Source organism: Balaenoptera borealis (assembly GCF_965194805.1).
Source record: "Balaenoptera borealis genome assembly, chromosome: X".
In the NCBI taxonomy this organism is placed as follows: Eukaryota; Metazoa; Chordata; class Mammalia; order Artiodactyla; family Balaenopteridae; genus Balaenoptera; species Balaenoptera borealis.
Window position 1 is genome coordinate 19687325 of NC_138881.1, and position 114791 is coordinate 19802115.

At 37.8% G+C, this 114791-nt stretch overlaps 1 long non-coding RNA gene across 1 annotated transcript; it reads left to right on the forward strand.

Moving 5' to 3' along the window:
• Nucleotides 1–20053: 20053 nt before the first annotated feature.
• Nucleotides 20054–97181, forward strand: LOC309620028. Its single transcript, XR_014239386.1, has 2 exons — nt 20054–27457; nt 96258–97181. It is a non-coding gene; the product is annotated as an uncharacterized lncRNA (long non-coding RNA).
• Nucleotides 97182–114791: the final 17610 nt, after the last annotated feature.

Genomic DNA, 114791 nt, shown 5'->3' on the forward strand with positions numbered 1-114791 from the left:
ATGATTAGCTCAACATCAGTCTTCATCAGGGAAATGCAAATCAAAACCACAATGAGATATCACCTCATACCTGCCAGAATGACTATCATCAAAAAGTCTATAAATAACAAACGTTGGAGAGGATGTGGAGAAAAGGGAACCCTCCTACACTGTTGGTGGGAATGCAAACTGGTACAGCCACTATGGAAAACAGTACGCAGGTTTCTCAAAAAACTAAAAATAGAACTACAATATGACCCAGCAATTCCACTCCTGGGTATATATCCAAAAAATCCAGAAACACTAATTTGAAAAGATACATGCACCCCAATGTTCATAGCAGCATTATTTACAATTGCTAAGATATGGAAGCAACTTAAGTGTCCATAGACAAATGAACGGATAAAGAAGATGTGGCGCATGCACGCACGCACACACACACACACACACACACACACACACACACACACACACACAATGAAATACTACTCAGCCATAAAAAAGAACAAAATTTTGCCATTGGCAGCAATATGGATGGACTTGGAGGGCATTATGCTAAGTGAAACAAGTCAGACAGACAAAGACAAATATGGTATAATATCATTTATATGTGGAATCTAAAAAAAAGTACAACAACCTAGTGAAGATAACAAAAAAGAAGCAAACTCACATAAATAGAGGACAAACTAGTGGTTACCAGTGGGGAGAAGGAAGGGGGGAAGGGGCAATACAGGGGTTAGGGACTAAGAGGTGCAAACTATTATAAAAAATAAGCTACAGGGATATATTGTACAACACAGGGAATATAGCCAATATTTTATAAAATATACATTGAAACTGTCAATAAATAAATTAAATTTAAAAAATTTAAATGCCTCTTTATAAAAATGTCCCTGGAAAAGAGCGAATTAATACTGCATAATTTTCCAAAGTTATGTAAACCCCCAAAGCTTATATCATCTCCAGTTGGGCCCATGAAACTAAGAATATCCCGACCAAAAGAAACAAAACGAAGACAGCGCTTCTTTCTCTCTTCTGCACTCTCTCTTTTATCTTCCAACCTCAAGGAGGTATGGAAAAGATAATTAGGAAAGGAGAGAAACCACATAAAGAGTGACAACGGGGCTGGATATGAGGAGAAATGACCTAGGATATCCTGGATTGGGCACGCCACAGACACCTCTGTGTGATGGGTGTAAGTAAAAAATGTGAAACAGTGGACAAGGAAGCGGAAGGACTATATTGAAAGAAAAGGAAGAGACTTTTAAAATTTAATTTTTGTTTTACTTATATAAAACATTTATATAGTTTTAAAGTTAACTCTATAAACAAGCAATATTCTGAGAAGTTTGGCTTCTATCTGCCCCTTTACTTTATTCCCTACCTCCAACATAGTAGGGCTTCTAGTTTAAAATAGATAGAATCTGGTTAGTAGCCTCTGTTGAAACTTCTCTTAACCTGCAATGAAAGTAACTTTGTTGATATGAAAAAAGACAACTCAAAACAATGAAAAACTAGCATGTCAATCTGTTTGTAGAACACGAGAGGAATTTCAACTAAGACAAGGCTGATGGAAAGAAATTGAAAACATTGTTGCTGGTACACCATGCTAAGCTCTTCTAAAAGTCAGTTGGAAACTCTTTGTTCCTCTGAATTCTTCATTCAGAAACTTAAAACCTATACCAGCTAAGAGAGCTGGGAATCCGTCCTTCTACTGATTGGTTATCTTTTTGCCCCCACCCCTTCCACCAACTAGTACGTATCTTGCTACAACCAACTGAAGATTAAAATTTCCAGAAGGCCACAGGACCAAAAGTGGATAGTAAGCTTTCAACAGCATAATGAATTCTAAAACATAGGGTATTTACATATAAAACACCAAAGACAGCATTAAATAAAATGAGGGTCCAAAGGGAGTGCACAAAGGGAATTACAGTATTCTTTACATTATGTGTTAATTCCCCCAGATAATGAGGATAGGAGACTACTCCAAATCAGTCCAATAATTCCGTGTTAGAAAATAGTATGATAAATGCTGAGAATTAGTCTGTAGACATCAACCAGTCTTCTAGCTATTGGTATGAAAAAGGGATTCAACAAATAATGAGGCCAAATGCATTCATATACCTTGTCAATTCACAAACATCACCTCAGGATATTTCTTTAGTTACGTGAAGGGAAGCAAAACAGAAATACAAACCAACATTGCCTATGAAACATAAGGGAAAGGCATACCATCTGTAACACTCAGGAAAGGCAAAGCTCAAATTCTCAAAAGATCACAAGAAGATACCAACTCAATCAAAGTAGAGTACAGGCAGAGAAGAAAAGATTGTAGAACTATATACAAAGGAAAATGGATGACAAGAAAGAATTGCAGTGAAATTAAAAGCAACACAAAATTAAATCCCATTGGAGATAGTAAAGAGTGTAATTCATTCTGAAGAACATCAAATTACTGGAGTGGACACTAATTAAATTAGTCTATACATTGGGAAGTTCTCGCAGAAAGCAGAGAAAAAGGAACAGGAGTTTAAACTAGTTGATAATATATAGAATATAGACTAAAGAGTCAATTTAATAATTAAAGTCTCTTTCAGGAAAACGGGAACTGGAATAGAAGCAATGATCAAAACCATAATTTAAAAAAATGAGTAAGAAAAAAACATGCACAAAGCAAATTAAAAGGGCTCACCGTACACCAGGCAAAAGTGATTTAAAGAACTCTGATTTCAGACAAACTAATTGGCAAAAATATTTAACTTTAAACATGCTAAAAAAAAAAAGCTTATAAGTATCCATGTGGTATAGCACAGATCAACTACAAAAGAGTAAGACTGGGCTAAGATTTTTCTGCTGTACCTAAACCAACACCTGGTATTTAGCCAAAACTCAATAAATATTTATTGAATGAATGAATAAAATGATGAATGAATGTATGATGAACCCATATGTAAATAACATCTTAAAATCTCTACAAATGTAACTTAATTTCACACAATTTGCAGGAGGGTCTTAAATTTGGTCAATACATTCTTATAGTGCTGCCCACAGCAATATCTAGTAGCTTCCCCTAGACAGAGTTCATCACCAGTAAGCTAAAAGCAATAAAACCTGATTATAGCCATGCTAACAAATATCCACCATGTCTAGAAATAAGACTAACAGGAAGTACAACAATATGTTATTGTGATTTGGCGGGGCTAACTTTAATTCTTCCAGTATTTTTTTGGTGCTTCCCAAGCTTCCTTTCCAGATGAAATATAAATTGCAAAAAATATATTCATTTTCTTAAGTTTCTCCGTCTTGATGTGGCAAGTATCATTACTCTACCTCCTTTTTTATCACACGGATTTTTTCCACAAAACTCCTAATTTTATTACTGTCAAATACTCCAAATACACATACATACCATACACACACCTGCTGCCCCACACCCACCTACCTACATATATACACACACTCCCCTTCCACAACTGTGTCCCTAAAACAGCTATATTTTCTTAAGGGTTAGTGCATATTATGGATTACTTGGAGAAGTGGTCCTCATCCTTCTCTGCTTAATTGGAATCACTTGGGAACTTGAAAAAGTACTGATGTTTGGGTCACACTCACAGAATTTCTGATATAACTGGTCTGAGATGTGGCCTGCACATTAGGATTTTATAAGTCCCCCAAAAGATTCTAATGTGCAGATAGGCTGGAGAACCACTGACTTACAGTTTTTGCTAGTACTCAAAATCATTTTGCCATTGCTATAATCATCTATTCTTAACTAGCGATTTGATCATTTAATAAAACTGGAGCGAGAGGGCCTTTTCCCTGGTGGCGCAGTGGTTGGGAGTCTGCCTGCTAATGCAGGGGACACGGGTTCGAGCCCTGGTCTGGGAGGATCCCACATGCCGCGGAGCAACTAAGCCCGTGAGCCACAACTACTGAGCCTGCGCGTCTGGAGCCTGTGCTCCCAACGAGAGAGGCCGCGACTGTGAGAGGCCCGTGCACGGCGATGAAGAGTGGCCCCTGCTTGCCACACTAGAGAAAGCCCTCGCACAGAAACGAAGACCCAACGCAGTCAAAAATAAATAAATTAATTAATTAAAAAAAAAAAAACTGGAGCGAGAGACAGAGAGAGACAGAAAGCAGATGAAAAAGGTTTTTTTTCCAAGAGTAGTATAATATGTTTTGATAAGATATTTTAAAACGAGTCATTCAAACAATCTATCACAGCAATGACCCATACTAGAAAATGAGGACGACAGAATCAATGAAGTAAAGACAAATCTCCTCTTGTAATTTCCTTTCCAAGCACAACATAACAAGCAGCAAGATTAAGCAAACTTTCTAGAAGGGACACATGAAACACTACCAATTAAACCTTCTATAAATTTAAGGAGAACATACTAAGTCATGAAGACCCAAAATGGAGAATAGAGCACCAGTATCTTGAAGTCAGACAATGTATTCATGATATAATAGGACAGTGAGTTGGTTTTAGCTAAGTAAGATCCAGTGGAATACGAAACCGGACCTATGGTAAATGCCTCATTGTATAGCTCTTTTTTTTTTTTAACATCTTTATTAGAGTATAATTGCTTTACAATCGTGTGTTAGTTTCTGCTTTATAACAAAGTGAATCAGCTATACATATACATATGTCCCCATATCTCTTCCCTCTTGCGTCTCTCTCCCTCCCACCCTCCCTATCCCACCCCTCTAGGTGGTCACAAAGCACAGAGCTGATCTCCCTGTGCTATGCAGCTGCTTCCCACTAGCTAGCTATTTTACTTTTGGTAGTGTGTATATGTCCATGCCACCCTCTCACTTTGTCCCAGCTTAGCCCTCCCCCTCCCCGTGTCCTCAAGTCCATTCTCTAGTAGGTCTGCGTCTTTATTCCCATCTTGCCCTTAGGTTCTTCATGACCATTTTTTTTTTTTTAAGATTCCATATGTATGTGTTAGCATACGGTATTTGTTTTTCTCTTTCTGACTTACTTCACTCTGTATGACAGACTCTAGGTCCATCCACCTCACTACTAATAACTCAATTTCGTTTCTTCTTATAGCTCTTAAGTACTCAGAATTCCATGAGCATCTGGAAAACGTTCTCAAATAACTGAAGGGTAACTGTTTTGTCTCAAAGTTTCAAGCCTTTTAAAACTGAAGACCAGAGTTGACTATTTACAAGAAATTACTCAGGGTCATATGATGCTGTTGTTGTACGACTCAGACCAGTTGATCTGCCATCATTAAAATTACTATCATTAGGGTGACCATATGTCTGATTTTCCTAAGACTGTCCCTGTTTATATCTGCTGTACATCAATCAATGCCTGCTACTTATATATAATTCCTATATATAGTTCTCCCTTTCACTTTCAAAAATGTCCCAGCTTGGACAATAAAGTAGAACCCATATGTAAATAACATCTTAAAATTTCTACAAATGTAATTTAATTTCACACAATTTGCAGAAGGATCTTAAATTTGGTCAATACCTTCTTACAGTGTTGCCCACAGCTAGACTTAAGGTCTTATTTTAAGCCAATATATTATATTATAGATCCCAGTTTATATTTGAAATGTCTCTTTAGCTTTTCAAAGGGCTTTCATATTCAGCATTTAATTTTACCTCTGTTAATGTCACAAGAATTGTATCAGATTGTAGAGTAGAAATATGTATAGGTTTTCTTAAGATTTGTTTTCACATAACAGGGAAAGATCTGTAAAGCAAGACCTCTAAAATTTGGATATTTCCTTCCAGAAGCTAGAAGGCAGAATTGTCTATGTCAAACGTCAACCCCTTCAACCCTAGAGCTGATTACTCTGATGTAGTTCATGCCTCCTCCCTCCTTCCAGAGCCATTTGGAAAGCTGCTACCAGATGGAGAATAGTTCCTGTTAAGGGCAATTAAGACATTTTATGTGTGACTATTTAAAAGGCAGAAGCTTTAAAACACATATGCCTGCCAATTATTTTCTATAAAATGTCTTAAGGACTATTACAGAGAGAAAAGGAAGCCCAGCAGCTCTGTTTCTGAGCCTCCTGTTAGGCTCCATCCTGAGACTCTGCAACTGTATCTGTGGACAAGTTTAATTTCTTGTAGGCTTTTATCAAGAGAAATGTGTGAAAATTAGAGATTCTGTTCAAACTACTGATTTCACAGGTAAGAAAACTTAGGTGCAGAAAGTTCACATGCCTTTCAAAGAGCATTTAAATATTGCTTTTCAGTTTTCAGTCCACAGCCAATTCAAAGAAAAAAAAATCCTTCCTCATGCTAAATGTTAAACACTGCCAATAAAGAACTTAATTTTTATCTTAAACTTAATCTGAATTTTTTTTCAGGGCAGTACTGTCTCAGACTTTGGTTATAAAATAATCATCTGTCCACCTGTATTAGGTCAAGCATATTATAAATGAGAGATGCCACTTTCACCTACCTGGCTCAGCTAATTATGCAAAACAGCATTTCCTTAGAAGTCTATTTTTGTGGGCAGAACAGAGTTTGACCAAATGCCAGATGTTCCTTTTATACCCCTTTTTCTTATTTCCTTTACTTGGGAAAAGTCTCTAAGGAAACATGGCCTCGTGTAGCCTCTTTGACTATCCTGAGTTCCAGTAGGGAAAAAGTGTTATCAGTTACCATGACAACCTTATTTTCCCAGAGCTCCCTGCTGCACCTCATTTGTACTAAAAATGAGCAATCATTATTCAATGAAGGCTCTGATAAAGCTCTTTTCTTTTTAATAGTTTGAAGTACTCCTTGAAGCCCTCCTTTCCACAAAGTAAAATGACTCTCTAAGGGAGAATACATTTAGTTTTCCTAAGACAATGTTACCTTTGCTAACTGTCCATCAAGCACATACAGCACATAAACTCAGCCCACATTATCTCTACCATCTAGGCATTTTCAGAGATTTCTCCTATGAGAATTTGATTTAACCAAAAGTTCAGGTGAGATTTCTGATATTTGTTAACTAACCAATTATTCAAATTCTCTCACTTCTCTGTACGTATTGAAAGATGACTAGTTTATCACTACCTTTCCATTCAAAAGTAACATAAGTGGCTTACATAATGACAACTTTTAAGCTTCATGATGTCAGTAAGACCAGAGATGGTGTAAGTTTCAGTTGAGGCTTGATCTAGGAAACACTCCTTTATTTACCATTTTCTTCTTTGTCTTTCCCCTATATCTGCTTCCTTCAAAGGTTACTTCTCCTAAATGACACACAATGTCAGCCTTTGGCTTCTGCAGACTCCATGCTTTCTTGTTTGTGTCTGGCATGAAACAAATATATCTTACATAGCTTCTAGAAAAAAATCTCTACTCACAATTATTGTCCTGAACTGGTCTTGTGCCTAAAACCTCAATCAAGCACTGTGGCCAGAGGGATAGAATATGCTGACTGATTTGAGTTAATCAGGGTCTACCCCTTGGAATATGGGTGAAGGGGTAAGTGGGAATATGGGGGGGAGGGTTCCCATGAAGCACTTGGAGGGCATGAGAGAGACATAGATATCTGAATAATATTAGGAGTCTTTTATCAACATGAAGGTGTTGGCACTCAATGTCTCAGAAGAGCAAATATCCACTACAACTGGAGAGCAAAAGTTTACTTCTGGGCTCTCAGTTCTGTTCCATCAGTACATATGTCTATTTTTAGGCCAGTACCATACTGTTTTGATTACTAGAGTTTTGTAGTATAGTTTGAAATCAGGAAGTATGATGCCTCCAGTTTTGTTCTTTCTGAGATGGTTTTGGCAATACGGGGTCTTTTGTGATTCCATGCAAATTTTAGGATTATTTTTTACTATTTCTGTGAAAAATGCCATTGGGATTTTAATAGGTATTGCATTGAATCTACAGATGGTTTTGGGTAGTATGGACACTTTAACAATATTGACTCCTCTGATCCATGAACATGGAATATCTTTCCATTTGTTTGTGTCTTCAATTTTTCATCAAAGTCTTGTAGTTTTCAGTATACAACTCTTCCACCTACTTGGTTATATCTATTCCTAAGTATTTTATTATTTTTGATACTACTGTGAATTCAATTATTTTATTTCTTTTTTAGATATTTCATTATTAGTGTATAGAAATGCAACTGTTTTCTGTATGTTGATTTTGTACCATGCAACTTTGCTGAATTCATTGATTAGTTCTAAAAGGTTTTTTTGGTGAAACTTGAGGGCATTATGCTAAGTGAAATAAGTCAGACAGAGGAAACAAACACTGTACAATATCACTTACATGTGGAATCTAAAAAGCTGAAATCATAAAAACAAAGAGAATGGTGGTTACCAGGGGCTGGGGGAAATGGGGAGATGTTGGTTAAAAGGTATAAGCTTCCAGTTATAAGATGAATAAGTTCTGGGGATCTAATACTCATGGTAATTATAATTAATAATACTGTATTGTATACTTGAAAGACGCAAAAAAAGTGTAGATCACAAATGTTCTCACCACAAAAAAGAAATGGTAATTATGTGACATGAATGAAGTATCAGCTAAGGCTATGGTGGTAATCATTTTGCAGTATATTAAGTGTATCAAATCAACACATACACTTTTTTTTCTTTCAGATAGTCTTTTTTAATTGAAGTATAGTTGATTTACAATGTTGTGTTAGTTTCTGGTATATAGCAAAGTGATTCAGTTATTTATATATATGTATACATATATATTCTTTTTCAGATTCTTTTTCATTATAGTTTATTACAAGATACTGAATAATATCATTCCCTGTATATAGAAGGACCTTGTTATTTATCTATTTTATATATAGTACTATGTATCTGCTGATCCCAAACTCCTCATTTACCCCTCCCTCCCTCCCTTTCCCCTTTAGTAACCATAAGTTTGTTTTCTATGTCTGTGAGTCTGTTTCTGTTTTGTACACAAGTTCATTTGTATCATTTTTCAGATTTCACATATAAGTGATATCATATGATATTTGTCTTTCTCTGATTTACTTCACTTAGTATGATAATCTCTAGGCCCATCCATGTTGCTGCAAATGGCATGATTTCACTCTTTTTTTTTTTGACTGAGTAGTATTCCATTGTGTGTATGTGTATATATATATATGTGTATGTGTGTGTATATATATATATATATATATATATATATATACACACACACACACACACACACACACACACACCACATCTTCTTTATCCATTCATCTGTCAATGGACATTTAGGTTGCTTCCATGTCTTGGCTATTGTAAACAGTGCTGCAGAGAACATTGGGGTGCATGTATCTTTTCAAATCAGAGTTTTCTCTGGATATATGCCCAGGAGTGGGATTGCTGGATCATATGGTAGCTCTATTTTTAGTTTTTAAGGAACATCCATAGTTGCACCAATTACATTCCCACCAACAGTGTAGGAGGGTTCCCTTTTCTCCACACCTTCTCCAGCATTTATTATTTATAGACTTTTTGATGATGGCTATTCTGACTGGTGTGAGATGATACTCCATTGTAGTTTTGATTTGCATCTCTCTAATAATTAGCGATGCTGAGCATCTTTTTATATGCCTACTGGCCACCTGGATATCTTCTTTGGAAAAATGTCTATTTTGGTCTTCTGCGCATTTTTTGATTGGGTGGTTTTTCTTTTTGTTAGTGAGTTGTATGACCTGTTTTCAACACATGCACTTTAAACTTATACAATGTTATATGTCAATTTTGTCTCAATAAATGTGGAAATTAAAAAATAACATTTTTTTTCAAAACTAAACAGGGCTCCACCACACATTCATTAAGAGAGCAAAGATCCTAGAGTATATTGGTTTTATGTGCCAGAACAACACACACATGAACACACACACACTCATACCTTCACGAAATTATGAGCTAAACTGTATTCTTGGATATTTAAATGGTATTAATAAAAGAAATCTCATTATAGAACTTTTAGTAACTTCTTCAGCCATCGTTTGGGATAATGTGCATTATTATATCCAGTGTTCCTTTTAGAAAGTTCTATATCAGGAGGTGGCAAACTATTTCTGTCAAGGGTCAGATACCAAATATTTTAGGCTGTGAGGACCATGGGGTCTCTGTAACAACTACTCAACTCTGCTATTGTAATAAGAAAGTGTCCATAGATAATAGGTAGTCAAATAGGCATGACTGTGTTCTAATAAAACCTTATTTACAAGAAGAGGTGAAGGACTAGATTTGACTCATGGGCTCTAGTTTGCTGACCTGTGCTCTATATGATAAATTCTTTGTAAAAGGAAATTTTTAAAAATTGGTCTCCTTACTTGAACTTACATATGTCTTTCTATCTAAGTGAAAACTATAACTCATCCTGTTCTGCCCTTTTCTTTGCTACCAGGAAGCTCAGAGCTAAATTTAGTGCTCACTTTAGTAAGAACTGCTTTGCATTTTCTGTGGTATATGAAACTCTTTCTTTCTATGTGGTCTCATATTTCTGCTTTTATACCATATAACTTTCTGAATCTGGGTGATTTTAATATTATGAAATCTTCAAATCATTTCTGGAAATAGATGAAGCATAAATTATATTTAAATCTTTCAGCTTTTTCGATCACACAGATACACATATATGCAAACACATGCCAAAGTCTCAGTCTCATCAAAACCCATTCGACAAATGAGCAAACCGAGACCCAGATATGCCCATAATTACAAAGCAAAGAAGTACTAGCTCCTTGACTAGCAGTTTGGTCTCCTGTGTTTGGACCCAGTTTATTCTAGAAATAATAGAAATAGAATAATAGAATAGAAATACAAATGAATAAAAGTAGTCCAGAATTGTCCAATTGCCACAAAGCCAATTGTTCTTAGTTTTACCTTAGGTAACACATCACTAGTCATTACTCTCTTTTTCCTGCTCTTTCCCTCCCTCTGGATTTTGGCTTTAATCTATGGCTGTCAACTTCACCCTCTTTCCTGCCCTTTGCTCCAGTAGCTCTAGTTCAAAGCCACATTTTTTTAATAACCTTAGGCTAAAGATCTACCACAGGCAGTGCTCAAAATTGACCCTTAGTTGCCCTGGAAGCCAAAATTAAAGGCAGAGAGAAAACAACTAAACAGAAGAGTAAATCAAACAAATGCAGCGTGTTGGTAAGCACTGTTAGTTCATTAGCTTCTGCCCACCACCAAGTCAGCTGGAAACTGTATAAACTTCCCCAAAAAGACAACCACAAGCCTATAAAACACTAGGCATTAATGTGCAGCAAGAACAAATTTAATGGAGAAACTCATAATATTCTCCCCATACTAGGCTCTACAAGATTATCCAAAAACAATAATTATCTAGGAAACAAGCACTTTAATTTTTCTTTCGGGATTATTATTGGAAAGTTCTTCAACTCTATGGTTTGGACTTTTTCACTAGAGGTATTTTATTTCGTTTTAAAAATAACTGGAGTCAAATATTTCTTTTTTTTTTTTGGCTGCGTTGGGTCTTCGTTGCTGTGTGCAGGCTTTCTCTAGTTGTGGTGAGTGGGGGCTACTCTTCGCTGTGGCGCGTGGGCTTCTCATTGCGGTGGCCTCTCTTGTTGCAGAGCACAGGCTCTAGGCACGTGGGCTTCAGTAGTTGCAGCACGTGGGCTCAGTAGTTGTGGCTCACGGGCTTAGGTGCTCCGCGGCATGTGGGATCTTCCTGGACCAGAGCTCGAACCCGTGTCCCCTGCATTGGCAGGTGGATTCTTAGCCGCTGAGCCACCAGGGAAGCCCCAAATATTTCTTTTTAATGCTAAAAATTTTCCAAAACACTAAGCTTTTTCGAGTACAAATTTCATTAGGGACCCAGCAAGAAACTGAGCACATATTTCACTGAAATTTTCTCCTTGCCACTGAGACTAAGAGGATAAATTAGGTTAAAAACAAACACTTATAAAATCAAGTAGCTTGGAAGCTCCGAAGCTTTGCTTAGAGTTGAGGCAGAGGTTTGTCAATATGTGGTTAATTTTATTAAAACTGAGCAATCTTGATGCAGGTACCTGCATTCACACAATGCCATGTGCTTAGGGCATCAGTAAAGCAATGCCCTGTGAAGATATTTGTTGAAAAAAAGTACAAATTATATTTCAAAGAAAGCTTTAGTTATTATCATCATAACAAAAATCAGAATTTTCTATTATTTAATATTGTTTTTATTTTGAATTATATATAGGGGTGGCAGCCATAAAGCTTTTCAGGGACAGGACCTCTAATAGACTTATTTTGACCCAGCTCACACACACGCACATGCACACACACACACACCTGAGCTAAGTAAAACTTACATCTTCAACTTTTTATTCATAAGAATTTAAATTAAAAGTCATCCAATTAAAAGAACCACATTGCAAGTTTTTCTAGTCCAATTTCAATACAACTCAATTAAAAAATAAACACAGCTCTTTGGGAACACTTCTGTTACATGAAGAAAGAAATATTGATATTATAGTTTGCTTTATTAATAACTTTAATCCTATTGAGTATTTGAGATCACATTTTCAAATTGCTTCATGAGTTTTTCTTCAAAAAATAAAGCCATGATATGAGCCAGGTTTATTACTGGCTAGTTTAAGAAGAGAGATGAGAATTTCAAAGAGCTGAACTGACTAAAATTCCCACATACAGGCCCATGACCTAACCAGGATTACAAAGCACTTTCTCAGCACCTGAAACATTCAAAAATATTATCAGTGCATAAAAATAATGAACCTCTGATATCAGAGATGGAATCAAAAAAGAAAACCTCCCAAGAGACTACATTGGAAGAGTGTGACATGAAAATCCAATTAGCTTTATGTTGTGTTATCATGACATTAACAACTTTCAGCCCTTAAAGTTTTATCACACAAGAATAGAGAATCCAGTGGTCCAGGATAAGCTAAGAGAATTCACCTTTATACCTGGCTTAACCATATTAAGAAATCTGGCAAATTACTAAAAACAATTCTGTTTATACATCAAGATCATGAGATGCCTCTGATAGTTTTGTTTCATTACAGGGAAAGAGCTTCTAAAACAGCCATCTGATTAAGTTTGAAAACATAGAGTGATGTTTCCTTTTTTAGCTTGATACATGACAACAGAGGCAGAAGCAACATTCACTTTCAATAACTATTTTAATAACATAATGGAGACATACCTGGAAGGGTCTTCTTACAAATTCCTAGGTCATAGTGTTCAGTATCTCATGACCATATGAAAGTCCTCATAATGTGAGATGCGCGTGTATTTCTCATTCATATACTAAAGCCATAAATAGTGGTTGAGATACTGGGAGAATTATGTGAAAAACCTATGGTACATTCAATCCATTTTTTTCTCTCTGACAGCAGCACTAAGCATGTTTATTCTTTTAAACATATACCTCAGATAACCTACTCGCATACACTTAAATGTGCCCATTAATTTATATGTCTGTAATGGCATATAAAATCTCCAGATAACCGTTATATATTCCAAGGCCTGCTCTCCCCATTATTTTTTAAACCTCTTGAGACACTGGTTCCTTTCACGACATTTAAAATGAAAATAACAGGGGCAGGGAAAAGTTACCTTGCATTTCACTCCCTATTTCTTGACAGATGTGCCTTTTTCTCCGTGTGAAAAATATTCCCCTTCTCTTCTGCTTCTCTCTCCCTAAAACTGCTCTCCCCACACCATCCCCTCGTTAATAGGATGTTCCTGTAATTGAAAAGAGGAATGACTAAGCCTAGTGACCCGGGAGCTGCCAGCTGGTTCTCAAAGGGTAGGACTATCAAGGGAAAGAAAAGGGCACCATCCTTTCTTGTCACACTCCCCTCTACAATTTAAGTGCTTCCTCTTTTTAATTTTCCTGCCCAGAGGAAATACTAGATAGTACTTCTTTTTACTCCATTTTCTGCTTCTGTTGCCTGGTGCTTCTACTTCAGCTGAGGTCAAAGAGATGAATGCCCACGCCATTAATCTAGTACAGGGAGCAGCAAGTCCCCTCTCTAATGATGATGTATAATCATCATGAGTTAAGAGGAAATCTTCTGCTTTATGCTTTCTTAACTACACTTCATTTTTTATACTTACAAACTTAGTCCAACTTAGAAATTTATCAATATTTCTTTCCCTCCTATTATCTCCTCTTCCTTTTAACTAATAAGGTAACCACTTAAAATAATTAATTGTTGGAAATTGGCTTTGAGTATGACTAGTTGCTCTAAGCTTAGTTTCAGTTCAATTCCATCTTCAAATGCATGATCCTTCTAAAGGCATAGGACTGTGGACCTGATTGAAATTAACAGTAAGGAGCATTATTCTAGAAGTCCACCCGTCTAACTCCATAAAGAGAGAGACGATCTGTGTCTCATTCACTGTTATATTCCCAGGGCCTAGTACTGTTCAGGCACTTGATATGTATCTTTTGAGTGAATAAACAGATGCCTTTTTTCCAGCAAGCCATCAAAAATTATTCAAAATAGTGTTTGTCTTTATAATCTTACTACATAGAACTAAATATCAATAAATATCTGACTTAACTTTGAGTGATGTTCTAGAGTAAACTGTGAGGAGTTGGACATTCAGAGGGAATTCTGTGTGATTATTATTATTATTACAAATGCTGTTGTCGTGACAAGAAGGTATTACTCTCTCACCTAAATCATAATCTACATCAGGAAATTAGAGCAGAATAGTCTCTCAACTGAGCTGTTGCTTGCTTACTATTACTGGTGTTCCACATTTGAACAATATCCAACCTCCACTTTACCGTGGGGGGGGGGGTAGTACTGTGATTTCAATGAATATTCAGTTCCTGGAAACATATTCCTAAGAGACCTACTAGTCAGCCATTGTAAAGAGTAAATTATATCTAATTGTTTCCATAAGCATTTGTTGACCACCATTTTGTGTATGATAATGTACTAGGTCCTATGAAATTTATCCAATGATTAGGAAAGAAACAAGCGAGTCATCAAAGTAAGGAAAGAAAGAGAAAATGAATCTGTCCACAACAAAAACTGCTCCGCCTTCTTCAATACATTTTGGAATATTTTTATTCAAACTCATTCTTGCAATAGTTGAAAAACTTGTATGAAGGAAAAAAATGGAAAGTTTGGAAAAGTTTACTATTACTCAGCTAGGGTATGTAAGCATGTTTGTGTTAATGCAGCAGCTACCTGTAATTATAGGTAAGTTTAAACTATTCATCATTCTCTTATTTTAGCTCTTCTGTTCCCTCCTAAGGCTTTGGTGTGACCACGTCCTGGAATTCCTCCCTGTTGTAGCAGGAAACATAGGCAGCTTCCTGACAGAGACAGGAGCCCTCACTGTTGGTCCATTTTCTTTTTTTTTTTTAAACATCTTTATTGGAGTATAATTGCTTTACAAGGGTGTGTTAGTTTCTGCTTTATAACAAAGTGAATCAGTTATACGTATACATATGTCCATTTTCATTGGCCATGTTACCCTCCTCAAATTTACCCTAGTCTGAGCTCCAGTTATCTGTTGGCCCAAATTTGACTGGACTTCTTTCATACTTTATTGTATTACAAAGTCTAGCATGTGATTAGCTCTGTCTCAACTATGTAAAAATTATTAGAGAAATGCAAATCAAAACCACAATGAGATATCACCTCACCCCTGTCAGAATGGCTATCATCAAAAAGTCTACTAACAACAAACGTGGGAGAGGATGTGGAGAAAAGGGAACCCTCCTACACTGTTGGTAGGAATGCAAATTGGTGCAGTCACTGTGGAAAACAGTATGGAGGTTCTTCAACAAACTAAAAATAGAACTACCACATGATCCAGAAATTCCACTCCTGGGTATATATCCAAAAAAAACCCAAAACACTCATTTGAAGAGATACATGCACTCCAATGTTCACAGCAGCACTATTTACAATAGCCAAGACATGGAAACAACCCAAGTGCCCATCAACAGATGACTGTATTAGAAGATGTGGTACATATATACAGTGGAATATTACTCAGCCATAAAAAATGAAATACTGCCATCTGCAGCAATGTGGATGGACCTAGAGAATATTATGCTTAGTGAAATAGGTCAGAGAAAGATAAGTACCACATGAAGTCACTTATATGTGGAATCTAAAAAATAACACAAATGAATGTATATGCAAAACAGAAACAGACTTAAAGACATAGAAAGCAAATTTGTGGTTACCAAAGGAGAGAGGGAAGCAGGGAGGGACAGATTAGGGGTATGGAATTAATAGATATGAACTACTATATATAAAATAGATAAGTAACAAGGATATACTGTATAGCACAGGGAATTATATTCATTATCTTGTAATAACCTATAATGGAGTATAATCTGCAAAAATACTGAATCACTATGCTGTACACCTGAAACTAACACAATATTGTAAATCAACTATACTTCAATATAAAATAAAATAAAATAAAATAAAATGCTGAAGAAAAAAATGGTTAATTTTCTAACACTTCCACTCTCTAAGGCAGGGCTGACTTCGCGGGAGTACAATTAATCCTAGCAGTCATGCAGTCCCCACACTCAGGCCTCTTGCTGTCACCATCTTGAAATTCTTAATTTTATCTTTGAACTTGTGTTTTGTAAGTAAACTTCAATGGGACAATGGAGCGTGCCAACGAGCAAAGAGAATATGTGGAGGGAGGAAAAAACCTTTACATGTTAGCATCTTTATAGCACTTGCTTTGTTCTTCGTGAAAGAAAGGTCCAGCACTTTCATTTTGAACTGAGTTCTCCACATTACGTAGCCTTGCTCTGAGGAGAAATATCTCAAAGTGGGATCCAAACTATAATTTCTCAAAAAAACAAAAACAAACAAAAAATACCTCCATAGAACTTAATTTTCAAAACTGCTCTTTGAGTACCTTCAAATAAGTTTTACTATAGTGAATCTTTATGATAAATACAGTACCTATCTAGTAGAGCAATTTAATTATCACAGGCTGTATTAATTACCATAATAAACTCCACTCCAATAGGACTCTAGGTAGACAAGTCTTCTAGCCTCAGGCCTCTCCTCATTAAACTGCAATTAGGATGATAAATGGGGAGTGTGATTTTGCGGCAGCCGGTACCAGCCCTACTTACTCATGAGGTGACAGGGGAAGCCATCAGAGACAAGAATTAAAGATACTTAAATAAAAATGAAAATGGTAGGGTTTCCTGTCATAGAGCCATTAGGCCTACATTTGCATGCAGGGATATTTTACACATTTCAGCTGTAAATGATGAAGACCTCAAATAACTACCAACATTAGTATCAGTTAATGCAATCTGATGACTAAATGCAGTCTGTCCTAGAAGATTCCTAAGTTGTGTGAGAACTCAGGATGACTATAATCTTATAAAGCATTAATGGGAAATATTACTAAATAAGCTGGCTGGTAAGGATGGCCTCTGAAACGGAGTGCACTCTTAATCAAGTAATGATATATTTCACACTTACCAATGGTACAGCTTCAACAGCACTGCACCACTGCATGTATTAACATGTGTTTAATTTGAAAATCATACCTTAAGAAGACGACTTCCATGTATATGGGTTTATTGAAACCTAAAGCAAAGACAAATTACAATATCTGATTTTAATCTGGGACGATATGCTATAACTCCAGCAATCAGATTCCAGGAGAAACCCTGTACCCTTTAGGCATACTCACTATTAACCTGAGTTTCTTTAAATGAGTTTCAGTTCCCTAATATTAAATATTCCCCAAGACAAGATGTTTTGAAAATTGCCATTTTAATAAATGAATTCTCAGGGGAAGGATACCTTACACAAAATACTATATCATGCTCTGCTAGCATGTTAAATTATTTTAAAATAAGTACCATCTACTATATTTGATTTTACCTAGTCAACTCTAGAAAGGATGGTTATTCTTATTTCTCTATTCTCATCCACATACTCCATCACCTTCAACCAAGGAAGAGAAATATCTATATACTGGAAATCATAAAACATTGAGGAAAGAAACTGAAGACAGAAATAAATGGAATAATATTCCATGTTCATGGGTTGGAATAGTTAATATTTTTTAAATATCCATACTACCGAAGGCCATCTATAGATTCAGTGCAATCCATATCAAAATTCCAATGGCATTTTTAACAGAACTAGAAAAAATAATCCTAAAGTTCGTATTAAACCACACACAAAAAATGAATAGTCAAAACAATATTGAAAAAGAAGAAAGCTGGTGGCACACTTCCTGATTTCAAACCATATTACAAAGAGCATGATACTGGCATAAAAACAGACACGTACACCAATGGAAGAGAATCGAGAACCCAGAAATAAATTATGCATACGTAGTCAATTAATATTTGACAAAGGAGCCGAGAATACTCAATGGGGAGAGGATGGTCTGTTCAATAAATGGTGTTGGGGAAGCTGGATATCCACAGGGAGAAGAATGAAATTAGATCACTATCTTATACCACTCACAAAAATTAACTCAAAATAGATTAAGAACTTAAATGTAAGACCTGAAACTATGAAACTCCAAGAAGATAACGCAGAGGAAAAGTTCCTTGACATTGGTCTTGGTGATGACCTTTTGGATATGACACCAAAAGTGCAAGCACAAAAGCAATAATAAACAAGTGGGACTACATCAAACTAAAAAGCTTGTGCACAGAAACAGAAACAATCAACAGCATAAAAAGGCAACCTACAGAAGGGGAGAAGATATTTGCAAACCATCTATCTGATAAGGGGTTAGTATCCAAGGTATATAAGGAACTCATACAACTCAAAAGCAAAAAAATCAATATGATTTTAAAATGGTCAGAAGACAAACAGACATTTTTCCAAGTAAGACATACAAACGGCCAACAAGTACATGAAAAGGTGCTCAACATCACTAACCATCAGGGAAATGTAAATCAGAACCACAATGAGATATCACCTCACACTTGTTAGGACATCTATTGCCAAAAACACAAGAGATAAATGCTGGCAAGGATGTGGAGAAAAGGGAAGCCTGGTGCACTGTTGGTGGGAATGTAAAACCACTATGGAAAGCCATATGAAAGTTCTTTAAAAAAAAATAAAAACAGAACTTCCATATGATCCAGAAATCCCACTTCTGGGTATATATCTGAGAAGATGAAATCACTGTCTCAAAGAGATATTTGAACTCCCATGTCCATGGTAGTATTATTCACAATAGCCAAGATAGGGAAGCAACCAAGAGTCCAACATAGGATGAATGGTTAAAGAAAATGTGACACACACACACACACACATACAGAGAGTAAAAAAAGGATGAAATCTTGTTAGTTGGGACAACATGGATGGACCTGAAGGTATGCTATGTGAAATAAGTTAGACAGAGAAAAACAAATACTACGTGATCTCACTTTTATGTGAAATCTAAAAACACTGAACTCATAGAAACAGGGAGCAGAAGGGTGGTTGCCAGGGGCTGAGGGGTGGGGGAAATGAGATGTTGGTCGAAGAGTATAAACTTTCAATTATAAGACGAATAAGTTCCCAGGATCTAAGGTACATTATGGTGACTATGGTTGACAGTATTGTATTGTATACTTGAAAGATGCTAAAAGAGTAGAGTTTTAATGATTTCACCATAACAACAGAAGCAAAATGCTCATTCAGTGAGATGACAGAGGTGTTAACTAACCTCAGTGTGATAAACATTTCTCAATATATACGTGTATCAAATCCTCACATTTTACCCCTTAAACTTACACAATGTTATATCAATTATATCTCAGTAAAGCTGGAAACAATTAAAATAAAAAATATTCCATTACTAAATGGAGAGGCATGTCTTGGGTTTGGTTGTACTGATTAACCATTAAAGCTTACTCTAGGTGTGATAAAAAAGCATAAATATATTATTCAGATTTTTATGCCCTTTAAAATAAAACATGAAAACCTAATATGTCAGGGACTGTCATGTGTTGCACATGGCCCTCAGTCGCCATGGGCAGCCCTGACATTTGTGTGAGATCTACACCCAGTCCCAAGCCCTCTACCAGTGTCTCCATTTGTGTAAACTAGAAGAAGCACCCAAACAATCCTTTGCTCTCTCAGTTCAGTAAAAAGTCACATGCTAAGATTCATCTTGATTGCCCCCTACAACATCTATCAAATCCTCCTCTTTTCCAGTCCCACAGCCAAAGTGAGCACCTACCGCTCTAGTTTTTGTTTTTGTTTATTAACATTTGCCTCCCTCACAGAATTGTAATCCCTAGCATTGCTTATTAATCTTGATATCGCCCTCTACTGCCATATCGTTACTTCGTGCTTATGGGAGGTTCAAATATTTTAATTAAATACAACTTCAAGGTTAATATATAGATTGTTTAATTGCATTATTACTTAGGTTTTATAAATTAACATCATTAGAGTATACGAAATATTTATCAAATTAGAAAAATTTCTGTACATATTGATACGATTTCTTACTTTGAGCCTCGACTCTTAAAATAAAAACAGCAAAAAATAATAGTAGGATGAAGAATAAGATGATATCTATTAAGCATAAGGAGCACTTGCTTTGTGCCAGGCACTGTGCTATTTCATGTAATGTTCATAAAAATTCAGTTAAGTAGGTTATCAATCAAGTGCACATTTTAACTATTCTGTTTCTTCTACAAATGAGGAGACACTAGCTGATTTGAAACATCAGACCATGTTCTGAAAATTTGCCACTTCTTGTGCCAAACATCTCTAATCACATGCTTCCTATAATTATTCTAGCTAGGGTCCTATCTCTTTACATCCTGCTGACCTTAGTGAAACAAAGTTCCCACCAGAGGCAAACCGGCTTTCTTTTTATTTTTTTCATTCATTCATCTATCCATTCATTCATTCATTCATTCATTCATTTGGCTCCGCTGGGTCTTAGTTTCGGCACGTGGGATCTTCGTTGCCCTGTGCAGGATGTTTTAGTTGCGGCATGCGGGATCTAGTTCCCCAACCAGGGATGGAACCCGGGCCCCCTGCACTGGGAACACAGAGTCTTAACCACTGGACCGCCAAGGAAGTCCCAAATTGGCTGTCTTTGTACGTCTTCATTCCATGAGCTCTCACATCCTACCCTTCCTCTGGTACCTGACAGTGGGGTTAATAAAAGAGGGGGACATGGTGCCAGGTACATGGTATAACTCATCCTCTGAGAGTTGCGTTTTGCTAAGTAGACAGCTTGGCACTACGGAAAATTTGCTGCTGCCACTCGTTCCTCTATCTCCATAAGGGTGATGAATCGGCATAGATGGATCTCTTGCTGTAGCAGGCCTAGAGCATATTTTTTTCTTTTTTTCCAATTTGCTTCTTAAATGATTTTTTACTTTTTATCTTCTTGAATATGTTAAAAAACAATCTGAACAGAATAGGTTCAAATATACTTTACTGATGTTTCCTTATGGTCTCAAATGTATCATGCCTACCCATGTTCTATGAACATCTTCAAACTACTTGTTACTACATTTTATTAGGCGACAACGCTTAGTATTGACTCATAAGCACAGATGCATTGGAAAACAAATGGGGTGGAAAGGGAAGAAAATACTGACTACGGTGGATTGTTAGCCTTCCTTCTTAATGCTCCTCAAACCAACCTTGAGTAGATTTTTCAGGCCCCTAGCGAGAGGTTATACACTGTACTTAATTTTCCATTTATTGTCCTTCACACTTTTACCCTCTAAGAACATTGAACTGCTCTATTATAGTGTTTCTAACATGTCAAGCTACTTTGCATTCTGATGCCTCTGCACATACTTTTTCCTTTTTCTGGGATTTTTTAAAATTAATTTTTATTGGAGCATAGTTGTTTTACAATGTTGTGTTCTGGGATTTTGCTTTTTCATTCCCTTGTCCACCTGACAAAATTAAAGATACTTCCAAACCTAGTGCGGGTGACTTCCCTGTTAATCTACTTCATCCTGGAACGTTAATCACTTTTTCAGTAATTTGTATATATAGAACTACTGCTATATTTATCACACTGGTTGTAACTGTCCTTTTTGTATTTACATTTCTTTTTCTCCTAGAGAGTGGAACCCATGCCTAGCATAATTTCCTAGCACTTAGTAATTTCACAGTTTATGAAAACCTGTTGTTGAATATTAACTAAAAAAGTCTCGACTTGCAGCAATTTTAGGTTACAGATTTTTCTTTTCCTGTGCTGGATAATATAACCTCTTTCAATGCAGGGACACTGTTTCCCCTCTACTAGCTACACCCACTAGAACTAAAGTACATGCAATGTCCAAGAGGACTGGTGATGGGTAATTACTCTTGTCAGATGCTTTCGACTAGCATCAAAATTGGGCCCTTTATAGCACATATTCATATAAATGACAGCTCAAGTCAAACCTATCTATCTCCCTAAATAGATGGAACCATTTCCCACCCTTCAAACATTCTTTTCTCTCTTCTAAGGTTATGTCAAAAATCATCATGATTAATAGTCAACATGTCCACTCCACTCAATGCAACTTCTGAGGAATTTGCCATCTTTCTTTTAGAATTCTCTAGGTAATAAAATCCTTCCAAAGCAACTGCATAGCTCCAAAGAAATCTTGGAGGAAAATATAGCTGTCATTAGCAGATATCTAATAAAATTATCATCAGCATTATCATTGTTATCGTCATATAATAAAGTCCTTTGTGATCAACCTACTTCATTTGAATATAAAATCACTTATTGCATTTAAGAAAATCTGTCCTAGGGAGCTCAGCTCAGTGCTCTGTGATGACCTAGATGGGTGGGATGGGGGGGGTGGGAGGGAGGTCCAAGAGGGAGGGGATATATGTATACATATAGCTGATTCACTTCATTGCACAGCAGAAACTAACACAACATTGTAAAGAAATTTTACTCCAATAAAAAATAAAAAATAAAAAAAAATCTGTCCTACAAGATCTTTCAACGTGAGCAAATAGACCTAACTATGCCTCATTCAAGAGCATATATGTGTGTATACAGATATATTTCATGGTATTTTTCCCTTAATTTTTGACTGTTTATATAACAAGAAAAAAGTTAAAGTAATAATTTATATCACTTATTTATGCTACATGCATGTCGCATATATTACATATATGCTACATACAAACTATATATCACATATACATATTATATATAATATATACATATTGTACATGTGTGTCTGTGTGTGTCAAGTCGGGAGACAGAAAGCACAATAGCTATTCTCAACAGAGAGAATACAAATACTATTTAAGATAAAGAACTGTTAACTAGGTATAAAATTGTTAACTAGGTAACTGAAAGGACAGAAAGAAAATTCTAAGGTATCACAGACGTAGAAAGTTCAAGAATTACCACCTATAGGGCTGGCGGAACAAAGAGAAGAGACTCAAACTGTGAAAACACAGTTGCTTAGTGGAGGACCCTCACAGAGAGCTCAGCTGGTGTTGACGCCTCTAATGGTGGTAGGATGAAGCCGGCTCTACACGAATGTTGAAAAAACTGCACACTGTTCCTATAGGTAGGAACTACCGCTCCTTGGGTAAAGAAGAGTTGTTGCACTGATGCTGACGGGAAAAAAGCAAATGGACAGAAGTCCCTTCCCCCTGAGCCAGCCTTGCAAGCAGGCAGAGTCTGTCAGAGTCTCCCTCTCTCCCTCCCACCCTCCTCTATAGGGAGAGCCTATCAGAGAGTAGCTGGCAACGCAGAAGTGTGTTTTTGCAGAGTCCCAGCCCTGGCTAAGAGAGCAGAGCATGGAATGTCAGGCTGGAGCTGAGAGACGGTAACTTGATAGCTGGTATGCTTCCTCTTTTTCTCAGGAAGACAATGACATTCCACAGATTATTTCAGTAAAACAACCGAAGTCTTTATATGTCTGGGAGTTTCAATAGATTTAATATTAATATAGGATCTTCTTTTCCATATTTGACCTAGAATATTCTTCCTCAAAAGGAAAGATTATCCTTGGAAGATCACATATATATAAAAGAAGGTTTTCAATAGGCCATATTTGAAGTAAAGGATGTGATTTTCCTACATATTTCAGTTTCCATTTTCCTTCCTTCCTTCCCTTCCCTTCCTTTTCTTTTCTTTTGTTTCTGATTCGTTGCAGGAAGGGAAACTGCCTGCTACATGTCCCAGGTATAAACGTTCTCTGTATATCAGGTCAGAATGAGCAGGAGGATCTCGCAAAAAGAAATAAGTGAAAATCAATTTGATGAGAAAGATAGGTGAGAGGTGGATACCATGTTAAAATTCAGTTCTGGTAAAAAGCAAATGTTTTGACTATGAAATGCATTTTTGGAATTCTGAAAAGTCTCTGTAAGATGTAACATAATCAAGGAAGACTCTTAAAAACCAAATAGGACATTTAGTTAAGTAAAGGGAAAAGAGAAGATTTATCTTTATAAAATGGGAAGACTGACATTATCTACTGATTAAATAGTACTTCCTCTTGTAAGAGCAGATGTTATTCTAAGAGAAATAAATGAAAATAGCATTCATCCTTTATCATGAACAAACTACTATTTATGGGGGGGAGAAAGATGTTCCCTCATGTTCTCCTAATCAATTTCACACAGGAATGTTTCCACTACACAGAAAAATTGCACTTTAAGAAGGCAATTTGAATAAGGCTGAAAATCTGCCATGTTATGGCCGCTGTGGTTTCTCAAATCAGCAACCATGCGCAGAAGAGAGGGCTAAATGTGAACCGCTCTCTCTTCCCCACCCTCATCCATTTCTCTCTCGACTATTTGGAAGCTGACAGACAGTAAATATCTACACAACAGAGCAACAGCAAATAATAGATTGACTAGAGATGAGTTTCTCTCATTTGCCAGGGAAGATTTAGAAAATGTACCATAATTCTATGGTAATACTAGAGCAGCAGGTGAGTCTAGAAAATAATTTTGTATTTTTATTCCAGACATAATTCCACTTTATTCTGGCAGATTACCACTCTTCCAAAGATGACCCACCAAATTCCTTTAATAAAATCATTTTCCTCTTCCCCTCTTTTTCTGTCTTCCTAAATTTTATAATGATTGCTCCCCAACATTCCACTAAAAGTATTGCCAATTTTGTAGGTCTACAAATCAAAAAGAAAAAGACACGCCACCCAACAGCAAAATGGGTAAGTATTTAAATAGGCATGAAAAAGGACATCTAAATACTCAATAAATATACGGAAAGGTGTTCCACCTCATTAGTCAGAGAAATGCAAATTAAAACCACCATAAAATATCACTACATAACCAAGAGAATGATCAATTTTTGAAAACACTGATAATATAAAATATTATGAGGATATGCAACAAGTAGGATTTCCATAAACTCTTGGTAAGAGTGTATGTAAATGAAGTAAACTACTTTGTAAAACTGAGAGTGTCTATACAAGTGGATCACAGGCATATCTAACTAGATTTCCAACTGAAATATATGCCCCCCAAATCCATGTACTAGAATGTTAATGGCAGCTTCATTCATTACAAGCAAAAATTGGAAACAGAAGTCCTGGCACAGTAGAATGTATAAATAATTTTGATAGGATCAAACAATGGAATATTACATGAAAATTAATGATATCTTGTTGTAAAGAGCAAAATACATGAATCTTACAACATGTTGTGGGGAAATCCAGACTCGAAAGAACATATACTCTATTATTCCATTTATATAAAATCCAAAAGGGCAAAACTATCCCATGATGTTAGAAGTCAGGATAGTGGTTATCTTTGGACAGGAAGTGGTGGTGGGGACCAGAAGGGGCAACAATGGAGGCTTCTAGAATCCTGTTCATGGTCTGTTTCTTCTTCTGGGTGGTATGGTTACAAGGGTGTATTCACTTTATAGACCTCACTGAGTGGAACACTTGGTTTTCACTACTCTCTATGTATGTTACATTTCAATTTAAAAGTTTATAAAATTCCCACCAACGACATACAAGAGTTCCAATTTCTCCATATCCTCGCCAACACTCATCTTTTTTTCTTTTTGATAATAACCATTATAACAGGTATGAAGTGATATCTCATTGTGATTTTGACTTGCATTTCACTGATAATTAATGATGCTTAGCACCTTTCTATAACCCTGTAGACCATTTATATGTATTCTTTGGAGAAATGTCTGTTCAAATCCTTTGCCCATTTTGTAATCAGATTGTTTATTTTTTTGTTACTGAGTTTTAGGAGTCCATTACATTTTTTGGATATTAACCCCTTATTAGATTTATGTTTTTCAAATAGTTTCTCCCATTCAGTAGGTTGCTTTTCATTCTGTTAATTGTTTTCTCTGCTGTGCAAAAGCTTTTTAGTTGCATGTAGATGGTGCTGTCACTATGGGAAACAGTATGGAGGTTCCCCACCAAAAGTAAAAATAGAACTACCATATGATCCAGCAATTCCAGTTACGGGCATATATCCAAAATAATTAAAATCAGTACATGCAAGAGGCATCTACACTCCCATGTTCACTGCCACATTATTCACAATAGCCAAGATATGGAAATAACCTAAATGTCTATCGATGGATGAATGGACAAAGAAAATGTGGTATGTACATACAATGGAATATTATTCAGCCTTAACAAAAGAAGGAAATCCTGCCATATTTGACAACATGAATGAACCTGGATGATATTATGCTAAGTGAAATAAGCCAGTCACAGAAGTAGAAATACTGCATGAGTCCACTTATGAAGTATCTAGAATAGTCAAGTTCGTAGAAATAGAAAGTAGAATGGTGGGTTTCAGGGGCTGGGGTGAGGGGCAAATGGAGAGCTGTTTAATGAGTGTAAAGTTTCAATATGTAAAATGAATGAGTTAAAGAGATCTGCTGTACAACATGGTGCTTATAGTTTATAGTTCAGTATTGCACACTTAAAAATTTGTTAAGAGGGTAGATCTCATGTTAATATTCTTACCACAAAAAAGGGGGGCAGAAATCAGGAGGAATCTTTCTGAGGTGATGGATGTGTTTATTACCTTGACTGTGGTGATGGTTTCACGGGTGTACGGATATAGCCAAACTCATCAAAGTGTATACATTAAATACGTTCAGTATTTTATATATCAATTATACCTCATACAGCTTTTAAAACATATTTTCAAAAGAGAAAGAGAATGAGAGACCATGACAAGTAGTACTTATAAATTAAGTTTCTTGGAAGTAACTTTTTTATTTTTACATCTTTATTGGAGTATAATTGCTTTACAATGGTGTGTTAGTTTCTGCTTTACAACAAAGTGAATCAGCTATACCTATACATATATCCCCATATCCCCTCCCTCTTGTGTCTCCCTCCCACCCTCCCTATCCCACCCCTCTAGGTGGTCACAAAGCACCGAGCTGATCTCCCTGTGCTATGCAGCTGCTTCCCACTAGCTATCGGTTTTACATTTGGTAGTGTATATATGCCCATGCCACTCTCTCACTTTGTCCCAGCTTACCCTTCCTCCTCCCCGTGTCCTCAAGTCCATTCTCTAGTAGGTCTGCGTCTTTATTCCCGTCCTGCCCCTAGGTTCTTCATGACCATTTTTTTTTAGGTTCCATATATATGTGTTAGCATACGGTATCTGTTTTTCTCTTTCTAACTTACTTCACTCTGTATGACAGACTCTAGGTCCATGAAAGTGAAATTAAGGAAACACTCCCATTTACCATTGCAACAAAAAGAATAAAATACCTAGGAATAAACCTACCTAAGGAGACAAAAGACCTGTATGCAGAAAACTATAAGACACTGATGAAAGAAATTAAAGATGATACAAACAGATGGAGAGATATACCATGTTCTTGGATTGGAAGAATCAACATTGTGAAAATGACTGTACTACCCAAAGCAATCTACAGATTCAGTGCAATCCCTATCAAACTACCACTGGCATTTTTCACAGAACTAGAACAAAAAATTTCACAACTTGTAACTTTTTTTTAATGTGACTCAGGTTGTCATCATTTCTCCCCTTGCAGCAGCCCAACCAGTCTTTCTGCCTCCAGTCTGGTCTCACTTCCATTTGTTCTCATTCTTTACTTTTATAATAGCATATTTGTATTTTGAAATAGATCATTTACACAAAATAGTATGATAATAAATGAACAGCTTAGGAGATAAGAATAAACAGGAAAAAAATTAACAAAATGAACACCCATATATATACCCATACCACCGTGATTAAAAAATGAACATTACTTCGGATTCTTTCCTAGTTCCTCGCCAATTCCAACCCCCACCCCCATCAGAGATAATCATTATACTTAATTTTATGTTAAACATGTCCTTGCTTGTAGTTTTTACAACATAGCATAGTTATAAAATAAACACTAAACTAAAAATAATTTAAGCAATATTTTTTTGGTTTTTCCGGTTTTAAAAATTTAAATTAATGGTGTGAACTTTTTCATTCTGATCTGTTACTAAGATTCATCTACACAGATGCCTGTATCTTTATTTTGGTTTTCACTGTTGAATAATATCCATTGTATATCAGCAATTATTTATTCTATTTTGATGGATAGTTTCATTGTTCACAGTTCTTTTGTTACTGCAAAGACTAATCTTAAGAGCATTCTTTTGTATATGTATGAGAGTTTGTAGGGAATATATCTAGGAGCGGAGCCACTGGGTCATCAAGTACGCATATTTTTCAGATTTACTAGGTAATGCCAAAATATTTTCCAAGGTGATCAAACTAAAACAATTTCCTTTTGCCTCACATCTTTGTTTAGTACTGTCATTACTTTAATTTTAATCATTCAAGTTACTGTGTAATTTTATCTTAATGTTTTCATATGTCTCGTGGCCATTTTTATTTCCTCTTCCATGAAAATATAGATCACGCCATTTGCTCATCTTTTTTTTTTGAGGGAGGGGTGTCTTTTTCTTATTGATTTCTGATAGGGTTTATTCCTTTTAGTAATCAGTGTTGCAAATATCATTCATTTCCCACTATAGCTTGCCTTTTACTCTCTTTTTGTATCTTTTGATGAAGAGAAGTTCTTAAATTTTATATAGACTTAATTATCAATATTTCCTATATGGTTTCTGCTTTTTACATCTTAAGTCCTTCCCTACCCAAAGGTCACAAAGATTTCTCTTTTATTGCTTAAAAAAATTTAAAGCATTTTCTTTCACATTTAAGATCTTGATGAATCTGGAATTGATTTTTGTATATGGATGAAGTTAGGTGTCTAATTTTATATATTTTTTCTCATATAGATAACTGACTCTCTTTACCATTTAATGAAGAGTCCATCCTTGTTCCATTGTCTTAAAATGTTTCACTGTTACATATCAATTTCTAATCACATGTGGACTTATTTTTGGATCATTTATCACTGAACCAATGCCATAGTGTTTTAAGACATTACCTTTTTAAAAGAGAAACTACAACTATTTTTATTCATTCAGTTAAGCCAAATTAGAATTATTAAGCAATAATTTAGTGATTAAATATTTGTGTTTTGCAGTGAAGACCTATGGAACAAACAATAAAAATGAATAAAAAGCACAAAAATAGTGTTGTTAGCAGTAAAGTTTATCAGAAAACTTTCACTGCATATAGGAAGAACTTCTATCTACTCATTTAGAAATTCAGTTAATTATAGTTATGGAGAGCTTTCAGTGCTCTCATATAAACTGCATAACCTAGGACACTTTTTACTACAATATGGTTTTGTTAAAATTCTTTCTGGGTCAAGTTATACTTTGATTAATCCAAGACATATCTAATTAGGAAAAATATGAAAATATACACATGTTTAGTTCTTATCAAATTTATTCAATAAAATGCTTTTACTTTTGGCTGTGACTCCACAGTGAAATGTTGCAAATATTAATCATTATTTTCATAAAGGAAGTAAGTTATTTTTCTCTTCCTTGAAAGACACTCAAAGAGTCTTCCACTCATATTTCCTAAATCCTCATACATCTCAGGCTTATGATTTGCTATTTCAGATTGGGACCAGATCAGTGGTTCTCAACCTTGGTTGTACCTTAGAATTGCCCTACACTATTCAAATCAGAATCTGTCAGCATGGGATTCAGATATCAGTAGTTAATAAAGTTCTCCAGGTAATTCCAATGTGTAGCCAGGGCTGAGAACCACTGGCCTACAGTAATACATTCATTAGCCAAACCTCATTGAAAATGCTAAGTGAACAAATTTTTTTTTTCACTTAACATTTCATTCACTGATATCCACCCATGTATCAGGGACTGTGTGAAGTGTTAGGTGTTAATGAATACAGTCCCTGCTTTGGAGAAGTTTACAGTCTAATGTAGGAAGCTGATATTAATCAAGTAACTACTGGTTAACGTATAATTACAAACTGAGATTGGGATGCTAAAGGAGAGGAAAGATTCTACCAGATGCTACAACAAAGGAACCTCACCTGATTAGGATATCAAGGAGGCTTCTCTAAAGAAGTGATCCTAGAGCTGAGAGCTGATGAATGAGCAGGAGTTACTAGGGGAAGTGGGGAGAGATGGAGACAGCACTCCAGTCTGAAGGGGCAGCAAGTGTGAAGCCTCTCCTGCAAAACGAACCGAAATCTTCTGGAGGGATGAAAGAGGCCTAGGAGCTACTAGGCAGAAAGCCAGGGGTGAGCAGTATGAGAGGGGACCAAAGAGGTAGCAGGCCAAACCATGTCAGACATTTCTGGAACAAAATTCAATTTTCATATATTTTTCTACCTTTTTATTTTATATTGGACTATAGTTGATTAACAATGCTGTGTTCGTTTCAGGTGTACAGCAAAGTGATTCAGTTATACATATACATGTATCTATTCTTGTTCAAATTCTTTTCCCATTTAGGTTGTCACATAATACTGAGCAGAGTTCCCTGTGCTATACAGTGGGTCCTTGTTGGTTATCCATTTTAAATATAGCAGTGTGGACATGTCAATCCCAACCTCCTTAGAGAAGTTTTAGGTCACGGCAGAACTGAGAGGAGGGTAAAGAGAGTTCCTATATACCCCTTGCTTCCACACATGCGTAGCCTCCCCCATTATTCACATCCCCCACCAGAGCGGCATAGTCGTTACTATCAGCGAACCTACACTGACACATCATCGTCAACCAAAGTCCATAGTTTACATTAGGGTTCATGCTTGGTGTTGTACATTCTATGGTTTGGGACATATGTATGATGACATGTATTCATCATTATAGTACCATACAGGATAGTTTCATAGCCCTAAAAATCCTCTGTGCTCCACCTATTCATCCTCCCACCCCTCACCCCTGGCAGGCCACTGATCTCTTTACTGTCTCCACAGTTTTGCCTTTTCCAGAATGTCATGTAGTTGGAATCATACAGTATGTAGCCTTTTCAGATTGGTTTCTTTCACTTAGTAAGATGCACTTAAGGGTCCCCCATGTCTTCTCATGACTTGATAGTTCATTTCTTTTTAGTGCTGAATAATATTCCATTGTCTAGATGTACCACAGTTTATTTATCCATTCACCTACTAAAGGACACCTTGATTGCTTGCAAGTTTTAGTAATCATGACTAAAGCTGCTATAAACATCTATGTGTAGGTTTTTGTGTGGATGTAAGTTTTCAACTCTTTGGGTACATACCAAGGAGTGCAACTGCTGGATCATATGGTACAGATGATACAATTTTAAAGATTATATCAATTCCTTTCCATACATATTCTCATGGTTTGTAACCTAAATAGTTGCCTCAAATCTTTTATTTTGCAGTAGAGATCTAATAATATCGGGAATGCCTAATCATTAGATCTCAAACAGTATGAAATTAGTAAGCCCTACATACCCAAAGTATAATGCATCACACTGTACTGTCTTTTCTAGTAGACCATAAGTTTGTGAGCAGGGACTGCATATAGTTCAACTTTGTATCTCTGGAGTCTAGTACAGCGACTTGGATATAGCTGACATCTTAAAAAGATGTGTGAATTATTAAGTTATTCAAGATCCATTTCCAGTCATGGAAGAACAGGTTATTCAGAGCACCCTCCCACTTAAAACAAAATACTGGATAAAATTTTTAAAGAAAATTATTCAAAGCATCATAATGCTAGAAAGATACCAATAAATTCCAAGGCTAAACTTTAAGGGCAAGGCTGACCTCCTTTCCTTATATCTTTAATGAACATGAAACTTCTGTTTCAATTAATTAATCTCTTCAGTCATTGAAACACTATTTGTGCTTTCTCCAAGTCTTCAATGCCCCCCCTCACTTTCCCTCTAACCTTCAAACTTCCATTCAAAACCTTCATAACAGTCCTAATCATCACGTTCTCCTAGCAGTCTTCCTTAATCCTACCAGGAGTAAGTGATCTTTCCTTCTTCTGCAAGTGCATTAGGAATATTCAATTCCATGAAATTGGCAGTTAAACTAAACCCTGACTCCTCTATACCATCTTCCTTATTGTTGCTTTGGATTTTAAAAATATCTGTAAATTATGTTTTGTTTCTTAACCAAATTGTATGACCCTAAAGAGCATGGCTTTTGTTGTATGCCTCTTTTATCTCTGTGGATTCTTAAACCTAGACAACTAGCCAATGTTTGTTCATATAAGTAAAGTCATTTATAAATTGTCTCTGAACCAGTGGTTCTCAATTTTAAGCATGTATCAGAATGACAAGGAGGGTGATTAACAGAGATTAAACATGGATTTCTGCCCGCTCCCCACCCCCAAAGTTTCTGATTCATTAGGTCTGGGGAACAATATCAGAATTTGCATATCTAACAAATTCCCAGGTAATGCTGCTGGGTCCAGGATCATACTTTGAGAACCACTGCTCTAAATCTTTGTGTCTTGAGAATAGCTGCTATAATACGGTTCTTATGATTTGTCCCTACATTTCTACATCAGTATCCTTATCTCTGGGGAAGTTTACAGAGGATATCACTCAGACAGAACTAATATATATTTTACTGGCCATTCAGCTGCGATCAGTAGCTATTTCAAATCCACATTGGTCTATTTCTTTTAACCTTATGGCTAAAGAGTATAGTATTACAAGTCAGAAACATCCTGCAATCTTAACAACATGCTACATCCCTTTTTATCTTGTTATCTTCTTTTGTGATTAATGTTTTAAAACTTAGCTAGAATTCTTTACCTTACTCATATTTCCTCAAAATGTGGATGCTCATCTTATCTACTGATACTATGCTTTTAAGAGGATGTCTGTACTTCCTCTGTTTTGTGGAGGAAGGTCCTATTTACGGTTTCATTCTTCCTTTTCTCTTGATAGGCAGTGGGGATACAAGCACGACTATAACATGGATTGCTAGGGTGATGGGAGTGAGGGTATGAATTTGGAGGGAGTTGAACTTGGAAGGAATTAAAGAAAATGTTTTAATATAGACATTTAACCTCTATGAGCTTTTATGAAAATTGTCTCCTTTGAAGAAAAAAAAAAAACTAACATACTCCCATGATGTTGAGGTGGACCATGGATTCAATAAGTCTTCTAAGAACCTGTAAGCCTTGTTGGTCTCTGGACTTACTATATTTCAGTTGTTTTGTGATTGTCTTGGCTATGTTATATCTATCAAGTTTGAAATGAAGGTCAGATACTGACATATTGGAGCTCCAAACCGATAGAGTTGGCTTTGGGTAAATAAGGCAAAGCATGAAGTCATTTTAAACATGAATTGAGCATGAGAGGAGGGTATGATAGTAAAGAGAAACTCCCTACTTGTTCAAGTGTCTCAATAGCAGTGGGTAAGGCTACTAAGAATTAATTAGTTTATTTGTATGCCACATTTTGGCTAAAGATATGGGATTTGCTGTGGGGCAGGGTACTCATCCTTTGGGGGTTGTAGGAATTGCGATGGTAAAGGCCAGATGGTATTTTGTCTAAAATATTAATTTCCAAGCCAAAATGCATAGTGACATGCCAGCTCTTATGTGAGTGGGATAGAGACACATGAAGTGATTTAACTTGTTTTTATGAGGGATTCTGAGTGACAATGGTACCAAAAGAAACACTGCTTTGATGCCTTGTGACAAAATGTGAAACAGAAGAGGTAATAATCATTCTCTTCATCTCAGTTCCCAGACGACTCTCAGGAACATGAAACCTTGGCACCTTGAGGACCCCTCATTGTGAATCCTAGGTGACACCCGTCTTGGTCCAGATATCAGTGTTCTTGTGAAAGACACTGAAAACAATGGCAGAGATGAGGTGCCATCTTCAAGTGACTTCACAGAAAACCTCTAATTATAGGATAGCTGAGGAAAGATGAGGGGAACCCAAGACACGCTCCCAAATCTATTGTTCCTGAGCTTCCATAGAAGTCCTGGGCACTTCTAGAAAATACCCGGACAAGAAAATTAGAGAGGCAAAGGGGATGACTTGTGGCTAAAGGTGCTGCATTATCACTGATAGAAGAAGCCATCAACAATCGATAGATACTGTTCACCTACAGTCACAGACTGGTGTGACTTAGGGAAGCTCAGATCTGATTATATAGGGCATTGTTAGGAGAATCTGGAGGCCAGCTGAAGACAAGGAAATATTTGTGTTTGCTTACTTCCTTTACTTTGCAATGAAGCCTTATAACCTAAAGTAACAAAAATGAATACCAATTTTCCAAAAGATTTTGGTCACAATGACCAATGAAGAAAAAACTATCAAAAAGATTACCAAGTGAGAATAACAGAACATTATATATTATTTAACATGAGGCAAATATAACCATATATAACAGGTTGTGAAGTTCCGAGGTGTCAAATGCTCCTTAGAAAAGGATTTGAGACAGTAAAAAAAAAGGGGGGGGGTGATGAATGCCTGATTAAATATTTCCTCATAGGGACTTCCCTGGTGGCACAGTGGTTAAGAATCCGCCTGCCAATGCAGGGGACACAGGTTCGAGCCCTGGTCCGGGAAGATCCCACATGCCACAGAGCAACTAAGCCCGCGCCACAACTACTGAGCCTGCTCTCTAGAGCCCGCCAGCCACAACTACTGAAGCCCGCGTGCCACAACTACTGAAGCCCGCGTGCCTAGAGCCTGTGCTCCGCAACAAGAGGAGCCACCGCAATGAGAAGCCCAAGCACCACAACAAAGAATAGCCCCCGCTCACCGCAGCTAGAGAAAGCCCGTGCGCAGCAACGAAGACCCAACAAAGCCAAAAAATAAATAAATAAAAATTTTTAAAAAATCTTCTCATAAACTTGTTTGTGATCACTGGATAATATTTTACTGCTTAAAATTTACATATTGTTTTAATAGCAAGAATCATGACATTTTAGCAAGTAAAGCAAAAATAGATGCCCAATGAACTTGAATTTTGATCAACAAACTTATGTTTTCAGTGAGTAAACCCAGAATAAATCATCTGGAGAAAACGTAATTCTGAATTTACAATTTGGGAATTTGTGCCTGTCTTCATCAATTATTAATCCTTTAACTGTCTTCATTTCTAAGAAATCTGTAATTGTTTGAGATAAATATCCTATGGAGTGGATTTCTTGAGAATTTGGAAAATACAGCGATTAAAAAGTACTTCTTTTAGGATTTTGTTTTTTCCTTAGGTTGAAAGCAGAATAACATAAAAATTCTTCATTTGTGGAGAAGCATTTTTCAGCCATGCATTACATTTAACTAGAAAATAAACATGAAGCCAAGCTAGGAGTTCATTATTGAAAAATTAACTTTAACACTGACTCATTTAGAAATTAAGTCAGTTAACTGGCAAAACTATTGATTCTTGCCAAATTGCAACCTCCCTGTCACCTAAGGACAACTGATCCAAATAAATATCTTGTGGCTATGGCAACACAACTTTCACAATAATATAAACAGAAATACATTTTTAAAAAGAGAATTTTCTTCATATCATCAGATATACAGTAATAGATATGCGATGCTATTAGTACTAACATACCTCTTTGACACACACACACACAAATAAAGAACAATGAGTGTAATAGTAAAGATTCGCTATGTGGCATTTTTCTTTGTAATTTATTTAAAAAATCTGAATCTAAGGTTATAATATCCAGTGCTTTTTAAACACCATTTCCTCAAAGAAATCAAGTAGAGTCATCCCTCAGTATCTGTGGGGAATTGGCTCCAGGACTCCTGTGGGTACCAAAAACCGCAGATACTCAAGTCCCTCATAGTACAGTCTGCCCTCAATATCTGCGGGTTCTGCATCTCTGGATGCGGAAGGTCAACTGTGCTTACGCTTTGCTTTACGGCATTAATCAGGCTTATAATGATTTGGGTGACAATTTTTTAATGGCTTCCCTTGCCAAATCTAAGATTCCATGAGAGAAGAGACTGTCCCTCATGTTTTGTTCATGACACTGTCCGTAGTGACTGGGACTTTATATAAGTCCTCAATGGGAAATTTGTTGGATGATTAAGTTCCTGTACATTCTATTCAAAACATTTGTGACAATGGTCATAATTCCTTGTTTTTTTATTTACTCAACTATTTACACTCAAATATACTAATTTATACATAAATATTTATAAGAATTGGGGGTTTTGGTCTATATTAAAACTCTACTAAGTATAGAAAAGGTTAATCTGTAGCAAAGCAGAGTAAGTGTTCAATATCTACCCTTGTGGTGCCTCATAGTCCATCATCTAAGGATTTCTTTGTTTTCCTGCACTGCTTTTCCCAGTGGTCTTATTTTAGAATGCAGATTCTCTAGGGAGGGAATGTTCAGAGTGTAGAATATACTAGGGCAAATGACTTTTTCCATTTCACTTTTCAATTGGGTTTCCCTGACAAAAACTCTAGACTGAAATAATCTCGGTGCAGTTTTTAGTCTCTTAATTGGTACTATATATATATACATATATATATACACACACACACATACATATACATATACAGGATACAGAGGATAAAAGACTCAAATAAGCTGGAGGGGTGGGTCATCAAAGTTTTAGGCACTTTATATTTGATTAACAACTCTCTACCTTAATGATTTTATTCAGTACCATTTTAAAATATTTAATCTTCTCTTATATATCCTGAAGGTGATTGAAGTTGTTGTAGCTTAAACTTTCTGATATATTTTTTGGTAAAAATTTTATCCACATACAACGTAAATATAGAAAACTGCTCAACTCACAATTGTACAGCTCAGTGAATTTCTGCAGTTAACACAGTCATATAACCAGCACCCAAAATACTAGCACCCCAGGAAAGCTCCCCTCATGCTCCCTTCCAGTCACTTACTTTTCACACCAAATATTAGTTTTCTGAAACATTTTTAGCTAACAGCTCTTTATAGAATGTGTGAGCACTTAAAACCTTTTTTTTTTTTCTGTTTCTGAGCTTCACCCAAAATTCTGAGAAACTAAAAACAATCCCATTCAACATCCTCTGACGTATCTTTAAGATTACAAGGCCAAACCTCTTAGAATAATTTTGAGATTCAATCAAAGGAGAAATAACTCTAATTTATACATTTAATGTTTGCTATCTTTCATGAAAATCATATCAAGGAATTGATTTCGTTTGTTCTCATTACCTTTTGCCTTTAAAACTGGCAAGATTAGCAATGAAATTTTCTCCTCGAAGTAAATCTTTTCAGAGACAGGTTCTAGTTGATTCTTCACTTCCAATGAGTTAAAGAGAAAAGACATCCAAATTTTCAAAGAACTGCAGATTTAGAGGATTAAATCTGAAAAAGCCCTTATTGACCATTCCATCCAGACAACCCAATTTACAGATGAGAAAGTGGAGGCCCAGGAAAGCAAAGTGTTTCATCACAATATTAAGTAAGGCAGACCTGTACTAGGACCTAATCCCTCCATATCCAGTGGATAGCTCTTTCCAACCTATAAGTAGAGCTGCTTCTATGGAGTGAGATGGCCTGAATGGAAGCTCTGATTCCACCACTGACCGGCTAGGTGAGCTTAGGCATATTGCTAGTGTCTCTTAAGCCTTAGTTTACTCATCTTCACAATGAGTTACTGTGTGTACTTGGCAAATAGTCAACAACACATAGTCACAATAACTATTGTTACTGCTGCTGTTGTTCCTGTTGCTGAGAGAGGGAAAGAAACCCAGATGTGACCCCACTGCATACACTCTCATAAATATGGAGCATCTGACATTTTACAAAACTCTTAGGGATGCCATAATGGGGGGTGGAACTCATTGTCTGGCAGGCTTCTGAAACATTCTGTAGTTACTCCCTAAAAGTAGTTTGATTGAAGGAAAGTAAAACGAGACCAACAAACGTGTTGCTAAGTCACTAGTCCTGACCAACAGTTAGATACTTTGGTATGGCTGTCAAGATATCTCAGAATGGTACCTTTGGGGGGTACAGTAAAAATTGGTTATAAATGGATTGCTCAGAGTATGGATGATCACCAGAAAGAGAGAAAACCTCTCACTTGCTACTTCACATATGAAGAGCTGTGAGACTCTTTTCTCCCTTGATTTGGACACCAGCACAATGTAGCCAAAGTAGAAGTGACTTTATTAGTAGACACATTCCATCATCAAACCATTTTGTTCTGGGAGTCAGTTGTTTTGCAAAAGTTCCATTATTCAATCGTATCTCCCAGGTTTCACATTTTTCTTTTGTATTTATCCCACTAAAATTCATCTTGATTAACTCTCATCATTCCAAACTAACAAGATTATTTTAGACACTGGTTTGACATGCAGTGTTAGCCGTTCATCCCAGGTGTTTAACATCTGAGAAGTGATCATCATATCTTTTAGGAATACTCTGGGATGTCTAAATCTACTCCCATCACACAAATACTGATATGGTTCATTGTCCAATGTGCTTTGAATATAGCCATTCAAAACACCTACAGATAAACTCAAGTGTACGATTATCCAGTTCTTATATTATCCTCTTTTTCATCAAGACAACGTGATAAAGAATTTTGGTTTTCCCCTACATAAATAACAGGAAGGCTAACTCTCCACTCAATTTCCTCAAATATACGCATAGTTGCTAAAATATCAACCAACTGATGATGGCTAATCACTTTAAGTTACCTCAGGTCAGGTTTCTTTTCCTAAAACTCTTTTAGTCTCAATATTTGTTTTGCCAACTTAGAAAGACAGAAGTTTACTAAACTCTTTCAGGTTTTTTAACTGAAATCCAAATATACAATCCCTGGAATAAGGAAATCATTGAAAGTATTACTGATCAGGTTTGCATACTGGAAATAATTTTATACTCCATTCAGTCTAGCTGCCCAACAGAACACTAGATTATTCAATGGAGTAGACATCAGGAAAATGGCCTAAGATTCTATTACACAGTTCTCAAAGGAAATATTTACATGCCTCAACATCACTGTTTTTCAGTAAATAAATGAGAGTCCTAGTAATCTGAGGACTGCCCTGCTCACAGGGAAGCTTGCTTGTTCAACAATCTCCTTGGGAGTTTCAAGACACCCATCTGCAGCTGTTCTTTTTATTGGGCTTTATGAAACACATGCCTCATACAGAAAAACCAATCTGTGCATTTAGAGGCAGAGTAATACTGGAACATACTTCTTTTAGGAAGGGGAAGAGAAAGTGACCACTAGAAATGGATGTGGTTTTATAGGGGTTAGTGTAAGAATTATATAACAACCCATTTCCTATCATTATTAAAAGCCTCGATTCATATAAGAAATGCAACTTAATCATCATATACTGATGGATTTGGATAGACTTCAGAAAGGTTATCTGAAACCTGAAGGAATTTTTGTGGTTACTGTTATTATTATTTTTTTTAGTTATGTATGCCAGTTATTTATATTTTGTCTCTCAGCTACAAATGTATCCTTTTGTATTCTACAATGCAAGCACTGAACTCTAAAAACTGTATTTTCCAGACTCCTTTGCCAGTTGGCTTCCTGTTAGATTCAACTAATAGAAGACACTAGAGAGACACAGGAAAGCAGGGGTAAAGACTGTGGTTTTGTTTCATGTCCCAGAATCAGCAGTTCCTTTCAGTTTAATTTATTTTTGGTATTCCCAGAACACCTGCCTCATTATACCTACTCAAAGGTACCAGAAGTAGCCAGGGGTCCCTACCCCCTCAGAAGTCTGAGCTCCAGCTATGTAGAGTCCCTCCTCTAAGATCCTAGGTTACCAGAAACAGCTGGATGGTAACCTAAGTCTGAGTTCCAATTCAGCCAGTCTCCTCCTCCCAGCTCCTAGGTTCTGGTCACCCCAATTTCTTCTCTTTAATATTCTCAGACTTAGAGGTGGTAGATGTCTCTTGCAGTTAATATCTTTGGGTTACTTGTCTTCCTTTTGCTCTTTTAGCCCTCCAACACCTGTATACCCAATTCCCTATACTAAATTCCTTCTGTTGAATACATAGTGTGGTTTCTATTTAACTAACTGGATCATAACTGATACATTATAAAATGACTGTTTTTCCCAGAATGCCCTCTAATAACATTTGTGAAGCACCTCTTCTTAATAACAAGTAGCTTCTGTGCACATTTGTCTCTTGAAAAAGAGGGGACATTCAACATTTGCAAGTGACCAAGTCACTGAAATGATTATCTGATCCCTAAAAATGTAAACAGATATACCTGTTCAATAAATATAAATATCTGCTTCAGGGAAATGAATTTTGTGAAAGAAAATTCTGTAATAAAGTTTGTTCTTCCTGATTATGCAAATACGTTGCCAATATACAAAATTTGCTGGCCACCCATCATGAGTAATAAGTCCCATACTGACAGCCTGGGTTTATATGAGCAATTGGAAGATGAGACTGATGGAGACTGATGTTTGTTAACAGCCTATATGTGAGCTGAATACTTTCAACATATGTTTCTTTGGTTTATCATCATAGAAGTGTATGAGGTAAATATTATCTCCATTTTGTAGAAGAGGAATACAGGCTCAAGAGGATAAATTACTGCTCAAGGTCATATAACTGGTATGAGACAGAGGCAGAACTTTAATCCAAAGGTCTACCATCACTTGTATCATACTTCCTTCCTGCTTAGAAGCCATGATTTCTGGCTTCAATAACTTTATAGACAAATCACACTATCATAAAAATGACTTAATATTTACAAAATTAAATATATATAAGTATTGTGGAGAGTAAAGACTTGATTATTTAGCTTGTGATCATCACATATTACATATTTTAAAATCTAGTTTTACTAGGTAAAATGAAAGAGTGAAAGAGTTAGAAAGGTATAAAGCAATAATTTAATGCATCCTTCTGCTATTAGACAAGTCTTCACCTAATGCCCATGATAAAGTTATGTAAACAAAAAAGCAATAATTAGTATGAGAGAAGGGAGATAAAACACCGAACAATTTAATTGGATTTTGTTGAAGTAAGAAATGACAGACTAAACAATAAATAGGGAAACGGTACAGTTATCTGGGTAGAACAGAAATAATAGCTGATCAGGGACAAAGACACAGGGATTTCAAATCCCATTTTGCCACTGACTCACTTGGTAACATTTGACAAGTTATAAACTGCCTGCTTTTTACTTCTCCCAAAGGAAAACAGAGGGAAGATGATATGAGAGTCATGCACTATATCACAGGATCATTGTGAGGAATAACTATTCAAAGAAATTTTTATAAAGTATTTAGACAATATCAAATACTACATACTAATACAGTTTAATAGACAAAATGATTCAAATTCCCAGATCACTGTAGTGACTAAGTTTTAATGTGATCCTCTGAAAACAGGACAAGAGGTTATATATGAAATTAAGTGAGGAATTTATTTCTATTTGCATTCCAGTCATTCCAATGGCAAAGTCTGGCTTATATAGGTGTAAACAAACAGGAATTGTGCAAACATTCAGTTGATCTAGTTCTTCAGAGGCCAATGAGCTAAGTTGCAGTGAATGAGATCCCCTGAATGTTAAGTTTTGTCCAACTCAGATACATTTCTACAAACAAAGCCAAAGGCTATATAGAGACATCAAGAGTATAGGGTCTATGAAAGTTTCACAGGGGAGCTCCAACATACTACAGCCGGCACATAGCATGCTCACAGAGAAGACGTATCAAACTAGGGGGAATACGTTAGTTGGCATGCAGGGAAGTCCTTGACAAAAAGAGTAACCCCAAAGTAATGGATAATTATAATCTGAACCAGAATATAAACAAGTCTTAACTGAAATGTAAGCCTAAAGCAAAATGTAACATCCAACACTCAATACAACTCAACTGGATTCAGAATCTAGTATAATTTTAGACAGATGTTGAAATCAAACAGGTGTTATAATCTGGAAGAATGGGCTAATGGCATGAGTTTAGATATAACTGTAGTGTATCTTGAGAAGTAGGGTTGCATCTAGGAAAATTTATCTGAGATAAGAGAGGAAGATGTGGAGCCAAGGACTCAATTCTGGGAAATAAAGCTAGTTTTGTAAAGGCAGAAAATCAGGCTCTGGTCAGTAAGCCAGGGTAGAGTCTTTTGTCCCCTTCCATGCTCTACAAACCTCAGAGACTCAAGTAGACAGGCAGATAAACCTCTAACCTCTCAATGGGAAATCAAAGGGATTAGATTCCAAAAGTGCCACTAGGGTATTGAGAATGCCTAGGGTTAGTTGCTTTCCAGTCACCTCAAACTCCCACCCCCTGGATTTCTGAGGACCATTATAAGACTTTTATTTACCCTCTCACCAGGTATTTGGAGGAATTGCCTAATGTTTTCTCAGTCTGGGCTACACTTATACCAAGGTCAAGGAGAGGAAGGCGGCAGATTACTGGAAGATTAATTTGTTCAGCTGAGCTGCAAAATGCAATGAAAAGGAGATTGACACATAGGATTCTTTTGTAAGTAAAGTACACATTTACAAAATTATTTAAATGTTCCATTGAGTACTGAATTTAAAAATATGAAAAAGAAGCACTACCTTAAACTTAGCAGAACTTTTACAAAGAATTAACACAACTGATCTAGCAATTGGCCAAGAGGAAAGAAATATGTACATGTGGGAAACAAATGCATAGAATTCATTAAAACCAGAGAAGGATTACCAGCTGAAAACATTTTAGCAAGCTCATGAAAAGTTTGAATAAAGTATGTTATAGAGGGCTCACTCTTAGCCACAGGAGAGGCCATGGCACAGAAAGATACAAGGCAAGTATCTCTTAACAAAGCAATGTTACGACAGTGAAGTCTTAACAAAACACTTCGCATTTACTGTGTGCCAAGAATTTTCTAAATTTTTTACAAGTACTTATTTAATAAATCCTCAAAATCACCCTATGAGATGGGTATCATTTTTATTCCCATTTTACAGGTGAACAAACTGAATCACAGAAAGGTTAACTAACTGGCCCAAGATCACACCATTTATAAATTGTGGTTCTAAAGTTCCAACTCAGGCAGCCTGATCCCAGAGTCCATGTTCTTAACTAATACATTATTCAGCCTATTCAAGAGCTGATTCCAGACTGACAATTCTAGTTGTAAGGCAAGTTTCTCCAATACCTGACTCCATGCTGATTATTCTTGTTCTAGGGCAAGTTAAAACATATCTATCCTTATTCCCTCTCACTCATAGTATATTTTGAATTATTCTAGGATAAAAAGAAATTTCAGGTGAATTTAAAAATCCAAGGTATTAGAGACTACAGCTTTCCAGCTTTTTCGGGGGTTAAACAAATACCTCTGGAAAAAAGGATAATTGAAAACAATAATCCACTGAGCAATCTCCTCCTTGGGGTTTAAAATTCTGTATTTAATCTATATAGGTATGATATAGAGTCTTGTTTAGAAAAATAGATAATATGATATTACTGAGTTTGGTTACTTTCAAAAATATTCTAGATACATAAAGATAGGCAGTCCTAAATATAGTATCACATTTTTGAATCTCAGCATGTTCCATCTTCCTTACCAGTCATGTTAGAAGAACATGTACTTGTGTTTAATAATGTATTTAAAAGCTTTAATAATTATATGAAAATAAACCAAATAGAAAGCAAAAAAAAACCCCATATCTATCAGGACAATCTGGGCAAAACCCATGATTTTGTCAATAATTAAATTTAATTACCAGATGCTTCTGCTGTGGCACATGAGAATAATGCTAGTATTTGGGACCACAACTGGCATTCTAATAACAGGCAAACCCTATTCAAATATGGCTTTTATGGGTTTCATTAGTAGATGCTATGAAGCAAACTTTGATCTGTCTTATATTTAAATCATGGAGGAGTGGAACTCAAATTCAATGTCTTAGAAGGTCAGATGGAAACAATATTTTACCCAAGTATCTGTACCCACATGAAACTGACTGAAAAGCAATCAGTGCAAATGCTCACAGATGTTCAGGATTCACTTGCCAACTTAACCAGTGACCACAGTGTTAAGGTCACGTGGGATTCTGTGCCTCATGCACAGAGATTATCAGTGTCCTCGTTTTTCAGATACAAAAACAGCCTGAGAATGAGGAACTGACTCGTCTGAGGTCACACAAGTGGTAAGAAGCTGAGCTCTATGTACACCAAGCCCATCACCTGATCTCTGTTCTTTGACTCTTAAGCCTGCTTCCCCACTCACTTCGGTTTAATGTTGGCAAAGAGTGATGTCAAAAGAGGGAATGAAGATAAAAATATCAGAAGAATCTCTTCTTAGAACAAACTTTAGCACTGAAAGCTAGATGGCAACAGCACTTTTTTAGCTCATGATTTAAAGAATGACTCTATTTAATACCATCTTTGGCAATACTAACAATTTATAACTATGTATTTGCAGTTATCCATTGTAAATAATTCACTGGTGTTAAGATTTACCCTCTAAACTTCAGGGACAACAGGGAAAAAAACTGCTGCCACGAAGTATTTATAATTTGTGTTTGTATAAGTCAGGATTCCTAGCAGGAAACACAAATCATTCTAGCTATTTTAAGAAAGAAAAGACTTAAATCAGGGACTTAGGTGTTATGAAATCATTCGAAGCCCTAAAGGAGCAGAAATCAGGGGCCATCACTCAAATTCTTGGGTTTAAAAACATGCTACCATAGATGTGATCCAAGGATTAGGAGGCTGCCTCTGGACAACTGTCTCTGCATACCCACAAAGTTGGTTATTTCATTCTGAAACCGTGATTTTCACTGTCACAGTTTTTTCTAGACACTCTCTTGGCTTCACCACCTCTGCAGGCCACGAGAAAGAGCATCTGGAATTTGGCCTCTGCCTGAAGTCTGCATTCCAAGTCTCTCAATGAATGAATCTAATTGAAAGGGGAGTTAACTCATATGTAGAATCCTAGCTGCAAGGGAGTCTAGGAAATAGTCTTTAGTTTCTAGCCTTTGCAGAATTGGATGGTACATAGAAAAAGGTGGGAATTAATAGGGAGTTCCAATCATGTTCATCATGGTGTTAGTATTTTATAATTTAATAACAGGAAAATCACATCTTAAGGTTTTGAAAAACCAAAGTGTTATAGTAAGACCCTTTTTGTTCAACCTTTTCATGCGAGGAGAGAGGGTAGAGGGAGAGTGAAGAAGGAAAACATAGTCTGAATATTATCTTGTGCATTTAATTCCTGTTGTCCAGCTGTGTAGCAAGGTGAAGAGCCAAAAACTAAAGGACGGTCTTTTTAAATTACTAATTTTTAAAATGTTAACATCCCTGGATGAAGCCACGTTTTAAGCACCTATCAGTTAATACCTTTAAAGTTATTAGCAGGATTGATGGCAGGGTTCAGGGGTGGGTTTCAGAGACAAATTTCACCCATTTTTTTGCCCTAAAGGAAATTTAAAGCTAAGTGTAGCTCAGACCCAGGTTTGAATACCAGCTCCTCTATTTTTGTGATCTTAAGCAAGCTGCTTGGATTTCCAATGTCTTAAGGATTTTTATGATAAGGATGAAAACAGCATACTTACCAGGTTTTCTGAAGATTAAATTAACTAATTTTGTGATGTTTCCAGTATAAATGCTAAATGACAGGATGAAGACAACAAATACAATAGTAATTCAAAGTTGAAAGAAATTACCAGGAGCTAGAATAAATTGGGGCCATCATAGAGCAACTGGGACCGAGGTTGGGGTTTTATAGGTAGTAGAACTGAAAGAGAAACTGTGTAGACAGAGGGAGTAAGTTTCAGAACTGGTAGATGGGAAGGAGATTGTGAGGATCTGACCTAGGGACACCTTCAGGAGAGAAGGGGGAAAAAAAAGAAGGGACCATTAGAATCTCTTTGTAACATGTTAATCTAATCAGACCTCATGATGGTATTTACTAGAGGAGAAATATGGGGAGTTCTTTTCTGTAGGATGCTTTTATCAGGATATACCTGGTCTAAGTTGCTTACAGAAAACAAATCTGGAATTTTTTTTATTTATTAGGCATAGCAAACTGGAAAAAGTCAGTGTTAACTATGTAAATATCATTGTAATGGGAAACCTGAACGAACTTTTTGGCCAACCCAATATAATGGAGATGCTTATGACTGAAAAAACTCACTCTGTGTAACTGACGTCTCATATGGATTACTTAGACAACTTATACGTAAAATCTGATCCAGGGCAAATACTAAGATAGAGAAGAAGAACTTGGCAGTTGTATTGGCAGTCTCAGATTTCATGCTTCACCTGTGTCTACCAATTGCCCATGTCCTTAGAGTTATTATTCTGATACAAGGTACGATCTCTAGTTCTACAGAGTGTGATTCAACAATCTGACCCCTTACTTTACCCCAGTAGCATAAATGATTCATTTAGTGGATAGTGGGTGGAACACATCCATTGAGGCAAGGACTTGTATTTGATGTAATGAAAGGCAGTCGTTGGAAAAGGGAGTTGTACTTAAATTTGAGAGTTTTAAATTAGAGGTTTTGGAATTTGGATTTCATGTCATAAGGGAATGATAGTGGTGGATTAAATAGGATGATATAAGTGTGTTAATCCAGTAAAACAGTACGTAGGAGAACAGGAAAGAAATGAGATTTTAGGTAAAAGATTTGTAGATGACTGTGGTAATTCAGGCAAAAGTGGTGAGAAGACTGTAAAGGCTTGAACAGATGCTTGAGATATAATTAAAATAAAGTGTTCTTAGAGATTTATTAGTCATAAAAAATAAGGAGTTAAAAGTAGTAGCTTTTAGGCTGACTGACAGGTGCTGTCTGGGACAGAAACAGGTAAGTTTAGAGTTAGTCTGACATAGAATTTTTTAAGGACCAGTGAATCAAAAGAGCTAGGAGAATACACAGGCACACACCCATACTATCTCACATATGTATACACACACATAATCCATGTTTGGAGATGAAGAGACATACAGACATGCAGTCGATCGCATACTGTAAATCAGTTACCAAGGTAATTACCAAGTCCTCTGAGAGTGAATAGGACATAAAGAGAATTTATGCTTGATTGAAAGGATAACCAAAAAAAAAATCACAGAAGTGGTCCCAGTGATCCCTCTCCTGTTCTCCCTCCTCTGGTCACAAAGTGTGACAAATGTGTATAGTGACAGATTTTATATTCTTGACCCATTTTGAACCATGATTTTCCTGTGCCAAGACCCCAGTATATTGGTTCCTTGGCTTGTTTCAAGGGGGGAATATCTGGGGTTTAAGTTGAGATTCAAACCATCATTTGAAGCAAGACATACCTTTCAGTAACTCCAAAACTCTGACTGAGGGACTCCCTCCTTTTGATGACCATTCTTGTCCATCAAAAGCACACACAGTTCATCTTCCCAAAGTTGTTTCATCAGAAGTGGGTCTCTCTCCACTTGGTATATGAGGACCAGTTAGAAGAGTAGGGCATTGTAGTAAGCTGAATAACGGTCCCCCAAAGATGGCCATGCCCTAATCCCTGGTACCTAGGAATATGTTACCTTATGTGGACAAAGGAACTTTACAGATGTGACTAAGTTAAGGATCTTGACATGGGGAGAGTATCCTAGATTTTCCAGGTGAATCAAATGTAACCACAAGGGTCCTTAAGAAAGGGAGGCAGTAGAATTAAAGTGATAGAGAAGATGCGATGATGGAAGCACAGACTGGAGTAATGCCATGTAGAGGAAGGAGTCATGAGCCAAGGAAAGCAGGCAGCCTCTAGAAGCTGCAAAGGGCAAGGAAAAAGATTCTCCCCTAGAGCCTCCAGAAGGAACCAGTCCTGCTGACACTTCTATTTAGCTTAGTGAGACTGATTTTAGATGTCTGATGTCCAAACTGTAAGATTATAAATTTCTGTTGTTTTAAGTCAATAAATGTGTGGTAATTTTTTTAGCAGTGATAGGAAACTAATAGAGGTTTCTAATCATTTTTGGAGCACCTATGTCATCACGGTTAGGAAGACAGTGTTTGGCTTACTTACAAAGAAAGAGATAAAACATTTTTATAGCCAGATTGTTTTGATGTGTATAAAGTTATCTCTGATCTAGGGTACATTTTACATGCCAAACAGTCACATCTTAAGCCCTGGATATAACGTAATCCTTGCTACTTCCCTCAAGGGGAGGAAAACATGGCATTATTCTATAAGAAAGTTCCCAATTCACAGACTAACCCAAATTTATCTTTTAGAATCACAGCTCCCTAGGTGATTATCAGAAATGGAAACTATTTAGAAATATCCTCTGGGATAAATCAGAGGCATTAAGATAAAAAGACCCAAGAAAGTATCATTAATACGGCAACTGAAATTTTACTGATGGCTTTAGAGAGAATAGTTCAAGTTGAGGGTGAAAGATCACCTCGATTAAGGAGAAGTGGTTCTCAACTGGGGACAATCTGTCCCCCAGGAGATGCTCAGCAATGTCTGGAAACACTTTTGGTTGTCACAAGTCTGGGAATGCTACTGGCATCTAGTGGATAGAGGCCAGGGATGCTACTGAACACCCTACAATACACAGGACAGTCCCCTCCCCCACCAGAAGAGAATTATCCAGTCCAAAATATCAAGAGTAGGAAATGCTGAGGTAGGAAACCCAGGCATAGAGTAAATGAGTAAGTCTGCGTGACCATGCTTATTTTTCAGAAAAGGAAACAGGAACTAAGAGAAAAGAAATGATCAAATTGATGCCATCTGAGTCCTAATTAGATACCTTTTGATAACATACCCTCTCTAAAATATGTCTCTATCAATAGAGAAGAATGCATATGTTCTCATATATACCGAGTGTATGTAAATGTTGAGGCCCTTTCAAGTATAGAGTAAATCTCAGTGTAACCCTTCAAAAAGTTCTACTGGAAATTTGTAACTTAAGGAAAGAGTAAGCCTTTCTAAGTACTTCAAATCATCTGTATCATTACTTTATACAAACAAATAGCTTTTGTTTAAATATAAGCCTACCTTCAGAAAGAAATACTAAGCCTAACTTCAGAAAGAAATCACTTAATCACTTGCAGATTTTATTCTGGAGGAAAAAATTAAGTTCTTTGGAAATTCCCAAAGAGAGCTGAGGGCTGAAGGCTGTCAGTGGCAGCATTCTCCGCAGATAGGGGAAATAAGTCATTCAGTCCTAAAGGAGAATCTAAACAAAAAGCACAGCCTCCACAAGTGGTTTGGACAGAGTGCTATGGGGTTTAGTTGAAGGGAATGAACTGTGTGATGTGCGTAGAAAGTACAGGTTGGGTATAATGTTATTGAATTGGAATTTAAGCTGAAGCTTGGACTAGGATGAGGATTATTCCAAGTAAAAAAAGCTAGGGAATCACCTTCCAGGCAGAGGGAACAACATGTATAAAGTAATGGAGTCGAAACAGCAAAGCATAATCGGAGGAAGGTCAAAGTTTAATCAAACTGGAGCTGAGAATAAATGTTAGAGGAGGAGAAGCAGGGGCTAAAGAAGGGACTTGGGAGATAATTTTAAAATAAATTTTAAAAAATAAATTTTTTAAATAAATAAATTTTAAAATAAACAAGAGATATGGAATTTCTCCTATTGAGAAATCTAGCTCTAACAAGGGCTTTAAGAGGAGGAAGTAATAGGATTTTACTTAAAGAAGATAATTCTGCAAGTACTGATGATGCGTTATTGAAATAGAGGGAACCCTAGAGCAGGACAATGTACTTACAGTAACTTGGACACTAAATTGTGATAATAAGTTGAACTTGTTTTCTCTTCAGGGAAGGAAAGTGTCTGATATGAGGTAAATGATAAAGCGTAGATTCCATGAAATTATCAAGAAAGCAATTTACTCCCTTCTACCTACATACACCTCATATGTCACTACCTACGGAGCAGGCGCACTTACTAGCTTTAGTACCAACAGGAAATAATAACTTTAGCATTGAAGAATTCAAGTAGAAGCTTTGAACATACAAATGCCTTCTAGTTCAGGCCAGAAAGGTAGTTTTGAATGGCAACCAGGTGAACATGGAGGGCAACCAGTGATGATCAGTCAACCCTATTAAATGGCAACCAATGGCATGGATTGAATGTCTTTCATTCAATGATAGGTAAAAAAGCTAACAAAACCCCACAGCATAGGACACGAGAATATTCTATAGTAGAGGTTAACACTTGCGAAGCAGAAATATATTTGCTATTAAGTATATTATATAATGAATTATTTTGTGACTTTATAATAAAATTTTAAAAATAGTCTTTAAAACAAGAGATAAAATATGAGCTGGCACAACAGTCTGACAAGAAGAGTTTGAAGACAGAGAGAAATTTATTGATTGATTCAACAAATATTTATTGAGCAGTCTTAGGTTGGCAGACCTAAGAGGCAGGCCCTGAACGAAGGATTCCCATGCAAGTCAGTTTTTAAGGAACAGCTTCCAGAAAGACCAGTGAGCAAGTGGCAGAAGCCAGAGATGGAAAGGGGAGAACTCTGAGCTTCAGAGAGAAGTGTAAGTTGCACTTCCCTTATTCTCACACAGACTTTGGCTAAAGTCCACCCAGAGTGGCTATGTAAACTCCCAGGCTGTTCCAGCCCTCTGTGTGCATCAAAGCAGCTCCAGTAGCCAAAGGGTTCAGACACTGTACAGGTGTTAGAAGCAAAGCATAGAGTAGCTGGGGGAATAGACACACAGAAATAGTAGAAGGGATTCTAGGGGAGCTGAGCACCCACTGTGAAGTCACCACTGGGATGGGTACTATGAACACAGGGATGAACAAGACAGAAAGTGTCCCTGCACTAATAGAACTTATATTCTAGGTTGGAAAATGCAGACTATAATCAAAGAAACCAAAAATATAAACAGGATAATGATGGTTTACGTTAAGTATGATAAAGTGAATTAACATGTAAAAGAAAGAGAATGGGGAGAGGGCATCTTATATTATGGAGTCAAGAAAGGCCTCTCAGACAAAGGAATATTTGTTCAGATACATTAAGCTTGAGTCTTAATGAAAAAAAGAGATAGATACCAAGGAAATATTGCAAAAGAAAAAAAAAAGAGAAAGAAAATCTCTATTAAAAGCATAAAAGAAAAAATCAACTATATAAAACATAGACCCCAAGTCCAACATAGCAAGCTATCTTGGACAGTGACTTAAAGCCTGAGTTTTAGTGGTTACATGTGTGGGAATATGAAATAAAGCCTGGGGTCCAAGAAGGATGGGGATTCAGATCAAAGATTCCTCATATAGCTACCGTTCCTTAAGGGGCATATCTTCAGTGGGAAAATTAGGAAAAAAGGGTAGAGACAGGTAGATGCCTGTCTGTATTAGTCACAACTTTGCATAGAATAGGGGGGACAAGCAAAACCCCCAAATGTTTAACCACCTGTCTGTATTCAAGTGGGCTTGGGGTCTAAATTCACACTATCTGTATGGCCCAAAAAATTTAAGATGAAAAATTAGACTATATAATCCTGAGATGATAGTGTCTCTGGGTTCCTGGCAGAAGAAAATACAAATTCTCATTGGAACAATGCACCATAGAGATAGGAACCAAATTTCCAAGAAACATGAGCTCACAATCAAAAGGAAATATATAAGTACGACAAGTAAACCATGTGGAAGAACTAAGAAACAGCAAAGTGCAACATCAGACCCACTAAGTTTGGAGATTCTGGTTTTATCAGATATAGAATATAATGTACATTTGCTTATTGTATTTATAGGCCTGAAAGATTAACCAAAAAAAGATTATAAAAATTACCAGTATTTCTGATGCCAGTTTGATAAACACAGGCTTATCTAGTTACTTCCCAAATATATTTTGAATGATAGGGCAAAAACATTATTGATATACTTGTAAACCAGCTACTGTTTGATTTTAGGAACCATTCCCATCTCTAACTCTCCCCTGTATGATGGGGGCATAAAGCCTGGAAACTACATTTCCCAGACCCCATTGCTAACAGAGTTTCATCTACATCCTGTCAATGAAAGGCATCTGCAGGAGCTTTGGATGGCAAAAGACAAGGAGGGCATTATTTTTCTCTGGCAACTGCATCTAGGAACATGGACATCAGAAGACAGTAGATTTCCTGAAATCTACCCTCCTGACTTTGTTCCCCCAGGATTCAGTAGTTGTGTGAGCCTCTAATTCCCAATATTAAACCTCTTCCTGCTGGAAATACCTAGAGTAGCTACTATTTTCCTGAGCAAGGCTTAGCCAGTGACCTATGAGGCATAGTCAAGGACAGGAAGTAAGGATGAATAACAGCATCCACAAGAGCTATTAAATGGAGTCCTGACAACAGTGATTTATAGCTAGAGCTGAATTTTGACAATTGGATTAAATATTGAGATTTCAGAAACATGTGAATGGAACAGCTGAGTAAACTCTTGCTGAATATCTTCCTTGATGCCAAGACCAAACAGGGATGAATAAACGAATTCTGCAATATAATTAGTGGAATTTTTCAACTTATAAAAATGGAACATCATAAATATTGTAAAACCTAGACAAGATGTCAGACCCCCTTCAAAGTAATGTGATCACAAACAAGATGATCAATTAGGCAGATGTCAAGCTTAAGAGCCTAACTCACTGCCAAAATAGGCTTATTCCTATAATGAAGGACTCTGGTGGCCATCTTAACTGAGGACTCCCTTGAGATTATTTCATTTCAAGGATTTAATAATTTGTAGCCTTCCAGACTTCAGGAAATGTGGATTATTTTTAGATGCTGCAAACGTTGCTGAACATGGAACCTGAAATCTTAGGAAATATACTCAAGTTTTCCTTAATACATTCACTCACAGAAACAAGTCAACTCCGTAATATTCAGTCTTCTGGATTGTACTTTTTTTTTTTTAACAAAGAAACAGTAAAACACTTTAAGCTTTTAGAGTCTTCAGTTACAAAGGACATAGAAATCACTTGGCAATAGAGTAATTTGAAAATCTAGGTAGGCTCTAAACCATCTTAATTTAGAGTTTCCATCCCACATAATACCAAATGTATTAGAATGCACTCATATTCCACAGTCGTTATAAATGTTTTGCTATATAATATTTAAAGAATATTTGCAATTTAGGTTTTGAAATTATTTGTCTTTGCATAACTTAATTAATTTATAATTGGACATGACCTCTCAACAATCATGCTGCATACTCGAGAACTCTAACAAAATGAGAGTTTTTCTTTTCATATTTTAGAGCTAATAATTCTTTTCTTCATATCTTGGACAATTTCATAAGCCCTTGAGAAGCTATGGTTGGTATGAAACGTGAGACTAACAATAAGCAATTTGCAACTTGGGCTGAGAGTATGAACACATATGGTCATCTAACTGTTGATAAGTTTTCTCCTTCCCAGTACAAGATACTAGAAAGGGATGAGGAGAAAGACTTGATTTATCTGTCCATCCCTCTTTGAATTTAGAAGCCCACCTAGACTCTGGTATTGTCAAGCCATCGATCTCTCCACTCCCACATCCCGTGAGTCAGAGGTGCTCTCCCTCCTACCTGACTCCTACCTGACACCCAGGAATCTTGTGGCTACTTCCTGTCAGGCTTTAGAGAGTCACTGAGCCCAGTTTGGCTATTAAGGAGTTAGAGTGAGCATCAACAAGGGTCCGGAGTCCAGAACATTGTCACTACTCAGATGAAAGTGCCTAGTTAAGGTGACAGCCCTCCTGGCTAACACCACTGGCCTTTTCTGCTATTTAACTACCCTTAGAGAGAAGGTGTTTTGATAACTGTCTTCCAGGCTAGGACAAATTGGTTTCTCCACTAGTAATCTCGGCTTTTACAGGAAGAATGCCTAGATGAAGATCAGTTTCAACAGGAAATGCTATTCTTCTCCATCAATTTACTCATCTTTCTAGCACAATAGCAGCTAATAGGATGTCTGTCCCTTCATGAGAGAGAATTAACTTTTATCAAAAAGCTACTTTGTGCCAGACACTGTGCTAGGTGCTTCATATACATTCTAATCTAATTATCATAAAATTACATCAAGTAGGTACTTTCATTGTCCCTATTTTTTAAAAAAGGACAACATGGGACTTCCCTGGTGGTCCAGTGGTTAAGACTCAGCACTTCCTATGCAGGGGGTGTGGGTTCCATCCCTGGTCAGGGAACTAAGATCCCATACGCCGCGCAGTGTGGCAAAAAAAAAAAAAAAGTTATCAGCTTACAAGAAGCTATTTTCCAGGCCTTGGTTACGAATCCAAACCCTCTGATATCACAGCCTGTCTGTGTCCCACCACCTCACCCAGTGCTTCTGTTTACAAAGCACTTTCACATGCACTCTTTTTACAACAAAGCCAAGGCCATCATTTAAAGGGGTTGGGAGTAGTAATTAAAGTAGTAGTTTTTAATTAACCTTTTTACATGTTCTGACATAAAAGGTACTGTACAGACTCGCCAGAACTGTCCATTAAAAACCTTTAGGCTGATAAAGTACATTACAGAGTGATTTCCTTCCTGAACGTTCTTTAGTCAGATACAGAGGAAATTTAAATAGAGTCTGAGCCAAAGAAAAATGTTTTGCTCTTCGGCAAGTCAAGGTGTTATAATAACCTCAAAAACCACTACAAAGATAGCACTGCCATACTGCAGATGCTATACGAGAAACAAAGAAACTGACTTGATGAAGTCTATTTTTAAATTATTATCAGTGGATGAAACCAATATGTGCTACTGGAAGGCAATTATCAAGAGGCCTGCTCCCTTCGAAAAGTGGTGAAAGAGCAGGAAAGGCAAGTTTTGAAAACCTGGAGGGCCATCAGCTTAACTCTTAAATACTTATTATCAATAGTATTGTTTTAGTATATTTATTTATATTTCTATTATTATACATGAGATTTTTTTAATATCTTACAAATATATTTTTAAGTATTTACATATAATGAAAAATATCAGGCTAGCGTCAGACATATGTCACACCAAACAGTAAGACAAAGAAGTAATTTCTACTAAGTTTTATGAAAAAACATTATGATTTCAAATTTTATAGTCAACTAAATATTGATTTATGGGTAAGGGCATCAGAAAGATGTTTGCAGGTATTCAAGGGAAGATGACATGGAGTATTACATGCCATTTCTGAAGAAAATATTTTATTTTTCCAACTTATGAAAAATTAAATAAAAAATAAAAGTTTAAAAATGAGGAGAACATGGAATAAAGCATTTGAAAATGAAAAAGCTAGTTAATACAGAAATATATAAATAATTGTTTACAATAGTTATAAGTTGGAACATAAAAGTCAAATATAACTCTTGAAAGAAAATACCTTTAAAGTAAAAATATACCAATAACCTCATACTGAAAATGCTTTTAACAAAGACCAAGAAGATGTAAACAAGTAGGAAAAGTGGAGCATATTAAAAGTCTAGTCTCAAAGACAGAAGAGGAAAACGCAAAAAAAAAAAAAAAAAATTCAGCTCACCATGACTAATAAACAGAAGGAAATAAGAAATGATTTTTAAATAACTGAAATTAACTACTAGAAAAATTATAATGAAAAATAATTTTCCATGTAATTTTTTACACAAACAATATTCAAAGCCAAACATATAAAATAAGTAAAAGACATTTTAAAATAAAAAAGTTCACAATTTATAATGTTATTTTAAATGTTATGAACCTTTAGTGGAAATTCTAACTTGAAGCTCTATATGTGTCTTGATAGGGCATATAAATTGTCCACCTTCACTTTAAGGTATTAGAAAAAGAAGCCAATGTCAGTCTTAGGAACCTCCATGTGCTAGAGTTGAGACCAACTTGACTTAGGGTCAGCAACATGCATACTGGAAGCCCCAAACATTTCAGTCTATTTCATTAGACAAGCCTTCCAACATTTGAATTCTAACTCTCTTTTCCAGCAACTACCTTTCATTACATCAAACACTAGCCCTTGCCCCCAAAGAATGTAGTCAACCACTATCCCCTAAATAAATCATATAAGCTACTTAGGTATCTTAAATGGTTCCCTATTTGTCCTTCATTCATATTCATATTCATATTCTCTCTCCCTCCCCCTCTCCCTTCCCTTCCCCCTCTAGGTGTGTGTGTTGCGGGGGGAGGTGTGAGTCGGGGAGGACAGGTTAGGTAAAGAAGCTTCAGTTGTTCTTCAATTAACTCTCCAATTTTCATACCCACTTTTCACTTTTGCCCTCTACTCTGGCTGCTGATGCAAAGTCCAGGGTTTGTCTGCTAATCCTCTGAAGCCCCTTACAGCATGTTATCATCTGTGCTTATTTCATCTTTTGACTTACTCCCATAGGCTTTCTGATTCCCAGATGTTCACAGATATCCAGCCAGGCAGCCATCCTTTCTCTAGGTCCCATTTGGTTATTTTTGGTTTTATTTCCCTTTCTCTAGGAGGTGGGTCAAAAAGGATTTTGCTGTGATTTATGTTATAGAGTGTTCTGCCTATGTTTTCCTCTAAGAGTTTGATAGTGTCTGGCCTTACGTTTAGGTCTTTAATCCATTTTGAGTTTATTTTTGTGTATGGTGTTAGGGAGTGTTCTAATTTCATTCTTTTACATGTAGCTGTCTAGTTTTCCCAGCACCACTTATTGAAGAGGCTGTCTTTTCTCCATTGTATATTCTTCCCTCCTTTATCAAAAATAAGGTGACCGTATGTGTGTGGGTTTATCTCTGGGCTTTCTATAATGTTCCATTGATCTATGTTTCTGTTTTTGTGCCAGAACCATATTGTCTTGATTACTGTAGCTTTGTAGTATAGTCTGAAGTCAGGGAGCATGATTCCTCCAGCTCCGTTTTTCTTTCTCAAGATTGCTTTGGCTATTCGGGGTCTTTTGTGTTTCCAGACAAATTTGAAATTTCTCATTCATTTCTGTGAAAAATGCCATTGGTAGTTTGATAGGGATTGCATCGAATCTGTAGATTGCTTTGGGTAGTAGAGTCATTCCAACAATGTTGATTCTTCCAATCCAAGAACATGGTATATCTCTCCATCTGTTTGTATCATCTTTAATTTCTTTCATCAGTGTCTTATAGTTTTCTGCATACAGGTCTTTTGTCTCCTTAGGTAGGTTTATTCCTAGGTATTTTATTCTTTTTGTTGCAATGGTAAATGGGAGTGTTTCCTTAACTTCTCTTTCAGATTTTTCATCATTAGTGTATAGGAATGCAAGAGATTTCAGTGCATGAATTTTGTATCCTGGTACTTTACCAAATTCATTCATTAGCGCTAGTAATTTTGTGGTAGCCTCTTTAGGATTCTCTATGTACACTATCATGTCATCTGCAAACAGTGACAGTTTTATTTCTTCTTTTCTGGTTTGGATTCCTTTTATTTCTTTTTCTTCTCTGATTGCTGTGGCTAAAACTTCCAAAACTATGTTGAATAATATTGGTGAGAGTGGACAACCTTATCTTATTCCTGATCTTAGAGGAAATGGTTTCAGTTTTTCATCATTGAGAACGATGTCGGCTGTGGGTTTGTCATCTATGGCCTTTATTATGTTGAGGTAAGTTCCCTCTACTCCTACTTTCTGGATGGTTTTTATCGCAAATAGGTGTTGAATTTTGTCAAAAGCTTTTTCTGCATCTATTGAGATGATCGTATGGTTTTTCTCCTTCAATTTGTTAATATGGTTTATCACAATGACCGACTTGCATATATTGAAGAATCCTTGCATTCCTGGGATACACCCCACTTGATCATGTGGGATTTATGATGTAGGATCATCATATGAAAGGGTGTATGATCCTTTTAATGTGCTGCTGGATTCTGTTCGCTAATATTTTGTTGAGGATTTTTGCTTCTATGTTCATCAGTGATATTGGCCTGTAGTTTTCTTTTTTTGTGACATCTTTGTCTTGTTTTGGTATCAGGGTGATGGTGGCCTTGTAGAATGAGTTTGGGAGTGTTCCTCCCTCTGGTATACTTTGGAAGAGTTTGAGAAGGATAGGTGTTAGCTCTTCTCTAAATGTTTGATAGAATTCACCTGTGAAGCCATCTGGTCCTGGGCTTTTGTTTGTTGGAAGATTTTAAATCACAGTCTCAATTTCAGTGCTTGTGATCAGTCTGTTTATATTTTCTATTTCTTCCTGGGTCAGTTTCGGAAGGTTCTGCTTTTCTAAGAATTTGTCCATTTCCTCCAGGTTGTCCATTTTATTGGCATATAGTTGCTTGTAGTAATCTCTCATGATCCTTTGTATTTCTGCAGTGTCACTTGTTACTTCTCCTTTTTCATTTCTAATTCTGTTGATTTGACTCTTCTCCCTTTATTTCTTGATGAGTCTGGCTTATGGTTTATCAATTTTGTTTATCTTCTCAAAGAACCAGCTTTTAGTTTTCTTGATCTTTGCTATGGTTTCCTTCATTTCTTTTTCATTTATTTCTGATCTGATCTTTATGATTTCTTTCCTTCTGCTAACTTTGGGGGTTTTTTGTTCTTCTTTCTCTAATTGCTTTAGGTGTAAGGTTAGGTTATTTGAGATGTTTCTTGTTTCTTGAGGTAGGACTGTATTGCTATAAACTTCCCTCTTAGAACTGCTTTTGCTGCATCCCACAGGTTTTGGGCTGCCCTGCTTTCATTGGCATTTGTTTCTAGGTATATTTTGATTTCCTCTTTGATTTCTTCAGTGATCTCTTGGTTATTTAGCAGTATATTGTTTAGCCTCCATGTGTTTTTATTTTTTACAATTTTTTTCCTGTAATTCATATCTAATCTCATAGCATTATGGTCGGAAAAGAAACTTGATACGATTTCAATTTTCTTAAATTCACCAAGGCTTGCTTTGTGACCCAGGATATGATCTATCCTGCAGAATGCTCCATGAGCACTTGAGAAGAAAGTGTATTCTGTTGTTTTTGTGTGGAATGTCCTATAAATATCAATTAAGTCCATTTTGCTTAAGGTGTCATTTAAAGCTTGTGTTTCCTTATTTTCATTTTGTTTAATCTGTCCATTGGTGAAAGTGTGGTGTTAAAGTCCCTACTATTATTGTGTTACTGTCGATTTCCCCTTTTACAGCTGTTAGTATTTGCCTTATGTATTGAGGTGTTCCTATGTTGGGTGCATAAATTTTTAAAATTGTTATATCTTCTTCTTGGATTGATCCGTTGATCATTATGTAGTATCCTTCTTTGTCTCTTGTAATAGTCTTTATTTTAAAGTCCGTTTTGTCTGATATGAGAATTGCTACTCCAGCTTTCTTTTGATTTCCATTTGCATGGAATATCTTTTTCCATCCCCTCACTTTCAGTCTCTATGTGTCCCTAGGTCTGAAGTGGGTCTCTTGTAGACAGCATATATACGGGTCTTGTTTTTGTATCCATTCAGCCAGTCTATGTCTTTTGGTTGGAGTGTTTTATCTATTTACATTTAAGGTAATTATCAATATGTATGTTCCTATTCCCATTTTCTTAATTGTTTTGGGTGTGTTATTGTAGGTCTTTTCCGTCTCTTGTTTTCCTGACTAGAGAAGTTCCTTTAGCATTTGTTGTAAAGCTGGTTTGGTGGTGCTGAATTCTCTTGGCTTTTGCTTGTCTGTAAAGGTTTCAATTTCTCCATCGAATCTGAATGAGATCCTTGCTGGGTAGAGCAATCTTGGTTGTAGGTTTTTCCCTTTCACCACTTTAAATATGTCCTGCCACTCCCTTGTGGCTTGCAGAGTTTCTGCTGAAAGATCAGCTGTTAACCTTATGGGGATTCCCTTGTATGTTATTTGTTGCTTTTCCCTTGCTGCCTTTAATACTTTTTGTTTGTATTTAATTTTGGATAGTTTGATTATGTGTGTCTTGGCGTGTTTCTCTTTGGATTTATCCTGTATGGGACTCTCTGTGCTTCCTGGACTTGTTGACTATTTCCTTTCCCATACTGGGGAAGTTTTCAACTGTAATCTCTTCAAATATTTTCTTGGTCCCTTTCTTTTTCTCTTCTTCTTCTGAGACCCCTATAATTCGAATGATGGTGCATTTAATGTTGTCCCAGAAGTCTCTGAGACTGTCCTGAAGTCTCTTCATTCTTTTTCTTTATTCTGCTCTGCAGTAGTTATTTCCACTATTTTATCTTCCAGGTCACTTAGCCGTCCTTCTGCCTCAGTAATTCTGCTATTGTTTCCTTGTAGAGAATTTTTAATTTCAGTTACTGTGTTGTTCATCATTGTTTGTTTGCTCTTTAGTTCTTCTAGGCCCTTGTTAAACATTTCTTATATTTTCTCCATTCTGTTTCCAAGTTTTTGGATCATCTTTACTATCATTATTCTGAATTCTTTTTCAGGTAGACTGTCTATTTCTTTTTCATTTGTTTGGTCTGGTGGGTTTTTACCTTGCTCGTTCATCTGCTGCATATTTCTCTGTCTTCTCATTTTGCTTAACTTACTGTGTTTGGGGTTTTCTTTTCACAGGCTGCAGGTTCGTAGTTCCCGTTGTTTTTGGTGTCTGCCCCCAGTGGGTAAGGCTGGTTCAGTGGGTTGTGTAGGCTTTCTGGTGGAGGGGACTGGTACCTATGTTCTGGTGGATGAGGCTGGATCTTGGCTTTCTGGTGGGCAGGACCACATCCGGTGGTATGTTTTGGGGTGTCTGTGACCTTATTATGATTTCAGGCAGCCTCTTTGTTAATGGGTGGGGTTGTGTTCCTGTCTTGCTAGTTGTTTGGCATGGGGTGTCTAGCACTGGAGCTTGCTGGTCATTGAGTGGAGCTGGGTGTTAGCATTGAGACGGAGATATCTGGGAGAGCTCTCGCCAATTGATATTACATGCGGCCGGGGGGTCTCTGGTGGTTCAATGTAATGAACTCGCCTCTCACCCCTCAGAGGCTCAGGTCTGACACCTGGCTGGAGCACCAAGACCCTGTCTGCCCCACGGCTCAGAAGAAAAGGGAAAACAAAGAAGAAATAAAGAAAAATAAAATAAATACGTCATTAATATTAAAAACTAAAAATTTATTAAAATATAAATATTTAAAAAGTAATTTAAAAAAAGAGAGCAAACAAAGCAATAAATAAATCCACCACTGATAACAAACACTAAAAACTAAACTAAGATAAACATATAAATCAGAAACTAGTCAGTCGCATACAGCAAACCCCAAGTCTACAGTTGCTCCCAAAGTCTACCGCCTCAATTTTGGGTTGATTTGTTGTCTATTCAGGTATTCCACAGATGCAGGGTACGTCAAGTTGATTGTGGAGATTTAATCCACTGCTCTTGAGGCTTCATGAAGAAATTTCCCCTTCTCTTCTTTGTTCACAGAGCTCCTGGGGTTCAGCTTTGGATTTGGCCTCGCCTCTGCATGTAGGTCACCCTCTGACATCTGTTCTTAGCCCAGACAGGAGGGGGGTTAAAGAGAGGCTGATTCCGGGGCTCTGGCTCACTCAGGCCGGAGGGAGGAGGGGTACAGAATGCGGGGCAAGCCTTCGGTGGCACAAGCCGACGTGACACTGCAACAGCCTGGGGCGCACCATGTGTTCTCCTGGGGATGTTGTCCCTGGATCACAGGACCCCGGCAGTGGCGGGCCGCACAGGCTCCTGGGAGGGGAGGTGTGGATAGTGACCTGCGCTTGCACACAGGCTTCTTGGTGGCTGCAGCAGCAGCCTTAGCGTTTCATGCACGCCTCTGGCGTCCATGCTGATACACGCGACTCGCACCTGTCTCTGAAGCTCGTTTAGGCGGTGCTCTGAATCTCCTCTCCTCGCACACCCCAAAACAATGGTCTCTCGCCTCTTAGGCAGGTCCAGACTTTTTCCCGGACTCCCTCCCAGCTAGCTGTGGTGCACTAGCTCCCATCATGCTGTGTTCACGCAGCCAACCCCAGTCCTCTCCCTGGGGTCTGACCTCTGAAGCCCAAGCCTGTGCTCCCAGCCCCCACCCACTCTGGCAGGTGAGCAGACAAGCCTCTCAGGCTGGTGAGTGCTGGTCAGCACCGATCCTCTGTGCGGGAATCTCTCCGCTTTGCTCTCTGCACCCCTGTTGCTTCGCTCTCCTCCGTGGCTCTGAAGCTTCCCCCACCCACCCACCCCCTGTCTCCGCCAGTGAAGGGGCTTCCTAGTGTGTGGAAACGTTTCCTCCTTCACGGCTCCCTCCCAGAGGTGCAGGTCCTGTCCCTATTCTTTTGTCTCTGTTTCTTCTTTTTTCTTTTACCCTACCCAGGTAAGTTGGGAGTTTCTTGCCTTTTGGGAAGTCTGAGGTCTTCGGCCAGCGTTCAGTAGGTGTTCTGTAGGAGTTGTTCCACATGAAGATGTATTTCTGATGTATTTGTGGGGAGGAAGGTGATCTCCACGTCTTACTCCTCCGCCATCTTGAAGGTCCTACCACCAATACTATTTTGAAAGATGCTAGCATCTTAGTATTTGTCTTTACAACATACATTGAATATTTGGCATTTTAAAAACTGCTTTTACAAGGGCCATTCTTCCTATTTTTCATGCCACTGTTTTTCCATTAGCGCTATAGATATCACTGGACATATTCCACCTTATTTGGTGGTAATTAAAAACACAGTGAAGCACCTTAAATTTTTTGTTGTATTGACGATATATCAAATGTTTTATAAAATAACATTTCTTGTAGAGACCATAGATCTAAAAAACAGGAAAACTGGAGTTATCCATAACAATCATACTCTTAGTTAATCTGCAAAAATTTCACATAATCTCAGCATTCAAACTAATTCAAGTTCATTTCGTGAGTATTCTTTTCTGAGCTTTATTACATGACACTGGTTCTATTCCTGCTTTTGTATCAGACTGTTCATCTTATTCACATTTTCCTCAGTGACAATAGCAATATCACAGGTGTTAATGAGCTTTTTGCCAATAATGTGTATTTCCCTCATATTTGATGCCATAACTTTATTTGAATGATGCTATACATGTACCATGTTTTCACCTTCAAGTTAAAGTTATCTTCGCTGAAACACTAAGGAATGTCTAAAAATCCTAGAATTCTACAGAAGGGAGTTTGAAAACTAATAGTTAAAAGGCCTTCAGAAATTTTTCATAATCTCCTAATTCCTGTAATAAATAATTTTCAGAGGTTCACTCTTCCTCTAAGTCTTCAGGAGGATATTGTCCTTCACTCATTTTGGCAGTGTATTTTCCCTAAGTGCCACCTCTTTTATTTATTTTTCCCATTCATTTAGGTACTTGCCATCTAGAGGCTATGTGGCTTATCTTTGGCTGTATGATCTGTCCACCTGGGTGTTGTTCAAATTTCTATCTTATGTCTACAGCCGGAATGGCAAATTGCCAGTGTCGATAGTCCTTCATCTTGCAGTCTTCTTCTAGTGCTTCTGTGCTTACTGAAACAAAATCTCTATTTTCCCCCATCGTTGTCACTCCCTTGTATCTTTAAGAAGAAGACATGAATAGTGCTAACAAATTAACAATATCAATAAATTATAATTTTTAATATATACTGTCACCATGGATCTCCGATTTCAGACTTAGCTTTGCCCACATGGTCTATATTTCTAAGGATGTGTTAGTTACTGCCACCTCCCCGCTTGCTACTCAATTACTTTCTTGAAGTTGTAGAATTATAAAGAAATATAGGAAGAAAGGTACAAATAGGAATGGGAAACAGTGCCTACAACAGTAGCAGCCCTCTGTAGAAGAGCACCCTCATTTCTCATCAATATCAGTCTTGAGCTTCTGGGCAGCAAATGAGTGGGAGGGGAGATCCAGATTGTACCCAGAGTCAAGGAGTTTTTCTATCCCTCTGCACTTGCTGACTTGGCTCTTGCCTACCTTTCCAGCATCATCTTCTACCACCACTCCCACTCAAATGTCTCATGGCCCAAGTATCTTGAATTACATGTCCTTCCTTGAATACTCTATTTCCTGCTAGATAAGCTCCTTGAAAGCTTCTATCTTGTTTACCACTGTATCTCTAGCACTCAGAATGTGCCTGGAATATAGTAGTAGCTCCACAAATATTTGTTAAAGATATAAATGAATACCTCTATGTCTCTTCTCTTGTATATTTTTCCTTTAATGCCTGTTTTCTCACTTTTCTATCAGATAGGAGCCTTCTCTTTCTTAATATTAGCTTGTGTCATTTCCTGTGAAGAACACACCGGAAGTCTCCAACAATGTTAGGTGTTTTCTCATCTATTAGAATGTATTTCACAGTCTTATAATTGCTCATTTGCAAATCTAATTTCCCACTAGCCTATCAGCTTCAGAGCAGTAACCATATTCTTTTCATATTTATGAACCCAGGTATGATGATACCTAGTAAGTGCTTAGTAACTGATTGTTGGATAAAAAGTCTTCTAACCCCAGATGTAGTATTATTATTCATAATAATAATAAAATAATAAAGGTTTAGTGTAGCACAGTGGTTAAGAGACTGAATCCCAGCCCTACCCCTTAGTAAGTGTTATGCCCTTGGGCATCTTATTTACTCTCTTTGCTCTTCAGTTTTCTCACCTATAAAATGGAAGTAATAATAGTACTTGCCTAATAGGATTAAATTAGGTAACATATGAAAAGTGGTTAGAATAGTGCCTGACATCTTGAAAACCTTCAATATCTCTTAGCTACACTGTTAGACCTTTACAATGTAACAGACCTGATGCAAGGCACTTTATTGTATAATTTATTCCTCACAACAGTGTTAAGAGGCAGTATTTTAAAGATCAGAAAACTCAGGCAAAGGGAGATTAATCAATTTGCTTAAGATCACAGAATATTTTTATTGCAGTATAGTTGATCTACAATATTATATTAGTTTCAGGTGTACAACACAGAATATTGAGTATTAAAGTCTGCCTAACTCTTCACTTGATAGCATACAAATTTCTGCAAGAGTCTTAATATGTGATAATTAATTGCATCAGAGCTTATAGTCTATGAGTAATAAATTATTATATTTGAAAAGTACTCTTGCGTCATGTCCATTGTACTTACCACACAGGCCGCATAGCATCATATTTAAGAGGTGGCTGGGGGGCTATAGTCAGACTAATCAGGTTCTAATCCTAGCTTTAACATTTTACTAGCTAGTGATCTTGGAAAATTGCTTAACCTCTCTAGGCCTTGGGTTCCGTTTGTAAAATGAGCATAATAATATCAACCTCAGAGGGTTATTTATTCTGAGAACCAAATGAGACCAAACATGGGTAACATGCTTAGCAAAATGCCTACTGCAGTCAAAGCTCAATAAAAGTAAGCTGTGCATTAATTTTGTATCCTGCTACTTTACCAAATTCATTGATTAGCTCTAGTAGTTTTCTGGTGGTATTTTTAGGATTCTCTATGTATAGTATCATGTCATCTGCAAACAGTGACAGTTTTACTTCTTCTTTTCCAATTTGTATTCCTTTTATTTCTTTTTCTTCTCTGATTGCCGTGGCTAGGACTTCCAAAACTACGTTGAATAATAGTGGTGAGAGTGGACATCCTTGTCTCGTTCCTGATCTTACAGGAAATGCTTCCAGTCTTTCACCATTGAGAATGATGTTTGCTGTGGGTTTGTCTTATATGGCCTTTACTATGTTGAGGTAGGTTCCCTCTATGCCCAATCCAAAAATGGGCAGAAGACCTAAATAGATATTTCTCCAAAGAAGACATACAGATGGCCAAGAAGCACATGAAAAGATGTTCAACATCACTAATTATTAGAGAAATGCAAATCAAAACTACAATGAGGTATCACCTCACACCAGTTAGAATGGGCAGCATCAGAAAATCTACAAACAACAAATGCTGGAGAGGGTGTGGAGAAAAGGGAACCCTCCTGCACTGTTGGTGGGAATGTAAATTGATACAGGCACTATGGAGAACAGTATGGAGGTTCCTTAAAAAACTAAAAATAGATTTACCATATGATCCAGCAATCCCACTACTAGGCGTATACCCAGAGAAAACCATAATTCAAAAAGACACATGCACCCCAATGTTCATTGCAGCACTATTTACAATAGCCAGGTCATGGAAGCAACCTAAATGCCCATCGACAGACGAATGGTTAAAGAAGGTGTGGTACATATATACAATGGAATACTACTCAGCCATAAAAAGGAAAGAAATTGAGTCATTTGCTGAGACGTGGATGGATCTAGAGACTGTCATACAGAGTGAAGTAAGTCAGAAAGAGAAAAACAAATATCGTGTATTAACGCATGTATGTGGAACCTAGAAAAATGGTACAGATGAGCTGGTCTGCAGGGCAGAAGTTGAGACACAGATGTAGAGAACAGACATATGGATACCAAGGGGGGAAAACTGCGGTGGGGTGGGAATGGTGGTGTGCTGAATTGGGCGATTGGGATTGACATGTATACACTGATGTGTGTAAAATTGATGACTAATAAGAACCTGCAGTATAAAACAAACAAACAAACAAAACAACTAATACTAAACTTTCATTGGGTTATTTGTATGGAAATATGTTAATATAAATGTTTCAGACATTACATGAAATTTCTAAAAATCTTAAAAAAAAAATAAAAGGAAGCTGTCATCCACCACTGGTTATCAACCTTATTTATTTTATTAGTTTCTGTTTTGCATTGTAGAATTTTTTAATCTTATTCAGAAATTCTAGTGATTTACCCTATTTTTCGGAGTATTTCCCTGAACAATACTACCTCCCTCTTAGGCTGACTTAGGCATACCTTCTGCTATGCTCCCACTACACTTAAAATATACCTCTGTTCAGAAGCAGATAATTTTTGAACAGGAGCAGATCCTTGGGCTTCTCCCTTTATCTATGACAGGGGAAGAAGAAAAAACATTTTTAAGCACCCGAACGCATAATGAGGCATCCACGTGCCATTTCAATAGCTTTGATCTGTGTCCTTGGAACTCAGGCTGCTTGCCCTAGGGAATATGGCACCAGCAATACTGCAGTCTGCATATCAATATGCAGCCAATCATGGGAGAGTGGTGTGCTGGTAAACATGTGAAAATAAACTCTCCAGAAGAAAAGAAAGCCCCGATTTGTAGTTTACCAATTTCTATGGTGTAAATATTCTTACCATGGCCAAGTTCAAATTATCAACGTGAGATGTACAGTCACTCCATTATGTAGTATTTCTACCACACAGGTAAAAGAGACTTAAATAACCTCAAGAGCACAGATAATAGTAAAATAATTAGTAATTAATGAGTTTTAAGTAGTCATTATATTTTATAATATAATTAATTGTACGTTTATATAATTTAATTCTTATTGGCTGTGTTTACAACCTCCTCACAAAATTCCTGATAATGTAACATCGACTCTTACAAGATATACAAACTGACCCCGGCATAATATTGCCTTTAGAGGTAACAATGAAGCGTCCTGGGCAGAGGGAGATTGAAGCTTATACAATGTAGGGGCTCTCTTTAAGAAAGAAGAATGCTTAAATGGATGCAAAATGAGTATTTAGAAGAGAATATTTATTTTGAATGCCCAGAGCCACTCCAACACCCCTAGTATAAGGGAGTATGTAGGAAAGGAACTCAGAATGGAAAGAGACAACATTAACAACATTAACCAACTGCAGTTAAAATAGCTGACTTTTCCAAAGTTTTTCAAAAACATATGATCATGTGAACATTGCTAGACCCTCTGCTAGAGGAGAAGGTCACACAAGAGATGAGCCCTAAAGCTTAAGCTTCATCAGCACAATGATAAGTCTGTCTCTGACTCAGAGTGACCAGGACAAAGCAACTTCAATTATTTAGGTATCAGTGAGGCTACTACATGCCCTGATAAATTATGAACCCCAGGGGAACCTTGCACCCTTAGAAAAAGCATGTTGCAAAATTGATACACCTACAGGGACTAACAGGTCACATGAATGAGCGAGGCATGTCTGTTGGGTCCTATAATTAACAGAGGGGCCCTTGCCCTTCTTAAAGCAGGTACCAGCTGCTCAGCTCAGGGTGAGTTTTGTCAGGGTTTACTGTGGGCCCAGTATTATCAGATATTCTAGTTTTTCAGAGGAAACCAGAAATCTGGAATTTTATGAAAAATCTGATTTTTATATGCTGGCAACTAACTCAATTGAAAAAAACCTGAAGGTCAAACAAAACTGGGGCTGCCGTTTTGTAAACTCTGCCGTAGATAATATAGGGTATACTACCTGAGTGCATTGTTTATATATTTCACCCTGAATATCCTCACCCCCAGCATCTGGGGAAATAAAGAGTATATTAGTAATTATTAGGGAGTACCATAATTGCTTGTCAGTGGGTTTGTCTCTCAATTAGATCTTGTATCCTTGTAGGTCACGGTTCATATATTCTCCTCTTTGTTGTCCTAATGTACAGAATACCTGGCAGATGGCATCGGCCATGTTGAGCTGCACATGGCATCTAGGATCACATACAGTGGCAGTGTAGTGCAGAGGTAATGAGTATAGGCTCTGGGACCAAATTGCCTGCGTTATAATTCCAGCTACTATGTTTATTAGCTGAGTGTTTTTAGACAAGTTACCTTACCTCTCAATGGCTCAGTTTCCTCATATAAAATGGAAATAATCATAATCGTCATCTCCTAGGATTGATGTGTGGATTAAATGAGGTAACACAAATAAAGCACTTAGCATAGAGCCAGGCATGTATGAAGCTTTCAGTAAATATCAGTAAATACTAGGCTGTTTACATATTTGTTTCTAAAATGCAAATATTACTTTTACAATGTGGATCAAACATGAAGAGGCTGTTCAAGTGTTTCTAAAGCACAAATATTACTCATAATGCTATTATTACTAATATAGTAGGTTCTCAATAAATACTGTTGATCCATACTTTTCAGTCTCTACCCGGTATTAGTTGTTTATACTTATCTACTTTTTCAAACAGAATTACATACCTCCCCTAATGTGGTTTATATGGAATTGGTAGAGGTAGCTTTATTTGGATTGAACTGTGGCACCTATAAACTTGATCTGAATAAAAGACTCAATGGAACTACAAAAACATTCTCTTTGGGCACGTCTATGGCTCCTTTCAAATCTCCTGCTTGTCTGATTAATCTGGGACATGATCAAAATCTTCCTCCAAAGACACTAAGCCAAAATGTGGAGCTATTCTCTGTCCCATGAGGGAAGGCTAGGGATTGGAGAAGAAAAAAAAATTACCTTATTTTTTACACTACATCTTTCTATCCCACTAGGCTGAGTTTTATGGCAGATGCTAATTCACATTCCCTTCCTTAATTCCTCACAAGCATGATGTTCACCATGCGGTAGTTCTTACTAAGTTTTTCGTATAAAATAAAGAGAAATACCAAATGGTTTCCATTTCCGACTAAAGAGAAAAGAGTCTTTGAAGGAGGAGAAAAGGAACTAATATTTATTAAGCCCATACTGTGTGTGAGACCATTTGCTAGATATGTTATGAAAAGTCATTCTAATCCTTACAAAAACTCTGATTTATTGTCTCCATTTTCCAGAAGGGAGACTGAAGCATAGAGAGGTCAAATGAATTACTCAAGCCCTCGCTGTTAACAATTAAGGAACTCCTGTGCTAGTATGCATCCAAATCAATGAACTTGGCTCTTCTTTCATACTAACTCAGCACTGAACAATTTTACTGATCAGCAACTGTATTTTTTTTAAAAAACACATTATTGAGGATATCAGCAAGTTAATTACAAAAATAATTAGAGGCAGTAACTTTTTGCTATTTTCATCAATGCTACCTCAAACAGTTATGGTCTATCTCTGCTGAAAAACACTAAAATGTGTTGGAATTGGTTAGGAGTATCTGCTAGCTGTAATAAAGTAAAAGTCATCATTTCATGTTTAAGTCAGATACAAATGATCTTAGATTATGTCAGAAGTCTGTGTTGGATTTCAATGCCTGGAACATAAAACCTGAAAGGACTGTTGAAGTGTTTTTTTAAAAAATACAAATATGATCATGTTATCCTTCCCACCCTCTAGGGGCTTTCACACTCCTTAAAAGAAGTTCTAACGTTCTTTAATGGCCTGACTTTTGGCCCATCTCTGTATCTCACGGCTCACCTAAAATTCTCACTCAAAATCTTCAAAATCACTCCAAATCTCACTCCAGACCTAACTGGAATTCCTTCAGTATCTACACTCTCTCCTACTTCAAGGATCTTTTCATAGGTTGTGCTCCTGCTCCCCCCACCTCCAACTGGATGACCCATCGTAATCTTCAAGTCATCTTAGACCAAATATCACTAGCAAGCAAGACTTCCAGAAGCCCAAGAGACAGGGGTGGGCACTCAGACATGTGCCCCCATAACTGGGTCCCCACTCCCAGCACAGCCTTCATCTCCTTTTGTAGCTATTGCTTAATTATCCATCTTCCTTTATCCCTTGCTAATGATCTGTAGGCTTCCTTTATCCCTTGCTTATCATCTGTAGGCTTCCTTTATCCCTTGCTAATCGTCTGTGGGCTATGTTTACATTGCTCACCAGTAACTCTTCAGCATCTCCTAAAATACCTGGCCCACAGTATGTGCATACTGGTTGAAATAGTTTTGCGGATAGCTGGATGATTTAAGTAATATGCTGACTTTACAATTAAGAAAAATACCAGATATATGTATAATATTAATATCTGATTATGGATGTTAATAGTAGATTTATTCCATCCAGTAAAATACAAGCAGATTAAAGTCTTAATTAAAGATCCTCAGGGACAGAAAAGGCCTTAGAAATCACCAAGTTTAACTATGTTATTTTCCAGAAAAGGAAACCGGGGCTGAAGAAGTCAAGTAACTGAGCCTGATTACATGGTCCCTTAGACCATCAACAAGTGTGTATTCACAGGACACTTAAGAGCTGCCTACTAATCTCTCCACTGGGCATGGACAGATGAGGAGAGAGTAGACAAGACAAGAACAAAGTCCCTGCCCTTAGGGAGAATACAGTCTGGCTGGGGACAGATGACTCATTTATCCAACAATTAGAGGACAATGAGAAACTATGTTATTAAGTGCTAAATTAGGCAGAACATACGATAAATGCTATAGCCGTTCAAAGTGAAGGGAGAGATAAATTACCAAATGAGCTCAGATTGATCGCTTATTCTTCCTTGTGCTTACGACTGTCTACTGTGTCATGGCCAACTCCTTCGGGACAGGGACATTTTTGTTGCCTTAATACTTCCTCTGCCGTGGATAATTAATTATCAGTTGAAGAAAACTAACTCATACTGTCACTTGGATTTGCTAAAAGAACCCTTCAGAAATCACAATATTCTCTCCCATTCAATGATGTTAAGAATTTATCAAAATAAATGAATAAACTATAGCATTAATATTGTATTCAAGTTTTTTGAATCTTTTTTCAAAGCACCACCAGAGATGATTTTATTCTGATTCCCTACGCAAAGACACACACACACACACACACACACACACACACACACACACTCCTCTCTCTCTCTCACTCCTCTTGCAAGCCTATGCATCTTTTAAAAGATCACAATGACTAGCTGCTTTTGTCTCTTAGAGCTGAGAGCTCTTTAGAGCTGTCACCTCAAGTTCTCCTGCAGATTTTTTCTACCTGATCCTTCAATAGGAATATCTCACTGTCCTCAGTAAGCTCTAGATAGTATCCCTGATCGTCTTCCTAACTCCCCAGGAGTCCTGTAGCTGTTCCTATCACTTCCAGAAGCTATGGCAGGTGAGGAAGGACCAGGGAGGTAACAGATTGTTTCTTCTCTGTGCGTATGTGATTCCTCCCTACTTCACAATGTCTCAAAGCCAAACAAGAAAATGGCTCACACTGTCTCTTAAACCCAGTTCTTGCTCTTTTCTACCTTTCCTAAACTTTCCAGGCAGAATTAGTTATTTCCTGTGCTGTACATCTCCAGCTCTCTATGGAAACATCTAGAGGCGTTCCATATAGAAGTGAACTGTAATAATTTGTCATCAAGTTTTTCCTTCACTGATCTATAACTTCTTCAAAGAGGATCTCTTCAGTTTACATTTTACTCCAGCTAACTTCCTACACATAGTAGGCCCCAAACATGTTCTGTATGCATGAAACTAGAGGTCATTAAAACTTAATTTTCATTCAATGTGTTTATCTAATTTTTAAGCAAATTTCTTAAAACAGTGGTCCAAGCTAATTGCTTTTCTGACACAGGCAGTCTACTTTTGAATGGATCATATTCCTTTTCAGAAAAGTATTTTTAAAGGGGACTATAACATGGGTATTTAAACAAAGATAAAATGAGAGTTCTAAAATTATGAGCCCTAGGCCACCAGTAAAAATGGTACAAGTTTATAGAGTGAACCAGATTTTATCTAAGCTTTCCCTTGGAAAATACTGGCTTCCTTCCCTCCTGGAAGCTCTGTTCAGTGGCCTGGTACCTTGAACACGGGCTTGACCTATTTTGAGTTGTTAGCCTGACCCTGAAGTAGAACCAATAAAATATTCATAACCTCCTTTAAGGTACATAGATTTTTATTAGTCTTATATGGTATATATGCAGCACATAGGAAAAAATACAACAGCATGATTCAGATGGATTGTTACCTCATGGTGACTTGACCAATAAACCAAGAATGCAATTTAATGCAGACAAATGTAAAATAATAAGTCTAGAGACAATGAACCAAAACAGAGGATCCGTATTAAGTGGTAGCAATGCAATGCAATGCAATGATCAGGAAAATGATTTAGGGATTCTTGAGTAATAACACTAGAGGCTAGAAGCTCAGTACTGTTTGCTAGCTGAGCAAAAGGCTTATGTGATGCACAGAATACAAATCAAATTATATGGCACCATATTGTGAAAATAACAGCGGTAACATACCAAAACCTCTGCATGTGACCCTGTCACCATTTTACCAGAGGGAAACAGACACAACCAATTTCAATTGGCTAGTTACAGAGAGCTGTGGCAAACGAACACATTTAAGTCAGATATTAGGAAGAGTTTCTTATCCCTATGGGCCATAAAACATTACAATTATTTAGAAGAACAACAGCAATATCTCATTTTTATGTGGCATTTTCTCACAGTGTTTCCTACTAACAACCTCATTTGCTCCTCAACATAAAGCCATGGGATGCATAGGAGAAATAGTATTTCCATTTTACAGAGAGTTAAACCGAGATTCAGTAGCCAAAGATAGGCGCAAGAATAGGTTATAACCGCAGAGCTTATGAATATCAATCTAGCACTCTTTCTTTACCATAAAATCTCTATGCATCACCAAAGAAAACTTTGGAGCCCAGCTTTCAGCAGATTTTTAAAAAATCATATAGGAAGCTCTCTTTCCTTTATAAAAGCAGGAGAAAGACTGATTTCATTTTTAAAGACACCCTCCTACAAAAGGCCTTTAATTCAGTGTACTGACTTACATACACATTTTGAGTCCAGAAGAATTGAAATTTCCTAATTACAGAGAAAAAGTGTAGTAGTTCATATACTCCGAAGATGGCCACAACAATATCTCCCATCCCATGTGCCTTTGTTTGCAACATGATCTTGATGTTTTCCCATTGAGAGATGGGTTATCTATCTCATCTCCTTGAATCTGGGTAGGCTTGTGACTTGCCTATAACCACTAGAATGAGGTAGAAGTAACACTAAATGTAGGTCACAGGAGGCAATGAAATTTCTGGCTTGTCAATATTCTCTCTTGAAGACTTCAACCATCATGAGACTGCCATGCTATGAGGACCAGACCAGTCCATGAATAGAGACCAAATAGAGAAACCCAAGACTACATGAAGAGATTCCTGGGAGGCCCCAGATTGCTCTAGCCCCCACTGTTTCAGCTCCATCTGATTGCAAATATGAGACCAGAGCCAGGACCACCCAACCTATCTCCTTCTAAATTCTTGACCCACATGGGAAATAATAAAATGATTTGTTGTGCTAAGCTACTAAGTTTAGGACTGATTAGTTATACACCAATTTACTAGTAGCTGGATATACATTTGTCCAAACCCATATAAAGTATAACACCAAGAGTGAATCCTAATGTAAACTATGGACTTTGGGTGGTTACGATGTGCCACTGTAGGTTCACCAGTAACAAATGCACCACTCTGGTGGAGGATGTTTATGAAGGGACAGGCTGTTGGGTGGCGGAGGGGGGCGGGAGGTAGTATATGGGAAATCTGACCATTCCTTAATTTTGCTGTAAACCTAAAATTGCTCTAAAAGAATAAAGTATTAATTTTTTAAAAGTGGGTTGATATCTAATCAGTCAACTTTAAACATCCCATACTGCAAAAACGGTCGGTGTGATGGAGGTTTTCCCGAGAGCTGAAGTGTGGGAAGCACTGAATTCAAAGGACATATTGGAATTTATGTCCAATTATTTCTCTGTATAATTGTGAAGATTAATTGAAAAATAAAAATGTTCATTAAAGATACATAACCTATGTCAAAAAATTAATGAATTTTAAAAGTGATTGCTTCTTGGTAGTGAGTCTATGAATGATTTGTTTTCTTTCTTCTAGTCTTCCAGTTATTATCCAAATAGTCTATAATGAGTATATATTAATATTACAGTGAAAAACAACTATATTAATTTATTTCCATTTTAAAAACATTGTTTTTAGGTAGTTCTGTTCAGTTATTAATAAATTAATATTAATCCCACAAAAAAAGAACAGTAACCAGAACAGAAAACAAAAGTCCTTGAGTGGCGGGCATTTGATTTTTATGATACTCAGCATTCCTTCTTCTGTCCTAATAACACTCTAATTTCCTTTAAAAAATTAGCTATATCCTCTTTCCCCCAGCCAAGGGGAATACTCCTCTCTGGAATCTTACTCTTAAACAGAATAATAATGGTATAAGTCCATTATCCCATTTCCCCAGCCTGAAAATGGTAGAATCTATTCACTGAGCAGAGGAGACATCCTAACCAGATGCTGTCAGGTATGAGGTACTTCTTTCTGTTTCCTGGGCCTCTGAAGTTGTCTTAGGTCCTGCTCCATTACAGGTCTGGCTCTTTCAGCCTTCCTAACAGTTCTGTTAAGTTCCCTTTATCCTTTCCATGAATTCTCTTTAATTTATACCAAGTCACTTTCTGTGATTTACAACCAATGAGCCATGACTGATATATTCAGTCTCATCCAAGGAAGACTGTGTCTTTACAGCTCTTGTGAGCTATAACTGACATACAATAAACTGCACATATTTAAGGTGTATGACTGGACAAATTTTGGTGTATGTATATACTTATGAGATTGTCACTACATAGGAGGATATTGAACATATCCATCAACCCCAAGTTTCCTCATATCCCTTTGTAATCCTTCCATCCTGCCCCTCTACAACCCCTAACTCCAAGAACCACTGTGTTTTTTCATTAGAGATTAGTTTGCATTTTCTAGAATTTTATATAAACGAAATCACACGCTATGTACTCTTCCCTCTGGCTTCTGTCAGTCAGTATAAATATTATGAGATTCATACAAATTGTTGTGTGTATTCCATTGTATGGATATACCACAGTGGTGTAGATTGAACACTTGTGTGTCCCCCAAATTCTTATGTTGAGAACCTAATGCCCAAGGTGATGGTATTAGAAGGTAGGAACTTTGGGAGGTGATTAGGTCATGAGGGTAGAGCCCTCATGAATGGGATTAATGCTCTCATGGAAGAGGTCTGAAAGAGTTCTCTAGCCCCTTTCACCATGTGAAGAAACTACAGAAAGTCTGTGACCCAGAAGAGGGCCCTCAGCTGACCATGCTGGCTGGCATCCTGCCTGACTCCAAGAAATGGATGCAGCTTAGGGTCAAACAACAACTTTTGTTACATATCTACATAAAGCAACACATAGAAAAAGAACAAGAGAAAATATGCCAAAAATGATAAATTATTACCTCTGGGTGTTAGGATTTTAGGCAAGTCTTTTATTTTCTGCTTCTTTAAACTTTTCTCCTTTTCCAGAATGTTTATAGTGAGTATGTATTATTGTGCTCTTCAGATAAAACAATCAAATGGGGGCAAATGTAACTATACTCCTTGGATACACAAACGTCCCAACAGTGGGCATGTTTTTGCTGTTCCTTTCTACCATGAGGAAACCAAGTAGAGAATGACCATGCGTTAGCCAATGCTGACTCATTTCCATAGCCAGTCACCTGTAATCAGGGCAACATTGGGCAGAACACGCTTTTCTCCCAGAGAATTGGATGGTGGGTGTGGGGTTCTGTTTTTCAACAAAATCTCAGATTAGATGAGGTTTCGAAGAGCAGCAGTAACACCAACTCTTCTATGTGGAAGAGTTTCAGTCTGAAGGCAATCATCAAATTTAAAAATTATAAAAGCAAGGAACTTTTCTGGAACCTCAGAGATGTGCATATAATACGTATGCTGCAGGCATATCTCAAGAGAGAGGTGACATCCTTCTCCCCCACAAATATTTGAAACAGTCTCCTGAGACCAGATTTCAGAAGATGCTATCCTTGAAGATTATTTATAATATTTCACTCACGTTTAGCTAAATTTTGAACAAAATAACTCTCTAATGGGATCTCAAGTAATTTCAACCCAAAGCTGCATAGGGCTAGACAGGCATTTGACTGCCTTGGTTTTGCAAGTGCAGCCTTCAAGGAAAAGTTTTCTCCTCTCCACACCCCCAGAGTGTACGGTTCGACTGTCATCCCCCAAAGGGGAGATGGATTGTTGAAATTCAGATTGTTACTAATGAGGCTAATATATTCTAAAATGAATATGAAATTTTCTAAGATAAAATTGTGACCTACTTTTCTGTTGGATATCACTTGAATTATGAAGGGGAAAAATAGTTGTCTGAGCAAAATTGAAATACATTTTCATTTATTTAGAACCCATACATACAGAATTGGATTCATTATAACCCTTCCTTCATGACGCACTCACATGACTGGCCACCTCGTATTTAGTTTATCAGTATTTTAACTATTTCCAATTATTTAATAAGCATGCAAGTCCACCACCCATTCCTAAAACAATTTTTCACATGAATCCAGAAATATGCAAATGTGATCATATCCCAATACTGAGTATAATAGTAAAATAAGGACCAAAACTGGTGAGTCAAGAACAGAAACTGGTGTTGGGGAATGGTCATAAGTCAAATTTAGGGACTAGAATTTATTACCTACATGAAGAGGAGAACAGAAAGTAAATCTAGTCCAAGAAAATAGACATAGCTAGATCCATAAATGTGTTGTTAACAAAAAATATATCAGCATATGGCTTATGATGGAAGCTTCTTCAGACCCTAGTAGTGGTGATATTTGGAGATAAGAGATAAGCATATGAGTATGAACCTAAAGAGCTGTTGCTTTGGAGACCAAGTCTGGAACAAACACCACTGTAGTCTATGTGGGAACCTGAACCAGTGGATATACTACCTGAGGGGAAACAAACACTCATGGGATATCATAGGATAATTTTTCATACAATACCATAGCATAATATATAATAGCAAAAAGCAGTAGCAATAGTAGAGATACAATTTCTCCCTCCCTCTAGCATGTAGAAAAGGACTGAGTCCCTGCCCCTAGAAGCTAGGTAAGCCCCCTTAGTTTTGGGATAATTCACAGATAAAGGAGAACAATCAAGTAGGAGGTATACTGATAGTGCTAATACCTGTGGACCTACAGAACTTAGCTGGAGAAATTAATGAGATATGAATTGACGTATATTTTGAGTAGGTGTAAAAAGCCATAGCACTGAAGCAAGCATAGGGAGAAATACCAGAATAATGCAATTTAGTACAGCTACCTCAGCAAAGCCCTAAGGCTCTTGATAAAAATACTACTGTCTCTTTCCTGCCAAAATGGACCAACTCTCCTAGCACCTGGTCAAGCCACAATTGGCCAGTCTGCAGTCCCCATGTCACTGACCTCCAAGTTAGTCTCAATGATTGCATTTCTCTATAACAAGCTCAACCAGGAGCCATGTGGAAAAAGCAGAATAATTGAAGAACTGGGTTCAAAGGAAACAATCTAGCCATGTTGTGCGTGCATATGTGTCTGCGGACTGCACTGACTAGCAGTGTAAACTGCAGTGTCCAAAATAGCTGTGTTGGTGACCATAGGTAACATCTGTATCCAGGTAGGGTGACCTGACTCTGGTGGCTGGTTAAACCATAAGACAGAAGGAAAATGAGATTTCAAACCAAGCATAGAGATGAATTTAATTTTACATGCCAAGCACACACAGTGAGATTAGGAGGGGGTGGGAATAGGGAGAAGGGAACATATTGGCAGGCACACAGGGCTCAGAGCTCACACCAGGCTGAGTTCATGTCAACGGTAATTCCAGACATGAATATATGGTGGGTGTGATGTTAATATAAGCTGTTTGCCTTGGTCAAGACTGGATATGAAAATAAATAAGGCTAAATTTGCCAGATGAAGATATCAGTGACTTCTGCTGAAAAGGACAAAGGAGAGCACATGCTGGCACCCTCTAACCAAGCTTATTCATTTATGTATTCTACTTTTTGTCTTTTAAATAGAAATTCTAATATCTACAAATTAAAGTGCTGGGTGGATACAGAAATGAATGAGGCATGGTTATTGCACTCAAGAGCTTTAAGTGTAGTAGTTTCTCATGTACCCAGGTCACTAAAAAGAAAATGAAATTAGAGTTTTATGAGAGTGGTATGCCAAACACAGCATCAAAGCTGTGAAGAAGGAAAGGGTCCTCATATTCAAAGTTGGGAAAACCAGTAAGGAATTCAGGACAAAAACATTTGAACAAAGGCTTGAAGGATGAATCAAAAGAGAAAAGGGAAGAGTTGACATGCATAGAAAGATCAAGGCAAAAGGAGGAGCAGAAAAGGCTGGAAAGAGTTAGAATAAAGTTCTTACACTTTAATGTGCCTATGAATCAACTGGAGAATCTTATTAAAAGGCAGACTGGGAGTAAGTTAGGCCTGTGGGTGGGGCCTGAAATCCTGCATCTCTAACGAGCTCCCAGGGGATTCCAATGCTACAGGTCCATGGTGGGCCACCTTTTCTGGGGCAACGTAGTAGAGAAAATGTATATTAACATAGCTATACTGTAGGGTACAGGAATTAAGAGTATGTGATAAGGCTGGCAACAGAGGTTAAGACTGGATCACGAGTAACCTAGAATACCACGCTAAGGAATGTAAAGGTTGTTACTATGAGCCCTGGGGAAGCGCTTACACACTGAGTAGTTTTCACTTGCTTCATCCATATCTCTTTCATATTGTTGCCAGAAGTACTTTTGTATAATACAGATCTGAGCCAGCCATTTCTCTTCAAAAAATCCTTTGGATTTAAAGAGTGCTCGGTAAGAAAGAGTCAAATGACTAGAGTAGCTAGCTTGAGTGACAGGGCAAATAAAGTATATAATATAGTTGCCTGAGATGAGAGCAGGGAAAAGAGGAGGGAGGAAGGAAACAATTAACCCACATCCTCCAAGCTCTGTGGTTCCTAAACTTGGCTGCACATTGGAATCCATCTAGGGGGTTTTAAAAAGTGTTGCCGCATGAGTACCACCTGCAGAGATTCTGCTGTAATTAATACAGGGAAGGGACTGCACGTCAAGATGCCTTAAAGTTCTTCAGGTGATTACAATAGGTATCCAATGTTGATAAACACTATAAGAGCTATGTAGCATCCCTTAAGTATCATAATCTTGAAAATTATTCTCTCATTTTACTTTCATAATAACCTGGTATAGGAACCAATCTCAAAAGGGCTCCCATCGACCAAAAATGAGACAATTTGAGTCTCAGAAGAATATTAAAATGGACTGAAACACATCAAATATGTTCTAAAAATTCCATGCACTCATAAGGTTTCTTTTTCAGATGATGGAAATTAGATTGTAGTGCTGGTGGCACAACTGTGTAAATATACTAAAAACCACTGAATTGTACATTTAAAAGGAGTTAATTATATGGTACATAAATTAAATTTCAATAAAGCTGTTAAAAACAATTCAGGCATTCACATGATAGTTAAAAAAAATCCAATGGTTATCTTTGGAAGTATTAGTGAATCTACTCATTATTCTGAAAGTGGCAACTAAAGGGACAGAATCAATCATTCATCCAGCCTTTCTTTCACCAAACTATACATCGAAGTAACCAAATAGTTGATGAGGAAAAGTTCTCATTTATAAAATAGTTTTAGCTAATAAGTTAAAAGGAATGATAAAATTACCATATAATCATTTTGTAATGCCTAATGAAATAATGAATCTAGGCAATGATGATTAACAGCTATTAAAATCATTAGGTGAAAACCTGATTATGAACTTGAAAATACATGGATCTGATTGATAACACTTGAACCCACTAATCAAATCTTGCCGAAGTATCGAACCTGAATCTGTTCAAGCCTTTTGGTCTGTGTATCGGTTTATAAGAAATACAGGGGACAGAGAAACACGATAAATAACAGTGGGGGGAATGCAATCATCAAAATCTAGAATATGAGAAACCCTGTAGGAAAAATGACCTGGTTTCTTCAGCAAATATGTTCAAAGAAAAAATAGGAGAAGGAAGAGCATAGGGGCAAGTGCTTAGCAAACATTTTCTGTAAAGGAACAAATAGTAAATACTTTTTACTTTGCAGGCCTTATAGCCCACAATGCAGCCACTCAACTCCACTGTTGTAGTTGGAAAACAGCCATGAACAATCTTAAATGAATGAGTATGGCTATATCCCAATAAAACTTTATTTACAAATACAGGATATGGATCATAGTTTGTAGACCCCTACAATGAAAGTAAAAAAGAATTTAGAGGCATATCAATCAAATACAATGTGTAGAGCTTATTTGGATTGAATGACCAATTGTAAAAGTATTTATGAAACAGGCAAATTTGAGCACTAACTAGGTATTCAATGATATTAGAATAATTAATATTTTGATGAGAAAATGGCATCATAAATATGTTTTTTAAACTCCTTATATTTAGGGTTACACACTGAGTATTTAAAGAAAAAATAATATGATACCTGAGATTTATTTTGCTTTCAAAATAATTTGCTTTCAACATAATGAAGTAGAAGTGGGAGAGCTAATAGGTCAGTGGTCCTCAAAGTGTGGTTCCCCAGACCAACAGCAGCATCTGGAAACTCGTTAGAGATGCAAATTTTCTGGGCACCAATCTAGACTTACTGAATCGAAACTCTAAGGTGAAGTCCAGAAATCTGTGTTTTAACAAGGCCTCCAAGTGATTCTGATGCATGCTAAAATTTGAAAACACCCATATAGATAAAACAAGAATGAGCATGATATGTATTGAAGTTTTGTGCTGAGTATGTAAGGATTCACTGTATTATTCTGTATATTTTTTATATGTTTGAATTTTCAAAATACAAAAGTAAAAGAAGAAAGAAAAAATAAAAGCAAAGAAAAAAATCACCTACGCAACTTCATTCCAAAGAATACAGTACTAAAAAGAAAAAGAGTGACTTTATAGTGGAGAAACCTGGCAAGGACTACCTTAGTCAGGTGATTAAGGTCAACTTCATCAGTAGTAAGTCATGTTGATAGCACACATCCTTGACATGATGTGATGAGAATGGCACTTTACCTGTGATCTTCCTTCCAGAAACGCATAACCACAATTTAATCATAAGAAAAACATCAGATAAACCCCATTCAAGGGACATTCTACAAAATTTTTGATGAGTATTCCTCAAAATTGTCAAGGTCATCAAAAACAAGGAAAGTCTGAGAAACTGTCACAACTAAGAGGGACCTAAGGAAATATGATGACTAAATATAATGTAGTATCCTGAAAGGAACCTGGAACAGAAAAAGGACATTGAGGAAATCTGAAAAAGTATAGACTTTAGTGACTAATAATGTACAAATATTGGTTCATTAACTGTGACAAATATGCCACACAAATGTAAGATGTTAATAGTGGAAATTCGGTGTGAAGTATATGGGAATTATGTACTACGTCACATTTTTTTCTGTAAGTCTAAAACAATTCTAAAATAAAATGTGTATTTAAAAATGAACGAAATATGCCTGGATAGAATTACCTTGGCATGTCCAAGGATCAAAACCACTTAGGCACTTGGAGTTTGAATAAAAAGAAATAGTGAAGGTCAGAACAGTCACATGGCCTGGTTTCCAAGCAGCCAGGCAAGACTGGACAACTAGGAAGGTTGGGAATGCCAAGGAAAGCCACGGGCCCAACATTCAGATCAACAAGCACCCACAGAGAACAGGTCCCACAAGAGGATTAAAACAGGAGTCAGCACCCAAAAACTCTGGGAGGTGAAATGATCTGGTTTCTCCCCCTCACCCCCACTTCCACTCACTTGCACTCCTCTTTAATGCTCCACAGTGTTCCAGCTACACACCAATAACCAATTAGCCACCTCCTTAAGGGAGTCTTCTTAAGGTCTTTGGATAACCATGAACTTAATAAGGGTTCAGTCAAACAGCCTGTATTTGGCACCCTAGCCTCAGGGAGAAACTCATTTAACTTCCTCATCCCTATTGGAAAATGCCTTTGCAGTGTTTCCTCAAGGACCTCCCCGCATCAAGTATCACCTCTCTGACTCTCTGTCTCCCTCTAGCCCAGTGATCCTAAACCTGGTTGCATATTACAGTTACCTTGGAAATCGTTTAAAGTTCCTGATGCCCAGGACACACCTAGATATATCAATCATAATTTCTGGGGAGGAAATAAATATTTTTAAAAACTCCTCAGTGATTCCAATGTGCAGCCCATGTTGAGAACCATTCACTGTTGACCCTTCTCAAAAACACTTCCAGCTAGAGGAGTTCACACCAGCCAAACTTCTCAACTCATCCTCAGCCATCACCTCCTGTTTTTCCCACTGCCCCTTCTTTGGGAATGACCTCTTAGCTTCTGGATCCAAAAGACACTTTTTAGACGGTTTTTTCCTTAAATGTTCTGTAACACTTAAGTGTCTACTTCCTTCTTCTTAAATGCTTCCCTTTTTTGTCACAGTACTCCCTTGTTTTTATCCTGCCTCTGATTGCCCTTTTCCCTTTCTTTTGCAAGACTCTCTTCCTCATCACATCCATAAATGTTCTTTTCTATAAGCCCTGCCCTAAATATCCCTTATCATCTCATTCTACGCATTTACCTTGGGTCACCTCATCTTCTCCCCTGGCTTCAACTACCTATACACTGAAGATCCACAAATACATTATTTTCATCCCAAATCCAGCAGTGTGCTTCAGACTCACGTGGCCAATTCCCTGGTAAACCTCTCCAGCTGCATCTCGCATAGACACTCCGTCACACTACGTCAAAAATTAAACTCTCCCTCTTCTCTTCAATCTGCTAGTGTGTCAGTGTGAGCATGGACTCTGTGCCGAGCTGCTTGGGTTTGAAATCCTGATTGAGCCATATAATAAGCCTGGGCAAATGAATTAACCTCTCTGCAACTCCATTTCCTCATGTGTAAAATAGGTATAATAATGATAACTTCCTCATAAGATTATTGTTAGTGAAAATTAAATAAATTAATACGTGTAAAGGGCTTAAAGTAGTGCCTGGCACATAGTAAGCATTCTATTTGCTACTACTAACACTACTTCATCAATATTATCATTATTCTAAATTCCCTATCTCAGTGAAGGGCGCCATCACCTAATTAGATACAGAAGGCAAATATCTGAGTGTCATTCCTTTTGCCTCATTACATCTTATCCCCTCTATCAGTCATTATTCTACTCAGTTTTTCTTCAGATACTTTCCTTATTCTTCATACCACCACCACTGCTTCAGTTCAGGCCCGTGGCGTGCTGGAGTGAGAGCTGACTATGCACATCTCCTCCCAGCTCAGTAGTCGGTAACATCACATTACTAGCTTGAAACTGGCTATTATGGGAGTATTTATACCATGGGAATCAGCAAACTCTACAAATGAGGAATCTTGTTTCTTTTTTTTGACGAGTGAGTTGTTAAATATTCAGGCCCTCATGATTCCTCCTCCAAGTGTCTGCAAAACATCCGGTCTATTTCTACCACTGTTGTGCCACTCTAGTCCATTCTTATTACTGATACCAGGAAAAAATTTTCTAAAATGCCAATCTCATCATATAACCACTCCCCAGATGAAAATAATTCAGTAGCTCCCCCTTTTCCTTAGGCTAAAAGCTTAAATCCTTAGCATGGCATACATGGCCAATAGTAGGTGCCATATGTGTCCCATTCTTATCCCCTTGAAATGCACCTTTCTTGTACATGCCAACAGCTTGTTACCACAAGCACCTGTAAGTCTCTTCCTGAGAGCTTTCTTCAGTCTCAGGGGAAAGCCCAAAGAGCCAGGGGGTTAACTCTCCTGGGAGCAGCCCTCACCCAATAATAGATGAGAGCTGGCTGGATATATATCCCAGCTCCTGCCCCTCAGACAGGACAACTCAGAGATGGAGTCACTCCAGAGATCCCCAGTGGACGGAGCCCCAGTTGCCCATAGCAGTAACCTGCTCTCATTTCCTTCTCCTCTACCAGTGCTTCCTGGGATCACCTCCCAAATTAACCACTGGCCCTCAAGTCCTTATCTCAGGGGCTGTTTCTGGGGGAACCCAACCTAACACATGGCCATTCATGATCTGCCTTTTCTCCCCTTGAGCCTTGCCATGTCTCCCTTCGAGCTGCAGCGATACTGAACAATTTTACATATAGTTCTCCAGAGGGAACATGGTGTCTCACACTTTGTTCCCTTGCAGATGATGCTCACTTTCTCTGGAATAAGCCATATTAATTCCACCTTTCTTCACCCAGAAAACTCTAACCTGTTCTTCCAAATCCAACTCAGTATCCAGCTTTTCCCCGATCACTGCCATCCCCCTCCCCCAAAGGAAGGGTCTCTCATGTGTTCTTACGTCATCCAGTGCTTACAAAGCTGCTCTCTAATCCACTGTGGGTTCTCTCAGGCCCTTCTCAGCCATACACCCACCCCCCCCATCCTACCAACACCCCTGGCATGACACATATTAGCAAGTCAATAGAGGTGTGTTGAAGGGATATAGCTTTCATGACGCATTATCCCTTATGTTCTCATCCCTGGAGAAAATGTTCAACAAGGAGTTTACCATCTAGGTTGACAGACAAATCTGTTTTCTCGTATTTCCCAATAATTGTTGTGTAATTACAAGCATTATCAGAAACTAAGCTATTTGCATAAATATAGCCAAACACCAATTTTGGTTTAGCACTGTTGATATGTTTCACCAAGATCCTTAGCTTTCTAGCCCTGACATTTTCTTATTATCTCTGCATTTCAACGTTACCTTCCAGGCTCTGCAATTAAGCTTATTCTTAGGGTTTTAAGCAAATATGCTTGCACTGTTTTTTAAAGTGCCAAAACACCCAGGGGCACTACTTGATCCTCTGATTCTCCCTTTCGAAGGGGTTTCTCAGCTGCGGCTGACAGCTTTGTGACGGCAGAGGCTCCTTGTCCAACAGCGCTGAGCTTTCCCTTCTTATCCGCACCACAGTACTCTGCGTCCTCTGCAGAATATATTTATTTGCAGCGTTTCAGCAGGGAGACCCTGGGAGGATGAGTCATCGTCCTTATCCAGAGAGTTGCCCTTGAGGCCACACTGAGAAAACTCTCTCCCTCTTGTATAGAATAGGCCCTGATGAGAAAGCAAGTGCTCTGTTTATAGAAAAGTTTCCCACCTAGGCAGGAAATGACACTTCAGAAATGTTGAAAAATAAATGCAGGGGGGATATAATGTAATTTTTTGGACCCAAATGCATTGCAAGGCAATAAATTCAGTTAAAAATGCACTGAGCACCCGCTACATGTAGGAATCTATGGCAAGTACAAGGGAAGCTAAGGCATACAAGGGAAGGTCCCTGCACCTGGCCCCCACCCCCGGGGGAAATTGTTAGTTTAATATTTTAAGGATATTTTAGGATTTGCAGAGAGAGAGTTTACATCAAATGACTAGATATAAAACTATAGCACTATCATGCTTGCATATAAGAGGACAAATGTGTGAACACTTGAATCTATCTCTGTATTCTATACTCATATGATACTAACACAGTGGTGTGCCAGTCAGAATCCCCTTGGAGGCAGTTTTCTAGGAATCCCATTCGTACAAATCCTTCTTGGTATCACTATTGGTATCTAGAACACTGAGACAACAAAGGAATTATACAGGGGAAGCAGAAGTCAGACACAGAAAGCCAAGATAAGGCTGAGGATAAGCTGGGGTGCGGGGGGTGTTAGTTGCAGGGAGTGGGAGTAGGGCAGGCCTGAGGCTTGACTCTGGACTTCAAGAGCCTGAAGCAGCAGAGTAAATGGGCGCAGCACACAGGTATCAGTGATATGAGGTGCACAAAATCCAAGAAGTTATGCTAATCTAAGTAATAAAGCTTAGAGCAGCCGAATGTGCCAGAATCCAGTCAGCATGGGAAGCTAAGAGTAAGCGATACAGTCAGTTATGGAGCTTGCGCAGAGCTTACAGCAGTCTGGGGCACTGGGTGTGAGCCAAAACTCTGGAGCCAGACCACCTGGTTTCAAATCTTTATTCTACCAACTAGTAGTTGTGAGTTATTTAGTATCTCTCTGCCTCAGGTTTCTCTTCTATAAATGACAACAAAACAATACATTATTTACTCAATTCTAACATCCCCTTGATTGTAAGATGCACTATCTTACAATTTTATCTATTCTTTAAAATATCCAAAAATAGATAATTCCCAGGACATATAAGCTATTCCAAATGACAGAAGAAAATAGAGAGCTACCTAACTCATAAAGTAAAATAACTCTCCTACTTAAACCTGAAGGCAACACAAAAGAGAATTAAAGCCCAATCCTACCTGTGAAAATTATAAAAATTCTACATTAAGCACTGGCAAAAATTTTAATAACAGCTTCGAACCTTATACAATACGACAAGTAGAGTTATCACTAGAATGCACTATGACTTAAGACAAGTATTAAATATATATCACACCAAAGAGTCAAAGAAGAAACACTATATATGTCAAAGAGGAATTTAATAAAATTCAGTATCTATTTCAGAGATATTTTTTGTTAAGTAAAAATGAGAAGAATGTGACCTCACTGAAGTAGTTTAATGTTTTTCCTTTTACCTAAACGATGAACACAGAAATCATCCCATTACTTCCTAAATAAAAGTGTCTTTTTAAAATCATATTCTTACTTTTGTCAGTGATCTGGAAGTGCTGGACAGTGCAGTAAAACAGGAAACAGTAATAATAATTATATCACTTAGGGAAAAAGAGACAAACTTTTCCTTATAAAACTCAAGATAATCCATTGAAAAGTCACAAAATGCAGAAAAGATATAGAAAACAAAATGTTTTATTTATCAAAAAGTAATAGCTATATGATAAAAGCAACAAAATTCACATATACCTCAGATAATCTTGGGTATATGTACTCTGGAGAGCCAAAAAAGATTATTTGCATAAATGGAGATAGGTACTATGATCTACCTTTAATGAGTAAAATATGAAAATAGGTCAATTGCTTCAGATCAATTTATAAATTTAAGTAATCACAATACAGACTTTATTATGAACAAAATGAAATGCAAATGGAAGAATATACTATTAAGTAACTAACTTTGGTAAAAGAATGATTTCAAAAAAGAGAACTTGCCCTATGTTCAACACATTATAAAACTCCAACGATTAAAACAGTGTGTCCAGCTCACAATAGGCATTCTATAAATTTTCTTTAAATAAATAGAATATGAATCAATGTATGGATCAATATAATGGAAGAATTCATTTAAAAATGAACCCTAAAATATATGAGAATGTAGTATTTTTTTAATAAAAGAAAAACTTAATAAGCAGTGAAAAGGGAATATGTGTTGAAAAGTTTGTGGAAATATATCAATATATATTTACACATATATAGTAGATATATAAAGCAAATACTAACAGGACTAAAAGGAGAAATAAACAACAATACAATAATAGTTGGAGATTTTAATACCCCACTCTCAACAATGGATAGTTCATCCAGATAGAGAATCAGTAAGGAAACAGTGGAACTGCATGAAACTATAGACCAAATAAACCTAACAGACATATATAGAACACTCCATCCAACAGCAGGAACATACACATTCTTCTCAAGTGCACATGGAACATTTTCAAGGATGGATCATATGATAGGGCACAAATCAAGTCACAACAAATTCAAAAACAGATAAATTATATCAAGTATCTTTTCCTTTCATGATGGTATAAAACTAAAAATCAATAACAGAAGGAAAACTGGAAAATTCACAAATAATTGGAAGTTAAACAGGTCAACCTATACAACTTGTGGGACAAAGCAGAAATCAAAAGGGAAATCAAAAAAATATCTTGAGACAAACAAAAATGTAAACACAACATACCAACACTTATGGGATGCAACAAAAGCAACATAATTTATAGCTATAAATGCACACAGTAAGAAAAAAAATATCTCAAATAAAGAACCTAGCGTTACACTTAAAGGAACTAAAAAATAAAACTAAGCAAAAAGTTGGCAGAAGAAGGAAATACCAAAGATTACAGCAGAAACAGGGACTTCCCTGGTGGCGCAGTGGTTAAGACTCCGCACTCCCAATGCAGGGGGCCCAGGTTCCATCCGTAGTCAGGGAACTAGATCCCACATGCATGCCGCAACTAAGAGTTCACATGCCACAACTAAGGAGCCCACATGCTGCAACTAAGGAGCCCGCCTGCCGCAACTAGGACCCAGCACAACCAAATAAATAAATATTAAAAAGATTAGAGCAGAAATAAATGAAATAGAGACTAGAAAAACAATTTAAAAAATTAACAAACCTAAGAGCTGGTTCTTTGAAAAGGTAAACAAAATTGACAAATCTTTGGCTAGGCTAATCAAGAAAAAAAAGAGAGACCTCAAGTAAATAAAACTATAAATGAAAGAGGAGATATTACAATTGATACCACAGAAATACAAAGGGTCCTAAGAGACTACTATGAACAGTTCTATGCCAACGAACTGAACAACCTAGAAGAAATGTATAAATTCCTAGAAACATACAACCTGTCAAGACTGAATCATGAAGATATAGATAATCTGAATAGATCAGTAATGAACAAGGAGATTGAGTCAGTTATCAAAAATCTCCCAACAAAGAAAAGCACAGAACGAAATTGTTTCACAGATGAATTCTACCAAATATTTAAAGAAGAATTAACACCAATTCTTCTCAAACACTTTTAAAAAATTGAAAAGAAGAGAGCACCTCCAAACTCATTTTACAATGCCAGCATTACCCTGATATTAAAGATAGATACAAGTTAAGAAAATTACAGGCCAATATCCCTAATAAATATAGATGCAAAAATTCCCAACAGACTATTAGTAAACCAAAGTCAACAGTGTATTAAAAGGATGGTACACCATGATCAGGTGGGATTCATCTGTGGGACACAAGGATGGTTCAACATATGCAAATCAATAAATGTGATAAACCACATTAATAGAATGAAAGATATATTACATATGATCATCTCAATAGATATAGAAAAAGCATTTGTCAAAATCCATTCATGATAAAAACTCAACAAGACGGGTTTAGAAGAAATGTAACTCAACATAATAAAGGCAATACATGACAAGCTCCCAGCTACCATCTTACTCAATGGTCAAAGTTTGAAAAAATGTAAGATTAGAGTGCCTACTCTCACTACTCCAATTCAGCATAGTACTCAAAGTCCTAGCCAGAGCTATCAGGCAAGAAAAATAAATAAAAATTATCAAAACCAGAAAGGAAGAACTTACATTGTCTGTGTTTGCAGATGACATATTTTATATATAGAAAATCCTAATGACTTGACAAATATCTATTAGAACCAATAAATGAATTCAGTAAAGTTGCAGGGTACAAAATCAACATTTAAAAATGAGTTGCATTTCTATACACTAACAACAAACTAGCTGTAAAAGAAATAAACAATCCCATTTATAATAACATCAAAAATATTTTTTAGGAATACTTTAACCAAGGTGAAATATCTGTACACTGAAACCGTAGATACTGATAAAAAAAAAATGAAGATACAAATAAATGGGAAGATACACCATGTTCATGCATCAGGAGAATTAATATTGTTAAAATGTCTGTACTACCCAAGCCCATCTATCAATTCAATGCAACCCCCATCAATATTCCAATAGCATTTTTTGCAGAAGTAGAAAAACATAGTCCTATAATCCATATGGAACTACAAAAGACCCCAAATTGACCAAGCAGTGATGGGAATGAACAAATATAGAGGCATCACACTTCCTGGTTTTGAATTATACTACAAAGCTAAGTAATCAAAACAGTACAGCACTGGCATGAAAACAAACACAAAGACAAATGGAACAGACTTGAGAGCCCCCTAATAAAGCTATGCGTATGTGGTCAACTAATATTTGACAAGAAAGTCAAGAATAGTTCATGGGAAAAGATATTCTCTTCAACAAATTGCACTGTGAGAACTGGATATTCACATGCTAAAGAAACTGGACCCTTATCGTACAACACATACAAAATTAACTCAAAATGGACTAAAGACTTAAATGTAAGACTTAAAACTGTAAAACTCCTTGAAAAAAAATAGGGAAAAATTTCCTTGACATTGGTCTCGGTAATGATTTTTTGATATGATACCAAAAGCACAAGCATCGGAAGCAAAAATCAACAAGTAGGGCTACATCAAACTAAAAAGTTTCTGCACAGCAAAATAAGTGATCAACAAAATGAAAAGGAAACAAAGAGAATGGGAGAAAATATTTGCAAATCATATCTCTGATAAGAGGTTAATATCCAAAATATTTAAGGAACGCATACAACTCAATAGCAAAAAAAAAAAAAAAAAAACACCAAAAAACAATCTGATTTAAAAATTAGCAAAGGCCTGCCTGAATAGACATTTTTTCCAAAGAAGATATACAAATGGCCAACAGGTACGTGAAAGAGTGCTCAATGTCACTAATCATCAGGGAAATACAAACCAAAACCATAATGAGATACCACCTCATACCTGTTGGAATGGCTGTTATCAAAGACAAGAGAGTTCTGGTGAAAATGTGGAGAAAAGGGAACCCTTGTGCACTGTTGGGAATTCAAATTGGTGCAGCCACTATGGAAAACAGTATGGCGGTTCCTCAAAAAATTAAAAATAGAACTATCGTATGATCCAGCAATACACTTCTGGGTATACATCCAAAGAAAATGAAAACAGGATATCGAAGAGATATCTGCACCCCATGTTCATTGCAGCATTATTTATAATAGCCAAGACATGCAAACAATCTAAATGTCTATAGAAGGATGAACAAATAAAGAAAATGTGTGTGTATACACACACATCCACACACACAGTAGAATATTAATACACTTGCTGATGAGAATACTGTGGCATGGAGATATTAAGTAATTGCCAGTTATTAAACAACAAGAAGAGGATAGAATTCCATTAGACTGGGCTCCAAAGTTTGCAGTTCTCTTGTATCCTGACTGTAGAGAGAGATGCTGAAGAGAGGGAAGATGAAATTAAATGTCAACACTGGTAACCTTAGTGATAATTTTACTGGTTATTTTCTTCTTTATTCTTTTGTGAATGTGTAAAATGTTTGTTTGATGACTATTTACTTTAAGAATGAGAATGATAAAAGAAAACTCAAATGTTACCAGCATGTACTACAGCAACTCATGCTGCAGACTATTTGACTTGTTTATAATTCTGCATTTATGCATAATTTATTATGCACTGTGTAAAGAAATGTTAGCTGTACTATGGCTGCCTATGGGAAAGGGGAAAAATATACCTCCCACTTCATTGTTAAGTTATGCTTCTAATATTCTCATCAAAATGCCTGACAGATAAGAACTGTGGCTATTCATAGACACATGCATTTACTATACTAATACCCAGTGTCCTGAATGTAGGGCATTTGTGGTGTAAGATGAATGACAAGTTAATAAGTTTTTCTCCCGAGTAGCTGACAACACTTCCAGTAAACATTTTTTTTTGTTTTTGCACAATGCAGAACACATGGTAGGCATATGATACCTATATGCTGAATAAAAGAAATCAAGCCCTTAAATCTCAAGTTGGCATTCCTGCTATGCTGCATAATTTAAAAATGGCAATAGTATTTCATTCCACCAACATTTGTGAGTGTAGGCTCTGTGTCAGGGTTAAAGAACCAAGAGTGAGACCAAGACATGGTCTCTGTCCTCACCTGCCTTATCAGCGATTCAAACCCTGGAGTAGGAGTTGGCAAACTATGACAGGCAGGGCAAATCCAGCACACTGTCTGCTTTTGTACATCCCATGAGCTAAGAATGATTCTTACCTGGTTAAATCACAGAAAAAAAATTAAGAATATTTCATGAAACTTGAGAAATATATGAAGTTCAAATTGTGCCCATAAATAAAGTTTTATTGGAACACAGTCACGCCCATTTGTTTACATATTACCCACGGCTTTTTTCACTCTAGAAAGTTGAGTAGTTGTGGCACAGACCATGTGGCCCAGAAAGCCTCAAATATTTGGGATCCGGCCCTTTACAGAAAAGCTTTGACTGAGCCTTGGATCTATTTTAGGCAAAGACCTGTGAGGACTGAGTCTTATTGTTTTTTGGGTTTTTGTTTTGTTTTGCTTCGTTTTACCAAAGTAAAAAAAGTAGTAAATGGAATGTCAGCCCTGCTTCTCAGACTTTGTTATGTACATGAATCCCCTGAGGTTCTTATTAAAATGCAGATTCAGGTGCAGCTCTGGCTAGAGCACAGATTCTGTATTTCTAACCAGCTCCTAGGTAGAGATTTCTAGCTAGATCTAGAGACTGGGTCTTTTAAATCTCTTCAGGAACTTGAGTCAAAAAGAAAAAGATTTCATAGCAGAAAAAAAAGTAGCTTTGGAACCTAGCTTAATGCAATTGGTGATCTTCTGTCACAGATTTATCAGGGCAAAGATAAATGACAGAGATGTTAATGTTCATTTCTCAACTGTCTTTGGTCATTGTGCTGTTTTAGCAAAGCTTAGGTGAACCACTTTCCAAAGAGTAAAGAGGGATAGCAGCTGATTAGTTGTTACTATTAGCTATTTGTGAAGTGAGTATTGGGGAAAACTAATATTTGTGTCTGAATTCTGTTCAGAGGAAAGGAAAAAAGACAAACTCATATAAACACTATTGATTTTTGAAATAACTTCTTTGCATCTTTAATAAGAATGGAATATTAAGAAAGTATCTAGTTTTGTGTCCTCTGATTAAACATTACTAATAAAAAGATGATTTAAAGTTCTCTGAACATACTGTCCCAAATTTTGAATCTTGATTATTTCCTATAAACACTATAAACAAAAGCTATATGCTCAGTATCAAGCATTGGCAAGGACATGGAGCAACTAGAACTCTCATGCCCTGCTTGTGAGAGTGTAAGTTGGTAAAACAGTACTGTAGTAGAACTGTTTGAAAACCGGTATCTACCAAAGCTTAATATATGCAGTCCTCATGACTCAATAATTCTGCTCCTAGTGTATACTCAACAGAAAAGCATGTATATTGTATGTCAAAGGACTTCTACAAGCATTTTTATTGCAGCATTCTTTTTTTTTCTTTTTTTTGTTGTGTGTTCTCAAATTAATTTAATGACATACCACGGTTGGGGCTCAGGGCAGGCTGCCCCCAAAATATGCCCCAGGAGCATATGGATTATTTTGAATTAAAGTTTTCTAAGAAACAGCCAGTCAGGGGAAATGATTAAAACAACAACACTCTGACCCCGATCCTTCCCCTTGAAAGGGGGAAATAAATCTCCCATGTGAAGATATCCTCCTTATACCAGGCAGATAGAAAGCAACCTCAGCACCACAAGCGGGGAATTCAAGGCTAAGAGAGCTGTATAAACAAGCTTTGTTAATTCTTCACTGGTCTGCTACCCCAAGCACAAGCCCCTTTGTTTTGTTAAATCTTCACAAATAATTGTTTCTTTGTCTAAAAATGATATATAAACAGCCTTCTTTGGTCACTTTGGGGGTGCCATTTCTAGGAGACCTCAGTGGATACAAATTAAATTGTTTTTTTCTCCTGTTAATCTGTCTTTGGTTCCCTATCTCCACTCCCACGGAGAATCCTCATCACATCACTGGGGCTACTGACATAGCTCTCCAACTAGTTTCTCTGTCAAGACCATCATACATATCATCTCTAGACTTCCTTTCTTCAAAAGAAAAACAATTGATCACACTACTTCTCAGGCTGAAAGCCTGTGCTGCCCACAGAATAAAATCCAAACTCGCCAGCATGATGTACAAGATTTTTCAAACTCCGGCTCCACCCTATACCATCTCCTGCCACTTCCCTCAATGCTCCTGCCACACAGAATTTCTAAATGTGCAGCAAATATGCCAAGTTCCTGTAATGTCCAAGTCTTTACACAGCCTGAAAGCTTTTTTTCATATATGATCCTGAGTCGTAGTTATCCTTTAAAATTCAGTTCTAGCACTAATATTTCTTCAAGCCTTTCCTGACTCCCCTAGGGAATTTGTCATTCTCCCTTTAATGATTCCACTGAGATTTGTTCCTATCTCTTAATGACATTTATAAGGTGGCACTATTTTTACTCTTTACCTGTATTTCTCTTCCATTAAGTACAGTAAGTTCTTTAATCACAGGGACTCTCTCCCCTTCCACAAAGCCTGACCAGTGGTAGATACTCAAAAAATGACTACTAAACTCATCGCCAAATCCAATCAATCTACCTAACAGATATTTTCTGCATCTAATCTTTATTAGATACTGTATTAGAGCTTTAGCTAGAAAATTAAAATGTTCCCCTATGTAAAGTAAATCCAAACTGCTTGACTATATAAAACAAAGAGATTTCCTATCCTTTTCTTTCAATTACAGGAAATAGGTTGGTGAAGGAAAACAAGATTCCTAGAAAGGTGGATAGGAGTGTAGAGAGGAGGTGACGATGGGGACAATTTTTTTGTTCCAGTGAGGACGTGAGATTACCAAAAAATAACAGGCAGGTACTGTGAGTCGAAGACAATGAATTTATTTCTAGCCCAAGATACTGACAGGGTTTCTATACATTAAAGTAATTTGCTGGGGTTTCTTTTCCCTTCCTCCTGGGCACTTCCTGTATCTCCCCTCTTCATTTTCCCCCATTTCTCAGTGCTGGACACTATCTGTAGCAAGAATAAGAAAGACAAAAAAGAACCTGAAGGGCAATGGTAGGGAAATGCCTAATGGATTACAATGAAGGAATAATTGCTTTTGCAGATTTTGCATCAATCGTGAGTTTTTATCCCCAGACATATGTATGGCTATGTAATGGTCGCTGGCTTCAATGCAACACAAAGGCTTAGTTTTGCAATTCCACACACAGGACACAGAAAAAAGCAGCCAGGGCTACTGGGTGCCTTCCATCTTCCATTTCCTTAGTGACAGCCAGCAGAGAATTTCCTCTCTCCTTTTTGCATTGCCCTTTTAGAAAAAAAGATTATGAGAAATTCAAGGTAAAATAAATTAAAAGGCTTGTCTATCCAAATTTACAGTCAATGAAATGGAAGAATGTTGCAGTGGGAGTGGCCCTAGATTCAATTCCAAGCACTGCTAACTGTGGGACCTTGGTTGAAGCACTTCTTTTCTCTAGTCCTCAGTTTTCTTCTCTAAAGACAAGAGTATGATCATATGAACACTTCTTTCTGCTTACAATCCAGTCAGGAACAAGCCTGAACAAAGTGTAGAATTCTACTCATTAAAAAAAAATGTAGAGCATGTTGAAAAAAATCTGAACATAATAAAGTCCAAGCTTAGGCAAATGATAATTAAACATGTAATGGCCACATTAAAATCTCAGGTCAAATTCTCCTTCTTCCATTCTTTTTTTTTTTTTCCCACATCTTTATTGGAGTATAATTGCTTTACTATGTTGTGTTAGTTTTTACTGTACAACAGAGTGAATCAGCTATATGTATACATATAATCCCCATATCCCCTCCCTCTTGAGCCTCCCTCCCACCCTCCCTGTCCCATCCCTCTAGATCGTCACAAAGCACCGAGCTGATCTCCCTGTGCTATGCGGCTGCTTCCCACTAGCTATCTAGTTTACATTTGGCAGTGTATATATGTCCATGCCACTCTCTCACTTTGTCCCAGCTTACCCTTCCCCCTCCCTGTGTCCTCAAGTTCATTTTCTATGTCTGCATCTTTATTCCTGTCCTGGCCCTAGGTTCTTCAGAACCATTTTTTTTTTTTAGATTCCATATATATGCGTTAGCATATGGTATTTGTTTTTCTCTTTCTGACTTACTTCACTCTGTATGACAGATTCTAAGTCCATCCTCCTCACTACAAATAACTCAATTCCGTTCCTTTTAATGGCTGAGTAATATATTCCATTGTATATGTGTGCCACATCTTCTTTATCCATTCATCTGTTGATGGACATTTAGGTTGCTTCCATGTCCTGGCTGTTGTAAATAGTGTATTGCAGCATTATTCTTAAGAAACTCAAAACTAAAGAAAAACCTAAATGTTCACCAACAGTAGAATAGAAAAAAAAAAGTGGTATGTTATTTACAATGGAATATACACAGCAATGAGAATGGAAAAAAACCCACAGAACTGTGCTCAAAAATATGGATGAACCTCACAAATATAATTTTGGGCAAAATAATCCAGACACAAAAGAGAACAAACTCTATAAAGCTTGAAAAAGATAAAATCTATGCTGTTAAGAGTCAGATAGTGGTTACCTGGGTAGGGGAATTAGCATCTGGAAGTGGGAGCCATGGAGGCTTCTGGAGTGTTGATAATGCTCTGTTCTTGGACTTGTCTGAGAAGCCTTTTGCTACTTCAGAAAAAATGTTATCAAGCCAACAAATTTTAATAAATTTATCTACACAACCATAGAGATGTGAAGGGCACATGTAAGGACTCCCACCTCAAACCTATATGCCACCTTATGAGGTGAGGAAGGCTCATGTCAAAAGGGTCCTTGTTTTTAAACAATAATCTTGGAAGGACGAGTGGTATTCCCAACACAGTTTTAAGATTAGTTGAGAGATTGTCATGCTGAGTGAAGTAAGTCAGACAGGGAAGGACAAATATGATATTGCTTATATGTGGCATCTGAAAGAATGGTACAAATGAACTTATTTACGGAACAGAGGTGGAGTCACAGATGTAAAGAGCAAACTTGTGGTGCTTGCGGTGGGAGAGAGGGGAGGGATAAACTGGGAGATTGCAATTGACATATGCACACTACTGTGTATGTAATGGATAGCTCATAGGGACCTGCTGTATAGCACAGGGAACTCTTCCCAATGCTCTGGGGTGACCTAGGTGGGAAGAGAGTCTAGAAAAGAGTGGATGTACGTGTGTATGCAGCAGAAACCAGCACAACATTGTAGATCAACTATACTCCAATGGAAATTATAAAAAAGCCGTATCAGTAAACAAATGATGTCACAGTCATTAGCAATTGCAGCCAACGCCTACAGTGAGCTGATGAGCCCTGAGGGAACTCAGGAAGGAAACAAACAATACCTGCCATCTAGCAGCCATCAGGCTGCAGCCACTCCCCACTGTGAGCCCTGAGGGAACTCAGGATGTGAAAACACAGGATACTGGCCCCAGATAGCTGAGGCGCATATCAAAGGAATGATTTCAGTGAGCCCAGACTCTTGCATCTTCCCATACAAAGAAAAGTGCTAAATTCCTTAACTTGAGATATCCGGTTTTCTTTAACAATAATCTAACAATAATCTTTTGACGTTCAGACTACCTGCCCTTTGTTGCAAAACTCCTGTATATCCTAGCTCCCCCCTCACCTCCTCGGAGCAGTTTTCTTGGGGTTACTTGAGATGCTGCCTCCCGGGCATGAAGTCCTCCGTATGTCCCCCGAATAAAACATAACTCTCAACTTTTAGGCTGTGAATATTTTTTTAGCCAACATCAGGAAGTTAGCATGACCTCTCTTTGGGTTATTCCAGATTACAAAGGAGTTAAAGGAGGACAGGTCAGGACAAAACCGGGAACATTTCTGATGTACCCCTCTGTGCTCAGTAGTGTTTATATAAAGAAATATAAACCACAAACAACGCTTACTTCAAGCATGAAGACATGGTCAATGAGACATCATCGGGAACAACCTCTAATTCCAATAATATTTATGAGATGGAGTCCTAATGACATAATCCTCAAGAAAGCTGAAATTGGCTTTGTCCTGTTTACATCTGTAACCTCAGCGTCTAGCAAAGTGCCAGACACATAACAGAAATCGGCTGAATGAAATGGTATTTTGCCATTAAAAAAAAAATCATGTTTTTGAAAACTAATGATTTAGGGAAATGCTCACAACATAAAATTAAGTGAAACAAATCAGGGCACATATATAATAAATAAATAGATGTATATATTTTATGATACCACTGTTTTAAAACCCAAAAAAAGCATATGTATATATCAAAGGGGAAGAAACAGGAAAAATCATTAACTAAAAAAATGGGGTTATTGGTGATTTGTTTACTTGTTTTTGCTTACCCATATTCAAATTTTTAATCATTAAAATATATTACTTTAAAAAATAATTTTAAAAAAAGATGAAAGGACAGAAGTTTGAAGGACTCATAGAAATACCAACAACAGAGAAGAATAAAAGGTGAAAGATGTCAAGTGTCTGACACATTCACTGACTCAAAGCTGACCTTTAAGCCACCATCCTGTGCCCCTTTCTACTAACCTTGACAAGGGCTCTCCTTTTTCTCCCCTCTTTGGGCCAATAGCCTGAGGCCAGGTCTCCATCTGGACACCCCTTTCTCTTCCTTTCTGGGAGAGCAAGCAGGTCACAGGTAGCATTTTCCTCCTCCCACATTGGAGGCAATGGTTTAGTGCTCGGGTAGACACCCAGGGTGCTGTGTTACCTGTTTGCTTACAAGTCTATAGATATATTTCTTTTGCCTCCTTGCTTGAGATTTCTGAAGCTCAGCTTACTACGTGAGGAAAAGTGTTCGAGCCTCCGAGCACCTCAGTTTGGGGCCTCTCCTGAATCCGCATCGTCTGCCTCCTTATTTCCCAGAGCAATAGGCTTCTGCTCAGATTTTCTCTGCCTCAAGTCGGCATTTCTTCTGGAACCAGCTTCTGAGTGCTAGCTCTCCTTGGGCCCCATGTCCCACTTGGCTCTTGACCAACTCAGCCTGTCTCTACCAAACGACTCTGATACACAGTTTGAAAATGCCACAATTATTCCACATCAAATAAATACCCCCTTCCCCCAATATCACAGATTAAAGGATGATTAAGAGATGTTGATGCTCATATCCAGAACGCATATGTTTATTAGGGAAAACAGCTGAATGCGGTTTAAGGCAGGCCTTGCAGAAGCATAAAGATGTGAACAGGAAAGACGAAAGGCCACCAAAGAGAAAATCTGAAGTTTTACAGTCTGAGAGGCCTTGCAGCCAGAGAAATCAAAGATTATTAGACCTTACGAGAAGCTTCTGAGGTCACTGTCACCCTTGCTTTACTCAGAAGGGCTTAATGGATTTTCTCACAGATATGTAGCCAGCAATCATGGCAATATCTATACACTTTCTGTGTCCTTGCATCTTCCATGACAATTGTGTTCTAAGACGTTTAGATTTTTACAGACAAGTTCAATTTTAAAAAAGGAAAATTGCTGGTTTCTGGGTATATTACATAGTTGCCAACCTATCATTCGTTAAGGAGTTTTATTTTTAAAAAGGAAAGAAAAAGAAAAAATGCCATCTATTGTGACTATCATTTTATAAAAGACATAAACTCAGAGAACAGGACATTCATTTAAATTGTAGAGATGTGGACTAGTGTCGGGGACCCACTGGCTTTCTGTATCCCGTCCCAGTCTATCAGTCAATTGCTATGCATATGGGTTCTACCTGAATACTAAGACCTGGGAATACTGGTACTACCTCCATGGGCACATCTTAATATCCAGTAGGAAATTATATTGACTGTCCATGTCTGTTTCTAGTCAGTGTCTTAGTTTGACTTCCCCAGAAGTAGACCCTGAGCCAAGGATGTGAAGATAGTTTATTAGGGAGGTGAGCCCAGGAAGCACTGAAAGGTAAGTGGGGAGATAAGGCAGGGGAGGGAAAGAGGCAACTACAGCATGCACTGTGGACAACTGGGCACAAGAAAGAACTGCTGGCGACTTCTAGGCACACCATGGATATGTATCAATTCACTCCCTATCCGCCATTTGTGGAGGGCCACTCCCAGGAGCATTAACTCTTGGTACTATTGGTCTACTCCTATCACTGCTCAAGCCTGCTCCTGCAACCAAAGTCCTCAAGTAGAGAGATACAACCACTGGTGTGAGAGTCCTCTGGCACGTGAGCGTTTGGGGAAAATACGGTCCTGGCACCAAAAGCATCTGCCACACACTTTATTAACAGTTCTCAAGCCCACTTGTTAACTGAGTTCACAATGAGACCATTTCTTTATTTAACACTAGTATCAAATAAAGATGTAGAAAAGAATTTGTAGGCTTCAAAATAAGAGCATTTCTCATCTTCCCTGGAGTTGTCAGAAGGCATTCTGGACACTTTGTGATCTCTTTTTTAGTAAGGACTGACACATCCAAGAGAAGACAAGAGTAAGAACTAAGGAAGCCTCTAGAGCACAGGTGGTGATAGGACTGACTTATGTCGGCTTTTGCCTCCTCGGGTAGTTAGATAATGGGAAAAAAACATTTAGTACATGAGGGATTTAGGAACTGTCAGAAAAAGTTTGTAAAAAAAAGTTAATTTCACCGTTCTAATAAGCTAAAATTAGTCACCACTGAATAAATCACAAAGGATACTGGAACCTCTTCTCGGAAGCTTGCCAAGATATGATGCGTAAAGCTTTGTTATTTGTGTTTTATTTTAACTCTGGATTCATATTCATTTATAACATACTTTTACCCATGCTATCTCTTCAAATAGACATCTATAGTTATACAGACAGCCATAATAAGATATAAGGAACAAGAGAGTCAAGATTTGTTGGGCCAGATCCTGGGAGAAGATTTAGTTATTCTTTCACCCCAAAGATATCTGACTAATGTCCATGATATCTGGCACAGAGTACAGGCTCAAGATTCAAAGATCAGGAAGATGTTTCCCTGTCCTCAAGGAGCTCATGGTTTAAGAGCCATAAAATCCTGATACAACACGGAAAATGAGGAATTAGAGTACCCACTATTGTAAAATCAAACGAAGGGTTGGGGAACCAGAAATCCAAGTCAGGCATAGGAAAAGGCTGACAAGTCTCACTGCTCAAGGAAAGGGCTTGGGTAAAGTTAGATAACAGGAACATCGATGAGAGTGTAGGGATGAGCCTAAAACTTGGCCAGAAGTTAGGTCCTTGTCTTCACCAGTCTTCATTAATGTTTTTCTCCTGGAAACCAGTCCCCCAACCAGGTCTCAAACAGACTCCAACTGTGGCAGGCACATGAGTCCCACCATTTGGACCTAAAGGTCCTCCTGTTGTAGATCCCGTAGCAGGTATGCATGAGGCGAGTCCTGTGTCATCTCGCCACATGTCGCCCTCTACATCCCCCACAACCTTTCGCAAGGTTCCTGGAGCCTATCCTAATGAATCATCTTGTACTACATCTGGATGACTCTAAGTACCAAACAGTGCCTGTGTGCCCTGCTCCTATGCCTCATCCAACACGCTGGACGTACTGGGATATCAGCCTCAGCAAGAATAAGAAAGATATTCAACTGACATTTATTCATACCCAAGTACTGGGTTATATACTATCTCATATAATCTTCACCCTGTGAGGAAGTACTCTTGTTAATCCCTTTTTACAGAAGAGGAAATAAGACTTAAAGGACTTAAGGTGACAGCTCATAAGGGGAATAACCAAGTTTGGGATCCAGTTCTGCTGAAGCCCCCTGTCATGCCCTAAGCTCTAAACCCTACTATGCTGAGCCCTTTTTAGGCACTGTGGATAAGGATGATGGTAACATCCTTGGGGATATGCCCTTTAGGAACGAACCATCAGTTCCTCAGGCCCAGGCCCACAGGGCCCCTGCTTTCTCTTTCTTTCTACAAGTCCATGTACCACTACAGCCGCAAGAAGCTTCACAGAAGAGCTTCATTGACATATGACACTGGGCTTAATTTCTAGGTTATTTCTTCCCAACTAGATAGGAAGTGCTCTCAGGATATTAAAATATAGGGGCCTACTAGTAAGTGAGAAATTAATGCAGCTGATTACAGGAAGGGTAGAGCCAGTTGCTGCTGCAGCTGTGTCTCTGTAAAGAGATAAATCTCTTGAAGACAGGGAAAACATTTTCTCATGAATTTAGCTGCAAGTCTGTTACTCACATATTTAAAGTGATGATAACCAGAGGTGTTGAGTTTTCCATTTTCTGACAGTCCTTCTAATATTAGTGACTTTAATCAAACATCCAGCATTGACACTGGATATGTTTTGAATTTAGGCCACAATAGATGTATGAGCCACATAACCCACTGGCAAGAACAAGTGCAAAGGTCACAATTCATGTTGGAATCATTTCTGCCATTTCTGCTCCAGTCACCTTCTAGTTGAAGCGACAGAGATTAGATGGAATCTATAAAGTTTCAACAGCTGCTGGCACACAAATGCCATGTTATTATTTTGAAATTTTAGCTGCTAATCCACAGCACTGTAAATCCAAGACAGGCCTCTCTGGACCAGCTGGCTGGCTGCATGGCCTTGAGGCCTTGCTGGTAAGGCCTTGGCAGAATTTGCTTCTCCCAGGATTTGCCCAATGCTAGGCAATCTCCCTCCATCCCAGTGACCTCATCTTAGTTTCCCATCTCTGAGTTTCACCAACCAATCAGATGTGGCACCACTGTCCATTAAAAAGAATGATGCACAAACAGAAACTCCATCTAAGGGTTGAATGAAGAGCTTGGGTACTTCCCAGGACCATGATCTGAATCAACAGACAATAATTTATTCTAGGCTTCTCTTCCATTGATCTTTGGTCTTATTCTTAAATTGTAACCATTCAAAAAATGGCATGCATTGACAACAATTCTGATATTGATACTTAAAACTCTAAATATAACCAACTGTCAAAAAGATAATTTATATAATTACTATCAATCATACAGTTTGGGGTGATGATATTCTAGTGTATGCAATGGTCTGTATGGTCATATTCTGCTAATATTTCTCTATTCCATACGTCTTCCAGTCCTCTGTAGTTGCCTCTAAGATGAGAGCAATTCATTCTTGCCTAAACACTAGGGGAAAACAGCAATACGTGAAGTAAACCATCATTAGATTTGGGGGCTGAGGGGAGTAGTAGGGAATGAAACAAGCATTTGAACATGAGAGCAAGATGACTTCTCTTTGTGATGCACACATACCTTCTCCCTCCCTACCCTACCCCCGCCCCCCCCCCCATATACACATACTCCAAAAACAACTGTCTGAGCAGACTTGAGGCCATAATCCTACCTCCTTACAGGGAAGCACAGAGAACAAAGCAATTTTCTCTGTCCTTACCTAGCTGCACTGACAACACTTAGAGTCATTCCAAGGAAAACCTCAACCCTGTTGCTACAGATGTTTCAACTTATAATTTAATAATACAAACAAGTGACTTCCCTGGTGGTCCAGTGGTCAGGACTCTGTGCTTCCACTTCAGGGGGCACGGGTTTGATCACCTGCTCGGGGAACCAAGATCCCCACATACCGTGCAGTTCAGCCAAATAAATAAATAAAGTAAGTAAGTAAGAATAGTGATTCTTATTTAAAAAGAAAAAACAAACAAGATCTCTTGTTACTGTGCTTTCCTTTTCACTACTAATCGTCCATGCACCAAACAAGTTAAAAGCATTAAAAGCAATCACATCACCCTTCCACTCTTGAATTGTTAACAGCAACAGTGAATACAATATATAATTTTAAAATTTCAAATCCTTTTAAAATAGGACTTCCCATCATTTCCCCCTCACCATATTATTGGCCCATGACACATGCAAACACACACACATACACACACAGAGACATATTCGCCCATTCTTATCCCTTGAACACATACACACAAGCTCACAAAAACACACCTACCCTCCGTGCCCCCCCCCCGCCCCGCCCCACTCACATGCTCAGAGGCAAGAATAGGAAGTGTCAGAGAAGCAGCAATTTATCTGAAAGAATCTTGTCTTTTGGAGATTTGGGTTCCCAGGAGTATCAGAAAGAAAATGTGATGTTGTAGTAAGTAAAGGAATATTTAGGACTAAGGAAACATTACTATGAAAATTAGAAGATATGCGCATATATTTCAGTTTGGGCTCCCCCAGAAGCAGAACCTGAGATAAGGATTTGAGGGCAGGTAGTTTACTGGGGAGGGAAACAGAAATGAGTGGGGAAGGAAGGCAGCCAATAAAGAGTACACGAATGAGCAGGTTTACCGTGTAAGACACTGGAGCTTGAGCCCTCTGGAAAAATCAGGGATGGGCAACTCAGGATTACCACCCCTAACCCAGGGGTGAAAGAGGTGGGGGGGTTTATACATCAATTCCCTTCAGTCATTGGTTGAGGGCTAGGGGTGGGGAGTGAGTAATTCCAGGACACTTTTTATGGTCTGCTACAGGTGGGCAAATAAGACCCTGGAAGCCAGAGAGAACCCTCAGACCAATAAATATGGTTGCTGTCAATTTGCATGAAATGGTGAGGAACACAAATGACACAGGCTACAGAAAAGTTTGCTTCTGTGTGTATTTTAGTATGTTCTACTGTGTGAGTTTTAGTATGTAGGTATGTGAAGAAAATGCTCCTATAAATGTGTACCACAGACAAAAAAATGAGTAGGCCAACAGTGAAATGAAAGACTTTCCAAGTGGCAAGGGAAAAACCTATTGAAAAGAAAAACAGAGTGACTAAACTGTACAGCATGAACACCAGATGTTGGCTTAAAAATGCCACAATGATAAAATGTTTCTGCAGTAGACAGAAATAGCCTTAGTTCATTCCACTCATGAAAATGATGAAGAAAAACGCATGCCAGCGTCACCTAGAAGCAACAGCTATCTGGATTTAAAATATCTTACATGTTTCAAAATTAATCTACAAAAAAGGCCAGGTAAAAAAATTATATATCAGAGCAGTTGGTGATGTCTAGCGGTTTTATGGAGAGATACGACCTTCCAGAGAATAGTATAAAAAGTTTACACTAGATAATATTCAGATGGAGAAGATAATTCACTGTCTAGGAACAGTCATGTGGCTCAATAAAAGAGAAATCAACCAATTAGACAAGGAACAACAAAGAGCTGGGGTAGAATGCAAAAATGGCCACAAATCTTCCCCTCCCCATCACTACACTCTTACAATAAAGGTGTCTTTGTAACTCTACCCATCTTGGGGTTCTCTATCACTAGAACCTGGGCTGGATCTCAGAATCTTGGCCAATGGGATAGAAACCTAACACAGGCAGAAACCTGCAGGATGAAGACCAACACTGAACCCAGTTCTCTTCCCACGTGTCCCCATCTCCAAACAGTCAGACACGGCAGACACACCTATGACAAAGGCCCAGGAGATATGTTGAGCCTGACCCAGATCAGAGGAATGGCTTGGCAGATGGTGGCTGTCGTAAGTCACTAAGATTTGGGACGGGTTTGTCATACAGCAGAAGCGTACCATTGTCGAGACCCTGATAGACCTTCGGGATCAACATACATTTTATGCTTTATAAATATTTGTTAACGGCTTACCATGGCTTGCCACTGTTCTGGGTTTAGGGAATATATAAATGATAAAAAGAGTAAAAGTATCTATTCTCATGGAACTTATATCCAGATGTGAAGAAACATCTAAGTAAATAATAAACATAGAACATGCCAGACAGTGTTAAGTGCCAAGAAGTAAAGAAAAAGGGGTAAGAGAGTTAGCGAGTGGCAGAGGTTGGGGTCACCATTTTAGGTAAGGGTTGGAAAGGTCTCTCTGTGGACATGACATTTGTTCTGGCCTCCAGCCTCCTCCGCACTCCATGTCCCACTTCTCTGCCTGTAGCTCACTTCACTCCAGTCATACTGGCCTCTTCCTGTAAAGCAGCCACATACACTGTTGTCTCAGGCAGGGCCTTTGCACTCACCACTGCCTCTACTTCATTCAAGGACGTATGTTCAAGAGCCTTCTGAATGGAGGGAACAGTGAGTGGAGTTGCTGTTACCTGAGATGGGGACACTGGCGAGGAGTGACTAAAAATGGTTTCCGTTGTTCTCTTCTCCAGAGTCTAAGCTAAAATGATCTGGCAAGCAGGGAAGATCACACAAAGAGCCTTAACTCTGAAGGGAAGATGGCGCAGCATCCACGTGGCCACATGGGCAATAAAGATGGCATGAAATGATCGCATTTCCTAATGTGAATATATGGATGCTTTCAGTATACCCACCTTCTTAAAGTGAGGCAATCTGGAGCCACGAATGGAGTCTCTTGATCAAAAGAATCTGATATGCAATAAATACTACAGATTTAAGCTCTATTTAAATACAGAGTGTCATAGTTTTTCCTTCACAAGGCTACCAAGGACATTGTTTATAATCTTCAGTCATTATACAGTTTGGGAAGGGGGATGAGATTCTGTATTCTATATGTTCAGCCCCAGGAGGTAGTACTACTGTTCCTTTTTCCAAATGGGAAATTCCAAGCCCAGAAAGTTTACATAGTAAATTATCCATGTGAGATTCCAAGTCATGTTTGTCTCATTCCAACTATACTATGAGTGTTAAATTCCTTTCTCTGGAGCCCCTGATCAGTCCTTCTTTGGCTGAACAATTCAAAATAAGCCCGCTTCCTCTTCCTTTACAATTGTAGGACAGCTCTGATGTCTCACATTTTCTTTCTTTTCTTTTACAGGATGAATGTCTCTAATTCCCTTAACCCTTTCTCAGGTGACATGGTGACCATATCTTTTAATCTCACTCGGTGATGCTTTTCTTACAGCGAGGGGCCTCGTCTTACTCACACATACAGCTTGAACGATAATAATTGTAAAACCTCACTTGATCTGGACACTAGTTTTCCATTTTTGGAATCTGAGATGGGAATAATTTCCTCTCCCACATCACAAAGACTCATAAGTTTACAGTAAAATAATACCCCCAGGTCTTTCATCCTAAACTGTATTCCCTGATCTCCTTATCAGTCTCCTGCAATGTATTTTTTATTGATATGTGTCTTTTGTTTGGGTTCCTCTAGAAGCCGACTCTGCAACAGAGATTCACGTATGGGTGGTATTGTAGGAGGTGACCCCAGGAAACCTTGGTAAGAGAATGAGGAAATTAGGCAGGGAAGGGAAAGTATGTAATAAAACACTATGGATCATGTTTCCTCTTGGGCAACCCAAGCAAAATCCCTCTAGAGAACTCCAGGAGTGCCCTACACAGTACCTCTCACAGGTATGGCAGCTGGGCACTAAGGAACTGGAGTATTTGTCCACCAACAACCATTACTGTGATAAACAGACCATTATACTGCCACCCCAGCCTCTGACAAAAAGGTCCACAAGGGCAGGCATAAAGCACCAGGCCATGTGAGTTGTCTGTCTTCAAATGCCATTAAGTAAATTCAAGTTAACTATTCATTAAGCAGACCCCAATCACGCCTATTTTATGGACAGTTATAGTACCTGAAAACAACAAAACTGCTGTTTAAAAATGCCTTTTTCTCCCGAATAATTTATTGTTCAGAACAATATAGACTACTACTACACTTTCTTCCAGTGAGTTAGAATTAGTACATGCTGGTCATAAGTTATCATCTAATCCCCTTCGCCAGGAAAATGTCCCTGCATTCAAGAAAACACTGCCTTTGGGGCCTGCTTCCTTTTGGCATGAAGATTTCAGCTGGGAATCTTTACTGTCTCATTTCCGGAGGACTTCTGGTCTTACACACATTTCCCAGTACTTCAAGATCAGAGTTACTCTGCGGTAAATAAATGCGGGGAGGAAAAATAGGGTTTACTGTGCCAAATTTTGTTCTCACTAAGGTTTTAAAAAAGGACTTTTAACTTCATCCTATTTCCTAAGCTGGATGCTTTTCTGACATACAACAGACACGTTGGAAAGACAGACATAAACAGGATCAATGTCTTTCCTTCCACAAGAAAAGGATTCTCCTTTCTCAAGGAAAGACAAGGCTGGATAGTGGCTCAATTTCATCAGGACATGCATTCCATTAAGGAAAGAAGCTCCATGGAGAGAGATCATTGCTGAGGCAGGCCTCCTAGGAGGAAACACCTCTGCCATGGCTTTTGCTAGATGCTCCTTCGCATTTTCATAAATGTATTAGATTGTTACACAGATCAGAATATTAGACAGTATTCAATCATGTATAAATTCAAAATTTTTCTCAGTGAACTACAGGTCTCAATGAACACTAAGCTTTGAAAATATCAAATCCCCATGAAGCATTTTGTGGTTTGAGTTCTCACTTTCATGTATAAACTTTTTCCTAGAGCAACACATTTCTTGGTTCCTTTCACATACTTTGGTCATTAACTTTTGATCATCTCCTTTGCAACAAGGTTAAAAATTATTGGGCCATGACAGCACTAAGTAGGATTGTTCAATGAACAGTATATAAATTTTCATGTTCAAAATACTGATGGTACCTTCATGCCCCATAATATCCAGAGAACAATGCAGTAGGGTAGTTGGAAGAAGACTTACCAAGTTAATCTAATAGAACCCCTCAGCAGCCAGACTTCTATCAAACTGTCCAGTTAAAATGACTTCCTTAAGGCGGGGGTGGGGGGGCAGGGGGGGTGATGAATTTGGCAATTGGGATTGACATGTATACACTGATGTGTATAAAATGGATGACTAATAAGAACCTGCTGCATAAAAGAATAAAATAAAATTCAAAAATTCAAAAAAAACCCCATGACTTCCTTAAGACGGAGATGACAAATACATGGTATCCGTGGGCTCCCCCCTCTCATCAACATGTGAGAGACACCACGAATCAATCAGAGCCCTAATAATTTTTCTCAATTAGCCCCTGTAGGCAGCCACAACTAATTGACCCATGTGGGCAACAAAATGAAATCAGCAGATCCCTGTTTTTGGTAGTGTGATCCAATATCTAGATATATTTCCCACCAGGCAACTTGTATTCACTTCCAAGCCAAATACACTCAGCCCATAAAGTCAAAGTATTGGTTACATATGATGCTCAAACGTTTCATCCACGTAGGAAAACATGAACTAAGAATTGCAAAGGTCTTGAGCAATGGACTCAACTTCACAGGTGTCTCATCAACTACAAAATGTAAAATACAATTACAGCCCCACAATTTATAGGGGAAAACTTCTTCTTGGACAGAGAGTATGACCTTCTCTAGCATAAGCCTAAGCACATAGTCAACATCAATAATATTTTTTAGTCAATGAGTCATTGAATTGAACAATTCATCCAAAGATTTGAAGGGCAAGGCATGCCGTCTCTCCATAAAACAAGTAAGTGAGACTTAACCTCGTCTTACCTGGGGTATACAATGCAGCTAAAACTGACAAAAATCTTCATAATTTTATCTGTGTCCCTCCATAAAGAAAAGAAAACCTAATTTGTTCTCCTGTTTTTTGAATGATATGTACTTGTATTTCTAATATGGGTTCACATCATCTCATAATCCTGAGTGGTGTTGACCTCAAGACTTCAAGCAGCCTGTCATGATGCTTTATAAAGGAGCTCTCTGTGCACCCAGCGTACTTTGGAAATCCACTCTGCCTTAGTTCCCAATGCTACCTATCAGCTAACATTGTCAAGAAACAGGCAAATATGCAGAGAAAATTATGCTCTTTTGGACTCTTTACTCCTCCTACTTCTGTCCAACAGTTTTTCTTTGCAACACCGTGTCATCAAATAAAAAATGTTTATGTCTCTACTCTGTCTACCCTTCTATAGTTTTCATTTTTCCCCATGGACATGATCTAAACCAGTAATTCCTAACCTTTTCAGGCAATCCTAACAGTCCAGCCAACCAACTGATGGCACATAACCTTTTGTTTTTCATTTCAGGAATGACACCTCACACTGCAGACCAATCTTGCAATTACTACACTGGCCAGTATATTGCTGCTTCCCTTGGAAATTGTATTTTCCATTTCTGACATCATTCGTACTCTTAACAGCTTCAGTGAGAGTCTTTTCGTGTGGTTCTGAAAAAATGCTCCCAAGCTTTAGCAGAACAAAGGGACACAGGTGAATAGGAATTTCCTAACATTTAAGGAATTAGAGCTTTTGCTTCTCCCCCAATTTTGCCTGCAACCACACGTATCACTGATGCAATGCAGTGTGATATATGGCAGATGGATACTGAATATACGTAATTTAGATACTGTTCTGTAGGGGGCAATTAATACTTGGTTTAATCATTCAGGGCATTAGAACTTAACTGCAACTGTCATCAGTGACAGCACAAGGCATGGAGCTACTCTTCCTTGAGCTTATTTTGAGATTACAGAGGGATGATTTAAGAAATGTCTGATGCTACTCCTCTGACCTCTGTTGGGGCAGGGATCCACTGGGATGGGCATGTACTCCTTACCTCTTGTCACAGGTCAGAGGGGACAATCAAGGAGGGCTACTGCCTGAAGAGGGTCAGTTAGGTAATAAAGCCAGGAGTGATCAACAATAATGAGCAATCAGGAAAATCATGATGCACAGCCAACTAGAAGTGAGGAAGTCAGTGTATATTAAGAGAAGCTGTAATTACAACATAGTAGGAGGAAAAATGAATCTGAATTTATTCCACACAGAGTTTCTGGGATTGAGAGTCATTTTTCTGAACTTGTAGAATCACTTTTCAAAGAATAAGCTAGATGTGTTGAAAGACAAAGGATGAGGTCAAGAACAATGGACTACGCAATTAACAATGTCTGATTTATAAGACAGTTAATTGATGTAACCAAACACATACACACTAAAAATAAATAATACGCATGGTAAATCTGGCATCAACTCTAATTGTTCCTCAAAAAAAGGTGAAAACCTTAGCCAGTGCTATCTTAGTCCTCCTCTTTCCTCAGCGCTGGGGTCTATGATTCATTACTCTACTTCTGTGTCCTTTGCTTATTTACATAGCAATTTAGAATGGTCTCATCTTTGTAACAGAGATAACTTAAAAGCTCTACAAAACTCTCGGTCTATCATCAATAGTCTTACATTCTCTAGCTCTTACCATTTCCAACTGGCTCCAACTCAGCTCTGTTCTCTAAGCAGATTTTCTCTCTTTCAATGTATTACTTGCAAATATGGGCTGCCAATAACCTCATGGTTATCTCAGAATGGTTCCTCTAACTGAGCACTAGTGTATGAAATGGAGTTCTCACTGACTGCCTTGAATTTCTGAAAGAGGTAGAACACGTTCTAACACATGTGTTATTCTAAATGACCCCCCAGCAGAAATCACTGCCTCCTATTTTCTTGCCACATAATCAAACATTCCCTCTGGCTACACTGAAGTTTGCTGTGTAGTCATTTCCTACCAGATCATGTGTGGGCTAAAGTTGTATGACTTTTACTTTTCTGGAAAACAAGATAAAGGTAGAAAATTCTGCCCTTGCATTCATTCCCATCACCAAGAACAGAGAATTCCAGAGCCCTAATTTCATCTTTTTTCTTTATCTTTATTGGAGTAAAATTGCTTTACAATGGTGTGTCAGTTTCTGCCTTACAACAAAGTGAATCAGCTATACATATGCATATATCCCCATATCTCCTCCCTCTTGCGTCTCCCTCCCACCCTCCCTATCCCCTCTAGGTGGTCACAAAGCACCGAGCTGATCTCCCTGTGCTATGCGGCTGCTTCCCACTAGCTATCTATTTTACATTTGGTAGTGTATATATGTCCATGCCACTCTCTCACTTCGTCCCAGCTTACCCTTCCTCCTCCCCGTGTCCTCAAGTCTATTCTCTAGGTCTGTGCCTTTATTCCTGCCCTGCCCCTAGGTTCTTCAGAACCACTTTTTTTAGATTCCATATGTATGTGTTCGCATACGGTATTTGTTTTTCTCTTTCTGACTTACTTCACTCTGTATGACAGACTCTAGGTCCATCCACCTCACTACAAATAACTCAATTTCGTTTCTTTTTATGGCTGAGTAATATTCCATTGTATATATGTGCCACATCTTCTGTATCCATTCATCTGTCGATGGACACTTGGGTTGCTTCCACGTCCTAATTTCATCTTGTCTGTCACTCAATCCACAGCTCCCTGAGCACACAGCATGGGATTCTCTCTGGATCGCTGCACAGGAGCTGGGGAAGGAGTAGGATACAGACGCTGGGAAGGTTCTCCTGAGTCATTTCGCATCCCAGTGGACAGACAGGCCCAGCAAACCCACAACGCTTGTCCCAGACCAGCAGACAAGCACTGTGGGTTATTAATTTATCCTCTCTCCGTTCCTAACCGCGCCCCTCCTTCCCTGGGCTGCTGTGTGATGTGCTTTGCTGGCTGGAGCCCTGTGAGGCTCTAGAGGGGACTGCAGGGCTGGAGGAGGAGGAGGGACTTGCTCCTTCCTGTCTGCTTCCTGTGAGGATTTCTCCACTAACGCTCCTTCTCCACTGCGGCAGCAGGGCCAGCCCGTGATAGCAGCTGAATGCACTTTGCGGTTTTTCCAACCCTGGTAGAACCAGCTTCATGAGTCTCCCCCTCAGAAGAATCAGAACTAGCCATCTGCAGGGATCTGGGTTTAACTCCACGGAGACCCTCCTCTGAGCTGCTAACTTGTAAAAATAAGCTTCGAGAATTCCAACCTCTTCTTTTTGCTCCCCTAGCCCCAGAGGTGGATGGCGTTTCCTGTAGTTTCTCCTTCCCTGATCCCCGAGTGTTTTCTTTCCCCCTGTTTAGTGTCTTAGTTAACAATGTTATACACTTTTAAAAATTCTCTATACCTAGGTGCAGATTTTTCCTGTTAAAAGCAATGACGAGGCTCCTCGCCGGAGCCCGCCTGATATACAATTCCAGCAGTGCCCAGCCTTGACCATGCAACAGGTTTCTGGGAACCCTCTGAACAGTCAGACTGCTACAAAAGGCCACTGGCCACTCACATAGGTGAATTTCCCTTTTTCTTACCAAACACAACATCCTCAGCAATCTTTGAATGAGTAGGTAAAGTCATGAGACTTAAAATCTGTACTGTAACTTGTAGCATCCAGTAATGTACAAAACCTCAACATTACGTATACAAATCCGGGACTTCGTGCCAAGCAGTCCCTACTGGATACTCCCGTGCTCTGCAGTGGACACAGAAGCCTCACAACCTGTCTTCAATGAGAACATGCTTGATGGTGGTACTAGGAGCCTCCGGGAGCTGCAGTGCCCCCCGGCTCCCACTGGCGTACCCACCATTCCCTACCCCTGGGCTTCGGCTCCAGTACTGGGTTTGCTTCACCTTGGCTCGGGGCCAAAGCCCTTGCCAGCTCCCTTTCCTGAAGAGCTGGAGCCTGGTCTTTCCACTTGCTCAGGCTCTGCCTCAATCTCAGTCAACTCCCCTGGAAAGAAAAATCGCAACCCAGAGATTCCTGTTGCCAAGACCCTACCGACTCCCTGAACTCTCTGGGTAAATGGCAGCCTAACTCTTAACAGAAATTTACAAAAGCCTAAGACATTGATTCAACAGCTGGGTCAATCCTTCTAGGGCCCTCAGGTCTCTGCTTAGCTTTGAGCAGGAAAGGACAGAGGCATAGAGGCCCAGCAGGCCTGCCAACTAGAAACACACAGTTTATGACAACACATTCCTTTGCCGAGCTCACCTTTAAACCAAAGACTCATATTTGGAGCCACTGGAATCAGCAGCATGTGGCCATGGAAAAACCATCCATGTATGATCCATGCTGTTCAAAGATTGTTTCCAGGGAATATGATGTGATTCTCTGGCAAGTTTTTAGCAGAGTGAACTGGGGCCAGGAAGGCTCCAGGCGTGAGCAAACACTAAATGAGGGGGCACTGCCCAGGAAGAGATCCACTCCCAAGCACAACCTTGGTGGTAACTGAGAAGCAATACTCATCTCACCCAAAAGATGTATCTTCCTCCTCACCCCACACTTCTCAGCTCACAGAGACAGCCAACGCTATGATCATCTCTGCTTCATTCCTAGGTCTCCAAAGACCTCAAGCAAAAAGCTTGGAATGAACTTCAAGAGCTGCCTCAGATTTTTCTTTTGTTTCCTTATGATCTGATATGCCATGCCACCTATTTTGTACTTTTTTTTTCCGGAACACAGCCGTGCCTATTCATTTACATTATGTCTGTAGCTGCTTTCTCACTAAAAGAGCAGAGTGGAGTAGTCCCAACAGAGAACGTGTGGCCCACAAAACCAAAAATAGTCACTATCTGGCCCTTACAGAAAAAGTTTGCCGACTCCTATTCATAATCACTTTGGAATATATATTAACTATGTGAGGCCATGGGTGTGTTAACTAACTTGATTGTGGCAATCATTTCACAATATATACGTGTATCAAATCATCACATTGTATACCTTAAGTATATATAATTTTATTTGTCAATTATACTTCAATAAAGCTGGAAAAATTAGAAATTAGTTTATTTCGTTTACTAAAGCTCAACTGTTATGTGTTTTAGGATCATGGTGGGTGACATATAAAGTCAAAGGCCTAGCAATAGCTGACCACATCTGAAGCCCTGAAAATTACTTGTCATTATTATTTCCCAGAAATCAGAGACTGTACTGCCTGTACCTTGTTAGAGTACTGTTAAGTAC